The sequence below is a fragment of the Mytilus californianus genome, unplaced genomic scaffold, assembly GCF_021869535.1.
Source record: "Mytilus californianus isolate M0D057914Y unplaced genomic scaffold, xbMytCali1.0.p SCAF_5, whole genome shotgun sequence".
In the NCBI taxonomy this organism is placed as follows: Eukaryota; Metazoa; Mollusca; class Bivalvia; order Mytilida; family Mytilidae; genus Mytilus; species Mytilus californianus.
The window spans coordinates 80,354,169-80,474,044 of record NW_026262701.1 but is presented as its reverse complement, the minus strand read 5'-3'; the positions used below and the strand labels follow the sequence as shown (position 1 = coordinate 80,474,044).

At 32.3% G+C, this 119,876-nt stretch overlaps 4 protein-coding genes and 1 long non-coding RNA gene across 7 annotated transcripts; 2 read left to right on the top strand and 3 right to left on the bottom strand.

Moving 5' to 3' along the window:
* Positions 1 to 16,268: 16,268 nt before the first annotated feature.
* LOC127703136 (iroquois-class homeodomain protein irx-5-like) lies at positions 16,269 to 43,772 on the bottom strand. Of its 3 annotated transcripts, XM_052207622.1 has the most exons (6): positions 43,687 to 43,772; positions 24,750 to 24,938; positions 19,881 to 20,090; positions 18,596 to 18,723; positions 18,015 to 18,370; positions 16,269 to 17,676 (listed from the first exon to the last, which is right to left on the bottom strand). In XM_052207622.1, the coding sequence occupies exons 2-6, from the start codon at positions 24,750 to 24,752 to the stop codon at positions 17,198 to 17,200; spliced, it is 1,176 nt and encodes a 391-aa protein (XP_052063582.1). In that variant the 5' UTR covers positions 24,753 to 24,938; positions 43,687 to 43,772; the 3' UTR covers positions 16,269 to 17,197. The 3 variants fall into 3 exon arrangements, with proteins under 3 accessions (XP_052063582.1, XP_052063581.1, XP_052063583.1); XM_052207621.1 differs by lacking the exons at positions 24,750 to 24,938; positions 43,687 to 43,772 and adding an exon at positions 21,504 to 21,946; XM_052207623.1 differs by lacking the exons at positions 24,750 to 24,938; positions 43,687 to 43,772 and adding an exon at positions 21,075 to 21,225.
* A 3,461-nt stretch (positions 43,773 to 47,233) lies between these two features.
* Positions 47,234 to 75,373, bottom strand: LOC127703135 (deoxyribodipyrimidine photo-lyase-like). Its single transcript, XM_052207620.1, has 6 exons — positions 74,107 to 75,373; positions 71,963 to 72,047; positions 60,721 to 60,947; positions 56,644 to 56,838; positions 49,713 to 49,950; positions 47,234 to 48,404 (listed from the first exon to the last, which is right to left on the bottom strand). Exons 1-6 carry the CDS (start codon positions 75,328 to 75,330, stop codon positions 48,037 to 48,039), a joined length of 2,337 nt encoding a protein of 778 aa, XP_052063580.1. The 5' UTR covers positions 75,331 to 75,373; the 3' UTR covers positions 47,234 to 48,036.
* Positions 75,374 to 79,514: 4,141 nt separating this feature from the next.
* Positions 79,515 to 96,318, top strand: LOC127703137 (homocysteine-responsive endoplasmic reticulum-resident ubiquitin-like domain member 2 protein). Its single transcript, XM_052207624.1, has 8 exons — positions 79,515 to 79,920; positions 80,915 to 80,992; positions 83,723 to 83,782; positions 88,704 to 88,816; positions 90,400 to 90,528; positions 91,546 to 91,857; positions 92,233 to 92,338; positions 93,019 to 96,318. Exons 1-8 carry the CDS (start codon positions 79,780 to 79,782, stop codon positions 93,166 to 93,168), a joined length of 1,089 nt encoding a protein of 362 aa, XP_052063584.1. The 5' UTR covers positions 79,515 to 79,779; the 3' UTR covers positions 93,169 to 96,318.
* Positions 96,319 to 102,145: 5,827 nt separating this feature from the next.
* LOC127702259 (testis-specific serine/threonine-protein kinase 4-like) lies at positions 102,146 to 106,577 on the bottom strand. The gene is made up of 2 exons (XM_052206378.1): positions 105,784 to 106,577; positions 102,146 to 102,480 (listed from the first exon to the last, which is right to left on the bottom strand). Exons 1-2 carry the CDS (start codon positions 106,537 to 106,539, stop codon positions 102,196 to 102,198), a joined length of 1,041 nt encoding a protein of 346 aa, XP_052062338.1. The 5' UTR covers positions 106,540 to 106,577; the 3' UTR covers positions 102,146 to 102,195.
* Positions 106,578 to 113,743: 7,166 nt separating this feature from the next.
* LOC127702258 (uncharacterized) lies at positions 113,744 to 118,794 on the top strand. Its single transcript, XR_007982345.1, has 4 exons — positions 113,744 to 113,863; positions 114,573 to 114,752; positions 115,849 to 115,891; positions 118,456 to 118,794. It is a non-coding gene; the product is annotated as an uncharacterized LOC127702258 (long non-coding RNA).
* Positions 118,795 to 119,876: the final 1,082 nt, after the last annotated feature.

Here is a 119,876-nt window from a genome sequence, read left to right as displayed (position 1 = left end):
TTTTTGGAATTATTCAAAATAATTAACAGCTTTCCGTTGTGTTTAATTTAAGAACTCATTTAAATTCTATAGAACAATATATCAACTGTGTTTATTTCCGTTCGTCCTAAACTCAACATGGTCACAGATTGCTCTTTTATATATTTCAAAAAGTCTTAAAAGCATTCATGACGCCGTTGTACTTGTGAATGATATAAAGAGTGATAACATTGTGGTAAATACAAAGGAACTTAACAATCAAATTCATTAACATGGCTGGAGGTCAACATTTCTACCTCCTTAAAGAAGAAGCGCACAAATTCCCCTTACTGATCATTACTACGAAGGCATTGGACATCTTCAGTCTTGGGTATCTTCTTCGAATGTTTCCTACAAACTAGCTAAAGGTACTGGGACACATGAATCCTTCTGCTGTATAGAGACCATCAGTTGAGGAAATAGTAGATAAAATATCAAATAACAAGAAATAAAAAAAAAATGTTCGAAATATCTTTCAAAGATAAAAGATTCAACCAGTAGATTTTGTTTTCCTGTGGCACAATCCATGATTTTGTGACAAAATTATGTCAAATGATAAAACTAGATTACGTACAAAATGTATAGGGTGTAGACAATTATCTGATTTTTAATATACCTCGTCTTGGTAGATACACTCACTCACTCCTCGAGTGCTTTAGCAAAATTAAGATGAGATGTAGCGCCCATCAGAACTGAAACTAGTCGTTACGAAAATATTGGTATTGATCTGATGAGTCAAGCATTTTTCAAATGATCAACTGATTTTCATAGTATGTTCTAATGTTGTGCTGTTACATCATTACACCAGGTTAGGGAAGGTTTTTTAACCTGCAACAATTTGTATGTGTCTGTCCCAAGTCAAGAGCCTGTAATTCAATGGTTGTCGTTTGTTGCTGTATATTTTATATACTTTTCGTTTATTGTTTGTTGTTTTCGGTTTTACCTTATTTATCTATTATAGTTTTTGAAATAATAGGCAAACACTCGAAAATATTAGTCAAAATTTTAATTAAAGGGCAATAACTACAAATAGAAGTCATTCAAATGTTTCGGGCATTCAAAATTTTGTATAGCTGTTCATTTATGTTGTTCACAGGTTCTACAATTTATTATAGTTTACAAGATAAGAGCCAAAAATCATCATTTAAGAACAATGAATCCTATTGCATATTTACAGTTTATTCAATAGAAATTTCATTTTCTTGACAAAACCTTTTGTAAAAATGTTTTGTGGTATAGAACAAAACACTTAAGAGGTTCCAATTTTTATGAGAGAAAGCTTGAAGTAGTTGATAATGTTTTCTTGAAAGAAGACATGTTTTTTTTTCTTGATAGTAGTTTGCAACGAACGTTATTGTTCTCTTGGTAGAAAGTCAAAAGAACTGGAAATTGTTTTCTTCAAACTAATTTTGTAGTTTTGTGGTTTAAAAAGACTGATAAAAGTCCATTTAGAATACTGTATATATTGTTTGTTATTTTGGGGCCGTAATGGAGGGTCTGGGTTGGGTTTATAGAATAGAGAATAATAGGCAAAAAGTGCAGAATAAAGGCCAAACAAAATAAAGAATGGAAAGATCCCCATCTAGACCCTCATATTGTAGTCAGTCTTTTTCGACTTATTATTTTGAGTGCCCTTCTTTGTATCTTCTCCGTTTTACATGTGACACCATAATTTTCAAAAATTCCTGTAACTGATGGACTCAGACAGATTTTCTTTCATTTTAATGAAGACATCTGGAGAAGCGACATGACAAGGATCGGAAGTAAGGCGATGGATCGTGATTTTAAATTTGATTATCTCCCGTTAACTAGAAACTTGTTAACTTTTGTCGATTGTCTAAATCGAATAATTCAGTCGTTATATGTCGCTGCTCTACGATTGCTGCGTTTGGTAGGAGAGATCGGTTACGGCGAGGGACTGAATTATTCTGGTTATCGATTGTCCGAACGATTATGCTTACAGACTTCAATTTCAAGCAAAAAAGGCAAAACAAATAAGCTATTTTGATTCTCATCTGAACTTCTTTTGTCAGAGCTGACTTTTTGGGGAAAAATGTTTTTCTTTTTTTTTTAAGGAATCATTAAAGAAAAATCGGATGTCCGTCTTAAATAAATTCCCATTGAAATTAAAAAATTGCAAATCTATCGATATAAGAAAACGTGCCCATAACGAGAAATAAGCCTTGCTTTTTCTTAAAATATCAAATCGTGAAAATTTGTCCTAATTGTTTCACGTCATGTAGAAGTTAGTATACGGAGAATGAGGGACCGGGAATTAAACTTCCTGAAGAGTGATTAAAGTCTATTGTTTCATTCTTGATAAATTATTATATAATAAGTGAAACATGGGACGATCCAACTAGTTCTGACTACATGCAGCAAAACTAAACTAGGTGGCCCAAGACCACAATTAATATAGTTCCCTTTAATTAAAGTGTATTTTTTCTTTATTTCTTTTTGTTTCCCTTTCTCATTCATTTCTTAGTTTTTAGTTTAGTCTTGGGATTGAAATGAAAGAAGAGAGCTGAAATCAATTTTTGGATATTGTATTTTAACTGATTTTGATAGGAAAGAGTGATTAGGCCAGTTGCAAAAAGGTGATATTTACAGTTTTCGGAACATCTCTTGACCTGTCCATAGGGGTATGGATGTGTATTGGCTAAATTTGTAAGAATTTAGAGTGCAATTTTTCTGAATGTTGGATATATTTTTGGACTTGTGCTGTACATAGAACACACACAAGAGATTTGACCAAAAAAATTGCTGCAATTTTTTTAATGATACAAAACGTTATAAAGAACTAATAGACAAATTATGGTCTGGCCAGCTAGTGTCATTCGGCACTCTGTGGTGTTCACTATATGACTTAACGCAAAAAAGAGTTTTGCGTGAAGGTGCATTTATTTTTTGATAGGTTTATAGTTTTACTGATTATCTCACAAATTTATAAACAAATTTACTGATGAAGCTGTTTGTAAATGTAATAGTCCTGTCTTGTTCTACTTCCAATGTTGAGAGATATCTCACTAGTAAAAGAATTACTCAGTCTGGTATATATAAAGATGGCAACACAAGACCTAGATCAAATATGGAATCTCTACCTTAAAGTGTAACTGTACTTCGAATATTTTTAATAAATTGAGAATGGAAATGGGGAATGTGTAAAAGAGACAACAAGCCGATCAAAGTGCAGAAAACAGCCCAAGGCCATCCAATGGGTCTTCAACACAGCGAGAAAATCCCGCACCCGGAGGCGGGCTTCAGCTGGCTCCTAAACAAAAATGTGTACTAGTTCAGTAAAAATGGACGTCACACTAAACTCTGAAACATATAAATGAACTAAAATTAAAAAACCATACAAGACTAACAAAGGCCAGAGGCTCCTGACTTGGGACAGGCGCAAAAATGCGGCGGGGTTAAACATGTTTGGTGAGATCTCAACCCTCCCCGATACCTCTAGCCGATGTAGAATAAACAAACACACAGCAATAATTACAGTTGGAATCACTGCATAGATAAAAATAAAAAAAATGATATATGATTGATTGATTTTATTTGTGTTGAAGCCTCTTTTAGCAATGTTGGCTGATATCGTGGTGGCCAGTTTTTATTGATGACAGAAGCCGGAGTGCCGGGAGATATAACCACCGACCTTCGACGGGAAAACTGGCAATCCAATTCTATTTAGATCGGAGTAAAACGCATCTGCCACGTGCGGGTTGGGGACTCAGAACCTCAGTGTTGACACGCCAGTGATTGCTGTAGATATGAACTACTTAGATCACTCGGCCTACGAGGCCCAGAAATGATATGCAAACGATCTGTAACTACTGACAGTGTGTAATTTAACGACAGATCTGCTGTCTCGGAATCCAAGTCGTAATTGAAGAAGTTTCAATATTTCTGCTAAGATAAATGTGATTAATATTAATTAAAGGCACGCACTACCCGAGGAGCTCCCGAAGGTTATTTGTGCATTGTTTTATTAATAATCATTCTTTCGGTAATCAGATACCAATAATCGGGAAATGGTATGTTTCTCGGGTATACGAATTAGGGGTGATCAATCGTATGCTTCAAACTCCGAAACAATGTTAACATAAAGTACTGTTATTTACAACTATTCTCAAATATGTAAATGATAAAACACACGAATATCGAGGATGAATAATCATTTTTTCTTTTTCTTCAAATTCAAGTTTAGGTTATCATATTTGCCCCCTTCTATGGTTATAATGTCGGGGCCTTTTATAACCGACTATACTGTATGGGTTTTTCTCATTGTTGAGGGCGGTACGGTTGCCTATTATTGCTTACAACCACTTTATTTGAACTTTGGTGGATAGTTGTCTCATTGGCAATCATACCACATCTCCTTATTTTATATTGATTGCAGTGTTTGTTGCTCGTGCTGTGTGGATGCTGTAGAATGTGTCCCCGTGCTTGTATTGTATGTCCTTATATTATACAGTTATGGGTTTTTTGCTTATTAGAGAGCTGTCTACTATTATACTTTTATAATACTTTTATTATTACATGTTTTCCATTTCTTTAAATTCAAGTTTAGGTTATTATATTTGCCCCCTTCTAAGTTTTTTTTTATGTTGGGGCCTTTTATAGCTGACTATACGAAATGGATTTTTCTCATTGTTGAAGGCCGTACGGTTGTCTTTAATTGCTTACATCAACTTCATTTGAACTTTGATAGTTGTCTCATTGGCAATCATACCACATCTCCTTATTTTTATATAAGACAACAAATAAATGAAGTTTAATTTGTTCCATTTGGTTCCGTTCCGCAAAGTACCAGAACTAGCCCCCGGCAAATAGTACTGAACTGAACTGAACGGAACATAACATCATTGAAAATTGTTTTTTATTGCGACATATTGATAAACAAGCAAAGATGTTTAATATTTTAGATTAATTTAAGTGAACCCTAAACAGATCAAATCAAGAGGTTAAAGGAAGATAAAAAAGGGGGGTCATATATGATAAATTTTCGAATATTTAAGATGCTAAATTTAGAACAATGAACTGTTGTTTTGTTGTTGTTTTTTCTTTTTTACTATTTTAAATGTGATATTTTTTCTTACATCTCATGATTCTTATTACTTTTAATTCGACATCATTTCATGCGGATTTGAATTATTTCAGCCAGTATGATTTTAAAAGGAAAATTACTTTTAACAATCAACGTACATAAAACCTATGAGGTCACGGTGAATGCAGTTCTATTTACTTCTTACTTTAAAGAACAAATTTCATTTTTTTATAATTAAAACTCTTTTATGATGACCCTTTACTCGGCTGTCTTTACTCGTACCATTTCGCAAAGTACCAATACATAGACTATTTATGGTGTAGCGGAAATCAAATAAATCAGACGTTTTGAACAAATGTAACTGGTTTGGTCTTTTCTCTGTAAATGAATTTATTTTGTTTTATTTAGTACAACATAACATTCATCTGTTTATTCAATACAAGACAATGTCCTTCCATTTTTTCGGCATCAGCTTTGAAATATTAAATTATATACATGTTTCTCGTTCGACAAACCGATGACAGTTTGACATTCTCAGCCTCTGTTCATGGATTGCATTTCGATTCGATAACACAATCCAAATTTGCTCTTATCGTATTTTCTTAAGTCATAAATTTCAGACCTCAGTTCAAAAATGTCAAACTGAAACAACGATCTAGATCTTGACCTATTGTCTGTTAGTAGGAACAAATATATGTTCATATAACATGAGTAATGATATGAATATCTAATATATAGAAACAATAACCTACTGAATAGGTAACCGTAAACTGACAAATTTCAATCAGTTTCCGTATAAATTTCAAAGTTCAACCAACATATGTTTACCTGTATACACTTAAATATTAAGGGTTTTTTTTCAGAGAAAAGTGTCTGTGAGTTCAACTAACTTTTTTCTCAAAGAAACCAGAGAATGAACATAATCTTTACGCTTACGTTTGCTTTTCGTTACAAATTCTATGCAAATCCAGAGCAAATCCAGTGCAGGCTTAATAGGATTTAAAATCTGATTTTATATTTAAATCAGTTATCGGTTGTGCTCATACCATATCGTGTCCGTTGGTAGCGCTAACTTCTGTTATCCAGGGTTAGTCGTTTGATTTATGGCAGATTTCGCTGAGCTTAGATAACATATTTGCAGTTTACATAGTTGGTAATAAATGCCGTGGCCTCAGGATGTGGCCATTTCCTGCCAACTCTAATCTTTTTATTTTTTAATGAGCATCTAAGAGATAACTACCTTTATTAAAAGTAAAATAATGATATCATTTCACGAAAAAAAGGGAAGGGTGTCAGAAACAAGTCTTATGTCAACAAACAATGAATCCATATTTTCCTGATTATTAAATTAAATTAAAATCAAATTAAATGTATATCAAAGACGCGATTATGTTAGTTAATGCTTTATAATATACAATGCACCTGCTAAATTTGTACTAGACCGACATGATGCTAGTTCACAAGGCTTCCAGGGCACAATATTCTGACTCCGGGTCGTAGTTTCATAAGAGGTGGGATCGAGTGAGCTGCTGGCCGGAATAGGTATCTAGGTCGAGAAATTAAGATGAAATTTACGATAAATAATCAGATTGCGACATTTTTCACAGATGTGATTACATGCTTAAATGCATCAGATATTTTTCAAATATATCGCTTCATCAAATAGCGTTATCCTCATAACGTTCTTCTTTAGGAATCCAGATTTGGTGATTACTATCTTCTGCGCAAGCGCGAATACTAGCAAGTATAAACAAATATAGTACCAAAAACAAATACTAAACATGAACTTTTGGTTAAATCTATTTACATGACTACTAAAATTTACTTTTCTATTTTGCAGAGAACAGTAGATGTCAACTGTTCTCTAAGAATACTGAGTGTAGGGGAAGTACTTAATTTGTGGCGGATCCAGGGGGGGGGGGGGGGGGGGGGGGTGTCCGGGGGTTGGAACCCCCCTTTTTTTTACGATCAATGTTTTTGAATAGAGACATATGTTTGAAACCCCCCCCCCCCCCTTTTAAAAATGGCTGGATCCGCCCCTGCATTGTGTGATAGTAAGAGAGAAAAATTAGTATTTGTAGCTGTCTTTAGATACAAGAAGATGCCTGTATGCTCGTGTGTGGATTTGATGAGTTCTAGTGTCTGTTGGTAATAGTAATACTGTAGGCAATGCAACAATATAAGCTAGATAGCCCAGTTTAGAGTACCGAGCATGTCTTTGACACTACTGGTATTATGATAAAGATTACTGCCAAAACTAGCTGCGCGTCGTATGACTATCTCAAGTTTAGTGCAGTGTTCGGTAGTGGGAGGGTTCCAAACCGAGCAAGCGTGTCCATATAAGAACAAGTGATATGTATACCTGCGACTTGATGTTTGTAATGGATGTTTTAAGATTTCTTTTAAGGAAAAGTATAAGGCTTTTGTTTGAATTTGCGATGATATTATTTGTGTGTTGAGTCCATTTTAAGTCAGATTGGAGAGTGATGCAAAGGTATTTTGCTGAGGAAACAGATTCTAAGGTATGGTTGTGAAGAATGTAATGATGTTTGATTATAGTTTTTTTTTGTAGCAATGAGAACTGTACATTTGTCAGGGTGGATGGCACCCAGCTAGTCTTTTTTTCATACTTCGCTACAGCATCTAGATCTTCCTGGAGGCTATCTCAATCTTTTTGAGATTCGATAATTTTGTATATGATGCTCTCATCTGCAAACAGTCTGATTTTACTGGATTTCAAATATTCTGGTAGGATCGTTTATGTATACCTTAAAAAGAACAGGACCCAGAACTGTTCCCCGTGTGACACCAGAAATGACTGCAGAAACATCTAATGACTCCCCATCCAGGACTACTGTTAGTGTGCGGTTTGATAAAAAGGCGGAGATCCAGTTTCAATGTTTCATTTTGTATTCCATAAAAAAAATAAGTTGTATGAGGGTCTCTGGTGTTGGACTTTGTCCAAAATGATTAAGACTGTTTGAGTGTTCTTGTTCTTCTTATTCATACGATAAGTTGTTTTTTTCTAGGTGAATCAAAACGTGTTTTGTAATGACATGTTCTATTTGTTTACAACTGATACAAGTGATAAAGATCGGTCTGTAAAATTACTGCATTACCTTTTCGGAACTGCTTTTTAAAATCAATACTTATATATAATTAGTTTCCTCATTCTCTTTTATGTTTCAAGCCCTCTTAGCTGGATATATGTGTTGTTTTTTTTTTAAATCTCAAGGCAGTATTGAGAAAATCAATAATCAATGGATGTCCTCAATGTCGCTAATATATAAAAGTAACTTACGTGCTTACGGGATCTTAGGGTATCGCTCACTCAAATAATTGATAAAATGATCGGGATTTATGTCTTCAATATTTTTGTTATAATTTATGTTTGTATTTATCATTGTTACCTGTAAAATGAAAATGCACAAATTTTATATATAAATATTGTGCGCAATCGTAAAAAAAAATATAATCCCTAAATGGACGAAAACGTAATGCGCCATTGTCCCTAGTCTAGAAAAGTAGTGAATAAATGGAACAGCAATCAACACCAAATTCCAAAAAATGACCAAAAAAAACCCAACACATTAAACCTGATAAAATATAAGCACTGATAAGATTTCTAACTTTAAATAGGTATACATTGAACACGTGGTTTGTTGATGTAGGTTTTTTTTTTTTTAGATTTCATCCACCTCGTTTTTAATTTGGATCATCCGATTAACAACATGTACACATTCGGATTAACAACATATACATAAATAATAACAATAATCAGTTCATGAAAGTCACTTAACTCCCAAATCACGGAATAATAATAAACAAAAACATAAAGCTCAAACAATACTAAACAAAGTTATATTATAATTTAGCAAATATTTCATGTAGATTTCTTTGTAAAATAAAAATGCAATATTGCCGATATTTTTACTGGTCTTTGTTTATATTTTGATATTTATACCTGAAAAGTAGATAAAATTGCATTCCATACTTTTCTCTGAAAAATTGGTACGTACTAGAGAGGTTCAGAGTAAAAAAATATTTGCACGGAGACCATAGAGAGACAAACAAGACGGCAGAAATCGACATTGATTCCTTGCTGTAGGCATCAGAGCTGTAGGAATTGGACTAAGTATCATCAACGTTTCTGAAATATTTGGTACTATATTATAAAAGGGTTATTGCACTAACACTTCAGGAATATGATATACTGCTCGGGACAATATTTATCAATATTAGTGCAATAAACCATATAGTATACCGTCTCATAACTTGCTGTTGTGATTTCATGTCGTACTATACTTTATAATGGATGGTTTACTTCATATACATTTGTACCACAACACCTAAACAGTGTAGAAAAACAAGATCTTTTGCAGTGTCTAGAACAAATTGCTCATAATAGCATAAATAAAAACAAACAAAAAACAATTTCTAAACTTAAGTTTGAATGAAATTGTGTTATTTTTCAGTTACCAATTAGAAAATTATTGATAAACTATTTGTATTCGAAGAATAAAAGAATTTCCAGTTATAATTATCAATTAGATCCATTTTTGTTCTCAAAATAAAAAGAGAATGTACATTTCTGATTTAGCAGTCCTGTAAATAGCAAAAATGAAAAACTAGAATGTATGTTATAATTAGTTACATATTGAACCTGCTAAATAAAGGTCTATTGTGTATGTGTACATGTATAAGGTTAGTATCGATGACGCGATTTGATTGATAAGTCATTGAAGTGACAAAATAGTGATGATCTGTGTTACCGATTGCCAATCAAAACAAATGTTTTTGCTCGTGTGTACAGCAGATTTGTGTATGCCGTTCCGATCGAAATTGTTATACAAATAACAATGGTTTATGTTACCTTTTGCATCTGCAATACCAATAGTCAGAAATAAGGTGTTATTTTAAACTACGTATGCTAGTATATTAAGTTGTAAAACAAATGGCTAAATGATAAAAGATATGCTGATGCAATTAGAATTCAAGTTTGTTCAAATCAAATGAAACGGATGTAAAAACTATGATTAAATGAAGTCGGAACAAAAGTCCTTATTTATGTATTCTAAAATTTCCGTAAAATAGTTCCTTAACATTCACCACATATTAATCGTCATTTGATACTTTGCTTGATAAAGTAATACTAGAGAAGTTTGCGATCCTTAATTTCCTCTAGACGGAAGTACTTCCGTCACTGACGATTGTTCGTTGACGAAAATTCAGTATTCCGGATTTATTATTTTAAGGTCAAAGAAAGTTAATGTTTGGTTATTTGGGTTCGATTGCCAAACAAAAATCACATTAAGAGAAAAAGAGGACGTTACCACGTTATGCTGAATATAAAATGTACTTTTTATTTTTTAAATATATGAATTCCGTCGTTAATTTGCCTACTAATACACTCATTATAAAATTGATTATTGGGTGAATATCAAAATCAAAAGTTCAACGTATACCTTATCTGTTTCCCCTTTTATTTGATGCGGCCTAACTTGAATAACAAATTTTGATGGCAAGGTCAAATACGCAAGGAAAGGAAGGTTAAACAAATGTTATAAATATAAACTATAAATAAATGTGTAAATATGAACGAGAACATCAAAAGAATGTCTTTCTCTGTGCTTAGATATAATATTTGAGAAAGTAGCGATTTATTTCGCAAATGTTCCGTTAAAATATAAAATATAAAAACGTTATTATTTTTTGAATATAGTATTCCTAATTCATTTTACATGATCATATTTTCTCAATAGCAAAAGTGTTCAACTCCTAGTGAAAACAGGAAAACACATACACACATATCAGTAAGTCCGTCTGGGATGGGACAGGAGAAAGGATGTTGCTCGTGTCATGACCTAGAAACAAATAAGAGCGCCTTTTCAATAAGATAGAAAGCACAAAAAAAAAATTGTTTTTGTTTAATAAACTTGCGAACAATTAACTTATTCAATTCTTTGGTGTAATTGATAAATAATTTTCATTTACTGATCAGTTATGCAAAACGACCTCTTTTTATCGGGGCATTGTTTTATAAAAACTGCACCGTAAATCAAGGGTAAAAACCGCAATTTATGCAAGTATCCCTCCTTTTCACTCAATTTTATCATCATCTCTGTACTATTAAAGTTCTAGTGTTTAATGGTATTAAGTTTGTTTATGCTATCTTAAAAGCATAACTATTCACTGTTAACATTTTTAAAAGGTTAGTATATTTTTTTTATAGAAATAATGAATATATTTCAGATGTGCACATTAGTGTGCTGGATATGTAAAGTATAAAATGATTTTACAGTTTATTCTTATGTTGTTTTGTTACACCATTATCCCAGTTAAGAAGAGGATTGTGCGATAACAAACATGTTTAACTCCCGTCACATTCTGCAAGTGCCTGTCCCAATGCAGGAGCCTGCATGTTGTTGGTTGCTTTCTGTCATATTTGTTTTTCGTTTGTTGAACATATCGGGCCGTTGGTTTTTCTCGTTCAAATCTTTCACATTTTGTCATGTCAGAGTAGTATGATCAAGCATATAAGAGCCTTTTTAAGAGTGTTTTATTGGTCTCTTCTGCACATCTCCAGAATGTCTTCTGGTGAAGAGTCCAAAAAAATGAATCAGGACCTCTTCTGGAGATATTCTACGGAAGATAAAAAAAACAAAAATTCAATTTGCCGTCGAATATAGCAGATTTTTGTTATGTTGGGTGACATAAATGAAGTTTACGATGATTTTATAGAAAATTAAGATACGTCCGGAAGACAGGACTGTAAAAGTGTGCTCTGTTCGTGACATTTTTCTTTGTTCTTTCTTCTAACTCAATTTTGGTAGACAAATCACTATTTGATTTTTAAGAACAATCTTAAACTGCACAAAACTTCGTCAATGTTTGTCTCGAATATGATCAAAAAGGACATCTTGTCTATCCAATTTTTTTTTTAAAGTAACCAAACTGGATTATTTTTGTATAAAGCAAAGATATCGGAAAGTTCTCAAAATCATTTTTCTCTGGTGGTCCTTGAAGAAAATCTTCTGGTCCTAACTATTATTTCTATTGCAAAATTTCGATGGTCAAAACCTTCGGACAACCACTTTTCAAAAATTTTCATTGTGTATGGATCTTCATATGCAAGTATACAATGTATACCAGACATTTCTCAGACTCTTTTTATTCTTTTTTTTTTAATAAATCCGTTGGTTGTGTACTGATTGATACTTTAGTCTGGGAGAACAAGATTTATTTCAGTACTAGTTGTAATTAGCTTTAAATAATTTTCCAGTAATTGCAAATACTCTTATTTCGGTGCTTTGTGTCTATTGTCTTAATGTAATTTTTTTTTTTGTGTGTCTCGTACCGATTTTTTGAGTTAATCTAATTGCAATTGATTTGTGCAGGTTGTTCTTATAGTGTACTATTACACCACTGTCCCAGCTTCGGGGAGGGTTGAGCGCTCACAAACATGTTTTTGTACTGTTACACCACTGTCCCAGGTTAGGGGGCGGGTTGGGCCGGATCCCGCTAACATGTTTAACCCCGCCACATTCTGTATGTATGTGCCTGTCCCAAGTCGGGAGCCTGTAATTCAGTGGTTGTCGTTTGTTGCTTTGTTACATTTTTGTTTTTCGTTCATTTTTCTGTACATTAATTAGACCGTTAGTTTTCTCGTTTGAATTGTTTTACATTTGTGATTTCGGGGCCTTTTATAGCTGACTATGCGGTATGGGCTTTGCTTATTGTTGAAGGCCGTATGGTGACCTATAGCTGTTAATTGCTGTGTCATTTGGTCTCTTGTGGAGGGTTGTCTCATTGACAATCTTAGTTTTTATATCAACCCTGCCATATTCTTTGTGTGCCTGTCCCAAGTCATGAGCCTGTAGTTTAGTGGTTGTCGTTGGTTCATGTCTCGACTCATATTTAATATTTTGTAAATTGTTTTGGTATGTATAATTAGGCCGTTAATTTTTTCGTTTGAATTGTTTCTCACACTTTTCACGTCGGGCCTTTTATAGACGACTTTTAATACAGTATCGAGTTTTGTTATTGTTGAAGGCCTAAATTACTGTTGCCTATAATTGCTTACATCCACTTCATATTTAAACTCCGGTGGATAGTTGCCTCATTAGCAATCATACATCTCTTCGTTTTTATATTATATACCTGACTTTTAAACTCGTGTTTTCCTGAACCGAGTCCTGAACATGCATGACATAATTGTCACTGGGCGTTGAAAATTAGCAACAAACAATCAATCAATTTAAACTTGTGTTAAATAAGAAGAAAAACTATTTGATATTTATTCATTTATTGGGGTGGGGGACAGGAGGATTTCATATATGAATATGGTTGCCTGGTAAGAGCTGAAAAATAGGCACAGATTAAAAACGTTAATAATGCCCTCTTCCCTTCCCCATCCTTCATCTATAAATTTAAACTGACCACCACGGAATAGCCCAACTTAGTGTTGAAAGTAGCGTTAAACACCAATCAATCAAAATTCTTTCCCTAGAATATCAAATTGTCGTCCCTTAACTGTTATTGTCCGTGTAGTTCTTATATTTATCCAGCTTATCGTCCTACAGGGATGCATGTCCTACTAAGACTGTCATACCATAAAAACGTTTATAACACAGCTCACATTCTAATATATCTGCATTCATAAATTTATCAATGTCATTTAGACTAAACGACGCCATGTTTGTTATGTGCCTCTGCCGTCTAAACTACCTATCAAAAAAAAAAGAGGTGGAAGAGAGCCAGAAGATCTTCTCTATGCAAAAAAACCAGAAATAGACCTCTTCTGGCTCACTACCGAAGAACAAAAAAACACGCCCCAGATGAGGTAGGAACACGTACTTACTTATACTTCATTGATATAAATCCTCAATGTTTCAGACACAGAACAGAAACCAGGGCCAAGAAACCCAAATATATCTATGTCAAATTTGCAACTAAACTGTTATATGGAAGCAAGGTAGAATAGCTTGTCATGACTGTAAAACGTGGTTTACACCTGCAATATATGCATATGTCCACTCCTGTATACATGTCTCTTAACAACTTTTCATGGCATTGCGCCAATTCTGGAATGCCAAATTTTGCATCTTTTTTATTTGATTCCCACTATATCAATATGCAACAGCTTAGCAACTTTATGAAGTAGCGACATCTGAGAAGTACCCGTGTTCGGTCTGAGCAACCAACATCTTGCTCTTCACCATCTAAGCCACTAAAGTAAAATAAAACATATAGCTCCCCAATAAAATGCATAGTCATCAACTTTCAAAGCATCAACAATAGCATTTGGCAAAGGTTAAGAACCCTATTGAGAAATCGTACCTAAGCGTCATCACAGGCACATACACACCGGGTTGTTGCCGCCAATATGCAGTGCTGAAATATTTACATAAATTCTATGAGGTCAGAAAAGATGGTCACGGGTCAGTCCTATTGGTCATAAAGAAAGGTTATATCATTGACTCCACTGAAACTAAAAGAACATCTGAGGCAGTATTTGCTAAAATAAATCTTGAGAAAAATCTGTCACTCATGTTTTGGTCTGTATATGTATACTCCCATCAAGTGACACCAATTATATCAATAAGCTTTGCGAAGCCATATTGAACAACTACATCAGAGCGATAAAAATGCAGTATTTTGGATAGTGGTGATCTAATTGAAACCTTCCAAAAATTTACTGAAACTCAACATTCATATAAGGAAATAAAGTCAATTCTGGTATCAGCAAACGAATTCTGGACATGATCAGCAACTGTTATATAGATCAAACCTTCACATTTTCCAACCGTCTTAACAATACACTGGATGTGTTTTGTAAAAAATCGTACAAGCCTCATCATTAGATAAAAACCAGCTACAATCTCATTGGAAAATTTAATCACTGGAACAACGAGAGTTGTTCAAATAAAAGAGAGGAAAGGTCAGTTTCCCCGAGTGTTTGCTTCATGAATGCATGGAGTAAAATGAAAACTTTAAAACCTCAGAAGAATTTGCATATCATTTAGCCAAAATAACAACAGATTTACCCTAAAAGTCTTTCCATGGTTTCCATAAGTATACATAAAATTAAAATATTATAAAACCATAAACATTGTAGTTTGAGACCATTTTGATTCAATTATTTATAAAGGACATTTAAACATGGTTTATATGTAAATTTGATACCAAACAAAATCCAGTACCAAAGTGAGTCAATTTGTATTCGAAAAACAATACATAGATACACTTTTTTAAATTTTGGTTCTTGATTTAGATGTCCGGTTCCTATTCATTTGTGCCAAACTTTTCAACGACAAAAGCGTTGATCCTGTGCAAACTGTTTTATGAAGCGTTCTTGTGCTGCATACAAACTGTGCTTCGGTAAACGCTAGTTCATCCAAATAAATCTACAAAAAGAAGCATTTGAATACAGCCCTAGAACGTAATTATGCACATGCAACTGGAATTAAGAGTACATTATTCCAATGATTTTTCATAAAATCTACTGTTAAGAGATTCGAGCAGCACTGATGACATTTATTGTTACCATTTAATAGTATTGTTAAAACCTTCAACGTTAAAAATGACAGAGTTTCAATCTTTAAAGGTTTTTTTTCTCTTTTAATTGCAATAATAAGAAGAAAAAGACGATCTATTACCTAATATCATAGTTTTTCAAAGTCTATTGTCTTACGACCTTCAATGGTATCATTGTTAAGTGATTTTTTTACTTTAAGGAATTTCCTCATAGGTACGTCTGTGTCTAATTCTAGATCAAAACCCAAATTTTAGGCAATTAAGAGATATAACTTATGGTAAAGACACTTCTTTAGAAGCTCATATGTTGACCTCTGATTTTTTGTATTTGTGGTTTCATCGACGTATCCCCACATCTCTTTTGATATCCATACAATGATGTAAGCAGAAAATGCATATTTTGACAATAATTAACATGCGGGATTGGATGTGGGTCCTTTCTTTCTTTAATCTTTTGTCTTTATGCCATTTTCTTGTGTTTTTTTTCATTAGGCCCATTTTTTTTTCTATTCGTAATTTTCGGGTTTTTTACTCATTTTTCTCTTTTCGTTATATTTAAGCACCCCATTTTTCATTGTTCTTTATTTTTTCGTCCATTGTTCTCTATTCTGTAAACCCCATTCGGAACCTCTAACATTGTAATGATTATGATGCCACACTAAACTGGAAATAAAAGTTCTCACAAATTTATTAATAAATAAAATTCAATTCATCTTTCTTTACATACATGTGCACTAAAACAATTAAGATGTTGTCATTATCAATTACAAATTACAGAATAAAATCATCAAAACTCTCATCACTCAGTCAATGACAAATGCTGCGACATCAAGGAACCATTCCAAGATAATGCCCCTACAAACCATTCATACAATTTACAAATAAAAAACATGAAAATTATAATTACCAAGGTTAGTTAACCAACAACAAATCAATTTTATAATTAGCACCTACCAATCTCAAAAGCACCATATAATATCAACAGACTTATTTAAATATCTGCAATGTCTTAAAAATATCTTTTTAAATTATAACATAATACTGATAACAATGAATTTCTTTTTAGGAAATACGAAAATGTGGAATGTTGTACAGATAAATTAAAAAAAAGTTATAAACGTAACATTTTAAACACAAAGACATCAATCTATAACAATTTCAACTGTTTCATCAAAAAATAAAATATGTCCAGCATTTCTAAAAGAAAATATTGGAAACCTTAAATTATGTCATGATTATGAATATTCATCACCACGTGGTCAATGCATGTTGTACATCATGAAACCTTAAATGAAAGAGACCATGCATATAATACTAATCAAAATCGAAATTTTATACATTAATGTTATGCTAGACAAAATTACCATTGATTTCATAAGTGACCAGAAATTATCAAGCCTAATTGACTTGAAAGTCTGCATTTTACTACACAAACATTAACATAATGCATTATGCAAATAAGCATATGACTCATTGCAACATAATTCGAAACTTCATAGAAATGTAATGTTACAACTCGATATTTGAACACCAATGGCTGACCATGAAGGACTAGAATGCCAAAATGTTGAGACATGTAAAATCCATACGCAAAACTTTTCATTCAATTTCTATCTGATTGTTTATATTCATGGCAGAACCTATCAACTCTGATATGGACCAAATTTTTGTTTTCCCACTCGCTGGGTCTGTAGTAGTATGAGTCTCGAAGTTGTTGTAGGTCTGCTGGTATCCTACTGTAACTTTATCATCCGGGTTATCATACATTGTAAATCCTGAATGCTGCGCATTGTACTGAGGTTCGTAATAATTATGCTGATAAAGATTAGCGTCAGTGTCACAATAACTACTATATGGCACGTAATAGTTTTCTTGGTTGAAATTATTCATTCCTCCGTTCATGACTTGTTCGTTGCCATAGTGATGACTGACTGTCATGGGGTTTACTGGCTGACATGGCGGGTTGTAGACAGGAGGCTGTGGATTTATTAACTGTTTCTTCATGGAAGACATAAAAGTATCGAAACCCGGTAAGCGAGAATCTTTTGTGTTTGTAGAAATTGTTCCAATTGTTGTTGCTAGAAAAGAAGATGATAAAAAAAATCAGAATGGCAAAATGTATGCATGTGAAAACTAGACATTTTTCAAGCCTTATCATTCATGTAGCTTTACCTAATTACGATTTTTTTATATATAGATCGGCTAAAAGATATCTCATTCAGTATTACACTTGGTAAAATTACTACATACGTTGCTACTTTGACAGCCCAGTGTACTGGTATTTTTGCAGGAAACATCATGTTTTGTAAAATATACAATTAAAGTAATACAAATTTCATCTTTTTTTTTACAAGTTTAGATCACTCGATCGTGCAGCCATGTTTACATACAAATGACACCTGCTATAAATATGTACCTGGCATAGCTGGCATAACGGGCATAGCTGGCATGGATTTTCTGGAGTCCTGTGATGACGTATCAGTTCGACTATCTGTGCCATCCTCGTCTTCATCACCGGAAGCCCCCGAATCACTGTTGTTGTCTGATGAACCGCCTTCTTCCGAATTTTCTTTCTTCATTCGTCGCCTAGCGTTGGCAAACCATGTGCATACTTGTGTCATTGTCATCTTGGTTATTTGAGTGAACATTATTTTCTCTTGTTTGGAAGGATATGGACTCTTCCTGTGTTCTCTCAGCCATGCTTTCAATACACCAGTTGCGTGTCTGGTATCAACTTTTTTACCTGGATTAACATCATATGTGGTTTTCTGCCTATGAAAATAAAAGTGTGTAATTAAAAAAACACATCTTTATTAAGAAAAAAATATTATAGTGTTTTGATTTTATTCGAGTATCATAAGTCAATAAGCACAGAAATAATGGACAATTTTTCACAGAAATTTGCAATCACTGTACATGTCAGAATTAAAAATGCTGAATAAAAATACAACACAGCGTATTTTACAATTTGTGAAGGTCGAACTTGATAATACTTACATGTTTATATAGTCATGGACTTGTGGCTTGATAAGTGAATCAAAGTTCGGGGTAGTCTTCGGTGCTCCACCGGGATTGAATCCTGAACTTAGCATCGCTAAACTTTCAAGACTTGATTCTGGTCTACCCTATTAAAAAAAGAGTGTATTTGAATTAATACCAGTAAAAGTATACACCATCACATTTTTGAATGTGGAATGTTTATATGTATATAACATTGATCCCAAGCTCATTTCGATTTTGATTGTTTATAGTCCCTTTCATGCGTGTTTTATGGAGCAAATGTATGAAGAATAGAAATTAAAATTTTCGAAAACAATGGTCACTTTGAAACTTTTATCGTTATCAATCTGACCTTAATGACTATCTAAACTCTCAACAATGGAGGCGTTGTGAATATTGATAGGATAAACTAAAGGAAGTTAAAAGGAGGTGTGGGTATACTTCAATGATGCAGCAACCAAACGACACAAAAAAAAACATTTACAGCGACAGATTCAGGGAGCGTAGAGGGTATTAAAAATATCTTTTTCTTGTGCATAACATCGTAAAAAAATCGCCTCGTCTAGGTAAGAGATATTTTTACCGTTTCGGGAAAATACGCCCCCCCCCCCCCTCCCCCTTCATCAAACCCTTGGTCAGTTCCTTGTTCAATAGTGCAAATGCTGTCGTTTGTGTGATGAAATCTAACAAAATAACTTCATGTAAGTTAACTTTGACGAACTAAATATTAAACAAGTATACTAAAGGTGTCTGAAGGAAAACCTCGCCTTCACTGTACCATAAAACGGGGCTGTTTTATATCTAACTTCACATTAAATTTACCACGAATGCATTGGACCGTGAAAATTATGTATATCTCCTCCTGCATAATATTTCTTTTCATTAGAGAGACTATAAACAAAAGCCGGTTGGATTCGCCTTGTGATGTAATGCGTGACCTTTTCGCTTATCAATCACAAGTACGTTTCTCTGACACATTACTGGTTGACAATTCAGTGCAAAAATTCTGCGTAACTTCTCGTGACTGTTGATTGTTTATTTGAAACATATTTAAAACATAACTTCAGTAGACTGTTTTAAATTCAAATGATGAAATAAATATATGCATGTATAGATAATAAAAAAAATGTTGGTATCTTAGATTGGTAAAAAAAAAATTTTGTACGGAAAACTGAAGCACATACCTTTGCAAAAGAAACATATAAAGGTGTATTTAAGACTTGTAGGACATATACTTATCACTGAATTGTTTCTTATCTAATTTTGTTATATCTTAATTTACCTGTGGCGGACGAACACCTTTTCTTTCTGGCGAGTTAACTCTTAGGTATGCCGAGTTATAGAGAGCTGGTTCTCCGTTGCTGATATCCGGATTATGTTGCATAGACGTCACAGGTACCGGTTGATGATCCGGTAGAGTGTTATAGCACTGACAAATCAACCGGTTAGTAAACGGTTCAACAACTGTTGGGCAGGAAGGGTTCTGGCATATCTGAAAATATATCAGTTGATTCTAAATTATGAACTCTTGGGTATTTCCCTTTACTGGTTAATGGATGCGTTTCAATACTTCAGACACTATTTGGTCATTGCAGGTTCTCATAGACATATTACGTAAATGTGGTAATATACAAAATGTATCCGGGTTTTTTGTTAATAATTCGCCAACAATCGTTTAATCAATCGATATATCCTTAATTCTTTTTCCTGGATTACAAAATAAGTAGTAAGGTCCGTTTCAACATAATAAACAACGTATGATTGTGAAATATAAATCAAATGGTATCATCATAGAACAGACTGTCTGTCTGTTTGTCCTATAGTCTTGTTTTCTGAAAGTCTAATAACAAATTATAACAGAAGTACTAACAGATAGAAGCATGCGGTTGGAAGCTAAAACAAATGTTGTTTTAATGATGGTTTAAAGCTGTGACCAATAAACCTGTTGTTTTCCAAGAATAAAGCAATAAATTCTTCAATGCGTCTATATTTCCAAAAGATGGACAAAATTGATATTTGATACTATGCAAGCATGTTGAAAAATGTTATGGATAGCAAAATTATATATGTTCGCGGAAATTTAAAAAAAGAAATTTAGTATCCATGTTTTTGCGATTTATTACACCTTATGAATACTGCTTGCATATGATAATGTAAAATTTATTGCATGGTAAATATATACATATTATAATTATGTACATGCATATTTTGTGGTTGACGAAAACATCAAAACAAACTGTTTCAATCTACAATAAAATCCCTTCTGCTTCCGAAATACATGTACATTAAATATCATTTCATACGAGAGGTCTTCGCCCTTAAAATCGCCATAACCTACCATGCACTAACATATACGTATATGTGGGTTAATACCTTTTAAGTGTACACAAGTTTTATACAAGGAAGAGCAATTACTCCGGATGACACTGATGCATGTTCGTTACGTTATAAAAAATATAAAGTGTACGACCCTTACCTGATGACCCAAACCTTTGTCTCCACTTGGCAATAAAAACTGACCAGCGAAGTCAGAAAAATGTTAACAACTAATATCAATTACTCAGAGAAGCCGGAAACACCACTAACGGCGGCGACCTATCCAATGTAACACTAAATATATATGTATATATTTATGTATCAGTAGCTAGCTCATAGCTTCCGGATCTATCAATTTTTACATAAACACCGGTGTCATCGTTTTTTCTGGTCAACTGTTTTGACATATACGCATTTAGAATTTGAAACGATCTGATGTCTTTTTAGAACATTATCACCTGTATAAATTTGTTTCATGATACGTTCATTTATGGAAAGAAAATATGTGCGTGAATTGATTCAAATGTGTATAGTTAGTTCATCGAAAGCTACATCTTTTTAAAGATACACGTATTTTACTACTACATACCATATGTTTTTGTCCGTCTTGTAAATCGCCTTGTGGGATAACTCTATTCTCATCCGCAAAATACATCATTCAATTTAAAATTCACTGTCACAATACACAGTATGAATAAGTCCCCAAAATAAATTGTCCACTCTATTATTAAAAATCCCGTTATAATATAACTGTGTAACACGTGTATAGTTTAGAGGTGAGAGAACGAATTTAAATGATGGGTTAAACTCGAATTCTTTCACTTAAATCACCATGAACTAAGTAATTACTCAGAATATAGGTCACTATCACTCAAATCAAAATATTAATTAGAGTAATCAGAGTTATTAATAAGTTAAATACTCCTCATTAAAATGCAAAGGCGATAAGTAATTGGTCCATGTAAACAAATTTCTAATCCTCACTATTCGCCATTGGGACCTCTCATTCAGACGACAGTGTATGTATAAACGGTAGAAAAAGATAGCCCAGGGCTTAGAAACAACTCAACCATAGCATGATGTATTGTTTTAGCTGAGGGCCATTTCAAGTCACAGTAGATGTGCCGCTTTTTAGCTGTCAACGATAGAGAACGTAGGATTAAATATGGGAAATTGCTATTGATAATTTTATTTTATGTTTTTTTGTTTTAAAAACTTATTGTTTGCATGTCAGGGTTAAAAAATGACATTGCGAAGGATTATGCGATCTTAAGAGATTAGAAGGAAATAAGTTTATAAAAACGACCTTCCGTTTCCTGATCTTTCATTTCATGTTAGCTGATCGTTTAATGTGTTTAATTTTATTTCTCAATCTTATTTAATGTGCAAATAAATACAAATTCTAACGAAAAATTATATATAAAGGGCGATTTATTGAAAATATCATATTTAATGAGTATTTATTTAGCAAACAAATTTCCGATAAACAGTTAAAAATATATTTAGATTACGGAAACAATATTAAGTATACATTATAAATATAGTCTTTCTAATACATTTTTTTTTTACCATACATCTAAATGTTCATTTATAATAGACAAAAGTATAATTTATGATTTATCTTAATTGAATTGACAGGCCGTAAAAGATTTGTTTTAACAGAAAATAAATTTCTGTTATGTTTGTTTAACCGCAATGGAAAATTTCGTTTCCAATGTAGTATACAATTTTAACTTTATTCTGTCATGATAATAGTAATACACATTTTTGAATTAACATAATTAAAAGTTTTGACATTTTAATTCCATATTAGTATACTTACACACATTTTACATATTACATGAATGGCCAGTTGTATATTTACCTACACAATAAAGGTTGTTTATTACATATGATGTGCATTTTTTGGCTTTCAATGCATAACGATACCTGGCAGTTGCCGTTTTCAGCTGACTTCTCAAACGTTTATGTCCATTTCAGTGACGGCTATTATCAGCCCATCACAATACGAGGGTCTGTACGGGTTTTACACAATAGAAATAGGACCATAACTGCATAAAAATGGGACAACAATAAAAAAAAGAATGTAGAGAATAATGGGGGTGCTAAATTATAAACAAGTAGAGAATAATGGGTAAAAATTATAAAAGAATAGAGAAAAATTAAAGAATACAGAAATGAAGGACCCCAACCATACCCAATATGAGTCATCTAAACATTGCCATTCACCATTCTCGTATAAAAAATTGTTTATGTTTTGATGTTCATAAAAAAGTTTTATTTATGTATGATTATGATATTTTTACCTGATTAAGTAATTTCAAATGCGTATGTTGCTAGCTTCGTATTCATACATGTAAATTTCAGCTGTTTCTTCTACAGCAACCGTCGGAAGGAAACCCTAAACTCGATGCTTTTATCAAAATACGCTAAGATATTTAATTGAATAATATTTCTAGCATACTTGTCAGTAGAATGTAGTCCTTATATTTTTAACATGTTTAAAGGTGATTGCGGTAGCCATATATTAGGTTACAGTCAGATACTCCTTGCACATCATTTTACATGAATAATCTTATCGTTCTTAATGCAAACATATACATACATGAGCAAAATTCTTTTGGGCATGTATTTCATGTGGTTATGTCAAAATTTGACTTTTATGAACACTGCACTTATTTCATATTGCAAACGATTTAAGTAAGAAAATACACAGGGCATGCGCAACACAAAACCATATATATTAAAGAAAACATAGACCACCAACGATCCATCAACTATAGGAAAAAACAACAAAGGACTGTGCAACATACATATCCAACTTTAACGTGGGCTAACACAGATGCACTAAAAAAAAGGGGGGCATTTTTTTCTCATCGTTTCCACAAGTGATACCTGTCGTAGTACCCATATAAATGATTAAACAACTCACTGACTATTAGATTATGCGACATACCTATTCATCATAAAATAATTATCATATCAAAAATGTACATGTATTTTGCTTAGAAAACAATGTGAGGAAAATTTAGTAAAATACACCTTAAAATTTAAGAATATATTTGTAGGCAAATTCCCAACTATAAACAAAGTGAATATTTCGTATTTATGTTCAAAAGTAGACAATATCAAAACTTTAAACATCTGTATTATTAGCTGTCCTTATTATTCAAAATATGGAATTATCTTTAATTTATTGAATTTCAATAAGGAAATCAAAATTTCCGGTTCGACAAGATACAGCTTTGAATTCCTGTCGAAAGTTTAAGATTTTGTGCCATTTGATTTTAATTTATCTTTTTAAATTTGATTTTAATTTATCTTTTTAAATTTGATTTTTGTTTTCGAAATTTTAAAAGCCCTACAAATTATTTATGTAAAATTGTTATAGCCTTACTTATTTACACCTGTATATGCACAATTAACACCTGTACATGTACATAAACGGTGTAAATTCAATGAGTTAAAAGTGGATACATTCTCTTTATACACTGGAAATCATTTATTGTCAACAAAGTATATATTTAGATGAAAGCATTTACGTCACTTTCTTTATGTTTTGTGGTTTATTTTATTACTTTCACTTTGTTCTCGAAAGTTTCCCTAAAGTTTTTGAAGTCACCTAGTGTCACTATAAATTTGCAAAAAACTTTCAGGAACTAAGCTTATAGGTCACACAGCAAGAAAAATGAAGTCTTAGAAGAACGTCACAGGTATAGCCTTGTATATGCCAGTGACCGTGGCCATGAACCTATTTCAAGAACATACAGTTTCTTAATGTAGGTCGGTAAACCAGGAAAGTCCTTATATGTAAATTGAAAAATTTCTAACTTACCATATGGAAAAGTCTATACTAGCTGACCGACTGGTAATGATCTGAATTTGAATTTGTCTGAACTGTATAAAGTTCCGTTTAACTATTTATTTCTGTACAATATCTTCTACTGCTTGGATAACAAGATATATGAGCAGTTATCAATAATCAAAGAGGAAGCTATTTTTCAGTGTCATGCTTTTCCTCCACCTGCAAAGAAAAGAGGTCTGGAGATGCAATTCCTTATAAATTAGTTTTACTCCAGGGTTCAAAATCCCAACGTAATGTTTTTAAAAGGATCACACACCCATCCACCACCCCACCCCATCCCAAGATTATCAAATTCACCAAATTCAATATATCTTTAAATATATATTCAAAATTCAATATGTTAATTATTCAGCGCTATACATTGTTGTTTAAGACAATCTTGGTAACATATTGTTAATTCGTTTTTTATAATAAAAAAAGTTTTAAAACGTTCATCTCGAAGGTCACAATCTCAACCATATAAACTGGAAAAAAAATATTCGAATGTAAATAGATAGATATTGTGTTTATGGTTGTAGATATATCTTTATCATTATAGTTTGGGGGGGGGGGGTCTCGAAATTGGGCAAATTTCAAAAAAACTGTTTAGAGGTATATGTTTCAGCTATACGTTCAGAAGTACGACATACTGTTGTTTTTGTCTCAAAGTGTTGAATTAAATTCAGGCGAAATAACGGAATGACAATTTAGATAATACACAGAACACTATCATTGACAACCTCTTTAATTTACGATTTTTAATTAATACAAGGCCGGATATAGACAATAAGGCTTAGAATTTATATCAAGAAAAAAAAAGATATTATATTTATATTTACAGTAAATTTACTGCAAAAAGTAAAACCGCCACCGCACGTAAAACAACTACTTTAACAATCAATATAAATCATTCTGACAAAACGTCACCCACCTCGGATGGACTTTTACGAGTTAAATGACTTGCCTGATATGATTGATTAGTTTACCGCTCGAGGCCTGATCGACTTTGAAATCGAGATATAATTTTTGTGGGTATGGCATTTTTATCGTAGATTTCACATTTATTTATCTGCGGTCATTAATGCTTTTATAAACGCAAATTATTTAGTTAGTCAGTCTAAAAAATTGATTAAGGGACAGAATTCTGTAAATTTTACAGGCCAAGGGTATGCGTCATATAACATAACCTAAAATATATTCTTAATTGAGAAATTTCGTTTTTCTTCTTTTGTCAATAATTTACGTCGTTATTAAGTAGCGATGAGTATCATTCAAACATTTCTATTTTCCGATTATTAAGTGTTTTGATGATATGAAGTCATTACAACAATATCCTGACACGTCCGCTAATAGTTGTTGATACAAACAGAAAATGTCATTCTACACAATTGAAGTACAATAAAGTAAAAGATCAAATGCGCAATGTCAGATTTCAGTAGTGCTTGAAATAACCCATTTATCAGCAATATGATTCAAATACACTTGAAAAATTGCTATTTCAATAATGGTTTTAAATGTCAGAACATTTGACAAAACGACAGCGTTCCAGAATCCGAATTTATTTTGATGACACATTTCGCTGAGTAAGCTACTACTCACAACACCCCCAGCCGTAATAAAATATATATGATCAGTTGTAAAGTAACCTGTATATAACTTATCTCTGGCCAAAAGTGTTGGTATGCATTCTTTTTTTTAATGGAACTAATACCACTTTTAGGACATACAAAAGTGATAATTTATTGCGTAGAGGAAACAACATGTCCTCGAAAATTCAATTAAACGAACCTAAGAGTAACTCAACATCCCTGTCAATATTGCATTTGAACAAATCCACAGAATTTGGCGGGAACTACACCGAGACAACAGATGACTATTACAACTACTACTACTACTACTATGATCTGCCATACCAAATGGTAACAAAAGAATGGCAGGTTCCTATTTTTGCGTATTTATATTCTGGAATATCTCTCTTGACAATTTTAGTAAATGTTATGGTAATTTACGTATTTGCGAAGAAAAGGATGCGTTCGCAGACGACATTTTTGCTATCTTCGCTTGCTTGCTCTAATTCAGTGATATGTTTGGCAGTTGCAGTCTATCACATATACTTTCATCTACTGGACCATTACAGGGATCCAGTAGAATATAAGTGGTGTATTTTGAAGCGCGTGCTTCATATCATGGAAGAAATGGCTCGATCTTCATCAAACTGGATAACAGCGCTTTTGGGCATTCAGCGTTTTGTCTGCATTTGTTTTCCTTTTCATGCTAGATCTGTATGTTCTATTAAAGTATCAGTTATGGCGGTACTAGTTTCAGTGATAGTTGGTGTCGTTGTCTATATTTATGAAGCCGCTTCTGTGGAAATTGTTCCAATTTCTATAAAGAATGGAAGTACTTTTCTGTATGAAGGTTGTGTATTGGGAACGAGACATGGAGTTACTCAAACATCAGTAATGGTAAGCTATATCATTAGCGGATTTGTCGCCAGGTTTTTGCCATGTTTAGTTCTATTTATAACAACAATACTACTTGCGAGAACGCTACAACGTCGACATCGTGGAATAGCTGCAGATGTGCATGATAGAAATAGATCGTCATCTCAAATGAAAAGACTTAATGGTCTTGTATTTATTATTCTGACAATATTTCTATTATCAGAATTACAAGATACTATTGCATTTTGCATTTATGCATATGAATTAGCAACGGACAGATTAAGAGAAGTTTTAACTGCCGATGAAGACGACCATTGGGATACTTGGGGAAATCTCTTGTCATTGTTTGGTTACCATTGTAATTTTTGGATCTTCTTTCTGATGAGTTCACAGTTCCGGTCAGCATTTTATGACACGTGTTCTTCTGTTCGTGAAAGACAGTTCTCTTCGTCTACGAGAGCAACGCTGATGTCGAGTAACTTCTTAACGGAAACCGAATCATTAAAACCATTGCAAAGACCTAAGTAATGACTGTAAACTTAATTCTATTTTTTTCAAAACGCCTTTTACTATTTTTTACAACATTGAGTGCAGAGGCGGATTCAGAGGGGGCCCAGCGGGCCCGTCCCCCTTTTCTGGGAAAAATTTGGTTGATTATAGAGAATCACTGAAGCATGACCGGAGCGGGCCCCCTCTTAGGCAGTCAGTGGGCCCCACTTATGAAAATTTCTGGATCCGCAACTGGAGTGTAAAGGGTTTTATTGTGACCAATTGAAAGACTTTAAACAATATCTGTGCTTTTAATGTGTTACTTTCTTTACGAATACTAAGCAAACAACAATCGATCCGTTTTTCTTATTTGTAAATTCTCTGCATATCGTGAACAATTTTCCCTCATATTATTACATTTTTTATTAAGACAAGAAAAACATATGCTACTTTAGAATAAGTGGTCAAACTGGAGGTATAAAACGGTTCCACGTCATTAAAGACTTTGTAACAAGTGCGAAGTGTTGGATGATGAATTCCATTTCTTTTTATTTTGTAATAAAATGATTAAAAACACAAAATATAAATTTTTCTGATAATAAAATAAAATATGTTTTAAATCCAACTACTAGCCAGCAAGTGAAGTCTTAAGACTCCTTTATCAAACATTCTATGGAACTGAGGACAAGGGACCCATTTGGTCAATTGTTGTGTTGTGTGTTTGATATAACATGTTATTTTATTTAATACAAATGCCATGATGATGTTGTTAATTGTGAATTGGGTGTTACTATGTCTTTGGCCCTCTTTTGGATGTAACTGCAATAAAGATATATATTAATTAATTTCCAATCAAAATTTCATTTAAAAAACTTAGTAACACATCTGGTCCGTAAACATTTTAAAGTTTTTTTCTCTCTCAAATGTATTAATATTTACGGTTCATTGAAGAATTGTTGACATTTTGGAGTTCAGAAGCAATTATCCTCGAATTAATCTCAGGTTGAATTTGTTGACGTCGTTAGACCACATTCTCCACAAGCAAAACTATTCAGTCAACGACTCGAAGTGAACTACCTTGTCAGAAGACAATCAATCATTTTGATCGATTGATTGATTGAATGACGATTACTTAACGTCTATCATTTTGAAAAAAAATGGTATGCTTTAGGATGTAGAAGTAAAATAACAAAAGTAGTATTTTGATCGGAATGTTACAATATGTTGGTGTCATATTTCTATTCATATCAAATTTATTACAAATATAATTTGTATGCTTGTTGCATTTTATAAGATTTCTAAATATGTGCTAATTGATTCAAGTTTTATATATAATTCTATAAATTGGTATATACGTCCAAATTTTATCGAGCTAACTCATTATTCTTATAGCTGAAAATTTAATTCTAAATATGAAAATACCGTTTACAAAGCATTCGAATCAAGTCCTATACTTATCAACTCATTTTTGAACGGATATATGCACATATATTTCGCACATTTTATAAAACTGTGACACTTTTCTGAGTTTACTTTTACTACTACATGTAATACTGCCTCTCCGGTTTAATTGTTATTGTATGTTTTACATATTATTTCTAATTTTTAATAGGATTTATTGACGGGGACCGGTCCCCGACTCACTCACAAACGAATAAAAGTGCAAAGGATTTGCATATAAAGTTTGTGAGACAATTGTTCCAGTACAGACATCACTATAACTCATGAAAAATTCGTCTTGTGTTATGTCCTTACAATTGTTTAACTATTTCGTTGTATTTTTTCAACAACATTTTGTAAATAAAGTTTAAATAAAGCCGCCATGTTATTTACATTGCATGGTTTCGAAGGTAGTCCGGCGAACAAGGTCTATAAAAGTAAACAGCATAAAATCACTTCCGGACCGACCGTGCAAGACCCTCATGGGTCGTCAAGGTCGTTAAAACCCCCATCATCACTTCCGAAAGTGCTTGAGACCAATCAAAGTAAAGATAATAAACACATTATGTGTTATATTGCCTTGTATTTATCTATATTTTTTTTATTATGACATTAGGTAAAGATCCTTAGTTTGAATCAGTTACCCTTTTGCATGTTCATTTCTGTGTTGTTTCAGAATTATGATATCATATCATTAAAAAACCTTGACCAAGTACAATTAAAAGTATCTCACATACTATTGTATGGGACAAATGAACTGTAAATCGGCGCGGACAGTTTAGCGAAAAAAATTGAGTATAATGTAGGCGTTGAAATGTCCACTTGGAGTTTCGGATTTTTAGCTAAAACGTTCTGCGCCCTTGTTAATCACCCTTAAAATATTACATCGAATTCTAATTGTGCCTTTTCGATTTAAATACTATAGCAAAAACTCGTATGATGTAAAAACTAAATTAGTTTATTAACATAAATGAGTATCCCTACTTTTGAAAAAGTTGAGGACATATAAGGTATTATAGTAACATTAATTGATTGCAGTATATATGAATACGTTATGCCAAGCGACAGCAACCTCGTACGTAGTAATCACAACACTACGTATACTAGATGCTTCAAGAAATTAATACGACTTTTTGACAGAGCTATTAATATATGTGTATACCTTATTAAAAAATGAAAATAACTTTCAATGTCATGCGTCCATATAGCGCTTTCATGGATTTACCTTCATCAAGAACGCTCACAAACGAATATTTGAAAGCCGGATGGCTCAATACCGAACTACGCTAATTTTGAAGAGCTACAGTAATCGTTCGTGAATACAGAAAGGAACGGATGTTAAACCGCCTCATTTCGTCGGTATTTTTTTTAAAATCGGGTGAAACTCGACGACAATTAGGCAATTAACTTCTAAATTCTTTAGAACTATCCCCTTTTAAAATCGTCTGTATCAGCGCCTGTATAATGATTGATATGCATTGTGTATTGACGTTGTTTATGTACAGTGATTTCACGTTGTTAATTTTCATTTTATCAATGAGTATTACACAACAAGACCTCCATTGTTTTAAATCAACACTATTGTTATATACAAAAAAGATTTAACTATAACTGTGTACAAGACCACACAGGTCCCGACTATTATATTTTTATTTCATTCGTATGTGATATCTATAGTGTCAAATAGAAATGTTGAAAACTTGGAATATCCCTTATTCACAACTTTACTATACAATTTTTAAACCAAAATACTTATCAAAGATACCAGGCTTATAATTTTGTACGCAAGACGCGCGTTTCGTCTACAAAATACTCGTCAGTGACGCTCGAATAAAAAAAGTTAAAAGACAAATCAAGTAAGTAGTTGAAGAGCATTGAGGATTTAGATTGATTGATTGTTAGTTGCTTAGCGTCCAGTGTCGAGGATTTCGAGATTGATACATTGTTTATAAACCGTTTCTATTGTTAAAAACCGTTTGTTTATCTCTTTATGGCTATGGTTTATGTGTCGTTGGGTTGTTGTCCGCTAATAAAGATACACACTTTTATGTAACATACAACTCCTGACGAGGTTCCTGACTTTGAACATGAAGATGTGATTGGGTTAATTAATCTAGTTTTTAAATCTCGAAATAACAGTATAATAGAAAACAAACACCCCAAAAACAACCCCTTAAAACAACCCCACAAAAACAAACCCCCAATAAAAAACACAAGCCCCTCTAAACAAAAACAACCCCAAGAAACGAACAAACAATAATAATACAAAAGAATGCTCGCAGTTTCTGAAAGCAAGGTCACAGTATACTTAACCGATATGATATAATGCCGTCAGTAACTGAAAGCAAGCTCACAGTAAACTTAGCCAGATATGAGATAATCGCAGTCAGTTACAGAAAGCATGCAAGCTCAAAGTATATACTTAGTCTGATACGAATACGAATACTTTATTAAACCAATTATCGGCCAATAAAGGGCATGTTACATATAATGATTACAAATAGACATAAGTAAAAAAACAATAATGACAATGCATGCTTATGATAATATGGATTTAACTATAATAGCAGTTGTTTTCTTATAGTAAAACATTTAAAACAAATTAAAGTCTCATTCATGTTCACAAGAAAGAAGTCGAAAACGAACTGAAAATTTCATGGCAAAAACGAATTGCGCAAAAACAAGAGTATACGAAACACAAAGACTAAGCAACACAAACCCAACCAAAACCTGGGATGATCTCAGGTGCTCCGGAAGGGAAATTCATCGACAACGTTATAATTAGTATACAGGAAGACGCGATCGTGGAACAATGCTATGATTTTTTAATATGATTTCAATGACGAAAAGATCAAGGGAACAGTTAAGTCTTACTATAAACTAAAATCTTTCCTAAAACCCAATATGACACAGCTTTATATTTGGACGTTGAGATTATATATTGCAATAATTTTATCATATATATCTGATTACAGATATTTGTAGATTACTCAGAACTACAGAGACCTACAGTTTTGTCACATTTTTGCAAACATTTAAGTATTTTCTTTGTAAAAAAAAAAACAGGTTCTCACCCCAAAACCAAAATTCGGTCGAAAGTAGATGTATTGTCTATAAAAATACAAATTTATTCAGTTCGGTTCCGGACGACTTTCGATGTAATACTTAACAGAAACATTTATTTTGTTGAAATTTCCTGCTACAGCAATATGTAGTATTAAATACAATGAACCTGCATTTATAAATAGTCGTAAAAAAGCTGAAAATCTGTTATAATATATAACATAGATTATGTATCATATATAAGTTCACCGTATGTGTGCAATGGTATTTAGCGAATGCAGGGGAATATATCCATACATTAAAAAAAAACATGGAACACTTTAGTTTTAACCTTTTTAATCATATCTTTGGAATGCTATCGTTTCTGTAAAATAAATCCAAATGCAGTGTAAACAAGATGGTATCTTTCTACCTTGCACCGTGAAATATTGATTGAAAGTCTGCACACTCAGTTGCACACAAAACCTTTTCGCAAGTAAAACACTGGTCGTCTATCTTATTAACCATAGAATTTTTTTTTATATATCCTATTCTATAATCGTTGACGATATTTTCAGAGTTCTCCAAAAAGTGGTGGCGGGCCTGAAGGTTTTGACCACCAATTTTGCAAAGGACGACACAATTTTTGTAATTTGCAATTGAAATAATAGTAAGGAACAGCAGATTTTTTTTCAAGGACCACCAAGAGAAAAAAGATTTCGAGTATACCGGGTAATTTTGTGCGAAAATTTCTGAATGAGGCAACGGTTGACTATATTCTAGTATTTCCATCCATAAGATTGCATTTAAGTAACACCGTTTTATCGATATTGTGTTATCTACAGCGTATATCTTTGTTGGGGACTCCAAAATCTTAGTTCTTACATGCCACATAGTGAATGACCCCCATATATCACAACTTGCTTCTTTGCAAAAAATGACTAAGCCATAAAAATAAAATATGTGTGTTGAAGATTTCCTCTTTTAACAACAATTGATTAAGTATAGGTAGAAATTTGCTTTGCTTTGCTATTTTTTTTACCATAAGTATAAAGGTACAACCTGCAATTTTGTCACAATTCACTTACAAACAATACGAACTTTATGGTAGGCAGTTTGAGACATAAAAAAGGTAGGTGGGGTAACCATAAAAACAAATATTTTTAATTTTGGCATTACATTAGATGAAACGCAACGGTTTTATTTTCAGTAATATTTAATTTCTTGAATTGAGTCCAACCCCGGGGGTTACTGAATATCCTTTCGGGTATAACTGTGCCGACAGCACTTGCCAAATCATACCCTGTTCTAACCAGAAAACATTAAAAAATATACCCTGTTCTAAACAGAAATATTGAAAAACACACCCTGTTCTAGACACGCTCAAGAAAATGTAAAATAGATGCTGTTGTAGACCTGGGTTCTAGACTGTATCTTAAACAGTTAAATAAGCGATCCTGTTCTATACAAATACTTTGTTTAAAAAAAGACCCGGTTCTCACCAGCAGAGCATGAAAAAACGACCCTGTTATAACCAGCAGGACATGAAAAGGGACCCTGTTCTAACCAGCAAGGCATGAAAAAGCGACCCTGTTTTGCGGCACACTCATACCACTAAAAATATAGAAAGTAAGCCCCCGGGAGTCCAGCAATGTTAAAGCTGCGTTTTTTCACTTGCAAACATATATAAGCTGGTCTATTATTGCTTGCTTAATGCTTGAATAGGAAATGTCGATAATCAGAAGTTTACAAACCAATACTTTTTATATAAAAAACTCATTTTTTGCTTTGATAACACATGCTTTATCGACCAGTTCATTATAAGAGAAGTAAAACTATATCAACGTTAAATGAAACGATGAACAATCAATCTTCCTATATCCATTTATCTGCAGTCTATACAGAAATAAATAAAGCAAACTTACAGATTGATAGCATGGAGCCTACCAACAACAGATGCATACCATTACCAAAACCCTCGAAGCCAAAAATACTTCGACGAACACGTGCTTATTGATCAGTTCTGACCAAAAACACACCAATAAAGACACAGTTTAAAATACGAGGTAGCGTAAGAAAACAAGTAAATCTTAATCGACATTTCATTGCTAGTTTTACTAAAAATACAATATTAAAGACCCAACAACTTACCCTTCCACTCTCGACAATGTTTCACATAATGGAAGTTCAAATGTCAGATCCAAACATCTGTCAAACATTGATTTTACAATGTAACTGAGTATACACCGTTTTAACGCGTAACAGATGGGGCTGTTACACGTGAATAAATTTAAACATTGCATCCTCCATATTTTTTTTTTGCATTAAGAATAATTAACAATTTGTAAATTTACACGTTTAACAGGTTATTGGTAAAATACTAACCCTAATTATTTTTTCATAAAAAAAAAACCAGTTGCTTGATTATTAAAAAACAATCGTATTTACATTATATATTGCAGTCACGAGATTTAACATTTTAGAATCAACATTAAATATGCGATATACACCCCCCCCCCCTCCCACTTTCGTAAACGCATTTAACATCCAAGTAACCACTGAAAAAGAGTGGAATTATATAGTGAGTCAGATTGAATGCGATCATTTTATATTTCCATTATTAACCTAATATGTAATAATCCGATATGGTATTTAGTTTGCATGTTAGAAGATTACACAATCACTGTACAAAGCGGTGTTGAATTGGAAAAAAAGTGGGAGGATTCTTACAACGCAATTAAAATTTAAAAACAATGAACATACATAGTGGACATAAGAACAGAAGTAATTACAGATAACATATTTTCTTCAATTACATTGATGAAGATAAAATATTGTAGTAAAATTTAACAGCCGCGAATCCAGCCATTTTGAAAAAAAAAGGGGGGGTCCAATTACCCCCGGAACATATTTTCTTTAATTACATTGAAAAATGGGGGTGGGGGGGGGGTTCCAACCCCCGGAACACCAAGAACAGTTCACATAATTAAAAAAAAACGAAAACGAAAAAAAGAAGTTCCAACCCCCGGAACACCCCCTGGATCCGCCAATTAATTAGATTTAATAAAATATAAACCTTAAAAGAATAAATGACATTGCATGTTCATGCACTGAATAATTTCAATTTCAAAACTTAATAGCTTGTTACAAAATAACATGTACTTCGTTCAAATTTAGATATCTTTAACTTGTTGCAATATTATATACAAGTCTTTTTATTGTAGATAATATCTTAAATCTTAGCAGTACAATCCATAAAACGTATCCTGTACAATCATGTAATCTCTTTGATTCCCTAATTGAGCAAAATATTGACATATAATGCAGAAATATCATACATATATACATATCACTCTCATTATAAATCAAAAGTCAGATTACGTGTAACCCAAAAACAAAGATATAGATAATTTCCAATACTTGGACAACCTTTTGAAAAGGTTCATGTCAACTTCTGTTAATATATTCTAAAGGTACCAGAAATTCATCTTGTAATATAGGGGTTAAAGCTGAACTTGGTCGATAGCAAATAAGAAAAATATATAAACACACTAGCAATCTTTTGTTAAGCTATATCAAATAGTACTGAAAACATAAACCTTTTGCTAAAAGAAAGTTATACATTAAGTTAACGCGTTGATTCACAAGGAATTTATATATGATTCAAGAAATGCCCTCGGAGTATTATAACTTAATTTGCTATACAAAAAAAAATAGCTGTCAAAATATGTAAGAACTAAAAAATAAAGACTTGCGTTAGATTATTTTAAGGAACTTTTATTCAGAATTACTGGAAAATAAAATATAAAAGCATTAAAGCCAAACAAGACCAAAATGTTATCCAAGATTTTGAATCTATACGCTTATGTACTAAAAATAAGAATTAGTGATAATAACATATTTCAATCAACATCAAAATCAAAGAATGTTGCTAACCTGTAAAACCATAGAACGGACTGAAAAATACTTTCTATTATAACGATTTTAATCATGATGACAAATTCATTTTTCTGATATCACATGACTCTATACAACCCTTTTTAGCAAAATCTCTGTATTTTATGTTTAATCGCAGAAAATATTGTGTATAGTATGTAAAAGCTTTATTTATTCATTTATTCATTTTTTATGAATGTTAGAATAAGTCTTTAATTGAAAGTGTCTCATAAGTCAGGTGTGGCTGGATACCGATATTTTAACTTCGATTTAAATCTTTATTTGTATTTTTATACTTATATTATGATGTATGATATTGTTTTATATTGGAATAAAATATTCTGTCTGTCTGTCATTATACTGTCAAAATGCCAAAAAATGGTATAAATCTTTTTTAATGAAATTGCTATAGATAATCCTACATTTCCAAATCTTGGTGATACCAGAGACCAAATGTATTATGTCTCTGGTTATACTGAATAAACAGCTGCGCCATGAGCGCATGATACGCCCGTCGTCTTGTGTGTGAATTTTTATGCAATAAGCATAAATAGTTTCTGACATACGGCGTGACATGCGAAAACCCCCCTTTTTTTTACAAAAAACTCAATATCTCTAAAATAAAATTTTGAATCAAAACCAAAAAGTATACAGATCTTTAGATTAATATAACTAAGAAGTGTGTAAAATTTTAAGCAATAATCATAAATCGTTTTTAAGATACGGCGCGACATGTGAAAAACCCCTCCCCCTATTTTTACAAAATACTCAATAACTCAAAAATAGAATTTGAATCATCACCAAAAAGTGTACAGATCTTAAGGTTAATATAACTAAGAAGTATGTAAAGTTTTAAGCAATAATCATAAACTGTTTTTGAGATACGGCGCGACATGTGAAAAACCCATCCCCCTTTTTTAACAAAATACTCAATATCTCTAAAATAAAATTTTGAATCATCACCAAAAAGTATACAGATCTTAAGATTAATATAACTAAGAAGTGTGTAAAGTTTTAAGCAATAATCATAAATTATTTTTGAGATACGGCGCGACATGTGAAAAAAAAAAAAACACACACCTGTTTTAGTTACTAAGTCCCGTAACTCAAAAAGTTTTAATCTTATTTTCACCAAAAAGTATACAGATCGTTTGACCATTCTCAAGTTACGGTGCGACATGTTTACGCCGGACAAACAGACGGACAGACAGACGGACGGACGGACAGACGGACAGACAGACAGACGGACAGACGGACGGACACCGGACATTTGTATACCATAATACGTCCCGTCAAAAATTGACGGGCGTATAAAAACTAGTGGTTATGCTTAAATCCTTCAAATTTAAACTAAGTGAAATAAACGGGTTTCTTTATAAAACAACCTCAGGAGCTGAGGATAACGGAATCTTAGTTATTTCTTATTGTATATATGAATATTTTAGACAGATCGATGTTATTTTTGTTGTTGTTTATGATTTGTAGTAGTCACAAGTATAAGTATACACTAATATGACAATAAAGACTAATCCAATTGCTAGAATCATGATATATTAACAAATTGAAGCTTATTTGCATCTTATAGATCGGTCGCCTCTTAACTGCTGAAATGAACAATTTTCTGCTGTACGTTTTATCCCAATTTGTACGTTGATTAATAATATAGAAACTAGTGGCTAAAATCATGGAAGTATTATATTGATATAATACTTTCATCCTGAAATGCCTGTCGCGTTCACTTGTTACTTGAAAAAGAGCCTAGGCTCATTATAAGATTTTAAATTTCAGGGGGAAATGCCTGATTGATCAAATCTCTGTTAGACGTCATGTTCTATGTATTATCGTGGCACATCCGTGTCACTTTTCAAGTTGTAGAAAAAAAATGTCACGAATAATAAATTTTACATAACTTATCGTTGCATCTTTATTGAGGATTTTAGAAAGTCGAAGTTCAAAGATTTTTTTAATAATGAATATGTTTCCAGAAAGTAGCATTTTGACTGCACGGTATTATCTTGACAGTGTTGGCCACTATAAGATGGCAAGATTATTATAACTATTCTTACAACAATGTTGTTATGATATAGGAGATAAAAGATAAATATCGTTTGACGAGGGGAGTTTTTAACGACATTGACTACCCATGAGGGTCTTGCACGGTCGGGAAATATCGTTTGAAATGAGTGGCCCAGCTTTTATTTCGAATGTCGGGATCCCGGATGTACAAAACGAAAATGACAATGTATACACATTTGTATAGATACTTGACCTATATGACCAAAAGGGACATAAAACAAGATCTATTATCATTTGAAGATAAATTTTTCTCTTATGTGTCGTTTTACATTTTGTTGTCCCGGTGCCTTTTATATACCTTGCTGTATATACGGTGCGAGTGTTGCTCTTTGTTGAAGGCCGAATGGTGACTTGTAGTTGTCTATATATTACATCCTTGTTCTTTGGTGTTTGATTGATAGTTGTATTTTTGGTAATCATACACTATCACATTTTTTTTATATATTTATATGCACATGCGATTATGAGCAACGTCTTTTTCGCGTTGTATCAGACAGGAACACTTCAGTTTTTTTGTTGTTGTCTCCTTCCATCGATACACAACACCCTTAATCCTGTCCAAATATATGTAACGCCCTGCGCAGTGAGCCAGGATTCCAACTCAACAGATATAAAGAACATTGACGCCATAGTCAGCAAAGGTAGATATCTGGATGACAACTGAGTGAACCAACTTCTGGTAGTATAAACTATCAGAAGTACATCTATAGGACCAATAAGGGGGAGACCATTTGATTTTTTGGGGTCAGAAGGATTTTGAAAATGAATATCCTGGCATGGTAAGAACTGAAAATAAATAATCTTGCCACAGGCAAGATGAATATAATGCAACAAATTTGGAAAATAGGAAATAAGTGTGTACAAAGAAAAGTATATGCTTTAGCAACAGATACAATTTAATATTCAATTCGCACAAAGCCCCCTCCCTAGATTATCGAAAAGTCGTCTCCTCGAAAAATTCTGAATTTTTATTGTTGCTAGACATCCGTTCTTATAGTTACAAAAAAGGAATAAAAAATGTACCTATATATAAAAAGTTTTAAGATATATGAGCAGTAAAAGTAGGCGATACAATGTTAATGTATAAGCCTAAATGAGTGCTGCAGACTTTTGAAAAGAAGGATATCGGGATGACATAGCTCTATACAAAACGAAAATACGACTGTACACATTTGGTGCATCCGACGCTATCTAAAAGTATTCTGCAGCCTCTTTCAAATTAAAAAATGCCAGAACGAATATCAGAGTATACTTAACGAAATGGTAAGGTTTACATGAAATTATAACAAAGACCTACAATATAGTGCAGGATGTCGATACGGGGAAATTGAACATACACATGCATAAACATCAACATTGGAATTTGCATATTATCTGCAACAGAAATACAGTGTTATCAATGGGAGGTTAAACATATTTTTCTTGAAATTGACGGACAACGACAACTGCAACATGCTATTTTATAACCACAAAAATAACGTTCGTATAAAATCTAAAACATTATAATAGATATTTGACATGCAATTCTCGGAAATACAACAAGTGTTTTATTTGTCTTTGTATATTTCTAAACGTTCTTGTTTAATCCTTTTTTGTACATATACTTTTGGCATGGCTCGGTATTCATACATCCCATCATTGTGTTATTGTGCTATGGCCATTTTTTGTATTCTTGTCTTTCATTTTTGCTTCTTTGTCTATAGAGTGTCTATATGCTATTTTGTTTTTCTTTGTTGAAATAGTTATTTGTTTTTATATATAGTGATTAAGATTACAACACAATTTTGACTGCTGTACCCCCTTTTTTTTTTACATTTTTACCTTTTTATGTCCGTTTGTTTTGCTCACACATTGTTGTCAATATAACGGAATTATATGCGACTGTCATACAAATGAGAGGTTTAGCTTGCTATATAACCATGTTTAATCCACCATTTTCTACATAAGGAAATGCATGTACCAAGTCAGGAATATGATAGTTGTTTTCATTCGTTTGATGTGGTTGAGCTTTTGATTTTGCCATTTGATAAATGACTTTCCGTTTTAATTTTCCTTGGAGTTCGGTATTTTTGTTATTCTACTTTTTACCACTTTGAAATTTTATTTATAAAAGAAAAGAAGGTATAAAAGCTATATAATGTCGATTTGTTTTGAATAGATTGAAGCTTATTTGACATGATTTGACCCACTCAGTATACTTTATCAAGTGACAAGTAATTTTTTTTTTAATTGTTCACCATTTCACCCCGAGACATTTTATACATTTATATGTATATATATCTCAGCTTCACCATATCGAACACGATAAACAACTAATTCATGCTAATCTGTATACAGTGAAAATGCTAATCAAAGAACTTCTCATATATGTATATATATATATATATAGAGAAGTCTATAAAAAGGACCAACCAGCAAATTTAATATGTACCGGATCGTCTAGAATAGACGATACTGCGCAGATAAGGAAATCATTATAAATATATTTAAAGATGGTAATATACGAAGATGATGTTATAAAATCGTGTTGACAAATATTTCGGCTTAACAAATAGCCTTCGTCAGTGTCAATAATTTTAACAATAATCATCAATAGTATTGTTAAAATTATTGACACTGACGAAGGCTATTTGTTAAGCCGAAATATTTGTCGACACGATTTTATAACATTATCTTCGTATATTACCATCTTATATATATAGTTTGAATCTTCCTGGTAGACTCAAGTCTTTTAAACTGTTATGTTTCAGAAGTACCTTTTAAGTTTATCAAAACAATTATGGGCTGCAGATGAGGATGTGGATGGGGTTTACAGAATAGAGAATAATGGCCAAAAAAATAAAGAATAGAGAAAAATTGACCCAAAAAATAAAGAATAGAGAATAATGAGGTGCTAAAATATAAAGAATAGAGAAAATGGGCAAAAAGTATAAAGAATAGAGAAAATGGCCTAAAAAATTACAGAAATGAAGGACCCCATCCAGACCCTCACAGATGTATTCCTTAACATTTGAACTAATTCCTGGCGTTTACCCTCCCTTGCTAAAATAGTCGTGTTCACTGGATTAAAAAAATTGAAGTTCTACTGTAAAATTATACACCATGACATGTTTTAAAAGCGCTGACGACGTGGCATCTATTATAATACGATTCAACATGTTCCCTCTGAAAAAAAGTCATGCATTTACTTAAGTAGAGATCAATTTTCCTTGAATTAAAAATTCGGTTTTTTACACATTTTTTGTGTAACTACACTGATTATTCTACAAGGAATAATAATTAATATTTCAATAGGGTCATGCACATTTATTGTAATGCTAGTTATAAAACAACAAATGAATCACCATGATCACATCTTATTAAAACGTGTGTGTCTCGCTTTCGTTGGAGCAAAACGAAAAAAAAAAGCAATTTGATGGACTGCATTGGCATAGTATTAATACAAAACTGTACATGCATTGAATGTCATTTACCAAGAAATATATCCTCATAATATGTTGACTCGAGTCGTTGGTTCGATCAACGACCGGATCAAACCAAGGATTTGTCTGCTGAGCTCGTGACATATCGGAGAAAGAGCAAGACTGGTCAGCTCGGAGTCGGAAAATGTGTCTGTGTATAGCTTCCTGCGGAATCTGACCTTGTGAACTAGTGCGAATTTAAGTTTATATCACATTTTCGCCCTCATATTTCTGCATTCTTTATTTTTTTCGCTCATTATTCTTTATCTTTAAAAACAATGGCTATTCTGTAATTACCTGATAACTGTATTCTGGACATTGTTCTTTTCTGTAATCTTTACCCAATTCTTTAATTTTTGCAGTGAATCTTTATATTTTAGCACCCCATTATTCTCTATTCTTTTATTTTTTTTTCTGCCCATTTTTCTCTATTCTTTATTTTTTTGCCTATTATTCTCTATTCTATAAACCCCATCCACACCCTCTCATATACATGAAGAAGTTAACCATGTTTGTCACTTTCAATTCATCCATCCATCTTCCAATCTGTGCATCTAATGTTCGTCCATAACTTTAAAAGTAGGCTCAAAATGATATATTCGAGTTGCAAGGGCTTTGTTCGTCAAGAGCGGCGACAGACATTCTCTACCGCATGTTTTCAATATAAAGTCTCAAGTCAGTTCGGATGTGGCTGTGTAAATATATATCTTGCAAAACCAAACGGGTAGCGGGTAGTTGCCAAGAAAACATATCCAGGCCAGGGGCGGATCCAGGAACCCAACCCAGGATAAAGGGGGGTTTTCATACTATATGTCCCCATTCAAATGCATTGATCGTCAAAAAAAAGGGGGGTTCCAACACCCGTAACAACCCCCCCCCCCCCCTCTGGATCCGCCACTGCAGGCCCTCCCTTGATCGATTTCTCCTTTTCGCCATCATACGCAGCGGAAAATATCGGGTTTCCGTTAAAAAAGGTAAAAATAAATCGTCATTTTTAAAAATGAAAGAAAACAGTTGCTACCTTTTAAAGTTTTAAAGAAATCCAACACTACAAAACTTTATGCATTATTCAATTATCATGTTAACGTTGAAATAGCAAAATTCTGTAAGAGTATATTCTGATGTAAATTAAACAATATATATATCAGCAATTACTGATTTGCCATCCATTTTTTTTTTACTAAATACTGTCCATGATATTAAGTACAATGTATGCTCAGAAGTGCACTTTGTAAAAATCATATAAAATTATGTCATTCCTTTACATGTCTTATATGAATTGTATTTGACACATCATATGCATCATAATTGGTTTGTGTATGTGATTTGTTTGTATTCACACAACCCGAGTTAATTGTAGTCTTTGAGGAGCAAAATTTTCAAGTTTCAAGTTATTTTAATCACAACGCATATATAGTACCTTTTATTGGAAACAATCTTACATATCTCATAAGACCGTACGTATTCGTACAATTTATTAAAGTTGAAGACATGGAGAAGCGAAAATTTCACAAACACACAACGCAGATTATGATTACAACTGAAAATTGTCGTTTTTAGATGCGTAATTGCAATAGAAATAAATAGGGGGATAAATTACAAAATTAGAAAAAAACTAAAATTCTGAGATCTCGGTCCTTATTTAGTTTCCGTAAACAGGTAAATAATTATTAAGAACTGTTCATATTCAGGAAACCTATACTTACGCGTGACGTCAAAAGAAATAACAACCAAAACTATCTTCCAAATACAAAATAGAAAACAGCGGAGCTTAAAACGCGAATTTATTCCCTGGTGAAATATATTAGTAGGCCGAAGAAACGTAATTTCTGGTTCCTCGTAAATTGTTTAAACCTGCTAATCGCCAAATCTGCTAGTATCCACGCAGTGAGAGAGCAGAAGCACTTACAAGAACCAACATGAGCCTTGCATGGTGACAATTGCACGGTTATAACCAGAAGAATATAATACAAAATTAGAAAAACAATGCATGTGCATGTATTCGGCTATTATAATATAAGATAATTGGTTCATACTTACCATTCTGTTAAAGGTACATGTTTGTTTGGTCTTAAAGTACGTTCTTCTTTCCTTTCAAATCCGGAGAAGATATCACACTGAACGTAATAAACATCCAGAAAAACAATATGTCATTTCCTTTTCCTTTTTTTTTTAATTTGAACAGGAAATAGAAAACAAACTACGTTCCAAACTGCCCAATGGTCCAACTTGATGAGATTTTAAAGTGATGACTATAGTTTGCATCGTCAATTAAGACGACAACTAGAAATATCAACTAAGGCACCGACCTTTTTTTACGGAGAGCGACATGGGTTTTTTTTCTCGGGACAAACATTTTTTCGACTTAAAAAACAACAATATAGTTTTCAACAACAAAAAGGAACACGATTTTTCAACTATTTTTACACTAAAGTCTTATAACTCTGAAACACTTCTTTTTGAAGAAATCTAAATTCAAATAAATTATAACAAAAATTACAAAAGATGAATTGTCGGTGCCTACTTAGGTTTTCCCTGTTTCTTGAACATAAGTGCATGTTGGTACTGGCAGATTCAGGATTTTGAAAAGAAATAGCGTCCTTTGTTTGTTGAAGTAACTAGAGCTGTCCAAATAGCGGGACGAGTACCCCGTAGGTGTACTTTAGCTGCTGATGTGAAATTCAGTATTCAGACAATGACCTTTTGAAAATTTTGGCTTCAGTCATTCACATTATATAATCATTGTCTTTGTGTTAGGTTGACACATGGTTACTGATAGGTCAATCTGATAGAATTATGCTGAGTCGGGAACAAAGTCTGAGGTTTGTAGTATAAATTCCAAAAAATAAATGTAAAACTAAGGTCAGTATGGTGCTTTTGCATACAAAGTTTGATCAATCGAAGTGCTACAATACCAAAGTTATGCGCCCAACACAAATCAGACAATGTTTTACTGTCATAGGGATTATAGGTGGTCAAATTCATAGTCACCTGACTGATATATATGACACATCCCCATCCCATGATGCATCAGCATACCATATTTGACCAACTAAGTTCTACGGTACAAAAGTTATGGGCAGGACACAAATCAGTCAAGGTTTTGCTATTAAAGGGGTCAAACGTTTAAGTCAAGTTCAAGGTGACCTGACTTAAGTATATGACACACCCAAGCCATACCAAGTTTTACGGTACAAGAGTTATGAGCCAGACACTAACTCAGTGGACAAGGTTTTACTATCATAGGGGTCAAAGTCAAGTTATGAGCCGGACACGAACTGGACAAGGTTTTACCCTCATAGCGTCCAAAGTCATGGTAAGAATAACCTGACTTTGACATATGACAGTCCGCCAGAGACAATGATGTATCTGCATACCAAGTTTGATCAACCTAAGTTCAATAGTTCATAAGTTATGCGCCAGACACAAAGCGGGACGGACGGACAGACGAAAATTTGTATATTTGAATCAAACAATGTACAAAGCTTTATAGTCTAAGATCTTTATAATAAACGGTATATTATCATAGGAACTTGGGGACAGGACAATTTTTTTAGTCCTCTCCCTTTTTCCCCAAAATTCTATGTTTTTGTTACCCTTAATTTCAATTATTATCGCCTTCTTTTTGGTGGTATATTAACATACATATACTAGAAATATCTGTTTTTTCCATTTACTATCAATTTCCAGTTTACTATTCAGAGCGGTCACTGATAATACATGTTTTATAACAATTATTGTATTATGATGTTTGTGTACCGTGCATGACAAGGGCCCATGATTGGTAAAATAAAATAGTATTAGTGTTTTATGTCTATATATATATACTTGTAGGGGGCCCAGCAAGTTCTAAAAGGCCGTCATACGTCAGAGTAATTCGGAACATGGCTGATAAACAAAGTAGAAGTTGTAGAAAGTTAAAAGGGAAATAGAAAAGGTCACTAAAGGAATAATAAATATCCAACTCGGAACAAAATTTAAAGTACGCTGATGTGATACTAAGTTCAAAGGGACATTACTCCGGAAAACTGGATCAGAACATTCTACCCTGTAAACATTAGTAAATAAATGACCATATATACACAATTAACAATTTATGAGTAGTTGCAATGACAAGGTACCGGTAGTTTCTAAACAATCTTCAGATGTATATCATTCTCGAATTACTAGATCACAAAATCTACAAAGTTTTAAGTTGAATAGCTTGATATTCAAGCATAGTTTTCTCAAATATGATCTTAAAGGTGTACTTTCCACTTAGTCTTTACTTTTATTTGTGCAATTAGGTTGCTGTCTCAGACATATAACCAACATCCTCTATATTTTTAAGCATAATCATATCTAGGTCAAGGCGACCCAAATGTTACTGAAATGCAGTTATTTCAGATGAAAATAGAGGCGTCATATCATTCTTATTATTTCTGACAACGTCTTTTGAAGACAAAACAGAACTGCAGTCAACTGAATAAAATTAAAACCATAGTGACTTAAATTGTTATAGCTTTGAAATGACTTGCATCTTGGATTTCCAAACATTCGATCTTTAACATATTTAATGAAGTTTATTCCAGAGAGGTGTATGGTAAACAAAAATATATATCACACTTTTGTATGATATCATTATTTGTGTATTGTTTCCAAGAGGACTGTCTGTCCTGTAGCCAGTGCAAAAATTGAAACGACTAAAAGTTACTAGTATACTCATGTTATTTTTTAAATTAACGTAAGTTGTGGGAAAAACTCGCGAATATTAGTTGGATCACAGCAAATATACCGATGTCCCTGAAACACAATAAAACAAGTATATCTACATGAAACAATTTACTTTCTTTGATGATTGGTATGTTGATACATAAATGACCTTTCAATGTCATATGTCTTTTGTGCTAACAATAATTTTCTGTATAATAAACAGTTTCTGAATTTTAATTGAACTTCACCAGGTGCACTGGAATTCTGATTGACCTTCACCAGGTGCACTCTTAATTTTAATTGACCTTCACTAGGTGCACTCGAATGCTAATCATTGACCTTCACCAGGTGCACTCGAATTCTGATTGAGCTTCACCAGGAGCATTCAAATTCTAATCATTGACCTTCACCAGGTGCACTAGAATTCTGATTGACCTCAACCAGATGCACTCAAAGTAAAATGTTTGAGAAGCGAAATATATATAACATTCGAGAGCAGTAAATGTGATAACAGAAGGATGAACAGCTTCTAAAGCCAATTTTGTCAAGGGACTTTTCTCACTAAATGAAGAACAATTAAATAACTTAGCTTAAAAATTTTGGCGCTGGCTGTCAGACCTTATCAAAAGCGGATTTAAGGGGAGGGGCTTATGGAGCTACATATATGATTAATTCATAACCTTTTCACAAGTCTTAATTTTAATGTTGCCCACCTCCCCTTCTCAAAATCCTGGATCCATATATGCCATTTACCTGTGTCTTTATTAGCACACAAGTTGGCTTAGATAATTATTGCCCGCTTATATTCTGACACTGTATAACAATGCAATTTCCATTCTAACAACAAGAACAAAAATAATAATTTGATATATATATCTAATAAAAACAAATGATGTTTCAGTTCTGAAGCTTTAATTTAAAATAAATATTATAGAATAACAAAAATATATAAATACAGGATTTAACTCTTCGTTTTGTACTGCATATATTTTTTTTAATTTTCATTTCATAATGAAAATATATGAGGTAGATATTAAAAATTTGAAATTAAACAAACCACTAACACAGACTTACACCCAGCATTTGGTTTTCAATGATAAGTGTAACCTAAGACCATACTGAAAGACTCATTGAACCAGGTTTAAAGGTGAAGATAGATTTTGGTTATTCAAGATTGTAAAAACAATATAGATTTCTTTTAAATCCAAAACATTATTGCAATAAAAATCCCAAATTACAGCTTTTATTTTTTCTTGATAACTGTCATTTTTGAGTAAACTAAAATGTACAAGTATAATTAAAACCTTGCATTAATATTAGATGAACGAGGCTTTGTATACAATCTATGAACATTTTACATAACCTTTTTCGATGATTCAGTAATCAGTACTAAAAGTTGTGCTAAAATATATTTATTATTCAATGAAAAACATATTTATAATGAAGGACGATTCTTTACAGATATCTACCATTTAATTTTTATTTTTCAAAATATCAACTACATGTACAATGTGTGGCTATTATTTCTGTAAATGGTGCATTTTCAGATTTTTTTTCTATATTTTTCATAACTACTAGTACAATTTTTTTGGGGGGTTAACGGATTAATAATTGTGCAAATATGCTTTATGAGTATAGGTTAAAAACAAAGCTTTTCTCATGACATCACTCAAAAGTATAAAGAGGTATTGCACGTCATTAAAAATTTCCTTGTTTTAAAGCTTTCTCATGTCTCTCTTGTCTCTGAACACATTCATTCATTGTACTGGCAAGAAAGTCTCTCTCATTAGCAAATGCTATAGCTTCATCCCTTTTTCTGCTTCGATAACCACGTAAAACAGCAGTGTGTGGATTATCCTTAGCCTCTGGATTAGTTGTCTTATATTTAAATTCCATTCTTGTAATAACAGGTATAAGTAGTCTTCCATTGTCTACAGGAACAAGGTCATTTCCAGAGCGACGATCAACGAAATCTGGAAACTTCTTACGGACTTCTACTACATCCTGTAATGACTGTTCTCTGGCAACTTCTAAATTGGTTATGATACGGTTAGGATACTGAATGCCTAAAAGATACAAAAGCAACAAACAAAATTAACTTTTTCAACCATGCTTTATTTTCTTTTTCAGAGCTTTTAAACGAAATGATTTTTGACTCATAAACCTGGTGCTCTTTAATTGTGTTGTTATTTTGTAGTGCATTTCTTTTAGACAATACATTCAAATTGAAAAGATCTCAGCTGTTCTATCTGAAAAAGATTTTACAGTGTAGTGTACTTCTTTTGGGACAAATTATGTCAAAATTATAGAAATGTCTACCAGCTCCAACTCAAAATATGGACAAGTCTATGCTAGGGGGTCTATAATTCAGTTTGACAAGCTTCAGACATACTTTTTTTTGAACTTTTTTAACAGGACCAAATCACTAATTTTCCTTAAAATTCATCACCCAAATTTTTTTAACATGTAATTTAATCTCCCAACTTAATATTTTATGCATAATAAAATATAAAGAAATAAATTTGGAAGGTGTATGAAAAAAATTTGCAAGTTTTACACTGTCCGCCCTAGGGTCTTTATTTTTGTAAACAACGGAAAACAAAGGTGGATAACTGTGGCCTCAGACCAACAAGATGTCTTTCATGATATGTGATACATCTGGTCTGGCCTGTGATTGCTGCTGTCAGTGTAAAAGCATAAAGTTGACAGCCATGATAACTTTATAAAAATTAACAACCATCTTAAAGAAGAGATATTCTATGTGATGATGCCATTTTTCTTTCTGTTGCCATCATGAAATTTGATTTGAAAAAATGAATTCTTATACTATCCAATTAGTTCTGTTTCCATATACACTGGAAGGTTACCTGTGTTTCATATCATATTTTTTGGTAGTTTGCTGTCTAACTGTAGATGATATTGAATAACTTGTTATCATATTCTGTTGATTCATTAATATTCTAGGGATACCAATTTTCGTGGATTTTGTGGATAAACGTGACCCTCAAATTTAAACGTTCAACAAGCTTGTTTGCAAATTTTGGCAATCCCACAAAATGAAATATCCACAAACATACATTTTATCTGCTTTCCACATAAATTGTTATCCACAAATAAATCCAAAGTAACTGATTTACTGCCAAAAAAAGATTACTGATGATTTATTTTTTGTGCCTGTGTGTCCCAATTTCAGAGGATTGAAGAAAAGTTGTTTTTCAGTAGTTTTTATAAAATCTGCATACTTGTAAGCCTATAGGAAATGTGTACTTTGTTGAAAACTTCAATTCATAGTCCACCTATATCCATGAAATTTATGAAAATGAGTACTCTGCAAATAATAAAGAAGTCAATAGTACTAAACTACACCAACATACCAAGTTCTACTTTACATCTCTTCATGATGGATGGCGGACATTTCCATGGACGATGTATAAATTCGTTTGGTACACTGGCTATTTCCGGACACCACTGACGTACATATGTTCCATCTGGGTCACATGTCATGGCAGCATCTATAGGGTGCATGACAAAATTCCACTGATCAAGGCCGCTCATGCCACCATTCTGCCACATCATAGCATTAATAGCTACATCTGCATCTAGAAGTGTGTCCTGAAATAAAATAAAATGGATATAATAAAATATTAGAAACTGATACTAAAACACGAGACACATTTTTTTTAAAGAAAAAAAGAAAGATAGAGAGACAAAATAGGAGAGAACTGAAAGAAAAAAGAAAGAGGATGAAAAACAAAAAAAACGAAATTTTTTTATCAGATACTGATTTTGATACATGAGACACATTTATTTTGAATGAAAAATAAATAGAAGAAAAGTAAAAAAGGAAAGAGAATTGAAAGAAAAAAGAAAGAAAGGGAAAGAAAAAACGAACAAACAGAAAAAAAGTAGAAGAAAGAAAGAAAGATAAAAAGAAAAACTGTTTACTACAATACAGTGTGACATGAACCGTTTACATAAATATCAATTTAACATGATAAAACATATTGAACAGACAGCTAAATAGGCTAATGAATAAATGATTATAAATTACCATTCATACAGATATGTTGCAGATGTAATTAATTACAATAAATTCTCTTTGTAAATATTTACATTTTCTAACATGCAATAATTATACATTAAGCTGAGTTAGCTGACCTATATATGTATATATATATATCATGATTTTTTTTCTTAATCAGATCACCTCATTAATTAGAGAGCTTAGAGGTCCAGGATTAGTAGATGGATGACATGGGGTGCATGATCATGAAAATCTCCTTATATCCTATTTAATACTATAAATTCATATCCTGCATGTTATAAACTTTACATCCAAAAATGTGAATTAATGCAAAATTCAACTCAGCCTGTGTTAACTGTTAAGCTGTTCTTCAAATTGTGTCAGGCGCGTAGCTGCCTTTACGCAAAAAATCATTTGCTTGCACATTTTTTTCACAAACAAAATAATTCTGAAATTGAATTACGAATGAGTAGGAAGACAGGTCAAACGGGCTAACTATCCAGCTGCCACTCCAAGTCAGTAATGGAAGCGAGCCTTGTATTTCTCCTTTCTTGACTATTTTATTGAGGAACTCACAGGATGTTTACTGGATAACTCTGATCGTTTTCAAGGCCAGAACCTTATACCTGCAGGTTTGGAATCTTTGACAGCAGAGTGTATAGACAAACTATACGAAACATTTAGACACGACTTGACAGACAATCAAGAAACCTTCAACTCTGAGGTAAAGAGATGGCAGAGACGCTGGTCGTGTCCAGATGTTATAGAGTAGCCCAAATCTCTGATGTCGTCTCTAGCAGTGACTAAAAAGGAACTATATCCTTCAATAGTTTGCAATCGTGTCAATCCTAGTTACAATGCCAGTAACTACATCAACTACTGAACGGTCATTTAGTGCATTACGGCGACTGAAAACTTATTTCCGTTCAACCATGGTATAGGACAGACTATCTTCGTTGGCGCTCATACATGTTCACAGAGAAATGAATATCGACACCGAGAGAGTTCTGCGATCATTTGCCTTGGCAAAAAATAGATATATGGACTTTGGATATTAACTATAATTTAAGTATTACATGCAGTATTAACATTTAATAATACAGACTCAATACAATAACCTTGAAAACATCTTAGATTTATATCCCTCACTTATAAGTCAAGACTTAAAAGTCGCCGTTTGATTTCGTATTCCCATTGTCCGTTCGTCCAAAAGACTATTAATTCACCTTGGGTATCTGTGTCCCAAGTGACCTTCTACCGTTGTGGTAGAAACCCCTCCTTTGATTCGAAAATGACCTTAGTGAGAAACGCTACAGTCGGGTGTCTTGCAAGAAGCAGGAGTTGCTTACGCTTCCGGAGCACTGGAGGTCGCCACATTTTTTTTTCGGGGTTCGTGTTTTTTATTTGTAATTATTTATTTAGTTTTCAATATTGAATGTTTTTGTTTGTTCTTTTGTGTCTTATCTGTTCCCGGGTTGGTCATGTGTCCATTGATTGCCCTTCTATTGATAAATGCTACGGTTGACTTGTCGACTGATCTTCCCGTTTTATAAAACTTATTTTATATTTGAAAACAACCATGTTAATAAGGAGTAATGTGAATTTCATAAGCATGGCATACCTGGAAAATGACCGAAAAATAATAATTTTCTGCATAAAAAGGTCCCAAAAATTTTTTCGCCTCGCTCCGCTCGGCGATACAATACTTATGCTTGAACTTTATTTTAGGCCAGCTACGCCCCTGTGTGTACAATTTTGCAATTTAAATGATTTCATAGAAACGTATCCAACTTTCTCATAGAAAACCTTAGATTTGTGTATTTTCTATGTTACATTTCTGCTTTAAAAATTCAACACTTCTCTTCGTCAAAATTTACCTAATGGGAAGTTTTCACATTTAATGTTAATCGTTAAATTAGCAAAAATTAACCCCTCCGAAAAATTTCCTGTCTTACAGTATTCTGGCTTTTAAAGGGAAAGTCCGCGATTTTTTACTTATCATCTAAATATGTTCATCTTAACATAAAAAACACATTCACAAAGTTTTAAATTTATATTCTTTCTAATAACGGAGAAAATCAAGTATTTGTAACTTTTTTGGTTGACCTACGTCACTGGGTTGTGACGTTTTAACCCGATTTGTTGAATCATGGGAAAAAATAAAATCTGTTAAAGTCTTAATTGCTTATCAGAATTTCACGTAATTAAAAGCGCACAGATGACCGTTGGTCGTAGTTAATAACCACAATATAAGAATGAAAGAAAATGAACATGTGTGTACCGTTTTGTAATGATTGAATAAAACTTCCTATGTGAAGTTATCTAAATATAAATATTTTCGAATAAATTTCATAAATTATTGAGATTTGTTCATAAAATATCTATAGAACATTTTTACTGATATTGAACTGAAAATAGTTAAGTTTTATTTACCGTTATAACTTTGATTACCATTTCAATGCAAAATATTTGTGAACAGAGTGTGTATATTATTTTGGTAAGTCATTGTTTATTTCTCGATTTGAGGAGCATTCGTTTGAACTTTACCTTGCAGCAATTTAGCCTCAGGCGTACACAGGTGTGAATTCAAGCGAACACAGGTGTGAATATTGTCATTTTGAATGAATTAACAGAAAGAGTATAGCGTGTTTAATATACCCAGATGAAATACCCGTTGACAATAGAGAAACAATAAATAAATTGTATAAATTAATTGAAAATTAACATTCAACTTTTTAATTCCGGAAGTGTTACAATATTAAAATGGAACAATTTTCGGTTACGTTCTATGCAATTAGCATAAAGTTAAGATATGAAGTTAAAAGAATAGTACTGTTAATCTTAAAAATTAAATGTTACATTTCCCAATTAATAATCATTGCACATCAGTTTAATTTACTTTACCGGAATTCTTTAACTTGTATTTAAATCTGGCGATGTTTAAATGCTAACAATCGTAAAACTATCGCAATTTTAAAGTTTTTAATTGAAAAAATACAACAGTACAACATGCATGATTTTTTTAATTTCTTATTAACATTTCATTCTTACATAATTAATTCATTTGACAATCCCTTAGACAAATTATTTGTGAAAAGAATACCAATTATCGTTTATTTCATTAATGAATATACATACATTATAAATCTAAGCTATAATACATTAATTTGTTTGAGGATTTTTTTTAGGATAGCCGTCATTAATCCAAATTAGTAATACAGTTGTTGTAATTAAAGGCATATCTTAGTAATGTATTACTGATATTGACGATTTTAGAACAGTTCGTCCCAACCTCGTTATTCTTGAAAAAATCTTTACTAGTATCCTTGTAAGTTTCCTGACGTATATGCGCCATTGAGGATGAGCTCCAGAGATAGCAGACTAGTAGCGTATTTGTTTGTTGGGGCAGGAGAGGCTATATGCAACCACTTGTACAGATAAACAAGCTTATGTTGTCAACACTACCAGAAAGAGTTCCCATCGTCGGATGGGGTATATGAAGGTTCCAAGAATGAACTATTGACATGTCTGACTCTGAACAGTTAGTAAACGGACTTAACAATGATTTATAGACATCGATCGCTTGTTCTTGATATTTGAAACTGCATGCATATATACGTTTATGAGAGTGATTATTTATCTTGTGTCTGACGAAAACTAAATACCTGCATGGTTATATCTTGCCATACGTTTGTATTGGTTTGGTGGGTGTTCACTTAAAATCGTAATTCAAAAATTGTGTTTGTGAGATCAGAGACATATATACACATGTGTATATATGTCTCTGGTGAGATGTAGATTCACTTCAATACCGATTTTCGTCTATATATTTCACAAGTGTATACCACGGAAAAGATCTGAAGGTATATTACTCCCATTTTGTTTGGGTGTGAACCATCGATGTTTACAGCAATATTTAATGAATAAGATGATGATCGTAGAAAGAACTATGAGCGTCATGTGGCAAATATTACATGCATGTCGGACCATGAGTTGTCAATCTGTATGAAAAGATTTCCAATACAACCATATTGAGTAGGAATTTTTACATGCTATACTCTCGTACTAGTATTACAGGGTTCTTGTGTCGTTTAACTCGGACACACATCTTTTACTTTAAGATGTATGAAAGGTTCTAAATATATATATATATATCTTAAATGTAACAATAATCAAACGCCTATAGGCAATCACTAAAATGGTATGAAGTTTTTATACAGATTTATTCCTATTTACACAATCATTAACAAACTAAATAAATTTAACAAAGTAACACCGTGACACTACGATATAACAAATGGAATACTAATTATTTTTAACCATGCTATGCAGAAACTTTATACATCAAGCAGGAACATATATATTAATATACTGCTCCCAGCATCAAGTTAGTGCACGTGAATACCAATTAGGTACACGATGTGTGATTTTGTATAACTAAAAATATCAAAGCGAGCAATAACTTTGTCAAGCAAACATTTTTTTTCACTATGCCTCTCTTTATCTCCGCTCCTTTACAATAACTATTTCACTTTTCGTCGATCATTCTCTATATTGTTCTCTATTCTGTTTTTTTTTTTCACTATGCCACTCTATCTCCGCTCCTTTTTCCCATGTCGTCCTAATCCTTATAAAGATAGAGACATTAGACATAGAAGGGGCTCTCTTATCTTCAATGAATTAATATTGATAGTGACTATAAGTGCTGCATTACTTTATATATCTGCATGTTTGCCAATCGACAAAAGCGTGTATTTTCGTGAAGAATTTTTTTTCTTCAAAAATATGGTCCAGAATCATGACAAAACAATATTCATTTCAAATGTTCAAAGGTCATGTTTATGATTTTTTTTTAAAACTTATTATCAGCAAAAATAGTGGATAATATTATTATCAGAACATCATTCATTAAAAGGTGGAATTATAATTTCAAACACACACAAGATAAACAACGTTAGACACAAATATATGGTTCAATAAATGTTACCTGTGCACACCGGGTACCTCAATAAAGAGGCCATGCATGAACCTGTATTATATAATTGTGTAATACGAATTTTTAGTTGACAGGATGTCACTGGAATACCCAGGGACGTGTATCTAATATACGTCCTTGGAAAAGCTAACTGAATGTGTCGCTCTGACACGACATCTATCAATAATTCTGACATACCTATTATCAATTCGGGAGGAAGCCAAAATATATATATAATAAGATAACGTAAATATAATATAAAAAGAAAAAAAACTATAAATTTTTCACCGAACATACCAGATAGAGTCACACATTTAACTGTAAAGCTAAGTGTCTTTATAAGTGACCGTTCCGAATAGATCCCGTATCAATTTGATATAATTTAAAGATTAGTTAAAAAAAAAACCCACTTTTAATAAAAAAAATTGAGATGTCCGATATTTCGATATTTACATATCTATAACCTGGGAATATTTTACTATATCAACATATTATGTCCCAGCTAAAAACTCTTCCTAACATTGCTCCTTGTCAATAGCCGTTAAATATCATAATTAAAAAAATGTTATTTTATATCGTATAACTTTATTAATTGAAAAATTATCTTGTCTAAATACGGAACTATTCTTTATACAAATCAATGCACTTTATATAAAAGAGGCATACTAATGACTCTTCTGTAAATCAGTGATTGTTACAAGAACACTGCATTTGTCTTTCTTATAATTGAAACTGTTCTTCCTCATCAAATCTATATTTTTTTTTGTTATTAAAAAAGGATAATTACCATCGAATCTCCCTCGAAACAATATTGTTCAAAATGGTCTTCACACACCAACTTGTGCTTGCTATAGATGCAACTATTTGCTGTTAGTTTAAGGTTGTACAACCATGTCTGATACAATTCTTTCATTTTTTGTGTGATTGGGAAAACTATGTAGACTTTTGTCATAACCTTGTCTGACAGAACAACCGTACGCTTGACAAGACATTTGACACTGAATAACCGTCTACGGTAATCCCATATTGATGATGGGAGTTTTTAACGCACGGTCGGTAAATCCCCGATTCTTTTTGTTCTTTGTGGTTTATAGATATCACGTGACTTTTTAGATCGAACATGCCGACAAGATGGCGATATGTCGAGAACTGATAGTGAATTTCAAAAATCGATTTTGATCTCTTTACATAGAGAATAAAAGTTTTTTATTTATGAACATGTGGTTTTTTATGCTTAAAGAACAAAATATCAATTTTTCATTTTTTTGCGGAGTTTCCCTTTAAATAATCAAATATAGAAACATACCTGAAACCATCTGTACCCCTCGATCCAATGAAGATGGAGATAAGAGATGAGGAAAGAAGCTACAACATGTCTCATATAGTTGTTCATCCATCCAGTCAACCATAACTGTCTCATAGCAGCATCCACTAGAGGGAATCCTGTGTTCCCTCTCTGCCATGCTTTCAAGTGTGCTTTGTTCTTGCTCCACCTCTGATGCTAATAAAACAATAAAATTGATCATGTTTTAGTTAGAAATTGGAAGTATAACTGCATGAGAGTCTGGATGGGGTTTACAGAATAATGTGCCAAATCTACAGAAAAATGGGGGAAAAAAAAAAAACACAGAAAAATAGGGAAAAAAAAAAAAAAAAAAAAATTGAGAACAATGGGGTGCTAAAATATGAAGTACTGAGAATAATAGGCAAAAAATATAAATAATAGTGATAAAATGCTTCGCTGGGGCGCAGCTTGATACGACCGCAGAGGTCGAACCCTGAACAGTTGGGGCAAGTATGGACACAACATTCAAGCTTGATACAGCTCTGAATTTGGATTGTTATTAAATATTTGACACAGCATAGGTTTCTGACACAGAAAGAATGTGGTCTAAGAACTTGAATTTTTTTAATTTACCTATTATGGTCCAATGTCCAAAATCAAAATACATGGTTAGATTCAGCATATCAAAGAACCCCATATATTCAATTTTTGTTAAAATCAAACAAAGTTTAATTTTGGACCCCAACTTGGACAAACTTGAAAACTGGGCCCATAATCAAAAATCTAAACACATGTTTAGATTCAGCATATCAAAGAACCCCAAGAATTCAATTTTTGCTAAAATCAAACTAAGTTTAATTTTGGACCCTTTGGACCTTAATGTAGACCAATTTAAAAAAACGGGACTTAAAATTAAAAATCTAAATACACGGTTAGATTTGGAATATCAAAGAACCCCAATAATTCAATTTTTGATGAAATCAAACAAAGTTTAATTTTGGACCCTTTTGACCTTAATATGAACAAATTTGATAGGGGGGCCCACAAATAAAAATTCTAAATGCATGGTTAGATTCAGCATATCAAAGAACCCCATATATTCAATTTTTGTTGAAATCAAAAAAAGTTTAATTTTGGACCCCAACTTGGACCAACTTGAAAACTGGGCCCATAATCAAAAATCTAAACACATGTTTAGATTCAGCATATCAAAGAACCCCAATAATTCAATTTTTGATGAAATCAAACTAAGTTTAATTTTGGACCCTTTGGACCTCAATGAAGACCAATTTAAAAAACGGGACCCAAATTAAAAATCTAAAAACACGGTTAGATTTGGCATATCAAAGAACCCCAATAATTCAATTTTCGATGAAATCAAACAAAGTTTAATTTTGGACCCTTTTGACCTCAATATGAACCAATTTGATAGCGGGGCCTACAAATAAAAAATCTAAATACATGGTTAGATTCAGCATATCAAAGAACCTCATATATTCAATTTTTGTTGAAATCAAACAAAGTTTAATTTTGGACCCCAATTTGGACCAACTTGAAAACTGGGCCCATAATCAAAAATCAAAATACATGTTTAGATTCAGCATATCAAAGAACCCCATATATTTAATTTTTGTTGAAATCAAACAAAGTTTAAATACTGGACCCTATCTTGGACCAACTTGAAAACTGGGCCCATAATCAAAAATCTAAACACATGTTTAGATTCAGCATATCAAAGAACCCCAAGAATTCAATTTTTGTTAAAATCAAACTAAGTTTAATTTTGGACCCTTTGGACCTCAATGTAGACCAATTTAAAAAACAGGACCCAAAATTAAAAACCTAAATACACGGTTAGATTTGGAATATCAAAGAACCCCAATAATTCAATTTTAGATGAAATCAAACAAAGTTTAATTTTGGACCCTTTTGACCTCAATATGAACCAATTAGATAACGGGGTCCACAAATAAAAAATCTAAATACATGGATAAATCTACAGAAAAATGGGGGAAAAAAAAAAAACACAGAAAAATAGGGAAAAAAAAAAAAAAAAAAAAAAAATTGAGAACAATGGGGTGCTGAAATATGAAGTACTGAGAATAATAGGCAAAAAATATAAATAATAGTGATAAAATGCTTCGCTGGGGCGCAGCTTGATACGACCGCAGAGGTCGAACCCTGAACAGTTGGGGCAAGTATGGACACAACATTCAAGCTTGATACAGCTCTGAATTTGGATTGTTATTAAATATTTGACACAGCATAGGTTTCTGACACAGAAAGAATGTGGTCTAAGAACTTGAATTTTTTTAATTTACCTATTATGGTCCAATGTCCAAAATCAAAATACATGGTTAGATTCAGCATATCAAAGAACCCCATATATTCAATTTTTGTTGAAATCAAACAAAGTTTAATTTTGGACCCCAATTTGGACCAACTTGAAAACTGGGCCAAAAATCAAAAATCTAAATACATGTTTAGATTCAGCATATCAAAGAACCTCATATATTCAATTTTTGCTAAAATCAAACAAAGTTTAATTTTGGACCCTTTGGACATTAATGTAGACCAATTTGAAAACTGGACCCAAAATTAAAAATCTAAATACACTGTTAGATTCGGCATAACAAATAAATAAATGTGATCAAAGATTTTACAAATCTAATGCGCCATACTGTGCAATTAAAGATTACTTCTTGAAATTTTTCAATATTTGAAATTTGAAAAAAAAATAATATTTGAAGAATAATTTTTTTTAATTTCTGAAATCTGAAATGAGAAAAAATTGGCCCCCCACAATTTTTTTTATTCCCCCCCCCCTTTTTCCCCCAAAAAAATTCTTTCCCTCAAGATATGGTCATAATCTCAATTCAAATTTCCAATGGAGTTGGCAACCATAATTACCCATTTAAATTTACCATAGTGCTAACTTAATCTATTTTATAATAGAATTAATAAAAATATAGTGTCAAATCTTTCATATGGATTTTTTTGTAAAAAAAAAAGATGAAAACATTTGCAGATATTTTTACTGGTCTTCCTTTATAAATATGCATTTCTTTAAACATAATTTAAAAGCAGTGTAAGGGAAGTAACCAAAACGTTGTATTTGGATTACCTCCCTTACACTGTTTTAGATTATCTTTATTGTTCATTAACCATTACTTTATACATAATTTAAAAGCAGTGTAAGGGAGATAATTTCAATGATGTATTTGATTTATCTCCCTTACACTGCTTTAAATTATGTTTTGTACTAAAGTATTTGTCCATTAACCAGGACAACCTTGTTTTTCCCCCTTTTTTGCCCCTAATTCCTAAACGGTTTGAGCCATAACCCCCCAAAGCAAATCCTAACCATCCCTTTGTGGTATGGAAACTTGTAGTATAATTTCAGAGAGATCCATACACCGTTCCACAGTTATTGTCTGGAAACTAGAAAATGCTCATTTTTGGCCCCTTTTTGGCCCCTAATTCCTTAACTGTTGGTACCATAACCCCCAAAATCAATCCCAACCTTCCTTTTGTGGTATTTCACCTTATGGTCAAATTTCAAAAAGATCCATTCACTTAAACTAAAGTTAGAGTGCGAAAACCAATATGTATTCGGACGACGACGACGACGACGACGCCAACGTCATACCAATATACGACCACAAAATTTTTTTGCGGTCGTATAAAAATTACTTAAAAAAATTAAAGGATACAAAATGAAGGACCCCCAATCAACACCTTTCTACATGCATTACATAATGAAATGTTCAATTGGTACAATGATAAATTGTATTTGTTAGAAAAATATAATGCATTTCGAGTGTGCCTACCTACCAGACTTTACCTATTTCAGTAAATGAAGAGTTCATGTAGCTGTGTATTTGATTGTGTGTTAAACAAATTTAACTAAGGTTTTTTTTTGATGATCAGATCTGATTTTTATCATGCATATTTCTTTTTCTATTCAACTGATTTGGATAAACCATGAGGGCTGATCAATCATACAACATATTTTAACTTGGACAAACATGTCTGTACCAAGTTAAGCTTTCTGATGTCCTTTAAATTGCTGTAGAAAAGTAAGCCATCAATAATTACCCTATACTGAGGTCTTGTAGGTTGGCTAGGTAGATCAGGCCACAAAGACAACAACCAGTATGATAGATCTCTCCATGCCAGCTTCCTTAGGAACTTTGGTGATTTCATGTGTTTGGCCTCTGTAAGTATGGCCCTTGGACTGATTTGTCCAAAATGTAGATATGGAGATATACGACAAGTGTTTACATGATCAGCTCGACAAGATTCTTTTTCATACTTTTTAATACCTGTGAAATAAAAAATTATATAGAGATATATGTATGAGTTTGACCTACTTCTGAATGTTTTAGAATAACATGTCCTTAATAATATAAAACAACAAGTCCAACAGCAGAATTATCTGGAATCAGATTACTGAAACTTTAAAAATGTATGAGGGTCTAGATGGGGTTTACATAATATTAGAGAATAATGGACCAAGATTAGAGAAAAATGGATAAAAAAATTAAGAATACAGAAAAATAGGCCAAAACAATAAAAAAATAAATAGATGCTGAAATCATATAAGGAATAGAGAAAAATGGGCAAAAATATAAGGAATATTGAAAAATGACACGAAAAAATAAAAGAACTCATGTATGTACAGTCTGACTATTTCAAGGTTATTCTCCCTAAGGTATACCATAGCTTGTTTTGATGTTATATTTTCATGATTTTGTTTATTGCAATTTACAAATGTAAAAACTTTCACATTTCAAATATTTTAAAGTTTCCATAACTGCTGATGGTTTTTTATGTTCAACGTTAAATTAGCAAAAATAAACCCCTCCGGGAAATTTCCTGTTCACTTCATCATTTTTTTTATTGATACTGATAATAATTAAATTTGAAGACAGAAAGCTTTTAGACAATGAATCAAAGTAATTTCAAATCTATACACTAAGACTGTAAATGGTATTATTTCTTATTTCATGTAAACAGAATAGCTTGTTTGTTTTATTTCTAAGTCATGTTCAATCCTGTTTCAATTCAAAAATGTATATTTAATCATATATTCAGTTTTCTTAACATACATGCATCATACTTTGTGTATTATTATTTTTATTTAATATAATGTACATGTTTTTTTTTGTACATAAATTAGGCCGTTAGTTTTCTTGTTTGAATTGTTTTACATTGTCATTTCGGGGCCTTTTATAGCTGACTGTGCGGTATGGGCTTTGCTCATTGTTGAAGGCTGTACGGTGACCTATAGTTGTTAATTTCTGTGTCATTTGGTCTCTTGTGGAGAGTTGTCTCATTGGCAATCATACCATATCTTCTTTTTTAAATGTATATGCAATCTGATTGGAAAGAAAATACATTGTAGACTGAATAAGAATTTAAACTCTCCAACCAATGCAAAAAAAATGTATTTAGTTTTATAATTTGACATGGTAATTATATTGTACATGTTGTTATATTGACAGAACAAATATATTGATGTGTAAATTAAATATGCAAGACATTCAGTGCATCACATGTTAACAATTAATTAATTCAAATTTGTTGAGGTAACATTTGTCTTTGTATATATTTTAAATTAAATCAATTCAATTATTTTACAGTGTTAAAATATTTGCTTGAACCACTTACAACTACACTGAAATCTGATTTCATTTAGTAAAAAAAAATATTCATCCGAACCTAATTCTAACGAATACATGATGAAAAGTTAAGTTACTGTGGATGGATCTGATAAACTTTTAGCATGCAGTATTTATTGTACTCCTTAGCTTCAAATAATAAGCTATATAATGAGATTTTACTGGACCTAGTCAGATGAAAATGGTGTGAAAGCCAAAAATTGATTCATAAGTGTGGAAGAGTGACCACTGCAGGTTAAAACTGACTTTTGTTTTGGCTATGTGCTTTTATTAACAATACTGACTTGGACATTTTGTTAGATAGCAAAAGTATTGATGATATGTGGAGGTGTTTTTCTATACTAATGTTTGAAAATATGGACAATTAATTGGGAGTGTCCATGGGACACAGATGATGCCCCTGCTTGCATATAACATTATAAAGGGACATAACTCAAGAACGGTAGAAGTGACAATACCCAAATTCATACTCGATCTGAGTTTTGTTGTAATAAGCATTGTCTATAAGTTTCATAACATTTGATTCAGGCAAATTTAAGTTAGAGAACAGAAACGAAAAATTCAGCAATTTTTCCATTTGTAAAGGGGCATAACTCTAGAACAGTAAAAGTGATGCTACCAAAATTCAAACTTGATCTGTGTTTTGTGGTAATAAGCATTGTGTATAAGATTCATAACATTTGGTTGAGGCAAACAAACTAAAGTTAGAGAATGGAAACAAAAAATTCAGCAGTTTTTCCAGTTTGGCAAAATAGACGTTTGGACATATGTTTAATCCAATCTGTCCACTAACCATGCTAAGGCTATAAGCCATTTGAGTTATGAGTGTAGAATACATTAATTAGGATTATTAACATTGGAATCAAAATGTCAGATTCAAGTTTACAAAGCTTAACATTGTATGGATGACACTTAAAAAGGAATAAGTCATCACCAGAAATAGTGGACAGTGCTTCTATCAGACCAAATCAATCATCAACACTGGACTCCTCCAAAAATAGTGAATTAGTGAAATAATCTGTTGGATTCAAATGAAGGCAGTGTCTTTGAATGCTTTTAAGTTAGCATTAAATAGTTTTAAAATATGTATAATTGTGCACACCTATATTATTAATTTATATCAGTTTTGTTTAGTACAGTGCATTAACATTAGTATTCATCACTTGCACAATTTTCCACGATATATTCATATTAACTACATTTTAAAACAAATATTATAGGTTCACTTCTGGTCAAATTTTAATCATCTGTTTAACTTAACAAGTAGAACTGTCAAATGTTTATTTGTTGAAGCAGTTCACTCTTGGTCAAAGTTTAATCATCTTTATAACTAGAATAAAACTGCTTCGCTGAGCGCAGCTGGATACGCCCGCAGAGGTCCAACCCTGAACAGTTGGGGCAAAAATGGACACAATATTCAAGCTTGATACAGGTCTGAATTTGGATTGTAAATAAATATTTGACATATTATAGGTTTCTGAATAAATGTAGTCAAAGAACTTGAAATTGGTTATATGAATTGAATTTATATTCAATTAAAGATTTCATGCTATTGTGAGTGCAATACACTATGCTGTTGCGCAATACTTAAATCTGTTGTCAGACTATAAACAAATAAAATTTATAAAATTCTAAAGGCAGCTTACATCAATAGATATAACCAATTCACCAAAGTTTCATAAGAATTGCTGAAAGCATTTTTGAGTTATTGTCCAAAAACTGGAAAAATCCCCCCTTTTTTAATGAATAAAATCCCATAACTCAGAAATGTAAAATCTTAAATTTATAAAATTCTAAAGGGAGCTTACATCAATAGATAACAACAATTCATCAAAGTTTCATGAGAACTGCTGAAAGCATATTTGAGTTATTGTCCAAAACTGGAAAATCCCCCCTTTTTTAATGAATAAAACCCCATAACTCGGAAATGTAAAATGTAAAATTTATGAAATTCTAAAGGGAGCTTACATCAATAGATATCAACAATTCATCAAAGTTTCATGAGAACTGCTGAAAGCATTTTTGAGTTATTGTCCGAAAACTGGAAAATCCCCCTTTTTTTTATGAATAAAACCCCGTAACTTGGAAACGTAAAATCTAAAATTTATAAAAATCAAAAGGGAGCTCATGTCAATAGATATAAACAATTAACCAAAATTTCTTGCAAGTTGGTGAAAGCATTCTTGAGTTATTGTCCGAAAACTGGAAAATCCCCCTTTTTTTAATGAATAAAACCCCATAACTGGGAAACATAAAATCTAAAATTTATAAAAAACGAAAGGGAGCTCACGTCGATAGATATAAACAATTCACCAAAGTTTTATGCAAATTGGTTAAAGCGTTTTTGAGTTAATGTCCGACATGTTGACGACGGACGGACAGACGGACGGACAGACGGACGGACAGACAACGGTATACCATAATACGTCCCGTAAACGGGCGTATAAAAATAAGGAGATGCGGTATAATTGCCAATAAGACCTCTATCCACCACAGTTCAAATGATGTGGATGTACTGGTAAGCAATAATAGGAAACCCTATAGCCTTCAACAATGAGAAAAATATATACTGTATGTACGGCTATAATAAAAGGCCCTGATATGAAAAATGTGAAACAATTCGATTGAGAAAATTAATTTGTTCCTCTAAATGCAGAGCTGTCACATGGGTATTTGTTTTTTTTAAGTGTGTTGATATATATGAAATATGGTGCAACTAGAGTGGACACACTGAAATGTCTCGCCTGTTTTACTGTTCATAATTGAATTTATGTTGAAAGTAAAAAAAATAAGTTTATATAAGCTTTACATTAAATTAACATTTTAATGATGAATGAACATGAAGTCAAGGTGAGATAAACCCTATCAGACAAACATGTAGGCCGTACAATCATTCCATACACCAAATTTATTTAACATATATTGCCTAAAGTATCTTAGAAACAAACCTCATTGAGGAAACTGAACTTTTTTAGTTACCTTGACCTTAGGCTTAAATATAGGTCTGTAATGCTTTTACATTCATGTTGAGTAACATGTTTTTAGAAAAAACAGCATCATAAAATCACATGGGATACACTTTTGGCTAATAAATCACAGGCAAATATAGCAACAACATTTGAGTAAATAAAATCGCATTATACAAAATTTTTTTTTTGAAACATTAAGTCAAATGACTACTAAAAGCAAACTTTAAAATTTCTTATGAAATAATTTTTCATCTAGATTTAAGGTTCATCAGAAGGGATTGACAAATATGGCCATTTTTTTTTATTTCCTCTTGAGTACAGACAAACCTGTGCACAAGGAAAAGTTTTAAGGCATTGCAGAAACTGGATAAATATTTGTCAATTCCTTGAGATGAACCTGAAAGACCCCCCCACCCCCCCCCCAAAAAAAAAAAAAAAAACTATAATTTTCTTCAATCTTTGATCAAAATATTGTAAAAAGTCATATTTTCATATTATCTATTTATCTATTTATGTTGCTATGCAAAAATATTTTTTACTTATCTCAATACTTATCTTATTTCATATGTATCAAAAATCAGTAAATGTGATTCTGTTGTGCAAACAAAATTTCAAAAGTTCTTCAATCTGTACATATTCAGCCAATTAATCTTTATGAAGGGACTGGAGTGAACTGTATTCTATGTTAAACATTCATGCATGAGTGACCTTATTTTAACATTTTCACACCTTCCAATGTTTTTGTTAATCACGGTTTAGTAATGATCCCTTAAAAGTTTTTATTATTTATTATCATTATTAATGTTATTTAAAGATTTTTATAAAATAATCTATTTCAATGTAAGTAATCAGCAGTTAAATAATAAAATACATTCCATACACCAAATATAGTTGACCTATTACTTATAGCATCTGAGAAGAAGACCAAACAACAGAAACTTAACATTGACCAATGAACCATGAAAATAAGCTCAAGGTCAGATGAAACCTGTCAGACAGACGTGCACACCTTACAATCATTCCATACACCACATATAGTTGACCAATAACTTAAAGTATCTGAGAAGAGGACCAAACAAGAGCAACTTAACATTGACCAATGAACCATGAAAATGAGGTCAAGGACAAATGACACCTGCCAGACAGACATGTTCACCTTTCAATCATTCCATACACCAAATATAGTTGACCTATTGCTTATAGTATTAGAAAAACAGACCAAAACACAAAAACTTAACATTGACCAATGAACCATGAAAATGAGGTCAAGGACAAATGACACCTGCCAGTCAGACATGTACACTTTACAATCATTCCTTACACCAAATATAGTTGACCTATTGCTTATAGTTTTAGAAAAACAGACCAAAACACAAAAACTTAACATTGACCAATGAACCATGAAAATAGGTCAAGGACAAATGACACCTGCCAGACAGACATGTACACCTTACAATCATTCCATACACCAAATATAGTTGACCAATGGCTTATAGTATTAGAAAAACAGACCAAAACACAAAAACTTAACATTGACCAATGAACCGTGAAAATGAGGTCAAGGTCAGATGAAACCTGCCAGACTGACATGTATCCCTTATAATCATTCCATACACCACATATAGCTGACCTACTGCTTGTAGTATCTGAGAAACGGACCTAATCACGTAACTTTAACCTTGATCACTGATCCATGAAATGAGGCTGAGGTCAGGTGAACCCTGTCTGATGGACATGTAGACGTTGCAAGGAACCCATATACCAAATATAGTTATCCTATTACTCATAATAAGTGAGAAATTTACATAACAAAAAAACTAAACTTTTTTTTCAAGAAGTCGCTGAACCATGAAAATAAGGTCAAGGACATTGGACATATGACAGACGAAAAGTTCGTAACATAAGGAATCTGCATACAAAGTATGAAGCATCCAGGTCTTCTACCTTCTGAAATATAAAGCTTTATACAAATAGTTTACGCCGCCGTCGCCGCCGCTGGATAGTAATACCTATGTCTCACTTTCTGCGACTTTCGTCGCAGGAGAGACAAAAAACTGTGACCAATGTTGCTATGAATCCTTTTTATTTTCAGATGATTTTAACCCAAATATTTTATTCGTCCTAAAATTTCCTATTTATTTAATTTTTAACCAAATTGAATCATAGATAATCATCATGTGTTTTAACTTTTTACACCAGCTGTTATGCCAGGAGAAAGCAAAATATAACTAAATGTATCAAAAAATAAAGTTATGACCATATAAACAAATAAACTAGCACAATTCTGCTTCTTTCAACTTAAACACCTGGCTTGTATAAATCTAACTTTAAATGCCATCATAATTTTTTTTTATTTGATGAAATATGGTGCGCAAAATTGTCAGTGACGAATAGATTTGTTCTTATGTCCATGTACTGCAGTTTTTAATCATGTTAAATAATATGCAATAGAAATTCTCATAATGATACTTCAAAGATGAGGATTCTGTCATGGCCAATGATTTAGTTTTATCCCAAAGACAAAGGTGCAAAATAGTCTAACTTGGTTAAGACTTTTAGAATCAAGACACGACTCTTTACATAAAAAAATCTTCTGGTTACAACTGAAATGTTTATTTTGGCTTAAAATTATTATTTTAATAATAAGATATTTTGTGAAATGAGTTGCTTGTTAGGAGTGTTGTCATGGTTATGATCTCAAGAATCTGCACTTTGAAAAACTACCAAAATGAATAACATGTATAATGATGTTTTTACCTTATCTGAAAAGAAAGACGATTTGGGGTATATATTTCAATTAGACAGCAACCCATAACAAAACAACAGCAATAAACTACTTCGCCTAGCACAGCTGGATATGACCGCAGAGGTCCAACCCTGAACAGTAAGGGCAAAAAAGGACACAATATTCAAGCTTGATACAGGTATGAATTTGGATTGTAATCAAATATTTAACACATTATAGGTTTCTGACACAGAATAACTGTAGTCAAAGAACTAAGAATTGGTTATATGATTTGAATTTATATAAAAATTTTTGCTTTTGTGTAATACACAATGTTGATGCGAATTGACCTCCCCCCCCCCCCCTTTTTTCCAAAAAAAATAAATTTGAAGGATTTTCTTTTTGATTTCTGAAATCTTGCAGAGAAAAAATTGTCCCCCCCCCCCCAAACCAATTTTTTTTTTCAAAAAAAATTCTTTCCCTCAGTCATGGTCATAATTTCAATTCAAATTTCCAATGAAGTTTGCAATCATAATAACCCATTTAAATACATCATAAAAGTCTTAAAATAGAAAATGACATACATAATCATAGCTAAAATTAATTTACCTTAAACAGCGTTTTTAAAATTATTAAAATAGTAACTTCTAAAAACTGCTTCGCAGAGCGCAGCTGGATACGCCCCTAGAGGTCCAACCCTGAACAGTTGGGGCAAAAATGGACACAATATTCAAGCTTGATACAGGTCTGAATTTGGATTGTAATTAAATATTTGACATATTATAGGTTTCTGAATAAATGTAGTCAAAGAACTTGAAATTGGTTATATGAATTGAATTTATATTCAATTAAAGATTTCTTGCTGTTGTGCAATACACTATGCTGTTGCACAATACTTAGTAAATCTGTTGTCAGACTATAAACAAATAAAATTCATAAAATTCTAGATGGAGCTTACATCAATAGATATAACCAATTCACCAAAGTTTCATAAGAATTGCCAATAGCATTTTTGAGTTATTGTCTGAAAACTGGAAAATCACCCCTTTTTTAATGAATAAACCCCATAAGTCGGAAATGTTAAATCTAAAATTTATAAAATTCTAAAAGGAGCTTACATCAATAGATATCAACAATTCATCAAAGTTTCATGGGAACTGCTGAAAGCATTTTGAGTTATTGTCCGAAAACTGGAAAATCCCCCCTTTTTTTTATGAATAAAACCCCATAACTTGGAAACGTAAAATCTAAAATTTATAAAAATCAAAAGGGAGCTCATGTCAATAGATATAAACAATTAACCAAAATTTCTTGAAAGTTGGTGAAAGCATTCTTGAGTTATTGTCCAAAAACTGGAAAATCCCCCTTTTTTTAATGAATAAAACCCCATAACTCGAAAACGTAAAATCTAAAATTTATAAAAAACAAAAGGGAGCTCACGTCAATAGATATAAACAATTCACCAAAGTTTTATGCAAATTGGTTAAAGCGTTTTTGAGTTAATGTCCGACATGTTGACGACGGACAGACAGACGGACGGACGGACAGACGGACAACGGTATACCATAATACGTTCCGTAAACGGGCGTATAATACTTTCCACCAGAGTTCAAATGAAGTGGATGTAAGCAATTATATAAGCAACCTGACAGCCTTCAACAATGAGAAAAAACCCATACCATATAGTCGGCTATAAAAGGCCACAAAGTTATATTATCACTATAACGCATATCATACATTCATATCAAATTGAAAAATAATGTCAAATTCACAATTTTAAACAGAAAATTGTTTGAATTATTTAATATCTATATAAATCCTAGAAGCAACTTGAATACATTTTAAAATTGTGAAAAAATGTTCATATTTCAACGATCTGAATATTATCTGTAAAGATAACTATGATGCATTATTGTCACATGACTTCTTTATATTTACACACAATTTTTTGGGGGTCAGGTTGGAAATATATTTACTTTTGTGACAAACAGTGTCAAAGTTAATTTTTATGAACAACATATTTCTCTAAAAAAAAACTATTAGCTTAATGTCATTGTAAATATATTTATTTTTCTAAAACTTTGAGGAATTAAGACAAATTACATGTACATGGCAAAGATACAATAAAGTACAAAATTTGAGAAAAAGTTGCAAAACTTGGCACTTGTCACATCCTGAGTGCTTTGTATAATGTTTATTGATAATTCAACATAATGTCTAATTTTATTGTTTTAATTATCATATTACATCATATTCCTGAATAAATAAATCATGTTTATAAACTGAAAAATCTTTACTTTAGGCCAAGAAAAATGAATTGGTAGATTCTTAATACTGCTTAAACAACTATAATACAGTTACATTTTCCAATTTTGCACTTCTAATTAATTGTATGAAAAAAAGTACAATTTATACCAAACTCCAAGGTAAATTCAAAAAGAGGGAAGTCCATAAAACCTGACTAATTCAAATGTTATTTTAAGACTATATCAACTAATGGAACGAATGGAAAACAACTGTCATATTACTGACTTGGAACTGGAATTTTCCAAAGATAATAGTGGGTTAAACCTGGTTTTATAGCTAGCTAAACCTACCACTTGTATGACAGTAGTTCATAGTTCTGTAATTGAAAGTGACTATAATTCATTGCCTTACATTCTTACATGTATGTAAATGTCTGCATGGGTTTGTCTTGCTGAAATATCTTTAAAACAGAAATTTATCTACCTATTTTTATGTGGCCTAATATTAAGTCATGTAGCCATTTTATACAATGTATGATCAACTTTTCTCTCTCAAATTTAAAAAAAAGGGACTGCTTAAAAATAGTTGGGTAAACCACATAATTCTGAAACTAAAATCTTCAAAAAAAATACATGTAGATTCCCAACAATTGACTTGGTTGAGCATATTGAGCTTTTCGCTATTTAACTTGAGAATTTGCATATAAAGGGACATAACTCAAAGAACAAAAACAACAACACTATATGTGAAAAATATTATAAAGGAACTTAAAAGGTGATGAAAGGCTGCTTAGTCTCAACTTTCAAAGTTAAATCTTCTCTAACTGACTTGTCTACATTAGTTGAAACATACTTATTGATATATTGAAAGGAAAAGTTAACTTTTCTATAACAATATGCATGTAATAAAGGTACATGGTTTAAGACAATCCAAATCTCAATATATTAAAAATTTGAACTGGACCTGGTTAAGGTTTACAATCTCATTTCAATGATTAGGTAGGGACTGATTGAATTCATTGACAGAAATAAAATCTACCACATAATAAAGGGCATTAGTTATAAATGACACATACCATATGAAATAAGACATAGTCAAAATTATCATAGTTTCAATAAAAGAGATTACATAAATAATTTGTGCAAGGCTTAATTAAACTTTGCAAAGAAAACCTAGTTTTCAATTTTCTGCATTTAAAGAGAATAACTTCGAAGAAACAAAATGAAATATGTTGTACATCAAAATCTAACTAGCCGGTATACTGTATAGTGTATACATATAAAATGTATACAAAATGAATTGTAAGTATTTCTATAAAAGCAAAAGGAAATGTACAACTAAATCATGTAAAAAAATAGGTAAAATGTATAAATTAAGTATTGGAAATATATTTCAAATTTGAATCTTTGATATGATTAAAATATAAGCATTAAGCATAATGTAAATGATGACATTTTAACATGTATTAGAGTCTGGATGGGGTTTACAGAATAGAGTATAATGGGTCGATACAACGGAAAAATCAGCCAAAAAAATCAAGAATAGAGAAAAATAGGCCAAAATAATAAAATAGTGAATAATGGGGTGCTAAAGTATAAAGAATAGAGAAATAGTGGTAAAAAAAAATACAGAATAGAGAAAAATGACCTAAAGCATTAAAAAAAATACAAAATGAAGGACCCCATTCAGACCCTCATGTATGTATACATACAAACCTTCAGTAAGAAAAGATCCAAGAGCATCCCAACCACCATCTTCACTAAAATTCCAGGACTTAACAATAGGTGCAGCCCAATCAATCTATAATCATAAATCATCAAATTACATAAAGTTATGCATGCAGGTGTTAATTACATATTTGCATTTCTGTACAAACTGATAAATGCCATTATATTAGACTTAGTTGACATTGACATTTACGTATTTGTTTGCATGTAAATACATATCTATGGCAAGACATATACTGCATGTACAATGTATATACTGTTCATGTTTCTGTATAAGTACAAAAAGCTAATAAATATATATAGTTCTCCTGTTTGAATTGTTTTAAACTAGTCTTTTTGGGCCCTCAAATTATAGCCTGCTGTTTGGTGTGAGCCAAGGCTCTGTGCTCCGTGTTGAAGGCTGTACTATGACCTATAATTGTTTACTTTTTACACATTGTGACTTGGGATTATAAAGTTGACTAATTGGCACTCATACCACATCTTCTTATTTATATATATGTCTAACTTTTAAAAAATAATTTCAGGTACATGTCTGTACTTTTAAACGTTTCATAAGTAAAGAAGTGCAAGGTACAGTGTAACATACCCTAGGTATAGTGTGAGCATAGGCAAATCCAGGGGGGGGGGGGGGGCCTGGGGGCCCGGGGCCCCCCCTTTTGTGGGAAAAATTTGGTTGATTATATAGGGAATCACTGAAGCATGACTGGAGCAGGGCCCCCCTTAGGTCAGTCAGCGGGCCCTCCCCCCTTATGAAAAGTTCTGGATCTGCCACTGGTTAGGGCTTTGTTCACAGTTTGGGACTTAAAGGGGGGGGGGACAGTTACATCTTTATTGTGTCATTATTCCTTTTTTACTATTTTCAAAATACCTACCACAAACATAGCAAAAAGTAGACTCACACAAAAGTTTTCCTTTAATACATGTACATGGGGGTAGTTGAAAACTAATAAACACAATGAAATTAAGAGCAGCATGTATTCCCAAAATATTTGTAAATTGCACTAATATACATGTACCTGGGCAAAGCATTAATGATATACCCAGCTGTCTCTAACAATTATTTGTCTTTTAATCATTGAAAAAGAGTGAGGATTAAGTCCAATGCACATAATGACAGGTAAACGGTCTAAAAATCCAAATGTCAGGCAGCCAAATAAGTAATAAAATCAGAAAGTCTTGAGAAATAGCATTACATATGTAAATTAGTGACAAACTGTGTAAACCAAAACTCTGGAATAACAAAAGATAGGTACAGTTTTTAATAATTTATCCATTAGTTTATTTTGATAATTAAAAAAAAATTCCCAAACTCATCTTGAGTTTAAGCATTGTTAAGTGGGATATTTTTTAAAAATAAAATTATCTGAAGCATGAAATGCAATGTATACATGCACTATACTACATATTTTGGTTTGAAAGATACATCTTTATCAGGTAAGCTGGCGAACTAAGTTTTTTCTCTTAATTAAATTATTAAGCCACATTACAGTCATGACAGTCAACCAAATCGACAGCTTCAGATCTTACCTTACACAAGGTTTTCTCTGTTTACTCATTTAACATGTTTAAACCAGATACTACATTTTGTAAATATTGTTAATTTTTTTAAACTGTTTTGAAAAATACACATGTGAAATTGGTAAATACCACACATGTGCAATGACAATTAATTAAGTAATCTACAGTTCTTGAAGTTTTGTTTTAGAATAAGAATAAGATTCCCATAAATCAACTTTTCAATTCAAAATCAGAATAATCCTGATTTTGTGCATATTCACAGTTTATTTTCCAGTTATCTGAGATTTATTCTCGTCAGACCAATTTTATAATGTAATGATTGTACACATACAATGCATTTGAAGGTTTTCATCCAGATTTACTTTACTTAAAATTTTAATTGAAAAACAATTCAAGTTAATTCAAAACTGATGAAGAATGGTAAGCAGAAGGCAAACCCTAGTACCCAAGGTTTATTTGTTCTCTTACACTTACTCAAAACTCTAACTACATAAACTAGGTTTTACTTCTCTACACACATTTAACAATTTTTTTTGCCTCCTTATTAATCTGGCCAACTGTATTACATGTACAATGTACCTGAGTAAAAAGAAAGTTAGTATAAACCTTACCATGCTACCATTTTTTCTTCTTGGCATTTTTGCTAATTCAAGATCATCAAGTGTCTGAGAGTTTGGTATACACATACATTTTGGTAATATTCCTGGACTTTCTATTGGCAGACCAATTGGTTCAACTGAAGACTGACGAGAGCATTCCATGAAATGAGTAACTGAACCTATGCCCCTCATCCCTAGAGATTCTGTGTTTATAGATGATGGTTCATGCAGCAAATAAGAATGAAACCTATTGCACTGTATTCCGGACTTGGATAATTTGTTACATAATGCATCATCTCTTTCTTTCAAAAAGGGTTCATAAACATCATTCAGAAACAAAGTATTTGCACCAGTTTGTAGAATAATTTGCTTCATAATATTGTAACTGTTTTCAGTCTTTGTATTATAATACAATATCCCATTGCCAAACTTCTCAAGAAAGGACTGGTTAAGAAACTGGAGAGCGTAATGGAGCCATAATTTTGTGGCTCCGCCTGTAGCTACAACATCCAATGGATCTTCTTCATGATCAGACCATATAAAAACTAATAACACTGCTGCATTGGATGAGGCAGCAGCTACTAAAGCAGGATTATCATACATCCGCAAGTCTCTCCTTAACCAATAAATAACAGGAGGATTACTTATTTGTCTTGGTAGTGAGTTTCCTTTCTTCTTTTTCTTTTTATGTTTTGAATTTGGAAAATCTGAAACCTGAAGTCCAGGAATGCTAGCTTTCAGATGTCCCTCATTGTTTGCATTGTTTCCATTTAAGGAATGTGGTACTGGTTGAATGTTTTGTCGTTTGTTAAATCTTTTATGCAAAGCTGAACCCGCAGGTTCATTGCTGGATTCATTCAGTAATGGCGTAATGGTCTTTTTAGGATTACAGTCTGACAGAGACAAAGACTTAGCTAGCTCCATGTCAAGTTCAAAGCCAAAGTCACTTGTAAGAAACCCATTTTCAACACTACAACCTACAGCTTCGTTTGATTTTGAATGTAAAGCTTCTGTTTCAGAGAAGTAGTTCTTGAAGACACCAACCAGACAGTTATGTAAAATTGGCTTTGCAACTTTAAGGTTCTCTATAAAGTTTATGAAATGGTTTCTTGTTTTGTCGTAGCCTTCAAGTGACAAGATCATGCAAAAGCATTCGTCTGCTTCGCAATTCCCATTTGAATATTGATTCAAAATCTCTTGAGATTCCCTACCGAATGAAAACCATACAGAACTCATCGTTCATTCATCAGTTATCATCTGCAATGTTTACGTTATGCAATTCTGTTCGGAACTCATCGAACTCGGAAGTTCTCTTGTTTCTTTATCCGTATTGGAATTGGTGCGTTAGAAATTTGTCTTTAAGCGGTGCAGTGGTCAAAAATAATTTTAGATATATATTTAGTTATTTTTGTTGAAAATATATTATAGCGTACTGACGCGACTGTGTAGAAATGAAAGAAAGACGTGTAGATCTCAAATCAATAGATTATATAATAAATTAGCTACCACACCAGCATTTAAATTGCTATTTCTCGAGTTTCGTTTAAAATAAATTATACCGGTAATTTGGACATTCATTGCAGAGTGTTGCACATATACTTTATGTAGTCCTCGCCTGAGTTACCACTGCAGTTTTTTTTTCTTCCTGAAAATTATAAGAGTACCTTTTTATTAATAAATCTTGTAGATATAATGAACTTTTACCATATACATGATATATATGCAATATTGAAAACTTTCAATTATAGCCAACAGACCGTGTTCATGACTTTTATCGCAGTTAATGAACCTGATTTTATTTGTTATTTTCAAGAGAACTCATAAGACAATATAGTAATAATTAACAGGTACGAGTTTGCATTGGTACGAGTTTTTTTTAGTGGTACGAGTTGACATTGGTACGAGTTTATGTAACAGCCACTATGTTCCGTCAGTTACTTTGTTCCGGCGGAACTTTTCAACTAGTTATTTCGTTCCGATGGAACTTTCCAACTAGTTGTTTTATTCCGAGTGCAGTCGAAAAGTTCCGGAAAAAAGTAGCTAGTTGAAAAGTCCCGGAACAATGTAGCTAACAATGTAGCTAGTTGGATAGTTCTGGCGGAACAGAACAACTAGTTACATTGTTCCGAATATACCATATTTCGTCCTTTTTGTAGAAAGAGGGTGAAGAATGAGTATCAGTATATATAAGAGAAAATCATTAATTTACAAGAATACCAAACGCACTGAAAGGGGTTTCTTTGGGGACAAATATGCAAAATTTAAGTTGTATTTCATAGCTCACATAAAACGGAATGAATTGCATTATCATGCAAATTTAGTACCCTCAAGAGAGGGAAGAATACCCCCCCCCCCCCCCTCCTCATGTGGTTCTTTGCATCAATTCTCCAAATGGAACTTTGTGACTGGTTGATAAGTTCCGTTGGAACTTTTGGGCTAGTTTGTTAGTTCCGGTTTTGACTTATTTGCCAAAGAGGAACTTTGTGGCTTGTTGATAAGTTCCTTTTGACTTTTTTAATCAGTATCTTGGTTTCTCTTTGAAAGTTTCAAATATAATATGTTGCGCTTTTACTTTGCATCAATTCTCCAAATGGAACTTTCTGCCTGGTTGATAAGTTCCGTTGGAACTTTTGGGCTAGTTTGTTAGTTCCGGTTTTGACTAATTTGGCAAAAAGGAACTTTCTAACTAGTTGATATGTTCCGTTGGAACTTTTCAACTAGTCACTTTGTTTCGATGGACTTTTAAACCAGAGGGAGAACAAAGTGACTAGTTAATAAGTTCCTCCGGAACTTTTCGGCTAGTTAGTTCTTTCCGCCCGGAACTTTCCAACGTCGGAACAAAAGAGCATTTACATTTACAATGGTACGAGATAACTATAAGACTAATTAACACAACGAATTTGACTTCATGTTCACATTGACTTCATATTAGACAAATTAAAACTTGTATTTTGTTTTAATTTTTTTGAACCTATTTTTTAAAATTGCTTGGAATATAGATTCAAGATTCAAGATTTTATTCATAGCCTAAGACACATACAGGTGTGCAAGAGGACAATATGATTACAAACATAACATAATACATAGCGAGACAGGACAGACAAAACACAAATACATAGTATGTTATAAAAGACAATTGATATAGTTAATTTATTTCATAATTTTCTTTACGATATGCTTATTATTTGACCAATAATAAGTTATTGAAAATACCATTCGAGAGGCAACAGTAGTAAATTACTGTATGCATGGGAAATTGCTAGAAATCTAGAAAGGGTACCATAATAAAATTGAGAATGGAAATGGGGAAAATGTCAAAGAGATAACAACCCGACTAAAGAGCAGATAACAGCCGAAGGCCACCAATGGGTCTTCAACGCAGCGAGAAAATCACGCACCCGGAGGTAGGCCTCAGCTAAGTTTCTTTTGATTTACCGAAAACGGCCGATCTTAATTTTGTCCTCCAGTGCTCTGATTGTCTCCCTAAATATTGAGTTTTATAGATAATTGGGTTTTTTTCTCAAAAAAAAAAGATCCTAGATGAATTTTGAACCCTGCTTTTTTGGGAAATAAAAACGATTGTCCATATTTTTGCCATCAATATATTGAATGTTTATTTCAGTGTTTATAGAAAAAAAAATAGTGGGATAACCAATGAGACCACTTTCAATCAGAGACTAACAGGACGACGATGTAAACAACGATGGGTCACAGTACGGTCTTCATCAATGAGCAAAATCAATAACTTATAGTGAAGTATGAATGGTGAGTTAAGCTAGATGGTGTCATCCTGGGCGTATGACATTTGCGCCGATTTTATAAATTTTCCATCTCTCATTTGCGCCGATTCAATAATTTCAAGTTTCAATTGCTCCTTTTTGCATTTAGTGCTGTGCTTTTTTCATGGCATAAAGAGGTTTTATATTTTCCTTTTAAATCAAGGAACAAAGATATTTTATAAAACCAGAAAATTGTATTCAATTTGACAAATATTAAAAAAAATACCCCAAAAATGTTTATTAGTTTGACAAATTATCGACAATTTTGTAAATAGATTGTTTATATCATTTCATATATTATTGGTATATTCAGTTATTTAAGTGGATGTGGGCAGGGGGAAACAGTTATTTGCATGTTTTAACTTATAATTCATAACCTATGTATAACTGGCTATCGGAAGAGGTTTATAATGATAAATAAAAATAGTTTTCACCAGTAATTTACCATGGGTACAGAACTTACTAGTATTTGTTAGTCCGATGTCAGGAATCTTATTCCTGATATAATAACTTATCAATAGATTACGTTTATTAAAATCAAAAACTTTACTACAGACACGAGCATAGCCAACGAGTTGAGAATTCGTTTATTAAAGATTACGTTATCTTTTACCAAAATATTAATGATTTCATTCTGCAAAAAACTTTTAAAAAATTGTTGAAAATAATCAAGGGCAATAACTTCTATAAGGAATCAAATGACATTTTCGATCAAGTTGACTTATTTGTAGATGTTACTTTGCTGAAAATTTTTGATGTTTGAAGTTTCATTCTATCTATCATACTTTCTGCGAAAAACTAAAAATCTGGTAAAACTTATCTTTCAATGGCAACAACTATAAGGGATACATTGACAATTTTGGTCTTGTTGACTTATTTGTAGGTCTTACTTTGCTGAACATTTGTGCTGTTTGAAATTTCTGTCTATCTTTCATAGTTTCTGAAGAAAAAGGTCTTTCAAGGGCAATAACTCCTATAAGAGATCAATTGGCGAATTACGTTTTATACTTATTGGTAGATCTTACTTTGCTGAAAATTTTTGCTGTCTAAAATTTCTCTCTATCTATAATAGTTCTCAAGATAACAACCAAAAATTGAGACATTTCATAAAATTTATTATTTCAGAGACGATCAATCAAAATTTGGTTGTCAGATTCGTCTGAAAATATCCTCACTAACAGATCTTGCCATGGCTGACCATTTTTACACCATGTCATTACTCTTACTGTTGAGCTTTTGAGATATAAGCCAAAAACTGGGTACTCGGCGCAATTTGGGTACTGTGACGTTAGAATATTTGTTCCAACAGGAACAGATATTATGACATTGTTTATAACAAAGTTTCCAGTGTAACTTCTGTTAGGCGGAACAAATATACGTTGACAAAACAATGTCTGAACTACATATTTGCGAACCGTTCTTCGTCTATCAGAAGGGTAAAAATCGGTCGAAATAATGACTGAGGTATTTATTCGAACGCATCAAATATTTTAAAATGCTTTTCTTTTCTCTTTTAATTCTTTTTATGAAAACATTTACCGAAAGAAATTTGATCTAAAATATGATTTAGGAAAAATATTACAATTTTCTTTTATACCAATTAAAATGCGCCAACCAGATTTTATGCATTGTGACGTCACATGATAAGGATCCTAACAACTTCCTGTTGACAAAAGTGGATTTTCGATTCTCTAAAGCGTATTTTACCTTATAATAACACGTTAGCATAAAGGTTACATCATACACATTCTATAGTAACAAAACTGCACTTACTACAAAATCATTGTCATGTTAAAGAACCATAGTAGTTGAAAGATACTTGTTTCGGTTAGACACATTTTTTTTTACCAAAGGAATTTTAAACAACACAAATTAAGGATAATTTTGTGGAATTCATTGATTGACAATGGACTTTGCAGAGCTTCCAGTGACTCTAGTCATCAAAGCACCTAACCAACGAGTTGGTGACCACACAGTAGAATGCATGCTTGGTTGGACAGTAAAAAAACTAAAAGCACATTTGGAAGAAGTTTATCCAAGCAAACCAGTAAGTAGGTTCTGGTATCAAGTCAATTCATTTCCTATTTAATCCAATCATAACATTGTCCCAAATACATGCAGTTATAAAAGCTTTTACATACATAACAATATTGACTTTCATCATGTTCATAATATCTGATTGAATTTGCCTCATTTGAGTACTTGTCACTTGTACTTAATCCTCTATCTGCCGGTAGTTTTAAATGGTTGGATTTCGTGTGCCAGAATATATGACACCTGAGCATTTGTGACGTTACATGCAAAACAATTACGTCCTTCTATATACATGATATATGAATTCAAGCCCCAATGAAGTGATATAGGGGACCCGTCACCCAGTGAAGAAAAATAAAACACTGTTTAATTTTGGTATTTTATATGAAAGAGAGACAACAACAATGGGAAGCTTGCATAAATTAAAACATGGACATATGTGTCACTCCGACAGCAAGAGGGTTAACCAGCCATAAGCAGTTGAGCTAAGGAAGTTCTTCTTTGGCTCTGTCGGTTAGTCTCAGCACTGACTTGAAATAGAGATCCCAAGTTTTAGTCCCGGAGGAGACAATGTGATTTTCTAATAAGAATCATGCTCTCCTTTTACATTTGGTGTCGGCTATAAACCCATGGTGGTAAGAGATGATATCGAGATAAGTTTGTGTCTTATTGGTATGATGACTTGAGGAGGGGAAAGAGTGATGGGCTTGCTTCCCATGAGAGTAAAGATACTTAGCTAGCCGTAAGCAGTTGAGTTTGGTAAGTACTTATTAAGCTTAGTCAAGCAGAGCACTGAGATCTAGGGTCCATGAGGAGACAATGTGATTATCTAATAAGAATCATACTCACTGGTTAAACAAGATACAAAATGTACATGTAAACATGGTAAATGGAAATTGGCAAGATAAGGAGAAAACTTATTAACTTAAAAAGTATAAACATCATATATCTATTTATACCTGATCATGATGAGTATCTGATAGAATTGTGTTTTTTTTTCCTTTCAGAAAGAGACTCACCAGAAACTTATCTACTCTGGAAAGTTATTGCAAGACCATTTGTTGTTGAAAGATGTAATCAGACAGGTAAAATCTATTGTTACCGTGATAAAGCTTGTAAAAAAGTAATTTACACATTTGTATACACATTTTGCAATTGTATCTTTACAAAATTTGGAGATATATCCTTATGTGCTACATAAATATAGTACATTTGTTTCAGTATAATTGACTTTCTTCGACATATATTTATTTATCATACATGTATGTAGTGCTTCCTAGGCACATGAAATGGACTTGTCTCAAGAAAAACTTTGATGCAATCTGCCAAATCAGAAGTCAAAATTCTGAGAGTTCTGTATTGGGAATGTAGTTTTAGACTCACCTGGCCCAAAGGGAAAGTGTGATGAGCTTCATGTATTTTCATTATGGTCATGTTGGTATACGTATCTGCCATTTGTTACTTTTACAAAAATCTTTTCCTTTGAAACTGCTTGGCAAATAGCAACCAAACTAAGCCACAATCATCTTAAAGTATTTTTGTGTCTGATAACCCTACCTGACAACCAGCATGTTTGTGAAACATACTAGTATGTACATGTCTAAAATTAGAACAGGGCTCAAATGCAAGTAAATATATGATTGACTCCTTATAGGAGTTGTTACAATTTTAAGATATTTTTGCAAAGTATTTCGTGTACAGTATATGAGGATTGCATGATACCTGAAATGAATATAAACTGTACATTAGTAAATGGTTAGTAATGTATTATATTGAAAATTATAATCGTGATAATTGATAGACAGAAACTATGTCAAACAAAAATGATCAGAAAGAAAAGATTTTGGCTGGAACAGTTTCCATTCAAGTGATTCAACACAAATATTCTATAAAATGTATGCAAAAATTTCAGATGAGCAAAACAGCTCCTTAGAGCCTCTGATTTTTATCCCTCTGCTACGTTATGCCCCTGCCAAAGCGGAGGGGGCATTAAGTTTTACCCTTCATGCCCTTGTCCGTACATCCCAAAATTTGTTTCCATTCTCTAACTTTAGTTTGCCTCAACCAAATGTTATGAAACTTATACACAGTGACAATGCTTGTTATAACCACAAAACACAGATCAAGTTTGAATTTGGGTGGTGTTACATTTATCTTTCTAGAGTTATGTCCCTTTACAAATGGAAAAATTGCTGAATTTTTCGTTTTCTGTTCTCTAACTTCAGTTTACCTCAACCAAATGTTATGAATCTCATACACAATGCTTATTACCACAAAACACAGATCAAGATTGAATTTTGGTGGCGTCGCTTTTACCTTTTTAGAGTTATGCCCAAGGGTCAGGAAACGGTCATATTGTGACCGAAACTGAGAGCAATTTGTCCTGAACGGAAGATTGGTGTTTAGGACAAAATTTTTTTTTTACAGATATAATTTCGGTCATTTCATTGAGATCTTGTTTCTAAATCGCCATTTTGCACTTGTTTTTGTTTTGTAATCCCTTTCCTGCAGTAAAACTGCCTCTCCAGTATAGCATGATAATCCTGAGACCATATTAAAGGCTCCGGGAATTATTTGATTTAATTTAGGTAGAAAGTAATTTTTCACGAGTTACACCATGTGCTTTTCTATACTATATAATACGCATGCATGAAATTGTCTTCACCAGACAACATGCCAGATAAGACACTTAATCGTGAAATGCAAAATGATTTTATGCTAAATTAAGCGAGTGCAACTATTATCTGTTATATTCAAATACCTTTAAAGGTAATAGTATTAAAAATCCGGTGATTTCCTGTCAATTTGATAAACAGAACAAATTCCGGAAATGAAACCGGAATTATTGGTACTTTAGTATTGTCGCAAACTTCCGGTTTTAATTTCTTCTTCAAAATCGAAAGAAACATTAGCAATGTCTGAGAAATTTACCATTTTGAGTCATTCAAATCATTTCAAATTTACACAGTTGCATTCCATAAACCGTTTTTGAAAGTTTTTAGAAAAACGGTAAGAAAATTCATTAGGTAAATGTGATCAAACAGTCAATACAAGTTCGTTGTTGCTATGAATCCAGTGTGATTATGACAAATTGAAAAAAAAGGCCCCAACTTTTTAAAAGTCTTCTCAGACTGACCGAAATTGTGTGAAAATATTTCCGTATCCTTGGTTATGCCCCTTAATAACAAATGGAAAAAATGCTGAATTTTTTGTTTCCGTTCTCTTAACTTAAGTTTGCCTCAACCAAATGTTATGAAACTTATACCATGTGTATACATGTTATACATAATTATTATTACCACAAACGATCAAGTTTAAATCTGGATGCCAGGCGTCACTTTTATCTTTCAAGAGTTATGTCCCTTTACAAATGGAAAAATTGCTGAATTTTTCGTTTCCATTCTCTAATTTTAGTTTGCCTCAACCAAATGTCATGAAACTTATACACAATGCTTATTACAACAAAACTCAGATCAAGTACGAATTTGGGTAGCTTCACTTTTACCATTCTTGAGTTATGTCCCTTTATAACGTTATATGCAAGTGGGGGCATCACCTGTATCCCATGGACACATTCCCCATTTATTTCATTATTCAATTAAAAAACTCCTAGTCAATTTCTCGGTCATTTGGTTCAGTTTTGAATCAATGACTAATACAATGTAGATGATGCACTGTACCAATACAAAATATCTGTATCATGGAGTGAATTGAAAATGAAAAAAGACAGATCATGTAAACTTTTAAATATACATGTATGGTTGGTACATGTACAGTGTAACTTTTAATATACTTAATTTATATTTGTGTTGTAGGATAATACACAGACACACCACACAGTTCATCTTGTGTGCAATCATGAATCTCAAGAAAGGGTATGTTATCTGCATGTATCTTTGGAAATAATATGTCTTTTGTAAGCTTTCGCCTTTTTATACGGCCGCAAAAAAATTTTGTGGTCGTCTATTGGTATGACATTGGCGTCGTCGTCGTCCGAAGACACATTGGTTTTCGCACTCTAACTTTAGTTTAAGTGAATGGATCTTTTTGAAATTTTACCATAAGGTTAAATACCACAAAAGGAAGGTTGGGATTGATTTTGGGGGTTATGGTACCAACAGTTAAGGAATTAGGGGCCAAAAAGGGGCCAAAAATAAGCATTTTCTAGTTTCCATACAATAACTGTGGAACGGTGTATGGATCTCTCTGAAATTATACTACAAGTTTCCATACCACAAAGGGATGGTTAGGATTTGCATTGGGGGGTTATGGCTCAAACCGTTTAGAAATTAGGGGCAAAAAAGGGGGAAAAACAAGGTTGTCCTGGTTAATGGACAAATACTTTAGTACAAAACATTATTTAAAGCAGTGTAAGGGAGATAAATCAAATACATCATTGAAATTATCTCACTTACACTGCTTTTAAATTATGTATAAACTAATGGTTAATGAACAATAAAGATAATTTAAAACAGTGTTAGGGAGGTAATCCAAACACAACGTTTTGGTTACTTCCCTTACACTGCTTTTAAATTATGTTTAAAGAAATGCATATTTATAAAGGAAGACCAGTAAAAATATCTGCAAATGTTGCATCTTTTTTTTTTTACAAAAAAATCCATATGAAAGATTTGACACTATATTTTTAATTCTATTATAAAATAGATTAAGTTAGCACTATGGTAAATATAAATGGGTAATTATGGTTGCCAACTCCATTGGAAATTTGAATTTGAGATTATGACCATATCTTGAGGGAATGAATTTTTTGGGGGAAAAAAGGGGGGGGGGATAAAAAGAAATTGTTGGGGGTCAATTTTTTCTCATTTCAGATTTCAGAAATTAAAAAGAATTATTCTTCAAATATTATTTTTTTTTCAAATTTCAGATATTGAAAAATTTCAAGAAGTAATCTTTAATTGCACAGTATGGCGCATTAGATTTGTAAAATCACATTTATTTATTTGTTATGCAGAATCTAACAGTGTATTTAGATTTTTAATTTTGGATCCAGTTTTCAAATTGGTCTACATTAAGGTCCAAAGGGTCCAAAATTAAACTTTGTTTGATTTTAGCAAAAATTGAATATATGAGGTTCTTTGATATGCTGAATCTAAACATGTATTTAGATTTTGGATTTTTGGCCCAGTTTTCAAGTTGGTCCAAATTGGGGTCCAAAATTAAACTTTGTTTGATTTCAACAAAAATTGAATATATGGGGTTCTTTGATATTCTGAATCTAACCATGTATTTAGATTTTTTATTTGTGGACCCTGTTATCAAATTGGTTCATATTGAGGTCAAAAGGGTCCAAAATCAAACTTTGTTTGATTTCATCAAAAATCGAATTATTGGGGTTCTTTGATATGCCAAATCTAACCGTGTATTTAGATTTTTAATTTTGGGTCCTGTTTTTTAAATTGGTCTACATTAAGGTCCAAAGGGTCCAAAATTAAACTTAGTTTGATTTTAACAAAAATTGAATTCTTGGGGTTCTTTGATATGCTGAATCTAAACATGTGTTAAGATTTTTGATTATGGGCCCAGTTTTCAAGTTGGTCCAAGTTGGGGTCCAAAATTAAACTTTTTTTTATTTCAACAAAAATTGAATATATGGGGTTCTTTGATATGCTGAATCTAACCATGAATTTAGATTTTTTATTTGTGGGCCCCGCTATCACATTGGTTCATATTGAGGTCAAAAGGGTCCAAAATTAAACTTTGTTCGATTTCATCAAAAATTGAATTATTGGGGTTCTTTGATGTTCCAAATCTAACCCTGTATTTAGATTTTTGTCGAGCCTGCGACTTTTGTCGCAGAAAGCTCGACATAGGGATAGTGATCCAGCGGCGGCGGCGGCGTTAGCTAACTTCTTAAAAGCTTTATATTTTAGAAGGTGGAAGGTCTGGATGCTTCATACTTTGTATATGGATGCCTCATGTTACGAAGTTTCCGTCAGTCACATGTCCAATGTCCTTGACCTCATTTTCATGGTTCAGTGACTACTTGAAAAAAAAGTTCAGATTTTTTGTAATGTTAGATTCTCTCTTATTATAAGTAATAGGATAACTATATTTGGTATGTGCGTACCTTGCAAGGTCCTCATGCCCGTCAGACAGTTTTCACTTGACCTCGACCTCATTTCATGGATCAGTGAACAAGGTTAAGTTTTGGTGGTCAAGTCCATATCTCAGATACTATAAGCAATAGGTCTAGTATATTCGGTGTATGGAAGGACTGTAAGGTGTACATGTCCAACTGGCAGGTGTCATCTGACCTTGACCTCATTTTCATGGTTCAGTGGTTATAGTTAAGTTTTTGTGTTTTAGTCTGTTTTCCTTATACTGTATGCCATAGGTCTACTATATTTGGTGTATGGAATGATTGTAAGGTGTACATGTCTAGCGGGCAGGTGTCATCTGACCTTGACCTCATTTTCATGGTTCAGTGGTCAAAGTTAAGTTTTTGAGTTTTGGTCTTTTTTTCTAATACTATATGCAATAGTTCAACTATATTTGGTATGTGCGTACCTTGCAAGGTCCTCATGCCCGTCACACAGTTTTCACTTGACCTCGACCTCATTTCATGGATCAATGAACAAGGTTAAGTTTTGGTGGTCAAGTCCATATCTCAGATACTATAAGCAATAGGTCTAGTATATTCGGTGTATGGAAGGACTGTAAGGTGTACATGTCTAACTGGCAGGTGTCATCTGACCTTGACCTCATTTTCATGGTTCAGTGGTTATAGTTAAGTTTTTGTGTTTTGGTCTGTTTTTCTTATACTGTATGCCATAGGTCTACTATATTTGGTGTATGGAATGATTGTAAGGTGTACATGTCTAGCTGGCAGGTGTCTTCTGACCTTGACCTCATTTTCATGGTTCAGTGGTCAAAGTTAAGTTTTTGAGTTTTAGTCTTTTTTTCTAATACTTTATGCAATAGGTCATCTATATTTGGTGTATGGAAATATTTTATGATGTACCTGTCAGTCTTGCAGGTTTTATTTGACCTTGACCTCATTTTCACGGTTCATTGCTCAGTGTTAAGTTTTTGTGTTTTGGTCTGTTTTTCTAATACTATAAGCAATAGGTCAACTATATTTGTTGTATAGAAGGATTGCAAGCTCTAGTACATGTCTGCCTGGCATTGTTCATCTGACCTTGACCTCATTTTCTTGGTTCATTGGTCAATGTTTAGTTTTCTTGGTTAAGTCTGTATCTTAGAAACTATAAACAATAGGTCAACTATATTTAGTGTATTGAATGATTGTAAGGTGTACATGTATTTCTTGTTTGGTTTATATGACCTTGACCTCATTTTCTTGGATCATGTTAAGTGTATGTGATAGTTGTAGTAAAGCTTTATATTTAGGACTATCAACATAATATCAATGATTAGTAAAGAAGGCGAGACATTTCAGCGTGTGCACTCTTGTTAATTTCGGGTCCCGTTTTTTAAATTGGTCTACATTTAGGTCCGAAGGGTCCAAAATTAATCTTAGTTCTATTTTAGCAAAAATTGAATATATGGGGTTCTTTGATATGCTGAATCTAAACATGTATTTAGATTTTTGATTATGGGCCCAGTTTTCAAGTTTGTCCAAGTTGGGGAACAAATTTAAACTTTGTTTGATTTTAACAAAAATTGAACATATGGGGTTCTTTGATATGCTGAATCTAACCATGTATTTTGATTTTGGACATTGGACCATAATAGGTAAATTAGAAAAATTCAAGTTCTTAGGCCACATTCTTTCTGTGTCAGAAACCTATGCTGTGTCAAATATTTTATAACAATCCAAATTCAGAGCTGTATCAATCTTGAATGTTGTGTCCATACTTGCCCCAACTGTTCAGGGTTCGACCTCTGCGGTCGTATCAAGCTGCGCCCAGCAAAGCATTTTATTTGAACTTATGGTGACCAAACTTGAAGTATAACAATTTAGTAAATAAGTAAAGTAACTATAATCCTAAAAAGAACATCACATACATGTAAATGTAATACAACATGATATTTGTAGAAATTAAATCAAAATTATCATGAAGTATCCTCATTTAAGATATACATATTCATTTGCTATGACCAACATGACCAAAGGCCTGTCACATGTCTGTTGTAGATTAATGAACGGAAAATTATAATACATTTCTATAGAAAAAATATGAATTAATTATTTGAACTGCTAACAGCTTAGACAAACATCTAGGAAACTTATTTGAGTATAGCGGTAATAGTTACCTTAACATGTTCTCACAATGACAATATAAAAGTAAGTACGATTGCCAATAAGACAACTATCAAACACAGTTCATAAAACAAGTTCATTAGTCCTGGACTTAAAGACAAGAATCACCTATTTCAAAAAAGGATGCTTTCCAAGATGCATTAATTGTATAAGCAGGGTTTTAATATTAGCATTAATTTCACTACAATTTTAGTTCTGACCAGAAGACTGGAATGATGTCTTATGGCTTTATCATGTTGTTGATTGAAAATCTAATAGTTAGAACTCTGTTCTCTAAGCCTCTAGATTCTAATCTTATTCAGTGAGTGTTATTATAACCTAGGTAGACAAAGCTGCTACTATGGTTATGCTTTAAGTTATGGTACATGTGTATACATGTACATTGTATATATTTAAGTGTATGCACATATCAATATCCAAAAATCCAACAGAGTAACACCTATCAAATTGTAACACCAAAAACACAGTATAAAGACAAGGGTCATGGACTCTGGAGCATGAACCAACATAACAATATCAACCATTCACATGTGTATCGTTTTCTTCAGATATCCCCCCAGTCTGTGTCTACAGCATCACCAACAGTAAACACAATGCCAAATACAGAAGGATTGCGGTACAGAAATAATACGCCAAGCGTTCAACAAAACAACTATTATGGGTTGGTACTTATTGTAATGTTGTTACACTTTTTAACAAGTAGTCATAAGGTATGGCTGTTCCATTTTGAATAGAATTGCAAACCATTAGGAAGTTAAATAAAAACTTTTCTATGTACATTTGTACATGCATAGCAGCCATTGAAATTCAACATTCTATTAAGAAATCACCACATTAAATGAATATGAATACAGGTAGACATGGTAGATGTGAAGTAAAGATGTCAATGAGACAGAAATTTAACCCCCCCCCCCCCCCCCCCCAAAAAAAAAATCTACAAAAGACTGTCTACTGTGTGTAACATTGTAAGCTCTAAATTGTCCTAAGTTATGAATATATTTAATAGAGACTGGAGAAGATCTGTAGGAAAACAATGAATTCGTGAAAGCTCTTAAAGTGAAAGTACTTATAAAAAATCAATTGTAGTCGTATATTAAACTGATTAAACTGTAAATAAGTGAATTGATTTTAATCCTCCCAAAATACAAGGCAAAATGATAAAATAATACTTATACTTACGGTATTCATGGTATTAGATGTATATTAAAAAAAAGTGAAAACGTTTTGATCTGGTACATTTGACAACATTTGAATGTTGTATACATTTCTTCATGTTCTTATGCCACTTTCTGACAAAACTATTGGTTTAGCTAAAACCAAGAAATAATTATTTATTTTTTTCTTTATTATTTCAATTAAGTTTTACCCTTGTCCGTCAGTACATCCCAAAGTTGGTTTCTGTTCACTAATTTTAGTTTGCCTCAACCAAATGTTATGAAACTTATACACAATGCTTATTACCACAAAATACAGATCAAATTTGAATTTTTGTGGTGTCACTTTAACCGTTCTAGAGTTATGCCCCTTTACAAATGGAAAAATTGCTGAATTTTTCGTTTCCGTTCTCTTATTTTAGTTTTCCTCAACCAAATGTTATGAAACTTATACACAATGCTTATTACCACAAATTACAGATCAAGTTCAAAATTTTGTGGTGTCACTTTAACCGTTCTAGAGTTATGCCCTTTACAAATGGAAAAATTGCTGAATTTTTCGTTTCCATTCTCGCACTAAATTTAGCCTCAACCAAATGTTATGAAACTTATACACAATGCTTATTACCACAAAATACAGATCAAATTTGAATTTTGGTGGTGTCACTTTTACTGTTCTAGAGTTATGCCCCTTTTCATTGCTGAATTTTTCGTTTCCATTCTCTAACTTGAGTTTGCCTCAAACAAATGTTATGAAACTTATACACAATACTTATTACCTCAAAACTCAGATCAAGTACAAATTTGGGTAGCGTCACTTTTACCATTCTTCAGTTATGTCCCTTTATAACTTTATTAGATATGCAGGCGGGGGCATCATCTGTGTCCATGGGACACATTCCCTATTTATTTTTTTCTTTATTATTTCAATTTGCAGAGTCGGGAAACTCCAACAAGCAATAGCTTCATGCTATTTTCAAAACTTTCTGTTGCGTCCTTACAATGAACTATAAATTTCAAATCTAACTGATGTTTTATTGTCATTGAATATTTTAAAATTACTGATTATCAAACATAAATTTATTTATAGAGCCGTACCCAGCACAAGTCAACCCCAGCCTCAGCCTCAGATGATGTCACAGGCAGGTATGACACAGGAACAATACATGGTGATGATGCAGACGTACTACAACCAGATGGCAGCACAGTACATGCAATAGTAAGTACACAAGAAATATTTCCTTACAAGGGCAATTTTGCCGCAAATGTTTTCAAGTTCAGTGAAGTTTGGGTTGAAAACAAAACAAAAGATGGTGGCCATAATCTTCAAATTTGTTGGTGATATGAACATTTGTGACAATTTTTTAGCAAAATTTTGAAAACTAAAAGTTAAAACACTTGTTTAAAAAAATGTGATTTAAGATTGCATTCTATAGGTCCAATTTACATGTATATTTAAAAACAATAAAATCTGAACAGATTGCCATTGATACAGTGGTCATCCAAAATAATGGACTTAAATTAGGACTTAAATTAAATAATCAATGATCTGACTAAACACTAAAAAATGACTTGATCAAAGATATCTGAATGTTTGCATATCAAATCATATTATTCAAACATATACAAGGTACCAAGCTATGAACATGATGAAATAGCAAATGGTAAACTAAACTTATGCACAGACAACTGTTTATCATGTTATTGTGGATTCATTATATTCATGGGATACAAATTTAGTGGATTTCATGTGTTGTAGGTGAAAAGTAAAATAACAAAAATACCGAACTCCAAGGAATTTTCAAAACGGAAAGTCCCTTATCAAATGGCAAAATTAAAAGCTTAAACACATCAAACGAATGGAAAACAACTGTCATATTCCTGACTTGGTACAGGCATTTCCTTATGTAGAAAAACATGGATTGAACCTGGTTTTATAGCTAGCTAAACCTCTCACTTGTATGACAATTGCATAAAATTCCATTATATTGACAACAATGTGTGAAAAAAACAAACTCACAAACAAATTTAAAAGTTCAACGAACTACAAATTTTCTATTCATGATATTATCTGGTATGCTAACTTTTGTTAAACCAGGAAATCGAACTTCCACGAACATACGACTTTTCCTGAATCCACAAAAATAAACCAATCCACGGTATATGATGCTACAGGTCATACTATTTGTTCAATAACTTAGGTTTTTGGAAAATATGTTTATTCTTTTTATTTTAGCTATCAGACTGGGGCGTTTCCCGATATGGCCAACATTCAGATAGCAGCACAAGATATCACACCACAAAACCCCCAAGAACAAGTTCAGCCAAACAATGGCCCAATTCAACAAGATGACAACCAAAATGTTATCCTTGATGCTCGTGGACGTGTAGTGGAAAACGTAGATAATGATGATGAGTTCGGACAACACGATTGGTTGGATTATATTTACACATTCAGTCGATTTATGGTTCTCATCAGCATTGTGTATTTCTACTCGAACTTCACAAGATTTGCTGTTGTTGCACTGTTTTTCTTCATTGTATATTTGTAAGTAATACACAGTTATAGTTCAAATTCTTTTGAACATTATTTACTGATATTTATTTTTGAAAATGAAGTAATTACATTACATTTCCTTTTGAAAAAATTAAATATGTCAAAAGATTATTATCAAGTTAAAAGTGCAAGTTTGATGAAATTATGACTAGATAAAACAATGATAAGATTTTTCATGGTATGAAAAAATTTATGAAATCTTATTAAGTGAAGAAATTTTCTAAAATATAATCTTGGTCTTATACATGTTAGAATATGTGAAGAATATTATAGAAAATGCTAAAAAAGGCATCTAACTTGTTATTGAAAAATAATAATTTGGAAACAGTAATTTTTATTCAAACTTCTTTTCTATCTTTTAATTAGGTATCAAACAGGATTCTTCAGAGTAAGGCGAAGGCATCCAGTACAACGTCCACCACAGGAACAAGCACAACAGCAACAAGAGAATGTACAACCTGATGTTCAACAGGTATTATTTGCTACAAGATTTGCACAACATTTAACTTCCTGTTTATCTTATACTAATAGCAAGGATATCATTAGCTAGCAATAACTCAAAGTTCGACTTGTTTGGTTCAAAATAAAGGAACTACCTCTGTCAATTGATCTATATTTTGAGGAAGCAGGGAATTAAATTCTACACATTTTTTACTACGAACTGCAAGTTGTGCACAACAGTAATTTGCTTTTATAACACCAATGAATCCAATTGACAGCAAATTCTATCATGATTATCATTTGGATTTTATATTTTTACACAAATTCAAGGCTTTATGTCACAGTATTTGTGTTTGAGGAACGAACACAAACTCTACTTGGACAAATAAACATCATTCAGTTCAAATTCATAGTCCAAAATATTTAATTGTAAAATTCATCCTTCGGTTCCATTTTTCCTTCAAGAATGAATTAAAAATAGACACATTAAGTTGTTTACTTTGCATTTTGTTTTTCACCTAACAGTGGCATAGCTTGTTGCTAGAGCATCCTCTTTGTTTCCATAAAATTATCTAATATTGGACCTTTTCTCACCATTTTCATATGGGGGAGTATATATCCACATTCATTTATGTCTGGCAATGCCACTGTCTAAATATTGAATTGTAAGTTCATTCAATATATGACCAAAACGAATATTTTTTTTTTCAGAATGATAATAATGAACAGCCAGAACCTACAGAAGAAAGTACTCCACAAGAACCTCCCAAACCTAGTGTCATATCTATTGCCTGGTCTTTCTTCTCAACCTTCTTCACATCATTGATCCCATCGCCACCACCAGCAGTTAATGCTAACTGAGGGATAAAACACAATATCTTGAATGTACACAAACAATTCCTGTAACAAGGACATCTTATAGTAGAATTGTGTATAAAGAGCTACATTTTCTGATTCTAAACAGTTGAACTGTATTCTGGTCATGAAAAACTGCAGAAATATTCAGAGGAATTTATATAATGTATTTTGGTAATGTTCAGAATCAATAATTTGTATTAAGATTTCGGAAGATAGTGGTAATACATAAAGACTGTGTTCTTCATTTTGAAGATTTTTTTTTATAAGCTTTTCATCATTGTTGAAGGATAATACTTTAGAATGAACACAAACTCATAACACTTTTTCAAATGAGTTTAACGTAAACATATGAGCAGTTGAAATATAAAGTATTGTAAATATCAATTGTACAATGTACTCTTAAAGGAAATTTTATCTGTCTGATACAAAAACTATGAAATCCAAGGGACTGGAGCATGTCTTATAATCAAGAGTATTTCTTTGAAATCCATTCTATGAAACAATGATAATTTTGTCAATTCATTTATAATCAGCCAAGCTGTATAAAAGTCAAGTATTAATTGCAGTGTTGATGGGTTGTATTTTGATAAATTTTTTTATTATACACATATTGTTTTGTCATTCATAAAAAAATCATAAACAGTTACTTATGTACGTTGTAAGCAGCTCTACTTTAAATTATCAGTTTATTTATATCATCACAAACTGATGAAGATTCAAAACTTTTTTACAATTCAGGTATACATGTATTTCAAAATTGTGAAATTTGGTTTGAGTTTTTAAATGATAAAGCTTCTTGTCTGAAAGTGAACCTGCCTTGATGTTTTTCTTCTTAGGGCTGTTCCATTAAATTATATATAGTTCTCAGTGAAAGCACTTTGATATGTTGACCATCTATAGAGGCAATTTTAGAATTTTACTTACATTTTCACTTTACAAAAAAGTATTTGACACCCTTACATGGTGGAGAATTGGAAGTGACTTTCTCGGTCCCATGTGAGTTTTTATGGAATAGCCCATATATGAAAAGGGCATTGTTTTATAAATTTTTATAAAATTTATTGTGATAATCTGCATATTTGATGATGTTATCTACCTTGGTTATTTTCATATATATTATTAAAAAATCATTTAGTTTATAAATGTTTTATGTTAATTTTTTTGTCTGTTAATTACTAAATTGGAGATTAATATTGTGTTAGATACTAATTTTGTTATTTCCTTTTGAGATTTTTTTTACTTCATTTAGTAGGAAATAGTATGATTTTGTTCTATGGGGAAAAACATTTTTATTAAAAAAAAGAAAACATTTGATTTCTAAAATTTTCCATAATTATGAAATTTTATCATATATAAATATGATTTGATGATATTATTTTGTTACTTACATATTGCATTCAATTGTCATTATGAAACTTAGAAGTTCAATTTAAGTTCAGTCATCATTTTAAACATTTCATTAGATTCAACATCAGCAGATTAATATACAATAACAGTTATTCAAATTATGATAAATGATAATGTACTTTATCTCATGTGTCAAACATGTAGGTGTAGATTGTATGTAATTCAAGATTTCATGTAAGTGATTGTAATTATTATTCAACTTCATTTACAAATATTTGTTTTCAAAGGATTTTTGGTAATGGCGCTTCTATACTAGTTGTCAGTCTTTGAAAGTTAGACAAAGTAGTTGCTAACAAAACACATAAATTTAGTTACTTATCAGAATTTCCACTGAAAAATAAAATAAAAAATATTCAAGAATTTTATAGCCAAAACAGATTGCAGACACCTGTAAACACCACTTTGTATAGCATTCATACATCTGCAACTATTTCCCTTACAATAAAAGTTGTTCGTAATTTATAATTAAAAAATGTGGGAGGTGTCTATATGAATATTCATCATTTCCTTATGCTTTAATGTTATGTGTTTTTTTTTGTTATGTTATTAAGATTATCTGTTGCTTGTTAATGTGTTTGTTATGTACATATGTATAAAAATATAACTGCCAAAAAATGGAAAGAAATGAAATCCAATATATGTATGCTCAGTATGCTAAAAATTTCATAATAAGCTTAAATTTGGCACAGTGCTATGCAAAATACATATTTAAAATTTAAATATAGTGCATATTTGCATATTTTATATTCTTTGTACTATTTCATTAAGTAATTATGTTATTAGATCAATAACTCATTTATACAAAAAACCAATGCAATTGAAATTTATGTTTTCGAAAACTTCATGGTCATTTTCATTTTTCAGAAAAGACAAATATATATACATTGTTTGAAGAAAAAAGTTTAAATTATGCACAATTTTAGCATAAATCTACATAATTAATGACTTTTGTAAACTACAGTTATTCTCATTCAAAACAGAATTAAGAATAAAGATAAATGTTTTTGTATGTACATTTTAGGGATTTACTAATTTATTGAAAAGAATTAATCTGAGCATTTGAAAGTGATATGTACATAAATGTATATAAAATGTAAATAAACATTTATAGATTAATATATGTAAATACAGTTGAATCTTGTCAGAAACTCTGTCAAGTTCTTGACTAAATAAAGACAAAACTTAAGTATTAGTCTTTTAACTTTGAGATTGTCAGCTGTCACATATTTTAGAATAGAAAAGTGTACAATGACCTCTTAATAATACACAGTACACTTTGATATCACACTTTCTGGTGAAAAATAATCCACAATCCAGAAAATTTACTGTAAAAAATCACCCATAAGGTTTAAACTAAAATGCAATGTCTGTATACTGAAAAATTGCAACGGTTTAATACATGTAGAATTTAGTGATTTTGTCAGTATGATAAACAGATATAACGTACTAATCTTTGAATTAAACTGTCCTAGATATTAGCAGAAATATATTCTCAAATTGACAGTATGAATGCCTAGAATATTGAAACAGAACTAAGATGGCTCTTTCTTTGGAGTTCTACATAACAAGATTCAACTGCATGTCATCTCATATATGAGAAAATAATGGTGCTTTAGTTATGGTTGAGTGGTTTTTCTCTTATCATTCATTTACCATCATTTTTGTGATTCCTAAAGAATTCCTAGATGTAGATAGTATTATCAGAACTTTAGAACCATGTGGGAAATAAAATTTTTTTAAATATAATTATTTGGTTTTTGTCTTGCCTCAGCGAAGTCGAAAAAGCAAGACTTACGCATGCAGTTTTTATAAGTATTGGCATTTCTCATTTCTATGGAGGTTATTTGACTCTGCACCTTCAGTCATTTATTGTTTATTGACCTTGAATAATTTGCATAGTTGACATGTTAAATAATGGCCATTTTAATTTTAACATTTGCATTACACTGTCAAATATACATCAAGACAAGACATATATCTGTGTCAACAGTTTATTATTCAATTTAAAGAAATATTTAATGAGCTAGTCATATGTCGGACTACTAAAAGCATGAAATTAGTTCCAGTATCTATTGTCTTCCCATCAGAAAATAATCTCGTATATATATTTACATGTTTGTGTAGGTAAAAGATACTGCACTGAAAGATGATATTTTCTGTGTTATAGTTCATTGTTTGGCTGTTGTTCATTTCTCATCTACCCCAAATCATGGTAGAATCTTGTTCAAGTGTTTATCATAGAGATATTACCAATTTCGCCTGATTTATTTCATACCAGGGCTAGTTTCTAAAATTCTTTCAACCTTTTGTTAAATTCACATATAGTAGATTCAAATGGGTACTTTAAGGTTTTAACAACAGTTTGGTGTATTTTAGAACATGTGACAAAAATTTTGATTCCTAAAGATGGCTGAAAACTGCAATTTCGGCAGTTCTGGAGTATATATCCAAAATATGTATCAGATGGACATTCTTTACCTAAACTAAAATTATGTCTGAATTAGAAATATATTTTGTTCCAATACAAATTGATAAATTTTTGTAGAGACATCCTTCGATGCAAATTTTACAAAAACAAGTAAACTTTGCAATATTGTGTTTAACAGCAATATGCAGTGCTAAAAATTTTTTTTATATTTAATGGAAATACTGTAAATTTAGAAATTTGCAATGTTTTTATTGCGAATTATTGCAATGATAGGTTTTATAAAAATAAAACTCCCATTTAGAATTTTGATGGCACTATTTGTATGCAATATTTTCTAAAATCATAAAAATCATTACATTGATAATGTGTGCAAGAATATCAAATTGACAGACTGTTTTTATATTCGAATGCTTAGTAGTAGGTTTTAACAACTTTTGAATTCAGACAATGTTGGAAACAATACAGGGGCAATGTTTAGGTGCAGTGGATCTTGAGTTACTTTTAACAGTCAGGGTAAAGTTCAGGATCAAGGTATAACAATCTTAACATTACATATATGAAGGCTTGTGCAATTTTTTACAAACTTAGTATGAATATTAATTTTTCAGCAGAAAACTGAGACTCCTGTCAAACCTTGCCAATAACATTCATAGAATGGATTTGATCAAATTCTCAAACTTGATATACATAATCACTATTAAAGGATGACCTAGCAATTTTCATGGCCCGAGTTGAATGAGGTCTTAAATGGTCTATATTTTATTCACAAAAGAATGATTGAACCGCATGTCATCTCTGTTTTAAATTTTTGAAACTAGTTCTTCCACTCTACACTGGTAACAAATCGTTCTCTTAATATTTTGTGAATGGGTCTCTAAACAACTATTCAACATAATGCTGACTAAAATGTTTGTTGAATATAGAGGTAATAAGATTTGATTAGACAACCTACAAGTTGGTGTGTTAAGGTCCCACTATGCCATAATAGAGTTTCATTGAACTTGTTACAACTTTTTTGTAATGATAAAAAAAAATATTCTCCGATGTACCTAGGGAAGAAATTTTCATAGGTGGCGGCGGGTGCCCCAATTTAAAAAAATTCAAATTAAGGGTCAGAGGTCAAGTCTGCAGAAAGGTATTAAAAAAAGTCTTGAAGGCACAAAAAATTAACGTTTTTTCTTGTCTAGGACTTGTATGTCTGTATATTGTATTAATAAATATATACCATGATACTTCTTTCATCAGGAATATTATCAACGTTAAAAATTATGCTAACTGGAAATAAACACAGAAAAGTCAGTCAATAATATATCATCACACAGCTTCATACCGAAAATTGGGTTGATACATGTATTTACAATTATGACTAGAAGTGCAGACAAAACCTTTTCATGAAATTTATTAAACGGGGCAGTGTCCAAGCAAAAATCAGGTCATTTGCAGGCATGACAATAATAATCTGGACATTTGTTGCATTTTTGAGTGATGGTTGTGTGTAAAAGCAATTCCTGACCACTAAAATTAACCTTAAAAGAGTTTCAAAGAATCTAGAAAGAGAACTCGTCAGTAACCACAGCTATTTGGTTTGGAAACTGAAACTATCTAAGTGTGAAGACACATAGAGATCACTGATGTTAAACTGAGGTTATCAAGATGCTTGATTTCTAGATTGACAACATTTTCTTTTTACGTTTGGTGGACGTGTTTTTCAACAAACAATCGACATTCCTATAGGAACCAACAGTGTTTCTCATGTTGCCGACTTGTTTCTTTATTCATACGAGGCAGATTTCATATAGAGGCTTCTCAAGATGAATGAAAAGAAGCTAGCATTAGACTTTAATTTCACGTCCCGCTATATAGATGATGTCCTCTCACTACATAATTCAAAGTTTAGTGATTATGTTGAACTCATCTATCCCATCGAACTTGAAATAATAATAATAAAAAAAAACCATCAACGATACCAGGCTTATGATAAAGGATACAGCATATACAGTTAGAAGTTGACGTTGAGGGAACATAACTTTACGACAAGAGAGATGATTTAAGCTTCCCAATTGTGAACTTTCCATTTCTAAACTAGTTATTCTTATTCAGCACAGAATTAAGAATAAAGATAAATGATTTTGTATGTACATTTTAGAGATTTACTTATCTATTGAATAGAAATAATCTGAGTACATCCACTTTATTTGAACTTTGGTGAATAGTTGTCTCATTGGCAATCATACCACAACTCCATATTTTTATGTTAATATATATCTTCCAGTTGATACGATATTCCGGAGCTTGCATTTTCTGTCAGGATTCTCTTGATAGAGGATTGATGCTTACAAAGAAGCTATTAAAACCAAAGGTTCCAATTGATAAAGTTGAAGTTATCCCTTCAAACAAAAATACGAGTTTGTTGACAGTTATGGAATATCTGTTTCACAGATGAAGATGGATGTGATCCAACTGTCGTAACCTCATTCCTGCGCTCTTTTCCTCGAACATAACACCAACAAATTTTAATGAGGAAAACGACGGGTGTCACATGTGGAGCACACTCTGCTTACCATTTCACACAGCACCTGAGACCACCCCGCTTTTTGATATGGTTCGTGTTGCTCCGTCTTTAGTTTCTCTAGTGTGTTTTGTAGACTATTGTTTGATATTTGGTAGTTTTTTTTGCTATAACGTTGTAAATTTGTCTTTGACTTGTTTGTTTGAATATCCCTTATGTATCTTCCGCATCACTTTTAAAGCACAAAGTCATTTGACAAGCTCATACCTCAAAATCTTACGTCTAGACAAGATGTAAAGGAATTCAACAGAAATTGACATGAACACGAAATCCCATGAATAATAAATATATATAGTGTGCAATCAGTGAAATATCTCATATGAGATCCACAAACTTTAATCCTTGTTAGTTTAGTCTAATGTGTACAAAACGCTGCACACTAAAAAATCAACTAAAACAGATGCTTATTATCAATACCGTAAAGACACAACAAAAAGTTACGCGAAATACACTCGATGCTACTGTTTCTAAGAATGTCAGTCATAGTTTTTTTATCTGATGACAAAAACAATGGTTAAAAAAATACTATTTTACAAATTTTGCTGTAGTTTACAGGCATTTCAAACATTAACAAAAACAAATAGTTTAAGAAAAGCTGATGTTTATAGATCCCGTAACTTTAGATACGATCCAAGATTAATTATCAATTTAGCATCGTAATAAGATCTTTGAATATTGTTTTTATCGGTACAAATATTGAACTTTGTTATCAATAAAATAGACATAGCTAAATATTATTGTTATACACCTATGCACATATACGGTCCTTCATTCTGTCGATACTTATATTTTGGCATTTCACGAGATCATTTTTTCCGGGTCTCTTAATGACGCCTTTACCCTAAGGCCATTGGACGTGTACTAATTGCTATTCAAGTCTTGGATACATGATTTCTTTTATCAATTTTTATTTGCTTTGAACTAGCATTCAGTAACTACGATTACTCTCCGGTTGGTTTCTGATGTCTGTTTTTCTGTGTCAATCTGATGAGTCAAGCCTTTTTCGACAGGTTTTTGAGTTTTTTGTTTGTGCTGTTACACCACTGTCCCAAGCTAGGTTAGGGTTGGACATCCACAAACATGTTTGAACCCGTCACATTCTGTATTTGTCCGTCCAAAGTCAAGAGTCAGTAATTCAGTGGTTGTATGTTGCTGTATTTCATATTTGTTTTTGTCTATAATTGTTTTGTACATAAATCAGGCAGTTATTTTTCTCGTTTGAATTGTTTTACATCTGTCATGTCGGTGCCTTTTCTAGTTTGCTATGCGGTATGGGTTTTGCTTACGTTGAAGGCCGTTGACATATAGTTGCTATCTTCTACATCATTTGGTCTCTGGTGGAAAGTTAACTCTCTGGCAACAATACCAAATCTTTTTATTTTTACAATATAGATGAGTCCACAATAAATGTAACTCAAATATTCTTTATTTTGCTACTTTGATTATAAAGTTGGCTGTATGTGTGAGCCAAAATTTGTTCCTGTGAAAAAAGGTCCAGTGGAACTTATATCACAGGAAAAATGTTCTGGGAGAACTTTTTCACAGGTAATTTCTATATAATTTGTTCCATCTCTATAAAATAAGTTCCACACTTTACCTGGTGAAATAAGTACCGGGTTGATGAAATTTGTTCCTTTCCTAGTGAAATAAGTTACGGGTTTATGAGATTTGTTCCTTAAAAAAATTACCTGGTGAAATAAGTTCCTTGTCTGTGAAATATGTTCCACTGGTTATATAAGTTTTATCTTATATACTGAGCATTTGTCATCAGTGAGTTTAAAGTTATCATTCAAGTGCATTATAAAAATAAGTATTATATTAATAATATAATAGATAAAAAGTGTAAATCATCCAGTTTGGATCCTATGGAGTATGGCAAATGTTTAATTATATACTCTGTAAAAAATATCTAAATGACACTTTTGAACCAGAAAAGATTAGAATAAGAAAAATCATTCAAAAAAAAGTATAGTTTAAGAGGAACATATGTACTAATTTGAATTGGACAAAGTGACTTGATCATTTATAAATATCAAAAGACATGTAGAAAAAAAAGACACACTCTTTTGAAACTGTGCCATGTCCTAAGTACATGTATGACTAGAACACGGGGTGATGACAGTTAACAGGAACCAAGGAGGAATACCGCATAAAACATAAATACAAATTATGATACATTACCATCGCTTTTATTTCTTATCTTCATCCTATAGTTACAGTCATGCCTTCAATTGCAAATGTATCCCATGCAAGTACACTCAGTACAGCATTTAGCTAGCATTATAATTTAAGTGTAACAAGAAAATGTTTCGGTGTGCAATAATGATTGAGCGGAACTTATTCATTAGTTTCTATGAAATATTTGGACAAAAAATTAGTTCCGGAACAAATTTTACAGTGCTGGAACATATTTTCTATGATATAAATTCCGGTGGAACATATTTCCTATGAAATTTGTTCCGGTGGAACAAATGTTACGCCGGAACAAATTTTTTGTTACATATGTCCGTTTTATTATTATTATAAATTAATATAAGTCAATTCTTATAATTAATAAAATAAATTTAAACAAATAATATTGTTTTACATTTTTTATTTATTAAATATAACCACTTTTCTATCCAACCTATGCAGATGCAACACCAATTGCCCCTGGAGAATCAGCCCTTATGGGTGGTAAAGCTATTTTTGATTCATCTTTGTCCCCCGAATATGGCGCAAATTTCTTATACCATTTGTCAAAACGGAAGTTTGCTATCGGCATTCGATCATTGACTTTTACAAATATTTTCAACATAATTATTCTGCATTCTTGAGATACAACTGGCTTCCCCGGAAATATTACTTTCTGCTGTGTCTGTCTAAGAAGTTTCTTGTGATTGGAATCATCAAATGGCAACCTTCCATACACCTGTAAATGTTAAATCTTCTTAGTTTAGAACGCACACACACAAACAATTTATTGGCTAAACTTTAGCCACTTGATATTTTTCGAACAATACCTACAGACATTTAGATTATATGTTTTCTGTAAACAATCCAGATTTTTACCTACTTCATCAATGAAGTATATAATTTTCAACTCACTCTTAAACCTTGATATGAACCGATTATCAGGTTTCTATATTGATACTGTAAACTATCAGATGCGAATCACAATATGTACTAATCAAAGTACTGAAGTACTGAACATCGGATGACCTCAAGTTCTTGTGGATTGCCGTCACAAGCACTTGTCTCAGAAAAAAAAATCACATCTCTATACCTGAATGTGAGGTTATATGTTATGTATTATATACAGAGATATATTTTTTTCTGAGACAAGTTCGTGCGTGGATGATGAACAAATGACAGGGAATTCAACCTCACCGTAATAACTATTTTATTGTAGCGATACAAATCAGTATACTCTGGTTTGTTGTTATATATCATATTAATATTTGTATAATTTATAACAGTTACATTTATATATAATTTTCATCCATTTGTATATCATTCTATTCTACTATTCTAATAATAGTGCAGTGCAAGTGAGTGGTGGACACTCTTCTGTAATAATTTGATTTTTCTAATAGATTGGATTTGAGTAGGCATTCATATTTTCCCGCAAAACGTTCTTCAGATATTCTTCCGCATGCGTTAACACAATTTTTCTGTACATTTGCATAGATATTAATGTTTTTTTACTTATATATATATTTCTAACGACAAAACATTTTCATATTATTAATTTATGTTCTAAAAAAAATGTTTTTATGAGTATTCATTGAAGAAATGAATTTATAACAAGCGATAAGGAATGTTATTTTGCACTCGATAATGTCCGCGTATTTTTACGATCGGTTACCAGTCAAAGAGGAAAGTCAAATCTCTGTGGCAACAATACATCGGAATGCCCTTACGGTCATCGCGATGTAAAAATCGTAAAAAAACAATAAGGCAAGTGCAGATGACCAAATTATAGATAAGAATTTGATATCAACATACAAAACATTCATCCATTTATATGTACATTTTTTTAACCTCGTATTTGGTTAACAGGATCATTAAAACCATTCTATAAAAATAAAAGAGATAAATTTCGACATATTACAATAGTGAGCTGTTTCTGAAAACTGGTTTCGTCGATCAGTACAAGACTTAATAAGTTTTCAGAGGACTAGATAAAAGAAAACCAATGCGGCTTTTGAGAAGGCTATTCTTCAATTGACTGCATGTTTTCTTCTAAATTCCCTCTTTGAAATCCTTAGGTGTAAGATTTTTGCGCTTTCATAGACTTTGAAAAGACATATGATACAGTGCATCGTATGTCTCTGAGGCATAACACGATCTTAACAACATAAACGGAAAAATGTATACTGTAATTTTTCATATGTATCACAATATTAAATCTTGTTTTAGAGCTAATTTCCTAATGCTTGTAGCTTGAGCAAACGTTTATACAAACAAATCAAGCAAGCTAACCAAAAGTCTCATTCTGCAAGCATTAGGAAATTAGCTCTAACATATAATAACCAAACATCGGACTACTTATAATGCAAAATTGGTGTCAGACAAGATGAAATTTTGTCTCCTATTTTATTTTCCTTCTTTTTAAATGGTCTAGCGAACTTTTTAAACAACGAAAGAGTTATTGGCATAGAAAATATTAGTAGACACCTAAATAAAGTTTGGAACTTGTGTGGAGTTATTTGTGATTCTATACACTGATGACACAATGATACTAGCGGAATTGCAAATGGGTTGCAATAATCTTTGATTAAACTCCACAAATACTGTTGTACCATGCGCTTAAAAGTATACATAAAAGCAAAGACAATAGTCTTCAGCAAAGGAAAAACTCATACAAAATCTGTATTTCAGATACAACGGAACACCTATAAAAATTGTAAATGACTTTAATTATCTAGGAGTAATCTTTTCAAAAACTGGGTTTTATTGTTTTTAAAATAATGCTGGATTAAAACAAGCATTGGGTTTTTGTTCAGATTGGCTTATTACTGTTGAAAACATTTCAAACGAGTGTGGTTTATCATGCATGTATCATGCAACAACCACCCCATATTGACAAACAGCTTAAATGTGAGATTAAAACAAGACTAGAAGATCAATTCCAACAGACATGGATAACTAATGTTAATAATAGCTCTTTAACTATAGATTACCAAGGAAACATTAACTTTCGAAAATTATTTTAACATATTTTGTTATCAAGATAATTATGTTCACATTTCGTAGATTTAGGACTGTTAATCATAATATTCCTTTCGAGAGTGGACGATGGACAAACATTCCAAGAGAGAATAGGAAATGTCGCCTATGTAAAAGAGACATAGGCGATGAATTTCATTATCTTATGATTTGCAAATTCTTCACAGAAGATAGGAAGAAAAATATCAATATAAAATATATTATAAACTGTAATGTTCTCAAATTCAAAAGTCTGATGAATTTGTCAAAATGTCAGAACTAAAGAAACTCTGTAACAATAATATTTTAGAGAAACGGATTCTCTCTGATACTCAAATAATTGAGTAAGCGAAACAACAACTACATTGTCCACCATATAGAGTTGTATTGTCACCTGGGAAGGACTTTCATTTCTTGCCTGATTTGATTTAAGTTTGCATAAAGGCTCACAACTCCTATTAAGAATTTAAAGGAGTTATATTGAATTGAAACAGAAAAACCTTTTTTACATGCGATTGGACCTTTGCAATCATCATACAATAGGTGATTATTTTAAATTTAGTAACTTTCAGTTTGAAACATCAAATTCATATATTTTAATTTCATACGTACACTCTGGTTTCAGAGTAATTTCATGTTATACGGATAGTTACTTCAAATGTACAAAAAAATAATAAGAAAAAGAACTTGAATTGATAAAGAGGGAACGGTGATATTTTTGAACAACATATTTCAAGCAAAATAAAAAAAATCAGACCTTTCAAAAAGATAAGATTGGAGAAAGTTACAAAATACAACTGACTGCAAAAACCTCTACTAAGCAAACATCTTCATCGCAGTAATTTCACAGAAACGCTACAGTTAACCTTCACAATTGTTTTAAGTCGCGAAAGGGTGTATGATTCTTAGAATGATAGAACTATAGGGAATACAAGTGCTCAGCTAAGAATACAGATTGTAGACCATGCGCTACTCTTGGAAATACAACCTCATTTTAAAACCAATACCTTTCAAATTTGCTTACCATTGTAAATAGGACGACACCCATACTCCAAACATCCGCAATCATTGGATCATACGGAGATCCTTTTAAAATTTCTGGAGGTGCGTATGCGTAGCTTCCGCAATATGTTTCACTAGGTTTAATTTCTCCTAATTTTCCTTTTACAAGTCTCTTCGCAAATCCAAAATCTGTGACCTTCAAGTTTTCATATTTATCAAGCAACAAATTTTCACATTTGAGATCCCGATGTACAATTCCTTTACTATGCATGTAGCCGATACCTTGTGACATTTGATAAAACCATTTTCCAGCAGTTTCTTCTTCTATTGCTTTACGTGAACGTATAACATCTAATAAATCAACGTGACCACATTCCATCACTAAGAAAAATCTTGTCGTCGTCTCTATCACTTGATAAAATTGAATTAAATACGGATGCTTCAAAACTTTGATCACATCGATTTCTCGAGGTAAAAATTTAGATAAATAGTCTTCTGGCGCCTTCCTTTTTGAAATTATTTTGACCGCTACTTCGTGTTTTCGGTTGACATCATACGCAGCACGGACACATGCATATGATCCTTGACCTAGAAATTTTCCTACTACAAATCCTTGTGACTCCAATACTTGGAAACGCTTATGTAGAACTCTGCTTTTTGCAGAGGTCACCGAAATAGACTCTGCTGGTGTTTTCACTCGACTGTCTTCTTCATTTCTCATCTTTTCAAATTTTACTATTAATAAAGTCCATATTGATGTTTCTGCGGCCAAGAGCATTTTTCATTGTTGAGCATAGGAATTCGTGCAAAGGAGTCATCTTGTGGTAACAGACATATGCAAACGTCACAAGCGGTACTAAGGACGTCTTATGGTATATATCACAAACGTTGGGAAGTCAACCATGTTTAACGTCATCATTAAAAATATATTATACAGCAACATCGGCGGTAATCTGACAAGAGCCCGATTGATAAAAAAACAAATTGACAAGAAAGGTATCGCAAAACGGTCTATGCGAGGACATTAATTGCTAGGTGGCGACTGGCGACAATAAATATCGACAACATTTTGAATTCTTTGGTCTGTTGTTGATCTTGTCGTTATTTATTTTTTTATGCCCCCGCGACAAAATGTCGAGTGGCATATTAATTTACCCCTGTCCGTCCGTCCGTCTGTCCGTCCGTCCGTCCGTCCTGATTATGATACATTGTTTGTCCGGCTATCTCCTCCTACAGTTTTGGAGGTACAACTTTAATATTTTGTAGGATGTTCATACACATAATGAAGGTGTGCATGGCCACAGGATTTTGATTCTTTTCAAATATTCTGACAATGACAGGTAGTTGGACTTAGTCATTTTTTTGGTACTAGCTGCATAAAGAGATCATGGTTTGTCCGGCTATCTCCTCCTACAGTTTTGGAGGTACAGCTTAAATATTTTGTAGGATGTTCATACACATAATGGAGGTGTGCATGGCCACAGGATTTTGATTTCTTTTAAATATTCTGAAAATGACAGGTAGTTGGACTTAGTCATTTTTTTGGTCAGGCGGGGCATCATTTGCGTCTTACAGACAGCGTAACAATTTCAAGTTGGTTGCCAACATCACTGTTTGTCAAATCTAAAATATGTGGAACTATACTCATGCATAAGGCAGAGCAGAAAAGGAGGGGGGCATTGCCCATATCTAGTTTCAATTCTAGCCTGCTTGAAATACTGTTGTTTATCATGAGTATTGTAACGATACAATTAATAATTCTCGATACGTTCTCTTGTATTTCATTTCAAGATTGTGGCGCGTCTACGATTTAAAATGTTAAATTCACTGTTTCTGGGCTGCAAATCTAAGTTGTATCCCTTTGCACACCAACAATACTTGTTACCACATAAACAAAATTGCGCTAAGTTGTGTAGTTTTCAGTATTTATGTAATCGTACTAAATCTTCTTTGCATGGAAGACAATTTCTGTATTTTTAAATCTTACATGTTTTTGTCAAAATCATAAGATATACTTCTTACTCAAACATTTCACTTTGGTTAGGTATGTGAGGCACATATCTTTATTTTTTTCAACATTCAATACATCTATATAAAAATAAGAACATATGGTATGATTACCAATGAAACAACTTTCCACCAGATACCAAATGACGTAAAAGTTAGCAACTATATGTCACCAGACGGCCTTCAACAATGAGCAAACCCATACTGCATACCTTGTTATATATAAAAGGACCCGATATGCGAAATGTAAAACAATTCAAACGCGAAAACTCACGGCTTGAATTATGTAAAAAAAAAACAACAAAAAACGAAAAACAAAGATGATATACAACAACAATTTTTATAAGATATCTCATAAAATATTTAAGATATCTGCTATGATTTATATCTATCTATTTATTTATTTATTTATCAATGAAAAGCACATTTATACCCTTATGCTGAGCCTGAGTCAGCTAGTATAACCATGTGATTGTATCGCAATCTCGGCAAATTATAAAGAATAACAACTTGTGTGTGAAGATTGTAGATTATAATTCCACCAGAAGGGATACAGGAGTTTTTACAGAGTGTGTATTGTTTGGTAAATTGACGGTGATTTGTCACAATATCCTCAGGATCAATTTTGTCGTGTCATCCATTTGCGATTGAAAGGCGAGGAAGAGAAAGTAAACGGTAGTGAACATACGGATAAGTCCAGATTATTTCCGGAAAATATGCCGGAATGTCTGAAAATTCAATCCAATCGACGTTATAGTAAATATAATTGCAAATGTGATCCAGCATAACCCTCAAGGGATTGGAAGCATATATCAAGATATCTTATACTATTTCTAAGATATCTCATATATGAGGGTCTGGATGGGGGAGGGGTCCTTCGTTTCTGTATTCTTTAATTTTTTATGTCATTTTTCTCCATTCTTTATATTTTTGCCCATGATTATTCTCTATTCTCTATACTTTAGCACCTCTTTATTCTCTATTCTCTATATTTTAGCACCTCATTATTCTCTATTCTTTATTTTTTTGGTCCATTTTCTCTATTCTTTATTTTTTTGCCCATTATTCTCTACTCTGTAAACCCCCATCCACACCCTCATATATTTTAATGGGATATCTTATGAAACATGCAAGATATTGAATGTCGAATAGATATTAATACAGCAAGTTATAAGAATGTCCAATAAACAATAAATCGTATATGAAGTGGTTCGACCAGAATGAGTCCCGGGAACTTTAGATTGTAACTGGTAAAAAAGGGGACAGACATTTTGCCTTGCAACAGACAAAAAATGACCCTTCAAAGCTTTGTTTCGTAGTGTGCAGCAAACATAGCAATATTTCTTCACAAAGACGATTCAATGATAGTGTCTTTCAGAGGCGGATTTAGAGGGTTTTTCAGGGGGCCCGGGCCCCCCTTTTGGGGAAAAAATTTGGTTGATTATATAGGGAATCACTGAAGCATGACTGGAGCGGGCCCCCTCTTAGGCAGTCAGTGGGCCCCACTTATGAAAATTTGTGGATCCGCCGCTGTCTTTCATACATGATATGTCGATTTCAATCACCATAGATATATAAATGCTTTATACTTCTATGTTTCTCCTCGGAACCACCTCCCCCTCGCCCTCCCAAAAAAAAAACCAAAAAACTCAACAAACAAAAAACAAACAACAACAAAACAAACCCTCTCTTAACTGTTGAAAATAAATAAATGGCTAAGTCATGATTTTATTTTTATTTTTAAAATAATACGACCGACAAATTGAAACAAAATTATTTGTTTATTTCATTTTATCATTGAAACTGATTCAATATTCAGATAATAACTTTTATTTATTAATTATGTTATCACTCGTCTGGACTAACTGTTCAGAGATAACGATGATTATCAGACAAACAACGTCTGGATCAACAGTTTACATTTTGACACCATGCAATACTATGTATTCTGCGTGTTGCTTTTACATTGTGTTATATGTTTGGGTGAGTATTTTAATAATTATAGATTAATAAAAGCTAATTTTCAAAGGGAGGAAATACATAAATTGAAGACTGCAATCGTGTTTTTGTTGTTGTTGTTGTTTTAGTTTATATTTTTAGCTCACCTGACCCGAAGGGTCAAGTGAGCTTTTCTCATCACTTGGCGTCCGTCGTCCGTCGGCGTCGTCGTCGTCGTCGTCGTCGTCCGTCGTCGTTAGCTTTTTACAAAAATCTTCTCCTCTGAAACCACTGGGCCAAATTTAACAAAACTTGGCCACAATCATCATTAGGGTATCTAGTTTAAAAAATGTGTCCGATGACCCCGCCAACCAACCAAGATGGCCGCCATGGCTAAAAATAGAACATAGGGGTAAAATGTAGATTTTGGCTTATATTTCTGAAACCAAAGCAGTTAGAGCAAATCTGACATGGGGTAAAATTGTTTATCAGGTCAAGATCTATCTGCTCTGAAATTTTCAGATGAATCGGACAACTCGTTGTTGGGTTGCTGCCCCGGAATTGGTAATTTTAAGGAAATTTTGCAGTTTTTGGTTATTATCTTGAATATTATTATAGATAGAGATAAACTGTAAACAGCAATAATGTTCAGCAAAGGAAGATCTACAAATAAGTTGTCATAAACAAAATTGTCAGTCGACCCCTTTAGAAGTTATTGCCCTTAATAGTCAATTTTTAACAATTTTTCGTAAATTTTTGTAATCTTTTACAAAAATCTTCTTCTCTGAAACTACTGATACAAATGTAACCATACTTGGCCATAATCATTATTAGGGTATCTAGTTTAAAAAATTTGTCCGATGACCCCGCCTTCCAACCATCATGGCCAACTTAGTTAAAAATAGAACATAGGGGTAAAATGCAGTTTTTGGTTTATATCTCTGAAACTAAAGCATTTAGAGCAAATCTGACAGGTGGCAAAAATGTTCATCAGATTTAGATTTATCTGCCCTGAAATTTTCAGACAAATCCGACGACCCGTTGTTGGATTGGTGCCCCTGAGTTAGTTATTTTACAAAAATTTTGAAGGTTTTTTTTATTATCTTAGATATCATTATAATATCTAATACTATTAATTATGATTTTAACCTTATTTTACATGATTTCCAAAGCATCAGTAAATACAGGTGAGCAACACAGGCTCTTGAGAGCCTCTAGTTTTATTACACTAGACACATTGGAAGTGGTCAGTCCATTCAGACACCTTTTCCCGAATGTCTGTTGAAATTAAAAAAAAAATGCTCTGATGGAACTGAACATAATTTGAGTTAAAGTTATCTGAATCAAGCTTGCTATTTCACTCCGGCAATTTTGCAATAAATATGTAACAAAGACGCATAGAGCCAATTTCTCCTGTATGTATTTGTTCTCAAAGAGACAACTGTTGACAAGTGGAATCTAAAAATTAAACATTCTATAAAACAATAAACTTAAAAGATTTATCAACATATATATTTATATCCATAAAATCAAGAGGTGTTCACCCGTACACATTGCAGTTGGAGCCAAAGTTAATAGAATTTTGAAATTGAGTACTTTCGAAACCAAAGTATATATAAATCATTATGTGAAATATATTACACATTCATATGCATTGTTGATGATTTGATATGATGTTAGTGGGGTTTGAAATGTTCTCAAATCTTTTTCAATATCCACCCGGTAGATGAATACTCACGTTTTATCAATTTTCTAGATATAAGATAGAATCTCAAAGTACACACATAAAGTTAAGACACTGTATTTAAGAACAAAATGTTCTAGGCTGGTTTCATTAAATCTATTTAGATGTAAATATGATATAGGGAATACTAACCATAGTCCTTTTAAGAGTCAAAGTAGAATTGATCAATTGGTAGTTGAACACAAAAGTGTTTTTCTGTAAAACTATTGCATACAGATAATCACCATTACATGTTATACCCAACGGACCTATTTTTCACTGTTCTCTATATATTGAGGATACTTTACTTTAAACATATTTTGTCAAAGCAAGAAAAAAATAACAATAAACACAAAGGTTATAAACTGATGAGGCTTTCTCCAATACAAAATAAACATTGCTTTAAACAATATATGACACAGTGCACTTAGATGAATTTGGCCATTTGTTTTAGGTATTTTTGTCATATAGCTCTTCAACTGTTTCGGTACTTATACATCCCTCGGATTTCAAATGTTTGGCATTGAGCGTTCCTGATGAAGGTAAATCCAGAAAAGCGCTTCGGACGCATGGAATTACTAAACGTGTTTTTTCCAATTTTTGACTCAGACATATATGAAATTTGTAAAGAAAAGGTTTGTATTATATGAATCGTAGTATATGGTGTTGAAAACTGTAGTTTTTATTTATTATTATTTTTTTTTACTAAAACTTGTTCAGGGAACAATTGAAATAAATGAGTTCATTATATATTTAAAATACAAAACAAAATGAAAATAAATTGAAAAGGCAAAACGAAAATATGAACTTTTGTCTGAATCTTGTATTTCAGGTAACAACATCTACGTAGATAATGGTAACCCATATACAGATCGGCCTTTAAAAGTTGGTGGACTGACACTTAGTAAAACTGGACAAAAAAGTCCTTTACACACAAAGGGTAACTATACAACTTGTATAGGCCAAATGGCAGTCAATTCTTTGACAGTCCATCACCAAGAAACAGTATAAAAATAAAGTCAATGGATCCAAACGAAAGATGTAAAGTACAATTCCCAAACTTGTTAGCTTTATAAATATTAAATTTAACTCGTAAAAGACTGTGTGATGAATTATAATAATTCAACTTTTTATAAGATTTGTAGGACATTTCATTGTTTCGTTTCTTAAAATGAATTCTTCTTTTGTGTGTTTGTTTAGGTAGAATTACTGAGTTGTTAGTTTGTGAAGATAGATTATTTTTCTCAGGGCCAGATAAAATAAACAGTTAAAATATTGTCTTTGTAGCTTATTTCCCACTAGAACCCGGATTTTATCCGGCTGTATTGTTTGTTGGTGGTTTTGACACCTATGTCCTTGCTGAGTACTATGAAACTGTATTGTCAAGGATAGCATCCCATGGTTTCTTTATTTTTGGAATAGACTACGCATTTCCAGTGGAAAAGCAAAATTTGAAAAATGCTGGGGATCTAAAACAGGATATATCGAAGTACTTTGAACAATATACATGGGTGAGTAATTAAATTCAGATTGCATGCATATAATGTATGTTAAGATATATATACTATAACAAAAATGTAGATTTTGAAAAAAGGCACTGGCATTCTAATCTGGTACCAATCCGGTAATTGGCGAATTTGACATTATTTATTTCGAGGTCATACTCAATATTTACGGGGTCAGTCATATATCGAATAAGAAAATATGAAAGAAAATACTTTCGGAAGAACTTGTGACTGCTACGTGATTTAAACTAACCATTTGAAATTTGTAAATGTTGAAAGGGACCAGATAGGTCGTTTCCGAAGTTGTCCTTTTTCTCGTAGTTGATAATGCGGAAAATAATAATAATAATAAAAAAACAGTTGATTGATTGATGTTTGCTTTATGCCGCCTCAGCGCAAAAAAACTTTATCGGGCCAGTTTGCTCAGTAAGTTGAGCATGCTTTAACGAAGTCATTAGCTTTTAATATGATTATTGCTCGGATCAATTAAAAAAAAGGCACAGACATTTCACTTTTCTCTTCAAAATGTATCTCCCTCAATAACATGCAAAATAACCAAGTTTTACCCTAACACATATCGCGCCTGTACTAAGCCGGGCTTCATAGACCATGCACATGTTGTTCGTTGTTGTTTAACTTAATTTGTATGTCTGTTTTATCTGAGGAATCGGTTGCTGATGGTTAGTGCGGTATGTTATACTGTCCAATATTATTATTAATAATTTTGTTATTTTATGTATTATTTCCTGTTAAGTTGTGCTTTGAAACATGCTATAATATTCTTCATACTGTCTGCATTTCAGCTTCAACACTACATGAAAAACAAAACGTTAGGAACAGTTGCATGGAACTCTACCGCTTTGATGTGTCATTCCTCTGGATGTGACTTAACGTTGAAAATGATCAGAGAAAAACCTATTATGTTTACGGTAGGTATGATATCTCGAATTTATCGGTCATTCACATACATGTTTATTATATCTGATCACATGGAGTAAGTAAATAACGAGATCAACAATTATCAGCCTAATTTGCAAAAATTAATATATATGGTGTATTTGAAAGTTACTATCAAAGAGCTAGTCCGCAAAATACAGCTTAGGAACTGTAGAAGTTTTATGACAATTCACAATAATCAGAGGTTGAAAAAACAGATTGATATCTGAGTGATTGGTTGATTGATTGCTGTGTAACGCCACTTTCAGCACTACTGGCTATTTCATGGCTGCATTTCAATTGAGGGAGGAAGCCGGAGTGCCCGGAGAGAACCACAAAACTTCGATAGGAAAACTGACAATCCAAGTCAATCAAGATTGGAGTCGAGCATAGGTGCTACGTGCATGGTTCGTACTCACAATCTCAGTGTTGACAGAACTTTCGGCCACCGATCAATACCTGAATAACCTTCTCTCAACAAGCAGTAAGGAAAGATATTATAAGAAGAAAACATAATAAAAAGCCTAGGACGCTAAATAAAAATTATGCACTACAAAATTAGTAAAAATACTATACTGACCTTACAAATGATTAAAATATACAAATTCTACCGAAATTGTCTGCATGTAAACATTTGCATAAATTTTAAGCCTGTCAATTATGCTTTTAATCGTAGGTTATATAAGTTTGCATATTTTGTAGTCAACAATATTTCTTGAACCAGTGAGTTTTGATGTATATGATAAAGTAGACATACGCATGCCGGCGTTTATGTATGGAACAGAACTTTCCACAGTGGGGCATCAGTGTGTTATACCAGGATTTAGTTATAATAAATTCTACGAGATCTGGGGATGTCCTAAAACTGTAATGGAAGTAGCTGTGAGTATAGGATTAAGATACTCAATGTTAAGATTTTTCTTAACACGTGGTAGACAGGAAATTTAGATGTTATAATTAGTGCTTAACAGGCCCTCTGCTCATTGCTTAGCGAACATATTGGGTCTTGCCTTATGCTGCCGTTGCTGTCGACAACTTACATGTGAAAAAGGTGACTTAGTTTCCATATAAAAATGTAATTATATGTAAAAAAGGGAACTATTTTTAAACAACTACGGTAAACGTCACCTTGCATTGATATTGTATTGGCTTCGCCTCAGTTGACAATGCTTTCTAGGAGTAGCTATTAACCTGCTCTATCACCCTCTCAGCTATGTGTTATCTTTATAATGCTGCTTCAATTGATGAATGACCTAAAAATAATAGATTATTGGCAAGATAATGAAGAAAATGAGGGCATGTCATTAACGGATAAAGTAGTTTTACTTTTGATGTGAATTTAGAGTTTCAGTTCTTTTATTGTATCCAAAAGGCTTGCTATTATGTGTCAATATGTTCATTATGAGCTGCAAAATTTCTCAAGCATTTCGATATTACAAGACAGTTTACATTTCCTTGAATGTATTTAATATTGATAGCAGCCAAGATCTATTGAGAGAATGATTGAAAAATTGTCTGCTTTTGAATATCTATCTGAATGAATGCACCAGTAATGTCTTCAAATTCAGTTTAATCTACATATATAATAAAAGATACTGTATCTGTGTACAACTGGGGAAAAATCACTTAGGTTGATTAGCGAACCTAAAGAGTTATTTTGTGATACTTATGGATAGAGTAACCCTAGTTGAAAATCATTACAACACATACTTAATGGAACCACTAAACAAAACAAAAAATCTTGCTGCAAATGGAAGGTTTAAGGAACTGGTGGCCCCTTCTCTTTTTGAAGAATCAAATATGGATTATGTATAGACCTTTTATCTTTTTTAATCATGTTGTGAAATATTAAATAAATATAAAACAAGTTTTATCCAGATAATGGCCGTGCTGCTGTGTAACAGACATAATGATAAATTATATCCTGTTTATTATCATCTGACAATGAATTTGAAAAACGAATTTTGTTAATTTTCAGAATTTCGGTCATTGTGATATATTAGATACAGTACCATGGACTGGTAGGTATATACGTCCAAGATATATATTCCCAATTTTCATTAAAAACTAGAAGACAAACATATACAATGCCGTCAACATGGTCAGCTGTGCAAATGGTTTAAAAGAAGCTAACAGAACCAAATTAGAGGAGACCATACTATACAATGGAAAACAGAAGATGGATTTTTAAAACAAAACAACCATCCACAAACCATTTAAACTAACGACTGAGTAGATAAAACAAATTTAAAAACAGTAGTCATCCATAAAATTGAGAATGGAATCCATGTTTATTCAGGGCAATCGGTTGTTTTATAGCTGTTTTATAGCTGTTTTATAGCTAGTTATGTTCTAGTTCGCCAGACTTAAACGAACTCAACATAAATTATTTATACAATAAAACTCAACACATGTACCAGAAATGAGCTCTCCTTGTGCGAGTAACATACTTTTATTATCCAATTTATAATATAACAAAAAAACAGTTCATTTTTCTTTTCGAGCACACTACGGCTCATTCTCAGTCGTTACTAAGGTATCAAAACAGTCATACAAATAAGGCTCAATCACAGACATCCAGTCAAAACATACACATATACACCAACCTACAAAACAAGAAATACAAGTTGATATAAAGCATTATAAATAACCATCACTTTCCAAATAAGAACAATAGACTGTCTAGGTGAGGGGGGCTTAATACAGACAAGGCAGTAGTAAGGAGTATGCTACTCAGCGTAAGGCAGAACTTCGAGTACATTGTAATAACATTATAAATTACATTTAATTTATATGAAACAGCAAGCACGAGAAACATGAGTCAAAATCATACAATACCTGTTTAATTCGGAGAATAATACCTGCAGTGACAAATTTCATCCAATTGAAAACCATTGTAAACATTACAGGTTTTCTAAAACACGTGTTGATGTAAACAAACACACGAGTTTTACCAAAACAAATACATGTGCTTCCGTACTATTAATAAATATATATATGCTACGAAAGGTTTAGTGACTGTCGTTTCTGCCACAATTATCAAAAGATAAAAGTTTGACAAAAATACATACAACAGTAATACGAAATAAATGACGCAGTTAAACAAATTTTAAACTCTATGGAACAAATTTATTTCAATGCGAAAAGATCATGATGTAAGTCAGACAATTGACATAAACTCAAAACGACAGAAAATGGATATTATAAAATGACATAGCTTACCACGTAATGCACGACGGTAATCTCCAATCATCTTCAACAGTAATCCGACAGTAAAACATACAATCCTGACACACTCCGAAAACATAGCAAGAATAGGTTGTGTTTGTTTCTCATAAAGGAGCTCGAATTTCAAGTAAAACTCGATAAATTGCTCGGACACAAGTTTAACACAGTGCAGTTTGGGTAAAAACAAGAATAATCATATCAAATGTGTAAAGCGACTGACTGTTGCAAGAAGAAAATACATACGATTTTTTTTGTTATTTTAACAAAAAAAGGAAGTCTAGTTAGATGCATATTTTGCTAAAATATTTTCTTATTAGGTAGATTCAAGCCAGATAAAAAATGTATAATGGTACAGCTAACTGATTCATGAATTGGAAATATAAGGCCCTTTTCACAAAATATCCAGCTATAATCAAAGTACTGAAGTACTGAACATCGGATGACTGCAAGTTCTTGTGGATGTTCACAAGCACTTGTCTCAGAAAAAAAATCACATCTCTATACCTGAAAGTGAGGTTAATGTACAGATATATATTTTTTTCTTAAGACATGTTCGTGCGTGGATGATAAATAAATGACAGGGAATTCAACCTCACCGTAATCAATATGATATTGAAGTGATACAAATCAGTATACTCTGGTTTGTTGTTATATATTATATTACTAATAATATGTGTATATTACAGTTACATGTATATATAATTTTCATCCATTTGTATATCATTCTATTCTACTATATTAATAATAGTGCAGTGCAAGTGCATGGTGGACACTCTTCTGCAATAATTCGATTTTTCTAATAGATTGGATTTGAGTAGGCATTCATATTTTCCAGCCAAACTTTCAATCTCCCATGCAGAGTTATCGGTCCTTGAGAGAGAGAGCTCTGCATGGGAGATTGCAAACTTTCTTGAGATATTCTTCCGCATGCGTTAACACACATTTTCTGTACGTGTGCATAGATATTAAAGATTTTTTTACTTATATATATATTTCTAACAACAAAACATTTTCATATTATTAATTTATGTTCTAAAAAAATATATTTAGGAGTATCCAAAAAAATATTTTTAGGAGTATCCATTGAAAAAATTAATTTATAACAAGCGATAAGGAATGTTATTTTGCACTCGATAATGTCCGCGTATTTATCATGTTTATAGATCGGTTACAATCCCAACACGAAAGTTACTCAATGGAAATCTAGGCGACAGCAATACACCGGAATGCCCTCACGGTCATCCGATGTAAAAATTGATCGTAAGTTATACTGAAATGTTCATGACGAGTATTTTCTCGTGGGATTATTTTTAGATGAGTTGATGGATGTTAAAAATCGTGGTATCTTTTATTTCAGGATGTAAAGACATACATTTTTGCACAATTACACCAAATGTTACTAAACTGCTTGAATACAAGGAATTTGTACAAGGTGCAGCTAGCAGTTTTCTAGTTAGTTCCCTGCAAGGCAGAGCAGATGCGATAAAGTACATAACACAAAAACCTCTTATACCATTACATTTACTAGAATTGAGAAGTGATCTTAACTGCACAAAGAATTAAACAGAAGTTTGCCTAGAACAATGACTTGCCGATGAATATCAAATTCTAAATACAATGATTATTTTTCTTGCAGATTAAACAACTGTTTTTTTTTATTTGTTATATTTTATGCTCAATGCAATATCAGTTCATCTGTACTTTTCTTGTTTGCTTGTCACTATTTCTTATCAACTTCTAGATTACTTTAATGCATCATCGATGTATAGAAAATGTATTTCGCAATATGAAAGTCCGAGCATGAAGAATAATTCCAACGTCATATTAAGTCTTATTAGCTTCCATAGCAACTTTACCACTAATTTTTGTCAACAAGTTAAGCTGAGAACTGATCAACTCGTGACTAATATAAGCTTACATAGTAAACTCTTCCTTTAACACAGTTTGTGAGTTTGTCGTTCGTTTACAGAGTCATGTGTTTGTGAGTGAGATAAACTACCTTCAAAATAATTTATTTTAACTTATAACCAATAGAGCTCTGTCTATAGCCAAAACAACAAAAGTTATTTTGAATCAAGTCTCTCTTCGTCTTTACTCTTAAAATTTAAGATTAAACTTTCTGGTTTTGGTGAAAAGAATCAGATTAATTTTATTAGAGAAGTTTCATTGGTCAAAAGATAAAATTAAAATTGACTTGTTATGGTTAGTTCCGTTCATAAGATTGATGCACAAGGTTGTTTAAATTTTCTCTTATATATATACCATATTTTTTACCCCAAGATTCAAATCCTAACATACCAAAGTTTTTCTGTCATAGATAAAAAAGAAGGATGATAAAAATAAATCAAAGTTTCAAACAGCAAGACAACTTCTGGTTGCAAAAATTCAGTATCAAGCAATGACTATAATAAGATTCCAAAGTCTAAGTTTGTAAAGAAGTCAAATGAATAGTTTCCAAATGAAAAATCAAGTGAAACTTTCGAACCTTTGACCCTAATTATATTTTTTATTACCAACGATGCTCATACTTTTCAACTTTTCAGACTCCAGTAATTACTTCGAACTTTTGAAACCTTCGCCCACTAAGGAATACGGAACGGGCACCTCTTACTTGCCACTAATATGCAAGGATAAACATGAGAAAAGAATAAAATCTATGATATTTGTGAAAAATTACCAGGTTTCATCAGCTCAGTAATTATATGCTTTGGCACTGAAATGTTTATACTTATTTACCTTCTTAAATTCTCCGTTGATAAGTTTAGAAATTATTAAGAA

Excerpts from the sequence above, each read along its gene's own strand:
- LOC127703136 (XM_052207621.1), bottom strand. The coding sequence starts at position 21,572 with ATGATGTATTTTGCGGATGAGAATAGAGTTATCCCACAAGGCGATTTA. Across the intron at positions 18,371-18,595 it reads GTCCATGACTATATAAACAT|GCAGAAAACCACATATGATG; the intron begins GTAAGTATTATC and ends TTATTTTCATAG. Across the intron at positions 17,677-18,014 it reads CGTTATGCCAGCTATGCCAG|CAACAACAATTGGAACAATT; the intron begins GTACATATTTAT and ends CTTCTTTTCTAG.
- LOC127703135 (XM_052207620.1), bottom strand. The coding sequence starts at position 75,330 with ATGAGTTCTGTATGGTTTTCATTCGGTAGGGAATCTCAAGAGATTTTG. Across the intron at positions 49,951-56,643 it reads AGGGGTACAGATGGTTTCAG|GACACACTTCTAGATGCAGA; the intron begins GTATGTTTCTAT and ends ATTTTATTTCAG. Across the intron at positions 48,405-49,712 it reads GAGATGTAAAGTAGAACTTG|GCATTCAGTATCCTAACCGT; the intron begins GTATGTTGGTGT and ends TGTATCTTTTAG.
- LOC127703137 (XM_052207624.1), top strand. The coding sequence starts at position 79,780 with ATGGACTTTGCAGAGCTTCCAGTGACTCTAGTCATCAAAGCACCTAAC. Across the intron at positions 79,921-80,914 it reads AAGTTTATCCAAGCAAACCA|AAAGAGACTCACCAGAAACT; the intron begins GTAAGTAGGTTC and ends TTTTCCTTTCAG. Across the intron at positions 92,339-93,018 it reads TACAACCTGATGTTCAACAG|AATGATAATAATGAACAGCC; the intron begins GTATTATTTGCT and ends TTTTTTTTTCAG.
- LOC127702259 (XM_052206378.1), bottom strand. The coding sequence starts at position 106,539 with ATGCTCTTGGCCGCAGAAACATCAATATGGACTTTATTAATAGTAAAA. Across the intron at positions 102,481-105,783 it reads GTGTCGTCCTATTTACAATG|GTGTATGGAAGGTTGCCATT; the intron begins GTAAGCAAATTT and ends TAACATTTACAG.